The 144,179-nt window shown below is 38.8% G+C and overlaps 2 protein-coding genes across 2 annotated transcripts; one reads left to right on the top strand and one right to left on the bottom strand.

The window, feature by feature from the left end:
• The first annotated feature begins 55,702 nt into the window (after positions 1-55,702).
• LOC113915476 (60S ribosomal protein L14-like) lies at positions 55,703-56,314 on the top strand. Its single transcript, XM_035723114.1, has one exon. The coding sequence runs from the start codon at positions 55,703-55,705 to the stop codon at positions 56,312-56,314; it is 612 nt and encodes a 203-aa protein (XP_035579007.1).
• Positions 56,315-89,918: 33,604 nt separating this feature from the next.
• Positions 89,919-132,318, bottom strand: SLC17A6 (solute carrier family 17 member 6). Its single transcript, XM_027577817.2, has 12 exons — positions 131,585-132,318; positions 128,633-128,885; positions 126,993-127,111; positions 109,040-109,154; positions 106,980-107,067; positions 106,361-106,447; positions 103,263-103,405; positions 99,436-99,585; positions 94,279-94,411; positions 93,354-93,464; positions 92,779-92,906; positions 89,919-92,044 (listed from the first exon to the last, which is right to left on the bottom strand). Exons 1-12 carry the CDS (start codon positions 131,668-131,670, stop codon positions 91,709-91,711), a joined length of 1,749 nt encoding a protein of 582 aa, XP_027433618.1. The 5' UTR covers positions 131,671-132,318; the 3' UTR covers positions 89,919-91,708.
• Between the last annotated feature and the right edge of the window lie 11,861 nt (positions 132,319-144,179).

The following is a 144,179-nucleotide window of genomic DNA, read 5'->3' as shown; positions in this document are numbered from 1 at the left end:
ATCTCTATCACATAAGTGTACATGGCCACCTCCAGTTGTGAGATAATCTGGGGAATAAAATATTTTTGTTGCAAAATTTGGCTTCTGTTAGCAAGCAAGAAGGAGAGAATGGATATTGGGCAGATAACTAGCAACATCTGCTACCTGATAACCTGGGAAGTGGAGACTATGCTAGCTTTTATAAATTACAGCTGTCTCCATTTATTAGCTATTGTCACATTTTGAATTATTTTCTACTGAATCCAATGAATGGTCATTAAGTTTCATTTAAGTTTTAAAGTTGAGATGAAAATCCTGTGTTTCTTCCATGAAACTCTGATCACTTCCCTCATATCCTGAACTCCTCCATTGCTCACTAGAGAGTCCCATGCCATTATGTCCAAAGTCTTCAGTCACAACCCGCTGAAATCCATAGCAGTCAAAGGGTTAAAACTAGAGTTCCTAGAAAATTCACCTGTAGGTGATTAGTTAAAGCAATCTGAAAAAAGTAAGGTATTTCACTGCTTGCCACATAACATTTCTCCAGCCCAGCCCCTGTAAAAATAAAATATCTTTAATGGAAGCCAACTCATTACCCCATAAAATTACTACAACACATGTGCTTGAAAATGTAAGACAGATATTCTTAACTTGGCATTCCGTAGTGAACCACAGAAATGTTCTCCAAGAAATGATTTCATTTTGTTAGTTTTATATTTAAAGTCACATTTTTGGCAGGCAATCCCAAAGACAGAATTTGGGGAGCAAACTGGCCTAGGGGATAGAACTCAGACTTTTGGTTGCTCTCCCTCCTCGATTTGGATAGCTCACCCATCCTGTGTACGTGACACATTGATCTGGAAGCCTGGCTGTCAGCTTTCCTCCTACCCTCCATAGTAAGTATAGTTTATTACTTTAACACACGTATGCGGGGATATAAAACAGTCTGGATCTGAATTGTGACGGTACTTAAGAGTAGTATGACTTTGGACAAATTCCATAGCCTACTTTGCCTCAGTTTACTCATATATAAAATAAGGATCACAATAACATCTACTTCATAAAGCTATTATGAGGAATACATGAGTTAATATATGAAAGCTCTTAGAATACTGCCTTGCAGGTAGTGTTATATAAGTGGTAGTTATTATTATTATTATTATTATCATCCAGCTGGATAATAGGACATGAGCTAAATTAACCAGCAAAATGACTCCCCAAAGTAAGCCTTTCAAGGGCAGAATAAAAGTATTCTGTAGAAATATGTGCAGAAAGGGACAGATAATTGGTACGATAAGGACTCAGAGAGCTGAGTGATGGTGAAAAGCTGCCCGGGATTCAGATTCGTTATTTCCTCTGAATACTTAGGGATTATAAAATTTTAGAGAACAGAAGACTCTCGGAGCTTATCTCACACAGTTCCTTCATTTTATAGAGGAAACACCAATATGCAGTTAATATAAGGTTACATAAGTAATTAGTGGAGAACTGGTACTATAATACATTTCCTGACCCCTGGTGTGGTGATGATTTTTCTACATCAAGGCAAGAAAATTTCATCATTCCTTCTCAGGTGAGAATGAGAGGAGGAAGACGAGAGCCATCTGACATAGGCCATGAATCCCAGAGATACCTGCTTACGAAGAGGCCCGTTCCAACTCTAGAACATCTACTTAACACAACATCTTGAAATTCTAGAAGTCACTGGACTTGGATCTCTACAGCTGTTTATTCACCTGATTGTCTATCTCCATTTCTTATTGTGAAATATGCAACTTTTTAAAAATAATATATGAAAAAAATAAATAAATAAAATAAAAAATAGTGTATGTGCAGCTTGAAATCTTCGAGACAGGCCACACAATGTAAGCATTACGCCTTCTCATTCAGAGGCCAAATTGACAACTAGTTCCTCTTCCCATCTCTGTTCCTGGAGTGTAGCTACTGATCTCAGAATAATGCCCAGCACTATGATATATATACATTTGTATAGTATTTCATTTCCTAAAGTGCCTTCGCTATCTCACCTCACCCTCCCAACAATGCTTTATCATCAGCAGCATCATCCTCACTTGACAGATAAGGAAATCAAGACTTAAAAGGGATTTGGTGACTCTCTTTCAAGATCATATGAGTGAAGGGGAAGCCTGATTTAAAAAACAGATTGTCTGAGTCATTCCCTCTTTCATTCAGTTATTCTACCAATATTAATATGTGCTTTCCATGTGCACTGAGGATACAGTGGTGAAAAAGTCACTCAAGGTCCTTGCTTTTATGACGTTTCCCTTATGCCTAGGTCAGTTCAGTTCCATTTTAACACACAGTAAAACTATTCATTGCCATCAGTGAGTTTACAAACTTGGTAAAGAAGCAAAATACACCTAAGGGATCAAGAAATAGGAATATTTGTAAGATAATTTAATGTAAAACAAATTATAAATGTACTGAAGTGAATAAGGTAGCGACCAGGTGATCACAATGGTGGAAGTAACTGAGAAAAAGGCGCCTGGGTGGCTCAGTTGGTTAAGCAACTGCTTTCGGCTCAGGTCACAATCTCGGAGTCCCTGGATCAAGTCCGACATCGGGCTCCCTACTCGGCAAGGAGCCTGCTTCTCCCTCTGGCCCTCCCACCTCTCATGTGCTCTCTCTCATTCTTGCTCTCTCAAACAAATAAATAAATCTTTAAAAAAAAAAGAGAGAGAGAAAGACAATCTGGAGAAAGTCAATGTTGCTGCTTCTCTTCCTGCCACCCCCCCCCAGCCCCGCCAGTCCCTGTCACTGGACACACCCTAGTCCCAGCTACACCAGACTGCTTTCATTTCTTAGCACACCCCAAGCTATTTTATCTACTGTTTTGCTACCATTCCTGTTTCCCATACACCTTCCCCATTATTTCTTTTTACATAATTGATCTATTCATTCTTCAAAGTTTAGTTCAAAAATTCCCAAGACTGATAAAATCACCACTTTCTTAGGACTCTTTATCCAATAACTGAGGCCTTCTGAGAAATAAGTGTCTCTGGGTAATAAAAAGAAAGAGTCAATTTATGATAAGTTGGCAAACTTTTTCATCCCTCTGAAATCAAAAGACTATAGGAAAAAGTGATACAACATCTCACTGATTCAACAAATTTTTTAAATGCACCAACTATTCTATTATTCTAAGGAAAAATACACCATTGAATACAGGGTCATCCTCTTGTGAAATTTTAATTATGGTGAGGAAGACAGACAATAACAGTATATATAATAACATAAATATATAACTTAAAATTGTGAGTGTAAACATTAAAAAGATAAAGGGATTGTGCCTGAGAGGAGGGTGGACATTTCGGCTGACTGCCCAGCACTTAACCCATTTTCTCTCGACAAATAGCACCAATGTTATTTGAGAAAGGGACCTCAGTCTCTTGTTATTATGAATAGATCCTATCCACTTTATTAATGATTGGTTCAAGCATAATCATGTGACACAGCTTTAACCAATGAAAGTGAAACAATTTTGCTGCAATATTTGAGAAAGTTTTTTTTTCCCTTGCTTTTAAGAAACAGTAGTGAGCAATCAGTAGTCTTATGGTATTAACAAGGAATGTATAGCCCAGATTTTCCCTGGATCCATTTTACAATCATGAAGGAAACCAGCTTTAGAAAGAAGATGGTGCTGGGGCGCCTATGTGGCACAGTCAGTTAAGCATCCAACTCTTGGTTTTGGCTCAGGTTGTGATCTCAGGGTCGTGAGATAAGCCCTGCATGGGGCTCTGTACCCAGCACAGAGTCTGCTTGAGATTCTCTGTCTCCCTCTTCCTCTCCCCAACCCCCGCCTGCTTGCACGCTCTCTCTCTCTCTCAAATAATCTTTTTAAAAAATGAAAAAGAAAGATGATGCTGTGAAAGCTGGAGTGAAGAAAAGGAAAGAACCTGCTAAACCAAGCACATGAAACTCACCCCACCTCAGGATTTCTCTTTCTGTGAGAGCTAACCTATTATTTAAGTGGATTTGAACCACAGTTTCTTTTGCTTGTACCTAAAAGCAAATGACACAAAAGGCTGGGTGGTCAGGTAAGACCACTCTGAAAATGTGGCATTGGAACTGAAGCCTAAATGAGGAGAAGGAGTCAACTGGCCATCTAGAGGATTTGGAAACAGCCAATATAAAGACCCTAAAGAGGGGAGAAATAACCGTCAGATTTTTGAGGAACAGAGAGGGAAGCCAGTGTGGTCAGAGAAGAGCAAATGAAGGGGAGCTGGGGATAAGAACACATTGAAAGGCAGGCGAGAGTCAAATCATCTAGAGTTTGGTAGACCACAGAGGTTTAAACCAACATTTGCACAGAATCACAAGATCTCTTCTCTGAAAGGTACAGCAGGAAAAGAATTTTTTGATACTCATTCTTTCTGTAGTCATAGTTTTTTAAAAAAGATTTTATTTATTTATTTGACAGAGAGCACAAGCACGGGGAGCGGCAGGCAGAGGGGGAGGGAGAAGTAGGCTTCCCACTAAGCAGGGAGCCCGATGTGGGACTCAATTCCAGGACCCTGGGATCATGACCGGCGCCGAAGGCAGACGCTTAACTGACTGAGCCACCCAGGCACCCCTGAAGTCATAGATTTTTCCTGACATCCATGGCAAAGAGCACTTCAAATATGCTCTAGCTTTCCTCAGCCATTCTGAAGCTAAAACCCACATCTCAGGGTTGAAGGTCCTAAACTATCCAATTTTGACAGAACACTAAAAAATATGCATCTTTTTTAGGATTACAAATGCCCATAGGCAAGGATGTGGGCAGAAAAGCTATGATTGTAAAGAATTTGTTTAGACAAACAGAAAGGGAGAAAGGAAAGCCAATATCCACATATCTGAGCATAGATACAATTCTGCCTTAAAGTATTTTCAAATACCCAAAGCTGAATTGAGAATAAGTGTTAAATGTCACTGCTTATCTTCACAGTTTGTTTCATAACTGTAAAATTGTCTCTAAATCCTTAACATATAGTAAAAATAATTGTTCCCTACTTTATTTCACCAGTATAGCAATTATTTGTACTTATTCTACCTCAAACTTAATATTTTAGTCATGTCGGTACAAGTCTGTCTTCCCCGATAGATTGTAAATTCCTGAAGGAGAGAGACAACTTCAAAATCTCTTTTGTACTGCCTCTTCACCTGAGAGTTCTAGCAATATAACAGAAGCTCAGCACATTTTCTGATAAATTAATGGCTCATTAATTGTCACTTAACACTGACAGAGATGCTAGGATTTCATTTTTCAACAATTATACCATACAAAATGCACACTGCATAAGCTCATTCTAGCAGTTTGTGACAAAATTTTATATAAAGGAAGGATTCTCTTTTGATTTTGGAATAATTGCACTTTGCTATCTATCTTAGAAATCTGATAACTATCTAAGTTTCTGAACCAATAGTTCGTTTATTTCATAGACAAAACTGCAGGAAATTGTAAAAGTTATCTAAAGATGTACCTTCTTTTACGGTGGTCTTCAAATATCAGTTTCTTTAAAGAATCAGTTCCTGGCATCCCAAATTTGGTTTCAACATCTTTCCCATGTGTTCCCGGAGCAACCTGGTTTATATGGCTCAGCTTAAATAGCTTTGTCATATTCCGGTAGATACACAATACATGTTTGGCTGGTTGACTAAGAAAAATTGGTGACATGCAACTCCCTTCCCACCTCCAAGCTCTTATCAAGGAGTTAATCAAAATAATGTCTACCATATGTCTTTGATACAATAAAGAAATATACATGCACGTTGTTGACATTTATAAAGTAGCATACATTGTGATAAGAGCATTCACACGTCACTTCATTTCATTTCATCCTCAAGACTTTTCCATCTGAATCCAGTGATCCTTCTCCCATCCTTCTCCATTTCCGTCTCCATCAAGAAGCAATGGAAACAGAAACACAAAATGATGAATCTGGAAGACCCCAGGAACAAATACTTTTCAGAACTACTCATTTATGTTCAATACACTCTACTCACTAGGTCTAAGAATTCCTTGACAGCAGGAGGCATATTTGTTCAGTGGTCTTCCTAGCCTCCTATCATCATCGCCTGCGCGAGTTATGTGCCCAATAAAAGGACAGTTGAATTTAAGGCAGAAGGATCATCTCTCTCGGAAGATCTTCAATGGTAAGGCTACAAACATAAGAAAAAAATCATCTGTTTTCCAGCCAAATCAAAATTTTGCTTGCTCATCTCTTTTCCTCAATTTCCCCACTTACTCAAGATTTTAGTGAAAAACAAAATAACCCATTTGTTAAAATCAGATTCTCTTGCAGACTGTAATATTTTTAGCTTCTCTTTTGCTTCTTCATTAATATCTCTGAAGTCAGCTGTACCTTTTAATTCAAAACAGGATGTATGACCATGTTTAGTCTCCTATTTGCTGGACATTTCAACAAGCAAACTTGATTCATCTTTAAGCTTTCGACAGAACGTGTTCTTGCAGCTGCTGGGTGATCTTGGGTGAATCAAGACGAGCTCCCACAATTAATTTCTGAGTCTTTATACCTGTCAAAGAGAAACTGCAAATGACTTAATGTCTGGAAGAATGTCAGTGTCCAGGTTATCATTACCGGCAGTAAATGGCCTCCCTCCCTCTCGTCTGTTCCACATGAAGTAAAAACAGAAGAGTCTGGATCTGTTTCTGAAATTCCCCGTTTTCAGAGAGCAAAATTACTAAATTATCAAGGTCTCAGTTGGCCCATAATGGATATATTCTGAAGTGTGTGTTCACTTTTATTTAAAACATTGCTGTACCTTAACAAAGATAATACACTTTAAAAAAAAAAAAATCCTGTGAAAATGCAGGTTTTGATTTTTATCATTAGTGGGTGATTTGACATTTCACAAGGTGGAATGAAAAGATTTTTATCTGTTTTGAGCAAATGAAGATCTAAAAGCCGCTGCCATTTTTCCTGATTCATTATGTAGTTGCTGCTCTACAAAGAGAAATGACTTTGCCATCAAACGTCCATACTTCAGTGTCAGCAGGCCGTTCCCTAGCAAGCAGAAATGAGTTCATGATTCATGGGGAACTTGCATGTCTGGACCGCACGTTGGATCCATTTCCAGATTCCTTCTGAAATTGGAGCCAATCATTCTGGGAAAATCATTTGTGATCTAAATGATGAAAATAGTATGCTGTTGTTAGTTTAGTTTTCTCGTTTGAAAAGTGCCCTCAGCTTCCTGAGAACTACGAAAACAGCTAAGGTCATAATCGCCCAGGACAACATCCTCAGCTCTCAGGCCAATCCGGGGGGCAGGAACTGCATTGCTGTCTTCTCATTCCAAGCAGCAATCCAGTGGCCATTGGTAGATTTCCTTCACTTTTTTTTTTTTAAGTAAAGCTACCCAGAGATATTTTTATTGTTATCAGGTAAGCTACATCCCCTGCCTTCCCTAAAACAGCTCAGGGTCTCACAAATGTCAGCTACTTAGGTGCCTCCCAGTGCCTCTTGTCATCCAAGAAGCCGACAGGGATACACAGACAATGAAATGAAGGTTGTACCAACCCCTCCACCACAGAAGCATGGACCTTAACAGCCTTCAGGGATCATCTCGCTCAATTTTTTCATTTTACAGATGGAAAACTCTGAGCATCAAGTTGCCAAGATCACAGAGTCAGTTACTGGGTTAGAAACCGTGCATTCTGGCTCTCAGATTTGCTTCCAAATCGATCCTCTCAGATCTTCTCCTTGCCATTCTTAGACTGTCCTGCGAAGGACTGGCCTCTCCCAGCCTCCGTTGTCAGCTAGCTTCCACTGGTTCAGACCACCGAGAGGCTCTGGTGGGGGATTGCGGGAGAATCAAAGGGAGAAGCAAAGACGGTCTTACCATTATCCATGGGCAGCAATGCCACAATATTGCATCTTCCACCCATGAGTCTGATGATGAAGCAAATCAAGACTCAACCTTTACATCAGGGATGGAAAACTTCAGTGCTTTAAGGGGCTGCCTCAGTCACATCCATGAATAAAGCAGGCCCAGTGGGCACTGGAGAACACTCAGCCCATCTAAAGAGGACAGGCTGCTCCTGGCTTATGCTGCCCACTTCTCTGTGGTTTTTAATTCAAAGAAGACATCCAGGATTGTGTGTGGAATTCTTTTATTTTTAAATGATAGAGGGTATTTTTTTTAAAGATTTTATTTATTTATTTGACAGAGAGAGACACAGCGAGAGAAGGAACACAAGCAGCAGGGGTGGGAGAGGGAGAAGCAGGCTTCCTGCCAAACAGGGAGCCCGACGCGGGGCTTGATCCCAGGACCCTGGGATCATGACCTGAGCCGAAGGCAGACGCTTAACGACTGAGACACCCAGGCGCCCCGATAGAGGGTATTTTTTTTTTAATTTTTTTATATCATATGGGTCAAACACAATCGAGCTGTTGGAGGAACCTGGCAAAGAGTTTGTGATGATGGCTTCGGAACAGCGGCTCCCCTGGAGAGGAAACATGCATTTAAGTACTGACAATGAAATGTGGGGTGAAGCAACTATCTGGGTAGTTTCTCTCCTCTGCTGCCCTCAACATCAAATACTTGGTTATTTCAAATCATCATTTTATCTTGCTAAATTATCTCAGGACATTTGCTTAAATATTCCTCTTTACTTGGTGTATTTAAACATGGACCAAGCATGCTCCGACAGAGTTTGTGGGAGTTAAAAGGGCAGCTTTTGATAAAGAGCATGAAACAGGGTTGCTGAAAAGCAAACAAATCCTGCTGTATGTACATGGCATACCTTCAGTTATTATCTACAAATAAACCCTGGTAATGAGGTTTGGGGTTCCTCTCGGATGCATGTTGATGATAAATTCTCGGTGGAACTGACTCCAACCCATTAAGCAAGCTTGCTCCTGCCACCGTGGCTGTTAATTTGACAGGACACTGTCACATTAAGTAGAACAAACATGTTTTTGCCCAGTCGGCCATCCAGAACCGACATGGCTGTTACTCTAACAACTGGATATTGATTGGAATCACTCACCCCTTCCGACCCTCCACTGGGAGGTGGAAAGCGAGCTCGGGCTGATTGAGGATTTGCTTCTTTGGCACACATGGGTAGCATGTTAAGGAGAGCCACAAATTTTAAGCCGTTTAGTTCCTTGTCATGTTCATCCGTCAGACACTGTCTGGTTCTCATTTTCATTAGTGGGACAATAGGCTCTGAATAAATCACTGTGTTTATTAATTTTATGGATCTACACCTCCATCTGGGAGGACTGTTGTTTTTAGCACTTACAACTTTATAACTGCAAAATATCAGAAGGCACAAAAAAGAATCCTATAAAAAGTCCAAAATGAGATTCGGAAATTTAGAATCCCTTGAATTTTAAAATTCAAGGAAATTCTCTGGACTTTTTTTTTTTTTTTAATCTATGCAACTGGGAGACATACATTCATTTGGTTTTCGAATTACTAACCAATTTGCCAGATATAATCTTAAACTCTTCTATAAATCAAACTCACTAGAATAGAATTTATATTTAGCTTGTTTTTAATTTTTGGTTATTTCAAACCCGCTTATTACTATATGTACCTAATATTTAGCAGAGTTGGCTTTTCACCCAATAATTGACTTATTACAGATAAAATTTAACATGTGCCTCTGTGTCAGCCTGAGCCTATTTTGTGCCCTGCCATGAGCATTAAGTCCATGTTAATTAGGGAATGTCCTGGATGACAAGGACCTTAGAGCACATTTAGTAAAATTGTTCAACAGTGTCCTCTGCTTGCTCTAGAACATTCCTAGGTAATAATCTGATGCTTGCTTGACTGTCTCCAGTGATGGTAAACTCACTACCACCCTAGAGAATTCTATTAAAAATGCTGTTTTACTTGGCAAAAATATGTTGACATAAGCTTCCATGTATTGGTTATAGATCCTCTAGTCATATAGTATAGGTTGAATCTCTTTTCGGTATGGAATTCATTAGAATATTTGAAAATAGATATGGTATTCTTCTGTATTCTTCAAACTAAATGTATATGTTCTTTCAAGTGTTTCTCCTATAGCGGGGGTCTGCAAACTGTGGTCTGAGGACCACCACTAGACTGCCACTTATATATGTAAATTATTAGAACATGTCCATTCATTTACAGATTATCTGTAGCTTCTCCCATGCTTCTTTCATAGGAATCACAGAATTGAGTAGTTGTGATAGACCCACAAAGCCAAAAGGATTTAATTATCTGGTCCTTTTTATATATGTACAATAAGTTTGCTGATCCCTGTCCTACACTAGGGCATGTCAAGTCCCCTCACCATCTTTACTCTTGCCCACATGCCTTTCAGTTTTTCACTATCCAAGGCTGTGACCCCCTCCCCCAAACTTGAGAAGCTTGTGCCCCTTCTTCTGGATACTCTTCCTAGAATGCAGACAAAAATCCACTGGCTTACAAAAATTTCCAAGCACAAAGTCGTCCCCAGCTAAACTACTGAGATTAGCCTGGTTTGTGGTAGAAAAAAATACGTTTTTAGAGTTTTCTCCAAATCAAGTCTATTTTGATGTTTTACTGCTGCTTTAAAATATACTTTTGAGTACCTATTCTTGCATAGCATTGTTCCAGACACTGTACGAAATGTTAAATAAAATAGTCCTTCCCCAAAAGAGTTCATGTCTGGTTGTATAGAATATATATATAGAATATTTACAAAATCAACTTATTTATTTTACTTCTTTATCTCCTTTCATTAGATTACCAGCTCCACAAAGGCAAAGTGGTTTGTTTGCTTTGTTCTACTCTGTCTCCCTCATGCCTAGAGCAGGACCTGGCACATAGCAGATGCTCAGAAAATATTGATTGGATGAAAGAACTAATTAGAAGAGGAAGATAAAATACCAAAATTTAACTATTTTTTTTTTTGAGAGAGAGAGATAGAGAGAGAGTGCGCATGAGCAGGGAAGGTCAGAGGGAGAAGGAGAGAGAGAATCTTAAGCAGGCTCCATGCTCAACATGGAGCCTGATGCAGGGCTCAGTCTCATGACCCCAAGATCATGACCTGAGCCGAAGTCAAGAGTTGGCCACTCAGCTGACTGAGCCACCCAAGCCCCCCTTAACCAAGTATTAAATTGTGTGATACAGACTATATGAAAAATCAGAATTTTGGGTAGAGATAGATCAACATAGTGAGAACACAGAGCTGGATGGAAACTTCGTCATATAATCTAACCTCCCTCAAAGTGGAAATCCTGCTTATGGTCTTCAGATTAATATTTCTCATTTGCATCAGAATCTTCTAGTTCACTTATTAAAAACAAGAGATTCCTGATACCCATGACTGACCTATTGAAACAGAACCTCCAAATGCCAAGTCCAGAAATACACATTTTTCAGCAAGCAGTGTAAGTGAATCTCTTGAACCCTACAATTTGAAAACTACCACTCTCAACAGACCGACCTCACGTGAACTCCTCTAGTGATGAAGGTCTCACGCTGCCACAGGCCAGCTTCTATGTTTGTTAGCTTTAGTGGTTGGGAAAAAAGCATTTCTCAGGCTGCAATCTACCCCCTAGAATTTCTGGTCATTGGTCCCAGTTGCATTCATTAAAGTCATAGAGAAAAAATTTTATTTTTTCTCTTCCACATGACAGCCCTTCAGATGTGTGAAGATACCTATACAATTTCTTCTCTAAGCTAAACAATTTTTAGATGCTTTAATTTGCTGTTGTTGTTCATCAGCAGAACCACCCCATGTCTATCAGTTACTCCAGGATTCTTACTCTGTGTTGCCAGAAGAACCTGATACCAAGAGCAGAGAAAAAGTCATTCCGGAATCTACAGATAAACCACTCTTCCTTCCACTGCAAGCAGAACAGTCCACCACAGCCCACTTTTCACCCACACCTGAAGCCACACTGTGCGCCTTCTCCTCTAGCCTTTGATGTTGAATCTCATCAGACTCATTGGAAGGGGGCCAGGGGAGGCTTGCTCATAGATCATGAATTCCAGTCTCACACTATCCTTGGCACTCTCCTGACAAGTTCCGTATTCCTCGACGTCTATCTCAAAATGTGTCTCCCAGAACAGACTAGCTTAATGGTCAAGCTGTATGTCATAGAATCAGCCTTTAACACTAATTAGCTCTGCAACCCTGGGTGATTATTGTTTAACCTTTGTTAGCTTCCATTTATTTGTTTTATAAAAGAGACTGATAAAATCAGTGTTAATATTTGTAAAGTATTTTATGCAGTACCTGGTATACGGTGAGCTTTCAATAAATGTTGATTTCTGCTGCTACCCTCCTGGTGGAATGACACCACTTCTTCCCAGCCATCCTCTGAGTGTTGTCATTTTTTATTTACGTTCCTGATTCCTGTTGCCAATGGCGAACTTCTCAAGGCGGGGACCACATCTGACTTATCTCTAGCTACAGCTACTAAAGGGCTGCTCGGGAGTGCTCAAATAATCCAATACTCTCTAAATAAGTTTTCAACCTTTCCAATACCTTGCATATTGCCAGCCTTCTACTTTGTGCCCCTAAACTAGGCCAACACTCATCATACACACAACGCTGTGGGCAACCAGTTGTTAAAAGGCGCCATTGCACCAGCCCAGGTCGTGGTAATTGTCTCAGATCCAGTTTCCCTGCCCTTGCCCTTGCTCTTATGTTGAGTCTATACTCCTCTCTTACACAAGATCCTCTGGCTTGGTCATAAGGTTTTCATTCTGCACAATGCACTTTCATTCAGCTCACTCTTGCCTTGTAGACCTAAGGACCAGGTTTGAGCTTGCCCTCTGATTCTCCCTGCTTCTGACCCCTGGGAGCTCTACCCTGCCTGCCTTACTTGCAATCCCGAGAGCCTAGGGCTGCACCCTCTGTTGGACATCTGGCCAGCACTCTAGCCTTGCCTGCTCTATCACCCCAGAGAAGAACAAAGCAGAAGAATGGGAAAGATGCCATGATACAGGATTGGCTACACATCAGTCTTTTCTGGTCTCACAGTGTCATTTTGGTTTCAACCATGTGCTATGCAGAAGGTGAGAGTAACACATCATTAATATCTCAGTGGTTATTATCAGTGATGAAGTGCTGATAGGGCCGGTTCAACAGAGACACAGGGTTATGTAGGTAAGTCCCAGAAAATTTCATCAGTGTCAGCTCTAGAAGTCAGAAGGGATGATGATGGTGTCAGGTCTTAAAATAAACCGCAGGTGCTAAGTTTGACCTCCTTTGTCTTTGTGGTGGTGGCCTGACACCCAATCAATCTTAGAATGGGAGTGTGATGCTTTGCACAGAAGAGGCTGGTGCAATTCAGCTGAGTGGGCGGGTTGACGGAAAGTGACTGTGGCATTGCTGAGTTCAAATGGAATTAAGGATTCATGAGAGCACTGCACAGGCAAGCAGGCATGGAGCCCTGAGTGAATACAGAATGAGTCACAAGGGAGACCCGGCATGGCTTCGAATCCCAAATAAGCAAGGAATTGCTTTTTGATGATGCCAAACTATAAATATCATCACCTCAGAAAACCAGGTTCTCTTTCACAACATCAGGAATGAGCAAAGAAGACTGTGAGGCCAAATGTGTTTGTTATAGACAGGCATGATGCTTGGCGTAAATAACACCGCCACTCTGAATCCATTTCTTGAGAAAGAATTTTGAAGAGGCGTGTTTTTCTTAAACTATTATTTTAATAGTATTTTAATCATACTGAAAGTCATGGATAGGATTCAACAAAATCAGTTTCTCTGCTCTACTTACCAGGCGATAAAATGAAAAGCATTCTCTCTGGTCCTACTCTGAGTGTGGTTATGGGATTGCTGATGTGTAAGTATCCCATGTCATAAAAAATGATAGTGTGCTTCAGGTTCAGTGTGATGCTTATTTCTCTATTCCCTTGCACTCTTGCAAATTTCATTCTTTCAACTGAAGACAGAAAGCTGGAGCATAGCAATTATGTTTTGCCAGAATTTTCTTAAAAGCTTTGAAAGGAATGTGTCCGGAATCCTTGGGCTTTTCAATCTCTGACTCAGCTATGCTTGTCGTGAGCAGCTCTTGCAGAATATCTCCCTGCAGGGTTTAATGAATTAGTACAGATCTTGCTCACACCCCAGGAAGGTGTTAAGTACGGGATCCTCATGAACTGTCCATTCTGCAAGGGCGGATGGGCTCTATTTTCAGCAAAGCGGTGCCCAAATAATTTGTCCAAATAGAGGAAGTGGAAATGCTGCTTGTAATCTAATACCGTTCTGTACTTACTGTGTGCCCCGGGAGGAGGAGACGTGCCTTTGCGCCAGAGCTATGTCTGCAGACCCCGTTAAGTACGTACAGAGAAACATATTTACATAAACCTGATGTGATACTGCAGTGGCACGGAAGTAAAAAGACCTAATTTAGGGGAAATAAGTTATGCATGTGGGGGCCTGGATCAACATGGTTGTACTAGACTCTAATGTTTGGGAGCTGATTAAACCAAAGCAGTTCTGAGCTATGGACTACGTGACCAGAATCCCATTGAAGCGGACTCTGTGCATCATCTGGGAAAAGCTCATCTACTTTCTCTGATCTCTTCCAATTTCTGACTGTTCTGTCTGTGATTATTTGTCGACTAAATGGAAAGAGGCAGTGCTTCTGGCTATTTTGTGTTCCTATCTTTACAAACATCAACTAAAAAAAAAAAAAATTCCAGTACCTAACCAGACAAATACAAATAAAGTATTATCTATTTGATTAATCACAGCAATATCACAGAACATTCATCTTTTATTAAAAAGAATTGTAGGCTTTTCAGAACTTTCAGGGAGTTTTATTGTTTCCTCCATTTTTATGGTAATGTAAAGGAAAGCAGTGTTATATAAATCTAACACTTCTCCTTTCCTTGGATGTAATTTACACCATGTAAACTTCACAGCTTCCTTCCAATGCTCTAAAATTACACTGTAGGCTCCTCATCTGGGATTATTATTACATAAATACAACCGTCTCTGAGTTTATACTTAAGTATATATATTTTCTCTTCTCTGAGAAGAATTATGGCTTGGAAGACACAACACTGATATATTTTTATTATTTCAATCTTCACTTACAATATGCCCATACTTTAGAACCAGATTTTGGCTCTACTAAAATCCATCTGTGAATGTGACATATGTTAATAAAAAAATCATATTAATTTTTTCCTCAGAATAAAAGCACATGAGAAATGGCATGGAATCTGTGGGTGAAAATAATAAAAAAGTTACTATCTAAGAAACCATATGGAATATCAGAATAGCATTAAAAGCCCTGAGATTTAGGGAAAAAAAGTCTCTCCCTCAACAAGGTGTTTATAAGCTCACCATTCACCATCTGGCCTCAGTCCATCTTCTCAGGCTTCCCTCCCCTTCTTTCCTGCCCCCTCCCTCCCACTAACCTACCACTCTACATCTCTTTGGCTAGTCTCAATTCCCTGAATATATGTACTCTCACACCACCTTGACATTGCCCAGGCTGTTCCCTCCATCCTTCCCACTTGCACATTTGTTCTCTACCCGCTAAGAGTTACTTATTCTTCCAGACTCAACTCAGCTATCACCTCTCCAAGGAAGCACTCCTAATGCATACTTGGTTGTCCCCTCCTCGGCACAAAACAATGTCAGTGCCTACCATAGCTGATATAGTTTATCTAACTTCCTTAACCCCTGGTATAAGAACTAGCATGAGCAGGGAATGAATGAGGATGCCAACCAATCAATTCTCAGTGAACAAACCTGAAAACCCTCTTCAGCTTCTATGACCTCCTCTGAGTCACATTTCCAGTTTAAATTGTTCTTGCCTTAATTTTCCAGTGAATTCTGCTGTTCATTGCTAGTTCCAAAACTCTTGTCAAGCCCTGGACTTGTCCTATTAATATCTATATTTTTCTTATTGACAAGCCCACAATATTTTCTTTGGGAACTTCTGACATGTTTTATGACTAATAAATTGAGCACCAGGCTGAGTAAGAGTCAGGAGACTGACAGTCTGGTCCTAAGGATTCTACTAATTTACTGCAAAGCCTGATCAAATTTCTATCCCTTTCTGGGTCTTTTTATATTCTGATGTAAAAATGGGAAGATACACAGAATGTCTTAGAGCCTTTCAACTTGAGAAAAAAAAAACCATGATTGATAATGTTTAAAGAGTCATATACCCTATAGGAGTAATTATAGTTTAATAGAGACATATTTCATCTAATAAATATTTACTGGTTATTATATATGATTTTTTCCATTTGTTCTAAGATCTGGAGATACAGCAGTAAGAAAAACAACAAAAAAATGCCATCTGTACTGAACAGACCTATAACCACTAAGGAAATTGAAGCAGTCATCAAAAATCTCCCAACAAACAAAAGCCCAGGGCCAGATGGCTTCCCAGGGGAATTCTATCAGATATTTAAAGAAGAATTAATACCTATTCTCCTGAAACCGTTCCAAAAAATAGAAATGGAAGGAAAACTTCCAAACTCATTTTATGAGGCCACCATTACCTTGATCCCAAAACCAGACAAAGACCCCAACAAAAAGGAGAATTACAGACCAATACCCTTGATGAACATGGATGCAAAAATTCTCACCAAAATACTAGCCAATAGGATCCAACAGTACATTAAAAGGATTATTCACCACGACCAAGTGGGATTTATCCCTGGGCTGCAAGGCTGGTTCAACATCCGCAAATCAATCAACGTGATACAATACATTAACAAAAGAAAGAACAAGAATCATATGATCCTCTCAATAGATGCAGAAAAAGCATTTGACAAAGTACAGCATCCTTTCTTGATCAAAACTCTTCAGAGTCTAGGGATAGAGGGTACATACCTCAATATCATAAAAGCCATCTATGAAAAACCTACAGCGAATATCCTTCTCAATGGGGAAAAGCTGAGAGCTTTTCCCCTAAGGTCAGGAATGCGGCAGGGATGTCCACTCTCACCACTGCTATTCAACATAGTATTAGAAGTCCTAGCCACAGCAATCAGACAACAAAAAAAATCAAAGGCATCCAAATCGGCAAAGAGGAAGTCAAACTCTCACTCTTTGCAGATGATACGATACTGTCTGTGGAAAACCCAAAAGACTCCACCCCAATACTGCTAGAACTCATACAGGAATTCAGTAAAGTAGCAGGATATAAAATCAATACACAGAAATCAGTGGTACTCCTATACACCAACAACAAGACAGAAGAGAGACAAATCAAGGAGTCGATCCCATTTACAATTGCACCCAAAACCATAAGATACCTAGGAATAAATTTAACCAAAGAGGCAAAGGATCTGTACTCAGAAAACTATAAAATACTCATGAAAGAAATTGAAGAAGACACAAAGAAATGGAAAAACATTCCATGCTCATGGATTGGAAGAACAAACATTGTGAAGATGTCAGTGCTACCTAGAGCAATCTACACATTCGATGCAATCCCTATCAAAATACCATCCACTTTTTCCAAAGAAATGGAACAAATCATCCTAAAATTTGTATGGAACCAGAAGAGACCCTGAATAGCCAGAGGAATATTGAAAAAGAAAAGCAAAGCTGGCAGCATCCCAATTCCGGACTTCCAGCTCTATTACAAAGCTGTCATCATCAAGACAGTATGGTACTGGCACAAAAACAGACACATAGATCAATGGAACAGAATAGAGAGCCCAGAAATGGACCCTCAACTCTATGGTCAACTCATCTTTGACAAAGCAGGAAAGAATGTCCAGTGGAAAAAAGACAGTCTCTTCAACAAATGGTGTTGGGAAGATTGGACAGCCACATGCAGAAGAATGAAACTGGACCATTTCATTACACCACACACAAAAATAGACTCCAAATGGTTGAAAGACCTAAACGTGAGACAGGAGTCCATCAAAATCCTAAAGGAGAACACAGGCAGCAACCTCTTCCACCTCAGCCATAGCAACTTCTTCCTAGAAACATCGCCAAAGGCAAGGGAAGCCAGGGCAAAAATGAACTATTGGGATTTCATCAAGATAAAAAGCTTTTGCACAGCAAAAGAAACAGTCCACAAAACCAAAAGACAACCGACAGAATGGGAGAAAATATTTGCAAATGACATATCAGATAAAGGGCTAGTATGCAAAATCTATAAAGAACTTATCAAACTCAACACCCGAAGAACAAATAATCCAATCAAGAAATGGGCAGAAGACATGAACAGACATTTTTCCAAAGAAGACATCCAAATGGCCAACAGACACATGAAAAAGTGCTCAACATCGCTCAGCATCAGGGAAATCCAAATCAAAACCTCAATGAGATACCACCTCACACCCGTCAGAATGGCTAAAATTAACAAGTGAGGAAACAACAGATGTTGGCGGGGATGTGGAGAAAGGGGAACCCTCCTACACTGTTGGTGGGAATGCAAGCTGGTGCAGCCACTCTGGAAAACAGTATGGAGGTTCCTCAAACAGTTGAAATTAGAGCTACCATTCGATCCAGCAATTGCACTACTGGGTATTTACCCCAAAGATACAAATGTAGGGACCCGAAGGGGTACGTGCACCCCGATGTTTATAGCAGCAATGTCCACAATAGCCAAACTGTGGAAAGAGCCAAGATGTCCATCGACAGATGAATGGATAAAGAAGATGTGGTATATATACACAATGGAATATTATGCAGCCATCAAAAGGAATGAGATCTTGCCATTTGCAACGACGTGGATGGAACTGGAGGGTGTTATGCTGAGTGAAATAAGTCAATCAGAGAAAGACATGTATCATATGACCTCACTGATATGAGGAATTCTTAATCTCAGGAAACAAACTGAGGGTTGCTGGAGTGGTGGGGGGGTGGGACGGATGGGGTGGCTGGGTGATAGACATTGGGGAGGGTATGTGCTATGGTGAGCACTGTGAATTGTACAAGACTGATGAATCACGGATCTGTACTTCTGAAACAAATAATGCAATATACGTTAAGAAAAAAAAAGAAGAAGAAGATAGCAGGAGGGGAAGAATGAAGGGGAGTAAGTCGGAGGGGGAGACGAACCATGAGAGACGATGGACTCTGAAAAACAAACTGAGGGTTCTAGAGGGGAGGAGGGTAGGGGGATGGGTTAGCCTGGTGATGGGTATTAAAGAGGGCACATTCTGCGTGGAGCACTGGGTGTTATGCACAAACAATGAATCATGGAACACTACTTCAAAAACTAATGATGTAATGTATGGTGATTAACATAACAATAAAAATTATTTAAAAATGCCATCTGTATAGCTTACTTCCTGGTGGGGGCAGGAAAATAGATGATAAAACAACTCCTCTTTGTATATGTATGCAGATATCTATTTCTTTCTATTTATCTAAGAAATCAGGTGGTGATAGGTGCTGTAGAAGGAAAAATTTGAAAAACAGATTAATAGAAAGAGAGACTACTGTTAGGGTGAATGTGGAAGGACAGATGGTTTATGATGTATAGTATGTCCAAGTTTATGATTTTATATAGTATATCCAGTATGTCCAGAGAGACGGCCTCACATATAAAGTGACAATTGAGTCCAGGGCGAGGGGTGTTCCAATTAAAGGGGACAACAAGTGCAAAGGACCTGTGGTGAGAATGTGATTGACTTGCTCAAAAAAGAGGTTCAACAATGTTAGAGAATTAGAAAGAAGATGAGAAATGAAGTCGAAGAGGTTGGAGCAGAGGAAACAGATCATGAGAGCCTTGTTGGCCATTGTAAGTGCTTGGCTTTGAATGTGATGAGAAACTGCTGGAGGAATCGAAGGGGAAAGAGTGACAAGATTTCAGTCAACATCTTGGAATGATCCCCGAGATGGTTGGGTTGAGAACAGACAGGAGATGATCAGTGAAGCACATAGAGAGAGCTATTACAAATAATCCACATATAAAACTGCAGGTGAGGGCGCCTGGGTGGCTCAGTTGGTTAAGCGACTGCCTTCGACTCAGGTCATGATACTGGAGTCCCGGGATCAAGTCCCGCATCGGGCTCCCTGCTGAGCGGGGAGTCTGCTTCTCCCTCTGACCCTCTTCCCTCTCATGTTCTCTGGCTCTCATTCTCTCTCTCTCAAATAAATAAATAAAATCTTTAAAAAAAAAAAACCGCAGGTGACTTGGACTTGGGCAGAAGCAGTGGGGATGATGAGAAGCTGTTGGATTCCATTTTTATTGGAAAGTAGAGCTGATAGAATTTCCAATAGATTAGTCATGTGCAGAGTGGGACAAAGAGGTGTTACAGCCTACGGTGTTTGTGGCCTCAGCAGGTGGAAGGATAGAGTTGGCACTCAGGGAAGACTGCAGAAAAAAAACAGGAGAGGCAGGGGTAGGCTGGCAAGAACATTCAGGAGTTTCAATTGGGACATGGTAAGTTTGTGAGGCCTCTTAAACATCAAGTGGTTATGTCAAGTAGGTAGTTCAGCCAGATCCTGGAATTCAAGAATGAGTTCTGGGTTAGAGATACACAGTTTAGAATGATCAAGATAGAGATGGTTTTAAAGATAGGGGATAGGATGAGATCACCAAAGGAGTGAATGTAGATAGAGAAAGAGTGGTCCAAGAGAGAGTCCTGGGGAACTTCAGGAATAAGAGATTGAGGTGATGAAGGGAAACAGCCAAAGAGTTCGAGAAGGAGTGATCAATGAGGAAAGAATAGAACCAAGAGACAGCATGTCCAGGAACCAAATGAAAAGAGTGTTTTAAGAAGCAGTGGATGACAGACGATGTCAAATGTTGCTGAGCGGTAAAATGTGGTAGAACTTGAGTCAGCTCTCAATTCCCATTGCATTACTGGGAGTCTGTTTCTAATTATGGTCATTCTAGACCCTGTGCCAAGCAGGGACCCTATATTCTCATGATGGTTTGTATGAACTCACACTCCCTGAGTGTGCAAAGCCTGAAAACATACACTTGTCAACCTGAGCCAACTATAAAGGACCAGCAGAGCCTTTCTGCAAGGCCTCTTAAATCAGTATTATCAGGTGACTGGGTAATAGTCCATGGGTCTGTCTCAAGTGCACACAAGCACTTCCCCTTCTCCTCACCACACACACACACACACACACACACACACACACACAGAGTATTTGTCATTCTAAATGCAAAGATGCAAAGAATGGTGCATTCACCTTGCTCTCCTTCTGAAAGGTAACTGGGTTTTGTATTTTAAAAAAAATAGTATTAGTTGTTGATATTACTGTTGTTATTAACTGCTTAAATTTATGGAGTGAATGACAAGTACTAGATATTATTTTAATCACTTTACATATATAATTTTGTTAAATCCTCATAACATCCTGTGTGATTGATATTAATATCACCCTGGTCTCAGATGAAAACTTTAAGCCTTAAAGAGGTGGAGTGGCTTATCTCAGGTCAAATAGCAAGTAATGGCAGATTCTGTTTTCAAACCCAAAAGTCTACTTCTGGGGCTCTCAGCCAAGAAATAAGAATGGGAATGTTTAGTTCTCCTAAATGCCCTGTTCTGTGGATACTATGAGTACTTTGAACTCTCTGTTACCAAATGCTCCTTTTTGTAATTCCTAATGAGGTTAAGCTATCTGGATCTAGCCCCAGAATTTTCCTGATGCTTGAAATGCAGGTAAGATCTGAATTTTCCACTCCCTTAGATGGTTAGCTGTTGCTAAAACAAGGTATCTCATGGTCAGACTGACCAATGAGTAAAGAGCCATTTGAGTGGTAGACTTCCACTCCTTCAGGATTGTAAAACTGACCCAAATTATTACTAGCATTTCTGGAAACAAGACCACATGATAACTAGCTTCTGGGTTCACTTTTCTGTTATACTCCAAAGGTTAGATACCAGACCTCAATGACTAAGTAGTAGTTAGAACTTTACTAGCATCTTGGTTATAACAAGTATTGATTTGGTAAGAAAAAATATAATTCTTTTTGTTTAAGTGACTGGTGGCTGAGACGGCTGCTTTAAAAAACATAATAAATCCACAAATTTGAAATGTCAAGTCATTTGTTAGAGAAAGGAATCATTCAAATTCCTTAGTAGACAGAAACAACTTCAAAAGAAAATTGTCCATGCTATTGAAAAACAACCGGTTTAGAGCCCCCCTCCTCCTCCTAAAAAAAAGACATACATATGAGGTTAGGCTACAACTTTGCCTCCTTGTTCAGTGAAAAAAAATTCTTGGAAAATCTTATTTCATGGAGAACATGGCTAAATAACACTAAATCTCTATGTTTAATGGATACCAGAATATGTTTTCTTGAACTGTTTCCATTATTCTATATGCTTTCTATTCCTTCTGAAAACCTTGATCACTTATGATAGATCCATGAAGTGCTAGGGAAGACCAGGAACCACTGATTCATTCTCAGCAAGGCAGGTGTGCCTTGGAGTTGGATTCCCTAGCCATTGTGATTGGCTATGCTGAGTCATCCATAGTCTAATCTGGCATCCCCAGTTTCTCACCCAGGACCTTCCACATATCTTTGGAAGTAGTCACAGTGGGATCAGGCATGTGGTATCTACTGTGATTTACTGTGGGAGCGGGGGGGGGGGGGGCGGCAGTTTGCACCCACGTGTATGTGGGCATGCTTGCACACATGTGCAAGCAGGGCCACTAGCCCCCACAGGGAACAAGTCTAAGTTCTTCATTTCATTAGCAAAATTTAATGCAATTTAAAACTGGGCTCTGATGCATTTTCTTTTCTTTCTTTCTTTTTTTTTAAGATTTTATTTATTTATTTGACAGAGAGAGACACAGTGAGAGAGGAAACACAAGCAGGGGGAATGGGAGAGGGAGAAGCAGGCTTCCCGCAGAGCAGGGAGCCTGATGCGGGGCTCAATCCCAGGACCCTGGGATCATGACCTGAGCCGAAGGTAGACCCTTAACTGACTGAGCCACCCAGGTGCCCCAAGATGTGTTTTCAAATTCACAGCCTATTTCAAATTCACATGCTACATTCTCATTCCTAAGCCATTTTAGGAGAATAATTTACACTGAGCTTTGGTGTTCTCATGTGATCATGAGAAATAAATAGATCTATAACTAGTGAAATGTACTTATACAGAGCAAGTGCACACATGGTCACCCCTTTAATGTGGACAACAAGCAGAAGTGTCTTCAGTCACCATTTTAAAAAAAATTATCATCCTTCTATAGAAAATAAGCTCTTTATAAAGTGAGAGAATTTAACTTACAGCTGGTTCTGAATTTATTTATTATTTATTTATTTATTTATAAAAATTTTTATTTATTTATTTGACAGAGAGAGAGAGAGTGAGAGAGGGAACACAAGCAGGGGGAGTGGGAGAGGGAGAAGCAGGCTTCCCACCAAGCAGGGAGCCCGACGCGGGGCTTGATTCCAGGACCCTGGGATCATGACCTAAGCCGAAGGCAGTCGCTTAACCAACTGAGCCACCCAGGCACCCCTGGTTCTGAATTTAGAAACTACCTTAACACCAGGTTAAAGACACGAAGTGTTCCGTCCAGTTCTTGCTAACTAGGAAGACGTATGGGACTCCAGTTAAAAAATGGGTGTGCTCATGGGCCTCAAAAATACTCAGAATTGCTCAGAGCAAATAGGTAAAAACGCTGACATTTCTTGGGTGCTTATTGTATTAATCTACTGCTGCATAACAGATTAGCACAAAGTTTAATGCAGTAAATATTATCTCACACATTTTCTGAGAGTCACGAGTCCAGAAGCAGCAGCTGGGTACCTCTGGCTCAGAGTCTTTTGTGAGGTTACAGTCAAAATGATGACTAGTTCAGATATCCAAAGGCTGAGGATCTGCTTCAAAGCTCCTTCACAGGGTGATGGGAAGGAGGATCTAGCTCCTTGCTGGGTGTTTACTGAAGGCCTCAGCTCCTCACCATATACACCTGTGCCTTTGGCAGCTTGCATGCCCTAGCGACATGGCACCTGGTTTCCTCCAGAGCCAGGGATCCAAGTGAGCAACTAAGACATAAGCCAAGCATCAGGGAAATGATACATCATCATTTTCTCTGCGCTGTATTCACTGAGAGTAAGTCACTAAGTCCAGCCTGCTGTCAAGGGGATGGGAGTTGAGCTCCATCTCTTGAAGGGAGAAGTATCAAAAACTCTGTAAACATATTTTAAACCTACCACACTTAATATGCTAGAAAGTATTCTAGGTATACAATGTAAATTATTCCTATTTAGTTTGTCCCCTAACTCTATGAGTTAGGAATTACTCTAGTTCCCATTTTACAGATGAGATCATTGAGGCTTAGAAGTTATAAGATACTCACAGGAATGTTTTAGTACTGGGATTCCAAACCAGCTGAATTGATGATCACTTTGAATCATCAAAAAAACCAATGATTTTCTTCAGTAAAAAGCTTTTTTGAAGAGAGAGAGAGGGTGAGTACACGTGAGTGGGGCAGGGAGGAGGGGCAGAGGAAGACGGAGAGAGAGAATCCCAAGCAGGCTCCATGCCCAGCATGGAGCCAGACACGGGGCTCAATGTCATGACCCTGAGATCATGACCCGAGCCAAAATCAGGGGTCAGACACTTAACCAACTGAGCCACCCCCGCACCCCCAGCAAAAATCTTAATAAAACTTTCTTCTTCTTTTAATTTGATAATCTATACATAGACGATTTGATAATGCTTTAGGAAATAGAATTTTGGATTATGCAGAATATATCAATCTCTGACAGTGTCAATAATTAAGAATTTACTGCTTTGTGACAGGTAAATACAAGTCTACAATATTTTGCTAGATGGATTATACTTCATTCTCAAACACCATCAACCCAGAAGACTACTTTTTAAAATATAAGAAATATTTAGGCAATTTGGTCATTTGTTTAGTTTATTCACCCAGAATGGTTAAAAGTTCTAAGAGATTCCCATAGAGTCTGCTGTAAAATTATCCTAGTGTCTTTTTCACCCCCTCTATCTTTTATGGTCTCAGATTTATTTCCAATTATCTCATAAGCGTGAGGGCTGGTAGGGGCGCCCCACCAAGAAATAACTTACACTGTCATTTAAGAGCTGCTTTTTTGCCAACAATGGCTTGGGTTTAATTTACTAGGGGATAAAACTGCAGTTGTTGATCAAGCCAAAGCAGAAGGGGGAAAGACTCGATGATCCGGATGACAGCTTCACTAACAGGCAAAGAACAAATGTCAGCAAGATATTAATCAAATAAACAATAGATGAGAGGTGGAGGGGGCAAGGAGGGGAGGAAGGAAGGAAGGAGAATGAACAAATACATGAATGAATTAAAGAATGAATAAAGAAACATGGGTCTGAACCTAGAAGAGGAAAAAGAATGGGCTAGGCAAAATCTGCCATGCGTGGAGAACAACGGTCTCACAGTTGTGTGCAAAAGCCTTCCTTGGCTTTCCGTTGTCCAGAGCAAGGATGGGCAGACTGCTGCCTAAACGGCCTAGCTCTGGCTGCTGGTCCCCAATAGGGTGAGGAGCTGAGGTCTGACAGCCAGAGCCTCCCAGAAGCTTGGAGGGACAGTTCTTCAGTCCCAGAGAAAGATCTTGGAGGCACTGCACAGAATCCTTTCCCCTCTCTGGGCATCCTTTGCTGCTTCAGGCAAGTATAGTTTTTATGCTGCTGTGTCCATAAAGGGAGATATTCTCATTCAAAGATACTGAACCTGAATCTCAATCGTTTATCTCAAAGTTAAAGATAATTTATATGTTCATCAAAAATATTACAGTGAGGATTAAATGAGATAAAACAAGTAAAGCATTTAGCATAGTATCAGGTAGTGTCAGCTACAATCATTATTATTATTATTATTATTTATTAACTATATTTCAGGCTTTAGGAGCTCATTATTCCAGCAAATGCTCCAAAGTTCAAAATTAATATGTAGTTCAAAACATTAAAAAAAATCGGGGATCATGGCTATTGAAATCTTTAAGCATACTCAATAAATGGTACCTCTGTAATCACCCCAGGATCTGAACAAATAAAAAATAAATAAAGCCAAGGAGTGGCAGACGGATGTCCAAGCATGACTTTTGACAGATAAAAGTTGAGCTGGGCCATCTAATGTGTGTACAGAGAATTAGGCAGACTCTCCACCCAGGTGTAGCCACACTGAATAAAGGCAAGCCTCCCACCTGCCCCACACAGGGGCAAAGCTAGCCCCCGGAGGAGCAGAGCAGAAAGACTACATTAAAACATGGAACAGAGTGGCTGAGCTCAATCGGCTTATGCCTCATTCCTTCATCACAAGTGTAATAAGCAGATCAGTCACTCTTCTTCCTTCAGATCAGAGTAAGCAAGGGGCAGATGAGGTGAGGATATAGATGCACCGAGTTTCTCCCACATGAAAGGATACATCTGGATATGGGGAGAAGTGTTTCCCTGTAAGAGCGATTTCATAGAGAAATTCTGACCCTTCAACCCAAGGTCCGGCCCCATCTGTCCAGCATGTTGGGTCTGGGACCAAAGACACAAAAGGTCACTTTAAAAGTTGTTAAATCCTCTAGGTATGGTATATGTCTGTAACAAATTTTTTGTTTTCCTAATGTATTTTCATTTTTTGAAACATACTTTTAGTGGGGGTTCTTTAGCTTTTTAAAGCCTAAGGAATTACTTTATAAACAAATAACACCTAAAGCATATAACCAAGGAACTAATTGTATGAACAACTACCAGAGTCAGGGAAGGCCCTTGACTTGTAACCTGAAGATCTGATTTTCAGTCCCAATCCAACCATATTCTAGCTAAATATCCTGGACCAGTCATTTAAATTAAATCTCAGTTATCACATCTTTAAAATGCAGAAGATGGCGGGTTGCCTAAAATGTTTCATACAATACTGGTCACATCACTAAAGGATATATGTAAAAGCGCTTTGAAGGTGCTATGGATGGTTTTATGCCACCTCCAAGGACTTCACATGTATTTTAATTAAACAGATAAATAAGAGGGTCTTATACCTTGGAAGTACAGGCAAAGGAAAAGAAACCGTCCGTGTTTTAACAGTATATGACGGCAAAGCAGAGAGGAAGAAAAGGAAAAGAGAGATTCCATTTTCTCCCACTCATAAATCCATTAATTTTTCATGATGGGCTTAGCCTTAAAGAGATTTTACATATAAGAGGAGTTTTTTATTATGTCGTCCAAGAGCCAAAGATTTAGGAACGAATAAGTTGCCAAACAATTGGATATTTCATAGGGAAGCAAAGCCACTGTATTTATCCTTTTCAAAAAAGTCAGGCTGCATCCAACACAAGTGTCTTCTTGTAAATGCTTTTCATTCAAAAATGAAACAAAAGATGAGCTGCTGCTAAGAGCTTCAAGGTCTAGAATGCCTGTGTGCTCCTTATTATAATTCCTTTCTTCAAAATAGGCATTTTGTGTCCCCGAAGGGCAAGCCTTGTGTTCGCTCAGCTCTAGGAATTGATTAATGTCGCAGGATATGATGTATATTTAAGCCAGACCCGTGGCCTATTAGCAATTCACAAACCGTGACTGTGCACAGTTCTGTGCTTGGCTCCGTGTTACATTACAAAATGTTTATAAATCTTCCTCCATTCTCAGAATGGTCTATAAACACATCAACAAATCGCATGTATATCGAAGGAAGGGATGTAGGAGGTTATGAATTTATCATAGCCTCCAGCTGCTCTGTGACAAATTAAATATCACCCTGGCCACTGAGGTCCCCACCATACAGTTGGTCAGAGTGAACTGTGGATAGATTGAACCCCTCTTATTGGTGACAAGTCAGCATCTCACCCAAACATTATAAGTTGTATCCCCCACCCCCTAAAGAAAATTACACCAGGCAAGCCTCTCGTTTCTGCAAGACTGTAGTCTTATGATTTCCTTAGAAGACAAAGAGAATTTAAGGCCAAAAAAAAAAAAAAAATAGTCATGAGACATAAGTGGAGAGCAAGAAACATAGGTGGATGAGGCATGGTGGGAATATTATCAAATTTTAGCCCCAGCACCTGCTAGGGAGCATTCAGATTAATATCTTCTCTCTCTCTCTCTCTCTCTCTCTATATATATATATATATGTGTGTGTGTGTGTGTGTGTGTGTGTGTGTGTGTGTGTGTACACACACACACATATATACATATTCTTCTATATATACATATTCTATATATACCTATATAGACATGTTCTATATATACATATTCTCTATATACATATACATATATCCTCTTTTATATATATACATATTCTGTTTCTGGGAAGTGAATTCTTTCCCTTCTCATCTTTGGGACTTAAACAGGCAGCAGAAAGTGGATAGAAAACGGGTCCAACCAAAGGGCTCACAAATTTGCGCTGAACCCTCCTATAGGAGGTGACTGTCTAGATTCTGTTTGCAACAGGATTTAGTCACAGGCAGACCTCATTTTCCCTTTTAATCTAAAGGTATGCAATTGTATTCAAAATATAAATGTTCAGTGATTGGTATGAAGATATACCATGACCAGCTATCCTAAAGATCCTACAGTTAATTAAAAGTTTCATCTTTTAGGGGCGCCTGGGTGACTCAGCCGTTAAGCATCTGCCTTCGGCTCAGGTCATGATCCCAGGGTCCTGGGATCAAGCCCCACATCGGGCTCCCTGCTCTGCGGGAAGCCTGCTTCTCCCTCTCCCACTCCCCCTGCTTGTGTTCCTGCTCTTGCTAACTCTCTGTCAAATAAGTAAATAAAAAAAAAATCTTTAAAAAAAAAAAGTTCCATCTTTTAAAGCTTTAGCTTATAAAGTAAGGGTTTTTCTTTTATTTATATGTATTTTATCACAATAAACAAAGAAAAAGAAATAAGGTATTTTCTCCCAGAGAAGCACATATACTAACTAGAAAAAGGAAAGGTTTTCTGCAACTACATTATAGAATTATAGACTTTCAGAACTGGAAGGGGTCTTAGAAAATGCATCCACTACAGAATTTTCCAGAATGTAATTCTAAGTTAGTTATAGCTTTTGCAATAAGAAAGGATTCCAAAGTCAGAGTAGTCATTAGTCTGCTCACCACCATCCAGCTTTCCTTTCCTCTGTGCAGTTTCTACCTTCCCTGTAGTTGACTAGGGTTGTATGACTAGTTCTGGCCAATGAATTTTGAGAGGGAATTATGTGTCTGTATTTGGGCTGTAACATTTAATAGCTGGTTTGAGACCCTCCTAAACTTCCTCATTTCTTTCTGGCCAAATGATCTGCAATTTTCATGACGATGTCTATTCCATCAGCTGGTATCCCTGAGTTACTATGAACAAAAGAATCCCTCTCCATTAAACCACATTACAAATGTAATGAGAGGGTGAGAAGTGAGAAAGAGAGAGAGAGAGAGAGAGGGAGAGAGACTTTCTTATTTTAAACCTATGAAATTTGGATGTATTTTTTCTCTCAGCATAACCAAGTCGATACTGACTGATACAATGGTTAGTGCAGTTTGAAGAACAGATTTATACAGGTTTCTGTACTACAGAAATGTTCAAGGCTTTAAAGTGCTAATAGAAAATATGACTCTTCAAAACACGTATATATTGGAAACATTTCTCACACCTATTTGACCACAGAAGTTTTTACCTTATTTTAATTTTTGTGTATTGTGCAGGACACTTATTGCCATGTCAAAGATCATAGTGTTCCCCAGAGCAATTAGGGAAAGAACGTTTGGTCCAATCTCTGCGGTTTGCAAAATAGTGAAACAAAGCCCTACGAGATGAAGGTCTTCTCCAAGGTCATATTTAGTCATATCCGGTAGCAGGTATCGGAGCAGATGCCCAAGGTCCATCCTGAACCTGGAAAACTGGGGTCGCTTCACAAGCGAATCAAATGTTTGCTAATGTTCTAGCCTTTCACATGGTCTTTACAAAACTAATACAGTGGAAGCACACATACCACCTTACCATGCAAATTAAAATCAACACAAAGTTACCATTTGCCTATGGAGAATTAAAACAAAACAAAACAAAAACACCCCTAAGCAAAGCTCAAAAAATTCCCCAACCAAGACAAAAACCAGAGGTAACATTTTTTTAAAAATGTGAAGGAAAAGAATTTCTCAGCTTAATCTTCTGAACCAGGATTCTGTAGACCTCTGTAGGGGAAAAAAAAAAGAAAGAAAGAAAAAAAATTCAGTTATTTTGCTAAATCCAGGCAGTGAGAACCTCAAGGACATGTTGCACTCCTTTTCCTTGGGGAAAGCTTTAGCCAAAAAATGAGATTTCAGTCTGAAATGAGGGGGAAACTAACTCACTGAGATTGTTGTTAAGCCACTGAAGACACCTGTCTCCTTTGAAACAATTTGTTTTGACTGTGGGAGAGACCCTAGTAGAATTTCTTTCTCTCTAACAAAATCACAGAAGTCAGAATGATAGCTTTGACATTGTAGGAGCAAAGATCTACTGAAACATTATTTGGATTTAATCAAAGTATTAAAGGAAGGAGTAAAACCTGTTTCAAAAACAAAAAAGAACAAACAAACAAAAACAAAAACTCAAAAAGCAAACTACAAAAAAACACACAAAAAAGTAAACTGCTGCATTAATATGGCTATTGCCAGAACTTGATTAAGAAAAGCTCCAGAATTTTTTTTAAAAATTACCTTATGTAGCAACTCCAAACTGAATCTCTGAGCTTCACCGAAGCACTTTATCTCATAAATTCAGGAAGGTTCTAAATGGTATGCTGTGTCTTTCTTGAAATATGTCCCCCAAATGCAGGTTCTCTGTGGCTGCTTTGAAATGACCCGGATTGTATTGGATTCGTCATTGGAGTGAAATGAGATCTTTAGTTAAAAAGTAATGAAGTGTATGAGTTCTAGCAGCTTTGGAGTGGAGTCTTTTGGGTTTTCCACATACAGTATCATATCATCTGCAAAGAGTGAGAGTTTGACTTCCTCTTTGCCGATTTGGATGCCCTTGATTTCTTTTTGTTGTCTGATTGCTGTGGCTAGGACTTCTAATACTATGTTGAATAGCAGTGGTGATAGTGGACATCCCTACCACGTTCCTGACCTTAGGGGAAAAGCTCTCAGCTTTTCCCCATTGAGAAGGATATTCGCTGTAGGTTTTTCATAGATGGCTTTTATGATATTGAGGTATGTACCCTCTATCCCTATACTCTGAAGAGTTTTGATCAAGAAAGATGCTGTACTTTGTCAAATGCTTTCTCTGCATCTATTGAGAGGATCATATGTCCACAATAGCCAAACTGTGGAAAGAGCCAAGATGTCCATTGACAGATGAATGGATAAAGAAGATGTGGTATATATACACAATGGAATATTATGCAGCCATCAAAAGGAATGAGATCTTGCCATTTGCAACGACGTGGATGGAACTGGAGGGTGTTATGCTGAGTGAAATAAGTCAATCAGAGAAAGACATGTATCATATGACCTCACTGATATGAGGAATTCTTAATCTCAGGAAACAAACTGAGTGTTGCTGGAATGGTGGGGGGTGGGAGGGATTGGGTGGCTGGGTGATAGACATTGGGTAGGGTATGTGCTATGGTGAGCGCTGTGAATTGTGCAGGACTGTTGAATCACAGATCTGTACTTCTGAAACAAATAATGCAACATATGTTAAGAAAAAAGAAAAAGAAGAAGATAGCAGGAGCGGAAGAATGAAGGGGAGTAAGTCGGAGGGGGAGACGAACCATGAGAGACGATGGACTCTGAAAAAAAACTGAGGGTTCTAGAGGGGAGGAGGGGAGGCGGATGGGTTAGCCTGGTGATGGGTATTAAAGAGGGCACATTCTGCATGGAGCACTGGGTGTTATGCACAAACAATGAATCATGGAACACTACATCAAAAACTAATGATGTAATATATGGTGATTAACATAACAATAAAAATTTTTTTTAAAAAAGTAATGACGTGTAATTGGAACATAAATAATTTTAAAACATTTTGGTCTAGGCCAGAACACTGGCATGTGAGTAATTTTGAATCATGCCCCAGGGAGTATATTGGTAGACACAGGTGGGGAGCATGAATTCCAAATATTGACTTGAGGGTTCCAGACATAATGGCGAGGGAAGACAAACCTCAGCTTTTTTAGTCAAAGAGCCTCTACAGAAGGCCTTCTGCTGCACTGCTTACCCCTCTGGAGAACAGAGAGCCCCACAGCCCTCCCAGCCAGCTGCAGAAACAGAAGCAGCTCAGCTCAGTTCAGCTCAGCTCATGAGCCCTCTCTCTGCCTCAGCAAACATCCAAATAACTGCAGGACCCAGCCTGAGCGCTCCTTCACCACAAAACAGGAGGTGCAATTAGAATAAACAGGGCTTGGGAAAATATGAATTTAGAGCTACTGTAACAGCTTCCTTGGAGGACTAGAATACAGAGGGAGAAACCAACTAATCTGCCAAGGGAAGTAGACACCTCTGAATGCCAGAGGACCTTCTTCACCTGTCCTTCATTTGCATAACCCCACCCCTCCAGATATAGGACATCCTTACTCATGAAAGGGGCTACTTGTCACAGAGCAGTAACTGTGCAATGACTAAGCATCATTCCTTGTCTGCCTCCTGCATAAAAATGTGATTGAAAAAAAACTGATTGTAGCCTCTTTCCTGGTTACTCAGTTGTCTAAACCCCATGGAGAGGTTCATCCCCCAGGGGAAAAAAAAAACTGTATTCTCATCCCACCTTCTTATCTTCCTTGTTGCCCAGTTCTTTCATTTTCTCTTCATCTCTGATTTGATAAATATGTTCTCAGGAAAATGTTCTGGATTTAACTGCTCATTCTTTTCAGAGCTGGGGCTTCTAAAGAGACCATGAGAACCATGAAAATCACATGAATCTGGGGGGAAAAATGCATCTGATGGTGGGCTTCCTAGATTCCCTATCACTGACTGACCAAGCAAGAAGGGAGGTTTTCCTGCAAATCGTAAGCTAGAGAACTGCCTGCAAATCAGCCACTGTCTCACTCATACATTCATTTAACAAACACGTTATAAAAGTTGATAAGCTGAACATTGTGCTCATTAGTGACTCAGAAACAAAGATTAAAAAGACACACACCCTGATTTACAGAAACTTCCAGTCTGGTAAAAGGGACAGGCCTAGCAACAAATATCTATAGCACAAAACACAAAGATATAAAATAGATGATGGGGACTGAAGAGTACACTTATCATGATGAGCGCTAATGAATAGAATTGTACACCTGAAACTAATATAACACTCTGTTAATTATACTGGAATTAAAATTTAAAACTTCATAAAAAAACTGAAAACCTATATGATAGAGGTAACAGCAACATACTACAGAATATAGAAAGCACAGTTGATTCAAGCCTCAAAGTAGGAGTACTGGTTTCATGCATGGAGTGGGGAGCAGCGTGCAGACCTACTGAGCTGAGCTAACAGCATGGGTGATGGGCAGAAAGGCTGGCCATCGAAGCAGAATCCAGCCAGAGCACAAAACGTCAGATCAAAGTATGGTATGTTAAAGAGTTTACAAAAGTCTATTAATAACTATATTCGTTTCCTAGGGCTTCTGTAACAAATCAGCACCAAGTGGTTAACTATAACAATAGGAATTTATTCTCTCACAGTTCCAGAGGCCAGAAATCCAAAATTAAGGTGTTGGCAGGACCATGATCTCTCTGAGGGCTCTAGGAAAGAATCCTTCCTTGCTTCTTCCTAGCTAGCAATTCTTGGCATTCCTTGGCTTGTAGCTGGATTGCTCCCATTTCTGTTTTAACCTTCATGGCTGTCTTCCCTCTGAGTCTCTTTCTGTTTCTCTGTTTCTTCTTCTTCTTATAAGGACACAAGTCATTGGATTAAGCAACCCCCCAATCCAGTATTTCCTCATCCTGACTAATTACACCTGCAAAAAAAAAAAAAAAGCCTATTTTCTTTTTTTAAAATTTTTATTGTTATGTTAATCACCATACATTACATCATTAGTTTTGGATGTAGTGTTCCATGACTCATTGTTTGTGCATAACACCCAGTGCTCCCCGCAGAACGTGCCCTCTTTAATACCCATCACCAGGCTAACCCATCCCCCCACCCAAAAAAGCCTATTTTCAAATAAGATCACATTTTGAGGTTTCCAATGGACACGAATTTTAGGAGAACACTATTCAAACTGGTACAGTAATCAATGTCACTTACCATTTTTGAGGCAAAGGGTAAGGTAATCTGTCATAGCTCCAAGCAGGCAAGCTTTGTGTCTAATCTTTCTAATTAAAATCTTAATAAAGACAATTTTAATAACTACTTCAAAAGCACCATAGACTGAACAGCCAGGCAGATGTGGAAGGATGAAGGAAGAGCGAGGACCAATGATAACACTTTCAGGTTTGCAGTAAAGGTGATAAGATAACACTGCTGATGCCAACAATGATAGCATCAACCATTTGTTGAGTATTTTCCTATGGGCTAGGCATCTTTCGAGCTGCTGGTACTTCATTAATGCTCATAACAACCCTAGTGAGAAAGATTTTACCATATTGCAGATGGTAAAATGTTCGCCATTTTGCAAGTGATAAATTAAGGCACAGGGAAGTTAAGTACACAGCTAATCAATGTGAGAGCTGGAAAATGAAGCAGGTGGTCTAATTTCAGAGACTGTGACTTCACCCACCACAGCAGAGCTGCCTCTCTCAGATGGTACTACCTTGGACTAAACAAATCCAAGAGAAGTCTTATTACAGCAGAAGATAAAGAATGGGGGGAACAAGCTTGGTTCCAAACTTGGTTGGAAGCATAGTTAAAGAAATGCTCTTCCTAACACTTACTTCGGAGTCTGAATTGTACTTGGTGCACTAGGATGAGCATTACTTCCCTAACAAGTGTGATTTATGTAAAAGATCCAAATATGCAGAATAAACATTGTGCTACAGAACAACAATATAATACCTGAGAACATTGTAATAAATTATCAGAGGGGGAGACTAAATGTTAGAAAACACTCCTTGGACTTGATAGTCCAAACTTTTATCTCCACGTCAGTCTCTGTCAAGGCCTCCATGCTCTGCTCCTCTGTACCTTGGGCAGGGGATGGCAGAGCCTCTGGTCACTGGGATGAAGCACTAGGGTATCATGTCCCAAAATGCCTTATTTCCTTCTTTGTTATTGATACTACAGAGCCAGCTAATCATCAGAAAGGGTTTCATTAGTTGCATCTACATTTAAAAGAAAAAGTCTTCTTTAAGCACCCACTCTCCTTTTACAATACCTTTTTTTTTTAAGTCACCTCTTCTCACCCTTTTTATTCCTTGACTTTGCTCTTTTATCCACAATAATCTGGACAACAATGCACTGCAATTGTCCCTGCCCAGATTATCAGTGCTACATCTGAGGATGGCTTATAATACTAACGTTGTATTTGACAATCATCACCTCTCCTTCCTTCTTGAAACTTACTGTTTTGGTGGTTGGGAGGACATCCCCCCACTCCTGGTTTCTTTCCTATCTCTGTAGAGTCTCAAGTCCCAGTTTCTTTTTTTATTTCTCTGCCTAGAATTTAAATCAGTGGTTTTCAAATAGGGCATTATGAATACCTCATAAGGGGATGTGATGGAGATGAGGATTTCAATAGGCAGCCTTGAAGATGACTCCCAGTGATTTGTTCCTCATGGTATTTATCCTTGTATAATCTCCTCCTCTTGAGTGCAGACTGTGGACTGGATTTACTGACTCATTTCTAATGAATGGAATACTACAAATGAGACATATCATGTCCCTTTGAGATTAGGCTATAAAAAAAACTATGGCTTCCATCTTAAAAGAGTCCTCTCTTGCCTTCTCTTGGATTGCTCACCTGGAAAAGCCAGCTGCCAGGTCATGAGTGAACCATAAGAGAGGCTCATGTGATAAGAGACAGAGGTTTGTCCAAACCCATGTGGGTGAGCTTGAGAGAAAATACTCTGCCAGTCAAGTCTTCAGATGAGACCACAGGCACGATCAAAAACTAGACCGCAAACTGAGAGACCCTGAGCCAGAGGCACCCTGCTAAGCCTCCCACAGATTCCGGACCCAGAGAAACTGAGCTAACAGATGCGTGTTGGTTTATACTGTGAAATTGGGAGGTGATTTTTTAGGCAGCAATAGATAACTAATATAGGAACCCTGACTGTTAGGCTTCACTGCCTACCTACTGCTTCCTGCTCCCGCCACTGCAGTCCCCACTTGCAGCCTCCAGCACCCACGCATAACCCCTTTTTCTGTCACTCCCAGAACCATTCAACCAGAGTAGTTCTGTTTTGATCTCTCCTATAAATTGATTTTTTTTTTACACAATTTCATTGTATTTTATTACACAACTATTTCCCCAGCTAAAAATTGGTTTGAAAGCCAATGTTCTAAATTTAGGTGTTTCTCAGGGTTCCATCCTTGGCATATTTCTCTTTTCACTTTTCCCACGTTCCCTTAGAAATCATGCTTCTGTCTGTATCCATAACTACCTCTCTCTACTTTTATAGTTCCCAAAAGCACATTCCTGGACTTACCTCAAAACTTAACTGATCATTGTTCATCTCCACTTGAATGTCCCACAGGCACATGAAAGTAAAAATGTCCCAAACTGAACTTATAAACTTTCTTACAAAATATGTTTTTCTCCTATCATTTTCCACTTTAATAAATGGTGCTACCATCACTCAGATCATCCTTAATTTCTTCCTCTCACTCCCCACTGTTCTTTCAATAAACATCAAAAATCCCACAAAATCTACTTCCTTGCTGTGCCTGGGATCTATATCCTGTACCTCCATTGTCACTCTTTTATTTTCAGGCCACCGTGGTTTCTGCCTGGATTATTTCAACACTCAAAAATAATCCACCCATGTCCACACAACACAGAAGTGGAGAGCTCAGGTTGGTATTTCAGACTTATTTCTTTTTTTTTTTTTTTAAACATTTTATTTATTTCTTTGACAGAGACAAAGCGAGAGAAGGAACACAAGCAGGGGGAGTGGGAGAGGAAGAAGCAGGCTTCCCGCTGAGCAGGGAGCCCGATGCGGGGCTCGATCCCAGGACCCTGGGATCATGACCTGAGCCGAAGGCAGACGCTTAACGACTGAGCCACCCAGGTGCCCCTTCAGACTTATTTCTAATCTCAGATCATTTGAATTCCACCTCTGAATACTTACTCACTGGGTTATATGGTACAAATCTTTTAACTCTCTCCTTATAGTTATGTCACCTATGAAACAAAGATAATAAGAACACTTGCCCCATAATGCAGTTCCAAATACATTAGCAGACTCATATACATGCTTGGAACACTGCCTGGCATAGAGCTAGCTCTCAATAAATGTTAGTGATTATTGAAAGGTAGTCTAGCCGAGTAGTAAGGGCATGGACAGCTAGCCTGATGAGTTTGAATTCTTATTCTGCCATTTATTACCTGAGTGAACCTGGGATATAGGGATACTAATACTAATCAACACACAAAATTGTTGTAATGTTGGCACATACTGAACACTAATCAAATGTTTTCTATTATATCCCTATTGTGCCACTTTTAGATCCATGCATTTCCTTGCCAAAGTGCTATTTCTAAACCTCAGATCTAAACATCATGACATTTCCCTGCTCTTCAACAGTCCACCCGGTGGACTCCCAGTGCTCCTTAGCACAGCATCTTGCAACTTTCATGATCTGGCAAATATCTCCAGCTTCATCTCTTTCTATTCTTCCCCATTGAACCTGGAACTCCACTCAGACAGATATTGACCTTCAACTGTTGCATGTTCACACATGTCTCTCTATCATTGTAAATATTCTCCCTTCTACCATAAAGACCCTTTCTACACTACTGACCTGGCGAACTTCTAAATTTAGCTGAGAATATCAAGTTTTCCAGGAAACTTCCTCAACTACCACTGATACCCCATGTAATATAAATATACACACACACTAACACATTCATGCATATTGGTAGATCTTCCATGAGTGCCCATAGTTTTCTATGCACATTTCTATGTCTAATATCTAGAAGATTGTAACTAACCTTGTACATTTCTGACTCTCCACTAGACATGAGATGTGTGCCCCAGCAATGAGCAGGAACATATGGAACATTATAAGGACACAATAAATATTTAATGAGTGAATAAATGAGGTCTCTAATCTACCATGTCCTTTTTTAATTTGAGAGAGTTATGAACTTTCTATATTTTGTTCCTACAGTTGACTTTCATAGCACTACCTTGATATAGTTGTAGAAACAATTAGAGAGTCTCAGAGATCAAACAAGCTCATGAACTCTAAACAATGAGGAACCCCAAGAGGCTCCAGAGACTTTGTACTGATGTGTTCAATTGAGCCAAGTGAATGAAGTCTTAACAATTTCTCCAAGCCTGTCTATTCCATAGCTTCAGGCAGGTGCATACCTGGTGAGAGTCTGCTACCTTTAACTCCAAAATTCCACAATCCCTTTTATGAATTTCAAAGTTTTTGAATACTTCAAAAAAAAGCTTCAGACCAACAACTCCAACGAGGTAGGATTTGTGTCCCACATTTCAACAATTTTCTAAGTACAATTCTCTAAGTCAGTTGCTTAAACTGGGCCTCCATTAGCCCATGTATTGATTTCCAATTGGTGGGAGGGCCAAAGTGTGAATCACTTCACTAAAGTGCCAAGAAAGATAAGTGAAGAGACCAAAGAGTTCCCTGTCTTTTTAGGTTTAATCAAGGAACTGCTAAGTTCCCAGTTCTTAAAAATATGTAAGAATGAGGAAGCTATACTTTTTTCTTCCTTTACAATTTTCTCCTTTGATATATCCTGAAGAAGAAAAATAACTATTGAGAAATGACATGTTCTACTGATAGAAATGGAAGAAATGGGAGAGATAGTCTTCAGGTCTCAACACAAACAAAAAATGAGCAGTGTTCATATTACTAATGAGATCTCCTACTGAGCCCACTCGTTTCACAAAGGGTCTAAATATGTGAGATGAGCAAAGATAGTTTTCTCAAAAAGAACATTTTTCTGTAGCTAGGAAATAGAATTGAAGGGAAAATTATACCTATAAAACTGATTGAGAGGATAAAGAAAGAACTCTTTATATTTCTAACACAGAGAAATGGAATCATTTTTCCGGAATGTGTTTTCATTACTAGAGTAAGGCGGCAATAATCAAAGTGAGATGAAAGAGAGTACTTTTACTTTTTGTAGTGTATACATACTGGGATCTTTGGCATTTCTTTTGACACAAATAATTTTCCCAGAGGTGTTGGCTGGAAGTTTCTATGCTGCTGCAGAAATAGGAAATAAAAGAAATAAACAAGTGATTGGAGTATTTTATGTAAGAAAATACAACTTATAAAAAGTGATGACAAATAACAGATGAAAGTTTTGACCTGAGAAAAGAGATGTCAATTTCAGTTAACAACTGAGAAATTATGTGTCCGCAAATGTGGGTCCAATAAGGAAAATCCAGGGCTACACAATGTAATTCAACTCACCCTGCATCATAAAACCATTCTAGACTTCAGAGGAAAAGGAGTTAATGCTTTTTAAAGAAATGTTTTTAAGTCTATCTTCAAACCTGTGATATATCTTTGTTAACTGATCTCCTAGTAGAAGATAGTAACTTTAGGGACACCTGGGTGGCTCAGTCGGCTCAGGTCATGATCCCAGGGTCCAGGGATCTAGCCCTGTGTTGGGCTCCCTGCTCAGTGGAGAGCCTGCTTCTCCCTCTCCCCTCTGCCCTCCCCCAACCCCCACTTGTGCTCTCTCATAAATAAATAAATAAATAAAATCTTAAAAAAAAAAAAAGATAGCGACTTTATCAAGTGATGTATTAATGAAAGTCAGTCTTGTCTAGGAGAGGGTTTTCCCAAGATACATATCTGGCAAGGAAGGGACTGATATTAAGGATGATAGAAAAAGCAGTGGAGGAATAGACAGAACTTTGAACAGATACATCACAAAATAGGCCAATAGGCACAGAAAGGAGTTGTTCATTAGGGAAATGCAAATTAACCAACAATGAGAAACCATATGCATTCACAAAATATGCCAAAATCTAAAGGACTGACTGTACTAGGTGTTGGTGAGGGATGTGGAGAAACTGTGACTCTCATAGGTTGTGGGAATATAAAATGATAGTCACTTTGGAAAAAAGTTCTGATGGTTTTCTTCTAGCCTCTGTGGGAGAGTAGGTGCCTAACTTTGGTGAACACCTGCTACAAGTTGCAAAACTACATCCTGTCATAAAGTTGTGAGAAGTTTGTTTTTCCTTTGGATAAAAAGCCAATTAGCAAGCACAGCTGGCCTATGACTTGCCCCTAACGTCACACACTTGTCCACAAGCTTACCCCTACCACTGAAACCTCTGCCACCCTTCATTTCAGTGGAGTTGAGTTCAGACTGAGTTCTGGCCTTTCTCTTTTATTGTTACAGCCTTGAAGAGTCATCGTTGCCTGTTTAACTTTGTCTGGTCTGATTTTTGCATTGACATTGGGTAATTCGTATACATTCTTTCAAGAGTCAACTTAAATGTCACTGTTTTTTAGGAGGTCCTAATGACCTCCAGGCTACCTTCTCACACAAATATTTGGTTGTTTTTCTTCTAAACGTCCACAACATTCGGCAGGCACACACCTCAAATAAAACTTCTTTCTTTTTGTTTATCTGTCTCATCTTCCAGAAGAGGAGTTCCTTGATATGTAAATATGTCTTGCATCTTTGTAGCTCCAGCTTCTAGAACAACTTTTGTCCTTAATTGACATCAATTAATGAAGGTTAGATGAATTAATAATCAGATGAACAAAGATACCAAGTCCGGATCTTGCCATAACATGAGCTGAGTAAAGCATGGCTACTTACTGCTTATTTAATGTCTAAAAGTATCTGAGGCAATCATGCAAAACATATTATCTGATAAATGTAACATAAAAGTCTATACTGAGCAAGTAAGATTATCCCTCTTCCTTCTGGAATATACCTCATTTTATGTCCTCTACTAGTTTCTAGCTTTTGGGGATCTCATATATCTCCACATTCACTCAGCTAAACATTTAGCTTGAGAAACATAAAGATGCTTTATTTTTTCTTTTGGATAAGGAATAACCATATTCCTTAACTCAACTGTTGAAGCTATAAATCTGGTGAGCTGAATGTTAGAATATTGTGAGTTTCATGTCAGCCTTCACAGTGTTTTGCTAAAAAAGAAGACAACAACCTTGCTCTTTTATGCCTCAAGACCTGTACAGGTAAGGGAAAAATAAGACTTCAGGGCTTATAGAGCACATCCAATTCACCACATGCCTGAGGAACACAGCTACTATTTCTTGGGTGCTAATTAGGGAAAACATATTAAGCTAACCACTCTGCAAGCATTATTTTATTTAAATACCAATTCTGTACTTGAGATATCGTAATCATTCTCACTGGCCCAGCTCATCTTGTTGAAATATCCCTATGCCCCTTTGTCCCAGCCACATGACCTTCTTTCTATCCTTGAATTTCCTTTCTCAGAGCTTCTTGAAATTAGCTGTTTCCTCCATCTGAATTCTTTTCCCTGCAAGTCTCAGCTTGGCCGGTTTCTCCTCATCCTTCAGGTGTCAGCTTAAATCTCCTTTTCTCAGAGAGGGTTTGCTTGATGATCCAAGCTAAAGCCTCTGTCTTCTCTGCCCAGGTCACTCTCTACCTCTTCCTCTTGACTTATCTTCCTTAGAGCGGCAGCTCTTAAGATGTACTCTGTATTTTGGGCATCTCTGAGACCCTTTTAGGGACTCCTGGAGAACAATATTTTCATAATAATACAACAATGTCATATGCCTTCTCTTCTGCATTGACATTTGCACTGATGGTGCAAAAAACCAATGGTAAATAAGATCCTTGTGTCATAATATGAATCAAGGCAATAACACCAAACTGCATTAATGGTCATTGTACTTTTCCACACCATGCAGTCACAGGACAAAAAAAGAAAGAAAAAAAAGAAAAAAGAAAACAAAAAAACAAAGTCACTTAAGAACATCATTAATAAAGCAGTAAAATGTATTAATTTTATTAAACCTCTACTCTTAAATATACACTTTTTCAATAGTTTACGTGATGAAATGGGAAGTACTCATAGAGCACTTTTGATGTATACCACAGTGTGATGATTGTCTCCAAGAGATGCACTAGTGTGACCGAATTGAGAACAGAATTAGCTGTTTTATCTTTCATGAAACAGCAGTTCTATTCAAAAGAACAACTGAGAAACTTGGGTATTTGGCAGATATTTTCTAAAAAAATTTTTTTTAAAGAAGTAAGTCTGTCACTTCACAGAAAACAACAGACAATATTTGTTGCCAAAAATAAAATTTGAGTTTTCCAGGAAAATGAGAATTTCAGAAAATTTGTATGTGCCATCAGGAGCTTAAAGGCTTCCAAATACTTAAGACTTTTCTGATGAAAGCTGTGGTAATATCAACAAATGTGAATTTTTTAATATTATATCATGAAATCTACCAATATTGGGGAGAGGCACACAAATCCGTGAACCAATATTTTCCAAACAATCAATGCAATGCATGATATGACAAAATCATGAGCCTTGATAATATTTATTTCTGAATTTCAATCTATGTTATATGGAATGGAAGTATCCACTCAAAGTGCTAGACTGCTGGCTTCCATTGTAACAGAGTATGAAAAGTTCTTTGATGGGATTTTAGATTTTATGTTTATATTATCCTGGATTTTAGATTCTACATCATCACGAACATTGAAGAAGCTATAACTTCTAAGCCTTATCACCAGCTTACATTCTAGTGTATATTTTTCATTATTGTTTATTATCTATACCCATCCATCATATCGTTGCCATGAGAGGCAGACCTGCCTCTGGCTTGTTTATTGATGTCTCCTGTGCCTAAAAGAGTGGCCCATACTAGGTGTTCAATAAATATTTGGTTGCATGAATAAATCCTCATTTGAAAGATGAAGAAACTTAGTCTCAAAGACTTAAAGTTATGTACACAAGGCCACAGACCTAGCAAGTAGCTAAAAAGGATTCAAATTCATCTCTGTCCAATTTCAAAGCTGATGCTTTTAATTGAATCACTCCACCAAATTGCCTCTGCAGTGAAGATTTGTAAGCGGTCTTGTGACATCAATATCTAGTTTTACTATCAAAGGACTTCTAACCTTTGTGACCTTTATAGCATCTTATGTTTGATGTGAAATCGTTTTATTTTTAAAAATTTTTAACATTTATTTTATTTAAAAAAATTTTTAATAAGCTCAATGCCCCACATGGGGCTTGAACTCACAGCCCCAAGATCAAGAGTCACATGCTCCACTGACTGAGCCAGCCAGACACCCCAATGTGAAATCATTTTAGAACTCCAGGGCACCTTCAAGGGTATTTAGTCCAATTTCTCATAGACTTAGCCAAGTCACAGAGTTAGTTATACATGTAGCTGAGAAACAGCCCTGGAGCTTTCATCCACACCCATTAAGGCAATATATACGGAACCGAGGCTGTGGAAATCACAGGAAGCTGTTTTCATTTCTCCTGCCTCATCCCCAGCTCTTTCTTTTCTAAAACCCCAGATGGTGAGGAAAGGAACAAAAGAAGACAAAAACAAACAAAAAAACTGAGGAGGTGGGTTGGGGGGGGAAGGGGTGAGGGAGGCCTGGCATGCTAAATTGAGGTTCAGGGCTCTAATTTTCTGACCACAGCAGAAATTTTTCTATAGTTGACAACTAGTCACACATCTTTTAGAGGTGCGTCTTGATGAATGATACCCAGCTACACCAGGCTGGCCCCACACTCTCAAAGACTGCAGAATGTGAAGTGAGAGCACATTCTGGCAATTCCAGGAGTTGATAGCGGCACAGACTGCAGGTCTTTAGAGAACAAGGCCCTTTGGAAAGGCTTTTGCCAGGTCTCTTTTGTAATTTAATTACTTTTCCTTTACATATGACACTTAAGCCAACAACAAAAACACCACTTTATGAGTAAATCATATGTGGAAAGCAAATGTGATTTAAAGTGTCACTCAAGAATATGTTCATGTGTGTGTTCGCAGGTAACATAGCCGGGAAGTTGGCCAAAAAGGGGCCATGCCTCCTACACTTTGCCCTAACAGGGCTCAGGGCAATACTTCTCTCACACCAAACCCAGTGCTCAGGGAAATTCCCTTGATCAATGTAGTTCTTAAGTGCTGAGTGGCTACTTAGAGTGGTAAGCTCACCAGCTTCTAGCACAGAGCAGATGATCAATACATAATCATCAAGTGACTAATTTTCCACAATGTTGGTACATATTTCATGCCTTTACCATGAGTATGGTTCCTCTAATCTGGAGACATTATGGTTGAATGAAAGACCAACAAATCTGCTGTCTGTAGCACAGAAGGTTAAACTTGTAAATCATGGTGGTTTTATACACTTCTGTTGGTAAAGATGATATTTTATCTTTAGAGATCTTATATCCAGGTCACAGCTGTCAGATGAAAATAGTGTCTTAGCCTACAGCCTGACTACAAAATAGAAAATATAACATCTACCTCTTCCAGAGGAAATTCAAACACAGTATCATTTAGTCGGGTGAGGAAGATATTAAAGAAGCCAAGGACTTAACTCCAATTGAGTTATTAATAAAAGGTCTAAAATTATCCTAAATAATGAATTTGCTAATTATTTTCCCTAACCTTGGTAATGTTCACTTTATTTCTGAATTTCAATCTATGTTATATTCAAACACTAGCACAAAATAAGTGCTTAATGAATTTTTGTTGAATTAATTCGAAGCAGTGATTCCAAAGTCTAGTCTGAGGACGCCGGGAGGTAGGTGTGCTGGAGTAGCTTCTCTCCTCTCATAGACGCCAAGCTTTTGAGAACTTTCTGACTTGTCTTTGTGAAAATAACCATTACTAAAGATTAAATTGTAAAAAACATACAATTAAACACATTATATTAAATAAAGGTAATAAATACTCAAAACCCATCACCTCCTAAATATTTTCCTACATTTTACTCTTCTAGGCTCTGGAGGTTATTTCCGTCTATTGTATTTATACAGGAGAGATATCACATAATGGTATGCTGCTGCGCATTTCCTCCCAACTCTGTTATCAGCCACGTGAATAATATTTACCAGGAAAATTGGCAAATGATGCACATGGGCTTTTCTCTCCTCCTGGTGAGTGGTTATCAAAATATTTAGTGGCACAACACTTCTGAGAGTTGCCCAAACTCTGCCAGGTGGCCCTACCAAGTCTTCCCTTTAATGTGAGAGGGCAGATTTTCTCCATATATGCCAACTAAAACATCGTGTTAAAACAGATTGAATGCAAAAGCAGAAAGGAGTTCAACTGCAAACCAGATCATAATTTTCAAAAAATGTAAAATATGCCCTTCTCACTGATTTTTTTTCTTTTTCACCAAAATGTACTGTTCACATGCGCTCTTTTTTAATCTATTTTTAAATGGGTTGTAAATATTTTTATTCTTAGTTTTAAATTCTAATACGATAAATATCGATAGATTTGACGCACAAAAGCAAAAACTCTATGGCGTTTTGACTGTGAAGGAGTGTGAGATGAAATGTTTGAGAATCACTGAATTAATGGAGTAGTAAATCCCATATAGTGATTTTTAACTTAATGTGGTCAAACTAAGAAAAGCAGGTGTGTTTTCTATGCCTTTGTGAACCTGGGAAATGAATTCCTGACTCCTCAAATCTTTGTTTCTCCATTTGCAAAAAACAGTGCCAGAAGGGATCATCTCAAAGAACCGTTTTTTAGCTCTTAGATTCGTAAGTATGAGAATTAGAAATGAGCTCTGCTCCCAGTGTGAAGGCGGAGAATGTTTGTGCTTTGTCATCTTTTTTATACCTCCGACCCACATCATCATTGTCTTTAATAATCTTTTCCACCTAAGCTCCTGCCCCCAAAGGGTTTAACATTCGATTATACCACTCTAATTACAGAAGTCACTATGTCCAGTTGTCAAAAAATATCATACCAGTCTTGGACTAAAGTAGATGCCATGTAGCAGACACAAAAACGCAGTGTAGACCAACAAAATGCACGCTTCGTGTCACCCTATCCATAGGTGGAAAATGAAATGCCTAAAGCAGGCAGAGTCCGAATTTAATAAAGCAAACTATTGTGCGGGCCCAGCCTTGCATCTCTCCACAGCTGCAGAGTAAAATGCAAAGACATACGCTGCCTGAGTATTTTCCGTGCAAACAGCACAATCAGGATCTGCTTGGAGTCCTTAAGAACGTGTGAATGATCGGTCAATTCCAGGCAAGTCCGTGGCGGCTTTGCCTCGGAAATCACTGCGGCAAAATGCAAATGGTGTAAGAAATAAAAGGCCCTTGCCAAGTGCGCCAAGACTGAAACCTTCGCTTTCCTATCACATCTGCGTCTCCGGTCCCTTCGCGCACCCGCCAGCCAGAGCGGGATGTGAAATCGCTTCCCAGTCTAATGGGAATTCAACTTCCAGATCCCTTTCAACAGCAAACGACCAGAAAAAGCAAGCCCTCCCGGCGTGAGGCCGCGCGGGGGCCCGTATGGCCAAGGGCGCGCGTGGGTGACCGATACCGCGGGCTGTGCGGTGATCCGGCCCCGGGGAGGCCTGGCCGGGAGGCGGCCGCGGAATGTGGCTGCGCTAAAATGGCGGCCAGCATCTCGCTGCCGGGAGGGGCACTGCTCCCGGCCCAGGGCTGCCTGCCCTCTCCTAGCGGCCCAGTGTACCCCGGCCAGCGCCGCCAGGCAGCGTCCGCCTCTAGCAGCGGCCGAGGCACAGCCCAGAAGCCCCGCATTGACGACGCTAAAGGCCAAGGCCAGGCGCCCGCCACGCCTTCTTTCAAGAGGGCAGAGAGGCTCACTCCCGCACCGCCCTCCTCTATGCGGCACGCGCGGCCCGGCATCGCCATAGCAACCGCCCCTTCCCCCCTCTCGTTATTGAACAGCTGAGGCACAGAGCGTCCCTGAACTTGTTACTGCACAAGTTAATGTGGTCCTCCGAGGGCTTAGTTTCCTAACTATTGTTCTTTGCGCAACTGACTGCTTCCTGAAGCTAGAAACACCTACCCGTGTGTTTCAGATGTTCTCCCCATCGCTCCGGGGCCAAAGATGTCAGTGAATCTGATCATTCTCCTCCAGGGAAGCGCCTCAGAATACCCTACAAGGAACCAATTCCCACCCTAATGTACTGGCACTAATCTTGGAACCGTTTTAACGTTTGGAGGCTTCAGTTTTAAGAGATATACACCACTGGTAATTATATACAGTGTAATCGTTATATATTAGTAATTATATAACTACCTTCTATTTCTCGCCCACCTATAATTAATGTTTGAAGATGAAATATTCTCTCTAGCTGTGACTTATCAGTATGCCCAGTGAAATGACATTCAGGGAAATAAGTTGATAAAACAATTATTCCTTTCAATGGTGAGTAATGGCAAATAATGACCCAAAAGGACAAATTTGTGTGCTCATTAACAAAGAAATGTAAATTAAAATAGGAAAGGTATGCTATTTTGTAAGGATTTTGTTTGTTTTTTAGTAATAGCCAATGCCGACAAGAGTGTGGCAAAACACTGATATGGCTGGTGAGTGAGTGAATTGGTATAATCTTCTTGGAGACAATTTTTTTCAAGAAATGATTAGAGATTTGAACAAAATACAGCTACAAAATGGTCATAGCAGCAAAGTTTATAATAGTTTTTTTTTTTAATCCAGCTGACTATAACCTAGAGGAATGGATAAATCAATACAATGAAATAAAATGAAAGAATACTTAATTTCTTGAAAGACACTTTTAATTTGCTGCTAAGTGAAAAGTAGATACTAAATAGTGATTAATTTATCCTATTTTTATTTTATCTGAATGTATTTAACAAGGAAAATGTTAACAATGTTTATCTCTGGGTGGTAGAATTACAGGTGACTCTATCGTGTTTCTTACTTTTTCTTTGACATTGACAAGCATTATTTTCTACAATAAAAAAATCCCAAAACATGTTCTTTTTTAATTGTGTCGACAGGTCCAAACTGTTTTATACATAAGTATACATATTCATAATAATATAATTATAATCTATTTCCACACAATTAACTATATTTTTCTTAAAGAAAAATGTGAAAATTTTAATAGAGAAAAGAGCTCTGGGTCCATTACTCTGATCATTTGGTTTTTCCCTTCAGTTACCCAAGTACTTACTTGGGTAAGGAAATCTTTCTTTAATTCTTTATGTCTATCAAAGGAAACAAAAATGGGTTTCCATTTAAAACATAATGATATTAAGGAATACACTCAAAAACATTTTAGTGTCATAAACCCTCATTAAGGATTAAGACTTTCATTTTGTTCTCATTCTCTGGTTGTAGAATTGCAAACTGAAAAGCAGTTGTTGGTTTAAAGTGGAAATTCTTGAGTCATGCTGAAAGGACAGGCTTCCATGCGGGACCATGCTCATAATGGAATCCTTCCAAAGCACCTTCTCTGCAGGCCCTGCACCCAGGCTCTGGGATAAGCAGGGAATGGCCTGTCATCTCATTCACACATGACAAGCTGATCCTTCAGGGAAACTGCTCTCTTCCCAGCCTGGTGAGAGTGATCCTAGCTGCTGTCAAGGGGTTTGTGGCAAGCCTCGCCTCAGTACACTGAAGGCACCTCATTTCTTAAGGAAAGCTCAAGAAGAACCCAGGCCCAAGGGTTGCAATGAAATCAGGCCTTATGAAAGCTTGAGAACTGCTCCCTGTGAATTATCTTGAAGAAAACAAGTCATAGACCCGGGCAAAGATAGACTTACAAAAATATTTGTTTTTACATTATTTTATAACAGAAAAATTTTGGAATCTACGTAAATGTCCAAGAATTACAGAAATGATACTATAGCTGGATGATAAAACTGTCTGCAGCTATTAAAATTGAAAATAGAGAAGAATATTTAATGATGCAGGAAAGTGCTCACACTGCAGTGTTAAGTAAACAGAAAGACATGTTAAATATAGAATACACAATGTGATCCTACCTTTATAAAATCCTTTACAATACACACAATATTTAATGTATTATATACATAATTAAAACTTAAGCTCAAAAATTATGGATTGTCAGTTTTGTTTATTTTTTTTTTACCATCTAGAATAAATCCATTAAGTAATTATTAATAAGGTATTAATGGAAGAACATATGTTTTATCAGAAGCCAGAGCAAGGTACTACAGGTTCTAATCACTTTTCAGGTATGCATTTTACAGGCACCTGGAAACTCTTTCAAAGCATACATTTTATTAGCTCAGCGATTAAAGGATGATACATCACTTGGGTCACATTACCCAATTCACGCCTTCATCTGAACTAAAGTTCTTGGCCCTGTCTTTCTCTCCAACCTAATTTTAGAGCAGATAAGACACCTTTCACCTGAGGACATCTGTTTCCAACACTGAAAAGATTAGATCAAACTAAAGATTGCCCAGGCCCCAAGTAAGCACATTCTATGCATTCTCGTAGTATATACCTGCTCTGGATCCTCTTCTGATTTTCCATAAACCTATCATTTCTGAAATGGAGAAATGATTGGTCACATGACTCTCTGATGGACAATCCATAAGGGTTAATCCCTTCAGGTGTATGGCCAAGCTTTTCAGGCTTGAAAAGTCTTTACTGACTGCTTCCCGCCCCCACTAGAGCCTCAAGTCCCACCGTACCTTTCCCATGTCCTGTGCCCAGCCATAGTGAGACTACAACAGCTAAACAAATGGAATCTTATTATGTACTGGACATTGTTCTAATTCTGCCAGCAACCTATAGGGTGTTTTACAAATGAAGAAACTGAGGTACAGAGAGGTTAAAAAAAACAGCTCCCATGGTCCACAGTCAATAAGCATTAGTTTATGAACCCAGGAAGCCTGGCTCCAGCTCTTAACTGTTATATTCCCACCCAGATATAAAGTTTGCCAAGTAAGTCATTAGCTTCAATTAATCTCTGCCTTAGCCCCACTCTTTCCTGTATAGAAAGTCTTCCACTTAGCCAAATTCATGCTTCTTTCAAAACACAGATGAAACTCTTCCTCAATCATCTCAGGCAGGCTTAAGGATTTTCCTCTACGCCCCCACGAGTACCTCAGTTATGGTAACATACTGCTGTGAGGCATATTTATTTACCTGCTTCTACCACCAATCTGCCAGCTCTTCAAAACCAAGGTTCAAATCTCTGTTAATCTTTATACCTCCAGTACCCCACACAGTATCTGACACGTAAGAAGTTCTTAATAATGTATGTATGTAGGATTATGAGGAGTACTATATAGTTCTGCTTGCCCAAAACTATGGTCTTCCAACATCCTACCATGACAGCCACTATCTCTCCATTAGAGTTGGTGCTATGTAGGCAAACACTGGACTGGTAGCCAGAGGACCAGAGAAATGCCAGCCTTGCTCCGAAGTTTCCATCTTTGCCTTGCTGGGCTTTTAAATGTTAAATGGGGACCTATCCTTGGGGAGGGGAGAGAGAATATCAAAAAGACCTCTTTTACCAAAAAGGTATTACCAGATACTAATTTTGACTATTTGCCAGCTATTCTGTTAGGAAAGAGGGCCTTTTTGTGGTGGGACAGAAGGTGGCTAAGTCTGATAAAGGACTTAGGATTTGGCCACTCAGCATGTGGCCAAAAACGTACACCCCTTGATGAGGCTGTATAGTCAGCAGCCTGAAAATATACTCAGGTCTGTCTGCTTTGGGCAGTCCCCTCTTCTACCTCAGAAGTTTCACCAAGACAGGCAAGAAACTCACAGTCATCCATGTCAGTGTTCTTGAATAGTAAAACATTATTCTTGCTGGTTTCACTCAGGCCACTGTTGGGACTGTTTGAAGCAGTGGAAGGAAACATATTTATGCATTAAAGCTGATACATAATGAGTAACATAAAGACATGTTTCTGTTTGCATCCTTCTTACTATTTGCACCATCTTACTGTTGTGCCTGCATTTTATTAAGCTATCTCAAATCTCTTTTGGAATGAACCTGGGGATAAATAAACATATAGGATGAAAACAAACATACCGTTGATTCACTTTAAGGGTCTGGTTTGAACTTTGCTTTGGGCTTCTAGGTTTATGTGTGACCACATTTCTTGGGGATGGTAGGATATCCTCACAGATACCAAAACAAATGTTTTGAAAGCATCAAAATCCCAGGAGCCTCTTGTCCATTTATTTGGAGGATAATAAAGCCAATTTGGCCCCAAAATATTTCCTACATTCTAATTATACCTATTGACTTTTTGCTATGTAAAGGTTCATTTACCATCGTGGAAAAATTTTGTTTCATGTTTAGTGCTATTGCATTTTTAACTATGGGTTCTTTTTTGAAGTTTTGCAAAGTTCTCATAAGTATCTAGTGACTCCTTGTGGAGTTTTCTTTCTTCGTGTAAATATTCACTAAAAAGTTAAGAAATTATGGAACATCAAAATGCCATGGAAGCATTTAATGCTAACTCCCATTCAGGTGGGAAGCTATTTATCAACAACCATGAAAAAGGGTTGGAAATTTCTAGTGACAAGAAGGCATCTTTTGGATTCCTGACTCCTTTCCTGTCTAATGATGAAACAGACTTACTAACCAGGTTGCAATTTTCTTGGGATTTTGCCACAGAGGTAACCATTTCAATAGGGCTCAGAATGAAAGCAAAAAGAGGGAAAGAGGGGAATTACACATTGGCCAAAGTCTGTAATGTTCATTGGAATTATCTGGAGGAACTAATTCCTCAAGCCAGTTGGTCTTACTTGGTGGCCAAGTAATCAATATTCCAAGTACAATGAGGTGTCTCTCAAAAAAAGAATCTCTTATTCTGAAACTTCACCATTACTTTATATTTTTGGTTTTTTATTAATATCCAACAATCTTGATAGTAGGCATATGTCATTTGGGTCGCAATACCTAGTCTCTTGCCCTGAAAGTATTCTGTCTTTTGTGGAAAAACCTTCTCCTACATTGTGTGTAATCTATGTGGGTTGCTAAAACTAGTTGCCTCAATAAATACAACAGGCCTCAACAAATACAAAAAGATTGAAGTCATACCATGCACCTGTTCTGACCACAATGCTATGAAATAAGAAGCCGACCACAAGAAAAGAACCTGGAAAGACCACAAATGCATGGAGATTAAAAGCATGCTACTAAACAATGAATGGTTCAACCAGGAAATCAAAGAAAAAATTTAAAAAAATTCGTGGAAACAACTGAAAATGAAAACACAATGTCCACAACCTTTGGGATGCAGCAAAAGCAGTCTGAAGAGGTAGGTATATAGCAATACAGGCCTACCTCAAGAAGCAAGAAAAATCTCAAATAAACAATTTAACCTTACACCTAGAAGAGCAAGAAAAAGAACAAACAAACCTAAATCCAGCAGAAGAAAGGAAATAATGAAGATTAGAGCAGAAATAAATGATACAGAAACTAAAAAAAAAAAAAGAACAATAAAACTAGGAGTTGGTTCTTCAAAAAAATTTTAAAAATTGATGATGTAATGTATGGTGATTAACATAACATAATAAAATTAAATTAAAAAAAACCTTTCTCTAGACTTATTAAAAAGAAAAGAGAAAGGACCTAAATAAATAAAATTACAAATGAGAGAGGAGAAATAACAACTAATACCACAGAAATACAAATAATTATAAGAGAATATTATGAAAAACTATATGCAAAAAAATTGGACAACCTGGAAGAAATGGATAAATTCCTACAAACATATAAACTACCAAAATTGAAACAGGAAGAGATAGAAAACTTAAACAGATAACCAGCAAAAAAAATTGAATCAGGAATCAAAAAACTCCCAACAAACAGAAGTCAGTCCAGGACCAGATGCCTTTACAGGTGAATTCTACCACATATTTAAAGAAGAGTTAATACCTATTCTTCTCAAGCTATTCCAAAAAAAATAGAAAAGGAAGGGAAACTGAAATTCATTCTATGAAGTCAACATTCCCCATACCAAAATCAGATAAAGACACCACTAAAAAAGAGAACTATAGACCAATATCTCTGATGAACCTGGATGCAAAAATTCTCAATAGAATACTAGCAAACCAAATCCAACAATACATTAAAAAAATCATTCACCACAATCAAGTAGGATTTATTCCTGGGTTGCAAGAGTGGTTCAATATTTGAAAATCAACCAACATGATACATCACATTAATAAAAGAAAGGATAAGAACCATATGATCATTTCAATAGATGCAGAGAAAGAATTTAACAAAGTATAACATCCATTCATGATAAAAACTCTCAACAAAAGTTTAGAGTGAACATACCTCAACATAATAAAGGTCATATATGAAAAACCCACAGCTAATATCATCCTAAATGGGGAAAAAGTGAGAGCTTTTCCTCTATACTCAGGAATAAGACAGGGATGTCCACTCTCACCACTTGTATTCAGCATAGCATTGAAAGTCCTAGCCACAGCAATCAGACAACTAAAAGAAATAAAATACATCCAAACCAGCAAGGAGGAAGTAAAACTCTCACTATTTGCCGATGACATGATACTATACATAGAAAACTCAAAAGACTCCCCCCCTCAAAAAAAAACACCCTGCTAGAACTGATAAATGAATTCAGTAAAGTTGCAGGATACAAAATCAATGTACAAAAATCTATTGCAGCTGTATACATCAATAATCAAGCAGCAGAGGGAGAAATTAAAGAATCAATCCCATTTACAATTGCACTAAAAACAATAAGATACCCAGGAATAGACCTAGCCAAAGAGGTGAGAGACCTGCCCTCTGAAAACTATAAAACACTGATGAAAGAAATTGATGATGACACAAAGAAATGGAAAGACATTCCATGCTCATGGATTGAAAGAACAAATATTGTTAAAATATCTATACTAACCAAAGAAATCTACAGATTAAATGCAATTTCTATCAAAATAACAAACAGCATTTTTCACAGAACTAGAACAAACAATCCTAAAATGTATGTGGAACCACAAAAGATTCCAAATTGCCAAAGCAACTTTGAAAAAGAAAAACAAAGCTGAGGGTATCACAATTCCAGACTTCAAGTTATATTACAAAGTTGTAGTAATCAAAACAACATGGTACTGGCACAAAAACAGACACAGAGATCAATGGAACAGAACAGAAAACCCAGAAATGAACCCACAATCATATGGTCAATTAATCTTTGACAAAGCAGGAAAGAATATGCAATGGGAAAAAGTCTCTTCAACAAATGGTGTTGGGAAAACTGGACAGTAACATACAAAAGAATGAAACTAGACCACTTTCTTACACCATACACAAAAATAAATTCAAATTGGATGAAAGACTTAAATGTGAGACCCTGAAATCACAAAAATCCTAGAAGAGAACATAGGCATTAGCTTCTTTGACATCAGCCATAGCAATTTCTTTTTGATAGGTCCCTTGAAGCAAGGTAAGAAAAATAAAAAATAAACTATTGGGACTACATCAAAACAAAAAGCTTCTGCACAGCAAAGGAAACAATCAACAAAACTAAAAGGCAACCTCCTGAATGGAAGAAGATATTTGCAAATGACATACCCAATAAAGGGTTAGCATCCAAAATATATAAAGAACTTATAAAACTCAACACCCAAAAAATGAATAACCCACTTAAAAATGGGCAGAAGTGGGTGCCTGGGGGCTAAGTTGGTTGAGCGTCTGACTCTTGGTTTCGGCTTAGGTCATAATCTCATGGCTTGTGGATCAAGCTCTATGTCAGACTCTGTGCTCAGCAGGGAGGCTGCATGAAAGATTCCCTCCCTCTGCCCCTCCCTACTTTCTCTCTCAAATAAATAAAAAAATAAATCATTTTTTAAAATGGGCAGAAGACATGAATAGACGTTTTTCCAAAGAAGACATACAGATGACAAACGGACACATGAAAAGATGCTCAACATTGCTCATCATCAAGGAAATACAAATCAAACCACAATGACATATGACCTCACACCTGTCAGAATGGCTAAAATCAACAACATAAGAAACAACAGGTGTTGGTGAGGATGTGGAGAAAGGGGAACCCTCATACACTGTTGGTGGGAATGCAAACTGATACAGTCACTCTGGAAAACAGCATGAAGTTTCCTCAAAAAGTTAAAAATAGAACCACCCTACCATTTAGCAACTGCACTACTAGGTATGTACCCAAAGAACACAAAAACACTAATTCAAAGGGATACATGCACCCCAATGTCCCAATGTTTATAGCAGCACCATCTACAACAGCCAAATTACAGAAACAGCCCAACTGTCCATTGACGACTGAATGGATAAAGAAGAGGTGGGGTGTGTGTGTGTGTGTGTGTGTGTGTGTGTGTGTGTGTGTGTGTGTGTGTGTAATGGAATATTACTCAGCCATAAAAAAGGATGAAAGCTTGCCATTTGCTATGACATGGATGGAACTAGAGAGTATTATGCTAAGCAAAATAAATCTGAGAAAGACAAATACCGTATGCTTTCACTCATATGTGGAATTTAAGAAACAAAACAAATAAGCCAAGGGGGAAAAAGAGAGAGAGAGAGGCAAATGAAAAACAGACTCGGAAAACAGAGTCTTAACTATAGAGAACAAACTTATGGTTACCAGAGGGGAGGTAGGTGGGGGGATGGGTGAAATAGGTGCTGGGGATTGAGGAGTGCACTTGCTGTGATGAGCACAGGGTTTTGTATGGAAGTGTTGAATCGCTATATTGTACACCAGAAACTAATATTACACTGTATGTTAACTAACTGGAATTTAAATAAAAACTTAAAAAGAATAAAGTAAAAACTGACAAAATTATAAAAGAGACATGTGCACAGTAGGGAATGCCTTCTTCCTTCTCCCCTGCCAACATGGTTTTTAGGTGCTTCATGGAGGTTGGCTGGGTGACCTACATCTCCTTTGGGCCTCCTACAGGGAAGCTGGTCAGGATTGTAAATGCTACTGCTCAGAACAGGGCTTTGGCTGATGGACCTTGCACTCAGGTAAGAAGACAGGCTATGCCTTTCAAATCCATGCAGCTCACTGACTTCATCCTCAACTTCCCACACAGTGCCGGCCAGAAGTATGTCCGACAAGCGTGGCAGAAGGCAGGTATCCTTACAAAATGGGCAGCCACACGATGGGCCACATGGATTGAAGCCAGAGAAAGAAAAACCAAGATGACAGATTTTGATCATTATAAAGTCATGAAGGTAAAGAAAACAAGGAACAACAGAATAATCAAGCTCCATGTCAGGAAGCTGCAAAAAGCAGCTCTCCTGAACGTTCCTCCCAAAAAAGCACCTGCTGCTAAGGGTCCCGCTGAGGCAGCTGCAAAATTTCCAGCAAAAAAGATGGCTGCTGCAGACAGGAAGGCTCCAACCCAGAAGGATCCCCACCCCCAAAAGCTGCAGGCCAGAATGCAGCGCCTGCAAAGTCTCAGGAAGGTCAGAAACCTCCAGCCCAGAAATCACCTGCTCTGAAGGCATCTGGCAAGGAAGCATAAAAGCATAAGAGGCTATTATAAATAAGTAATAAAAGTTCTTTTCCTTTTGTATACATAAGAAAAAACTGACAAAATTACAAAATGAAAAAAAAAATGAAGTATTTGGAGATGAAGGACACTCGTGAAAAATGCATAATTAACAATTAAGACCCATTGCAAACCTCAGGATAAAATCCTTGTTTTATTGTACTTACAATTCCTAACAATCTTGTATTTTAACTGGAAACAATTTAGTGGTTTTCTCAAGATTACAGAGCCAAGAAGTAAAGGAAATGAAATTCAAATGTAGATCCATCTGATTCCAAAGGGCATGCTTTCTCTTCATGCCACCACATATAATGCCTGCTCTCTCAGCATTCTGAGATGAAACCTCTCACCTGAAGGCAAGTAGAAATATATATAGTCCTCCTAATAAAATATTAATTTTCCATTAAAGCGTCATGGTGAGGAGCATTTTTTATATTTTCACACACGTTTGTGAACATGCACACACACTCCCAAGAAGCCCCACATTTTCTAGGAATATAAGATTTATTTAATCTGTTTTGAACTTACTTCTTAGCCTTATCTCTCCTTCCCTGCACCCCCATACACTCCATATACTATGAATTATTTACATGCCATGTTGACTGAAGTTTACATATACTTTTCTTTCTGCTCAAAATACCATTCCTCGGGTGCCCCCATTTTTGTCTAATCATTTCAAGGGAAGTGGCTCAGTTCAAACTTCCCTTAATTAGACCTGAACAGTGAATGAACTCAACACTCTTATCTTACAGACTTCTGAAATATCCAGTGTCTACCTCTAACACAGGACATTTCAGTCTGGATTACATTAGTGGTGCACTTCTTTCTGCCACTAAAGGGCAAATGATTCGAGTCCAGGAACTGTATCTATTTGTCTTTAAACTTCAGTCCCTACCAGTTCCTGGAATATATTAAATACCCAATAAATACCTATTGATGAATAAAACAATCAATCATTCAGAAGTTTGGAAAACTAAAACATTTTCCCCAAAGTCTAATAAACCTAGGTTAGTGTATGATAGGATGTTCTGGTTAAACAAATAATTTCCTTGAAAGATTATCTATGGAATAAGTATTATCAAAGAACCACGTAATCATTTAATTTTTCCTTGATGAAATAATTTTGGGCATTATAATGGGGACATCACAGGCTCTTATTGGTTGTCATCAGTAAGCATGCTTCAACATCATTTAATAAAGAGATCTGGTTAGTGTGTCAAATGCCAAGGAACTTATTACATAGCGGTGTCACTGTTTTGATTCCAAATATTGATCCAACAGTATTTCTAAACCTAGAGGAAAAAGCTTATTTTGAAAGAAACTGTAGAAACTATATTCAGTAATTTTCTGGATATCTTAATCTTCTGCAACTGTCACACTGACGCACTGACCTTGACAAGTATGTAACCAACATTAAAGTTGTCCTAGGCAAAAACTCATGCTTGGAGGCTAAACCAATGACCTCCTGCCTATGCATTCACAATTTACCTGTTCTATTTTTAATATCCATGTCCTGTTCTTGGTTTGATATCCTGACTTGATATCCTATCTTGCCTTTTCACATTATTTATCCTTTCAGACTCTGTCCCTGGCATTTAGGACTTCAGTAATCAGGAGGGTTTGGGCTGTAGCCCCTCCTTAACTTTTACCACTCCCTATTGCCTGTGGTGGGGACTCTACTTCAGCTCCCAGTGGACTTGTCTTTGCCTGGGCTGCTCCCACCTTCCCCCAGGCAGAGTGGGAGAGTTAGAGGAATTAGACAAAATTTTGATAAGTTTGTTATTCCTCTTTGCCATCACAAATGTACAACCAGTGCTTTATGATAAGGACCCAGTTGATGCTTGGCCAAGTTTGAACAACAGGCAATTGACCGGGGACTTTGCGTGGGGAAAAACAGTTCTCAGCATTTCCTGAATTCTGATCCTTACATTGAATATTGTGTGTGTGCACTGGCAGCACAGTTCTCTTTTGGGTCTTAATGTCACTGTCTATAAAACTGATTATAAGAACAGTTATCTCCTAAAAAAGTAGATACCCAGATCAACGTTTGTTTGTGAAGAGTTTCACTAGAGTTAAAAAGGCCCCTATCAACTAAACTGATGGATTTCTCCCATTTCACTTGGTGGGATACCAGGAAATCTTGATGGGATTTTAGTCTGTCATGTGTGTATGTGTGTAATGCACCGAATGTTTATATATTAAATTATGTCATTTAAACTAGACATAATTTTTAGTACAAAAGAATGACTTTATTACATGTCTGCCATAAAGTCACAAGCATGGGTGTCCTAGGGTTGGGAGTGGGGGGCAGACAAGCAGTTAAAGCAAGCATGAATTTCCATTTCTCAGTTTTCCTACATGCTCGTTCCTCAATCATTCCTTTTTTCCAAGACAGGCTGTAGAAAGTATCAAATATCAAGAAATATATATGGAAGACATTTTCAAATTTGAGCCAATACTAGTCTCAGAAAATTGTTGCTCACTTTGGAAGCAGAATGCTCTAGCTTGGTTCGAGGAGCTCCTAATCTCCATACCAGCATAGTTTCAAAACCACTGTGCTCACATTTCAAGAGCAGCCTCTAAAGCAACTGTTCCCCCTACATTTTTCCTTAAAATGAACTGTAAGTTAAAATAAGGTGGTTTTGCCCCAGATTGGGATTGAGATGCCAATATTTCCAAAGAGAATGAATCCAGAGGTTAGCATAAATACATAAAATGCACACTTCTCATTTCTCATAATCTTTTACATTTTTTGACATAAAACATTCACACTGCACTCATTTATGAACTCGGTGCCTAATTTGAAACATATTTTCCATTGAAGAGATGATTTTATATGGAAAAGGAAATAACTCCTGTAGTCCCTCTGTGTATATTGAAAAAGAAGTCTGGAGCCATTATATAGTTCATGCTTAAGTTTTGATTAAAAGATACCATGAAAATCCCATGAGAGCTCAGCTCAAGGTAAGGGATTTGATTTGAACATATTGAAAAAAGATTGGGTGCCCAAATACCACTTTTAAGTATCTTTTCTTATTGAACTATATAATAAACAATTCACATGAATGAAAAACCAGCAACTTCCTGAATCATGGTCACATCTGTTTTCCAGTCAAACTTAAATCCCCTATCTCTAAATTTAGTGAATCATTAATTTTAGATCTGGAAGAGAATTTAGTCCAATTCCCCTCATATTACAGATGAGGAAATTGAGGCACAGAGAGATTTTTTCCTCCATAACCCCTCCTAATCCTTCCAGTCTCAGCTTAAGTCACTCCTTGGGGAAGCTTTCTCTGATTCCTGCCACCACCACAAATGAGATCTCCCTGATATATACTCACAAATTCCTCTGTATTTTTCCTTCATAGTGCTTAACATAACTTATAATTGTGCAATTGTTTTCATGACTTTTTGGTTTAGAATATGTCATCACGAGGGAAAGCTCCATGAAGCTCTTTGAGCTGGATGCTCACTGACAAGCACATGCCAGGCACAGGGAGCGTGCCCAGGAAGTACTTAGTAAATCAATGTTGAAGTGGCATGCAATGACACAAATATATGTATTACTTCATTTATAAAATAAGAGGATGGACTAGATGATCTTTAAAATTTATACTAACTAAAATAAAATGTATGAATGCTTGGTGAGGCCTGATGTTCTTTCCCCTCTGCCACAAATGTCAGAGAAGACAAGTCTTGCTGCTATTCATAGTTTCTCCATTTCCTGTTTGTGTAACTTTGGGCAAATTATTCTCTACATTGAAGCTCAGTTTCTTTAATAGAAAAAAATAATAAAAATCTTTCTTTCAACTCATTTTTTCAATTTTATTTTTTAATCGTGGTAAAAATATATATAATACAACATTTCCCATTTTAACCATTTTTAAGTGTACAGTTCAGTGTCATGGAATACATTCACAATGTTGCACAACAATCACCACCATCCATCTCTGGAAATTTTTTCATCTTCCCAAGGCATTTATTTTTATACTCTCACCTTACCAATCCTTCCCTCTTTCTCAGACCTCCAATCCATTTACCTTTCCTCACCATCCATCACTTGTACCAATTACCTATTGCTATGTAACAGATGATTTATTGGGCTCACAATTCTGCTAGGGGGTTCCTCTGGTCTAGTCTGGTCTCAGATGATCTTACTTGATTTTGTTTGTGAGTTTGCAGTTAATTGGTTAGTTGACTGGGACTTGGCTGGTCTTGGATGACCTTACTCATATGTCTAGCAGTAGGTTGGTTGTTGGCAGGTGTGACAAGAGTGACGAAGTCATGTAATTTTCATCCTCCCAATAAGATAATCAAAGCTTATTCTCATCGTGGTGATGGCAGTATTCCAAGAGCACCAATAGGTCAAGACCCAATTCTCAAATGCTTTTCAAGCTTTTGGTTAACCAAAGGAAGTCAAATGGCCATTTTCAGGGTGGAGGAGATCACAACAAATTAGGGGACATTACTACAAAAATATGTCACACCCTTGTTAACCAACTGGATCCCATGCTCTACCACTACAGTCGTTCATTTCTACACATTATCAACTCTCTTCCTAATTCTCCTTCCAAAATACTCAATTGGAAAAAACTTCAAACTCTGGTCAAGGCTAACAATCTACTTATTCTGTCCTATATTGGAGCAATTTATATTACTGAAAAAATCATCCAAGTAGGCTAGATGCAGTCACTTGTAATTCATGACTACAAATCCCATTTGGGCACTGAGTGTTACTTACTAGTCCCACTTACTTTTCTGACTAATTCACGTTGTTATGTCCTAGAAGATGACCTTATTTCATAATATCCATCACATAAACACACACGGAGGGAGAGAGAATCAGAGAAGCAGGAGGGCGTTTCCTTCTCTTGCTGATAACAACTCTCCTGCATCTGCTAGCACAGTCCTCGCCTCCTTCTAGATGTCTTTCAGACCGATTTCTTTGGGCTTAATCTGTTTCTTGTGCTCCCTGCTCATCTGTCCAGCTGCCTCCCTGGCATCTCACTTAGATGTCTGCCAGGCAGCTCAAACATAACATGCCCAAACAGAACATTCGATTCTGTTTGTTTCTTCACCATCACCCTCCAATGCACAAAGCACATCTCTCTCCCAGTTTCCTCCATTTTTAAGGGCACTTAACAACGTTGTTCAAGTCAGTAACCGGGGGTCACTCTTGTTTCCTCTTTCTTGCTACCTTCTCATGAATCCATTAGCAAGTATTGTCAGATACCAGAAACATATAACAAGTCCGCATGCTTTTTTATATCTCTGCTTCCACTACTCTTGCCAGGCTACCATCACCCCTCATCACCTGCAATACATTTTTAACCGCTCTCCTGGCTGTCTCCCTCAGACACTTCAGTCTACTCTCTACTGAAATCTTTTAAGAACACAAATGATCATATTATTCCTCTGCTTAAAATTCTATAATGGTTTTCCACTACACATAGAATTAAATTCAAATTCTTTATGGCTGTCTGCAAGGCTCTGATATGGTCGCTGCCTGCCCCCTCCCCAACCTCACCTCACATTGCTCTTCTCTGTATTCTTATGCCTCAGCCACTCTGGCCCGAGTTCTACTGCTTGAACACAGTAGGCCTATTCCTGCCTCGGGGCTCTGGTACTTGCTATATTCTCTGCCTGGGATGTTGCTCCTGTGGTGAAACTTTATTGTAAATCAGGTCTCACCTCAGATGTCACCTGGCCATCCTTTGTAATGTTGCTTCTCCTCCACTTCCTCCTCACACATAGCTATACACAACCCTGCTCACTCTCCATCACAATATTCTGCTTTTTTCTCATGGTGTTTGTATTACTTGAGATTTTTTGTTTATATCTATTCCACTAGAATATAAAATCCGCAATTGCTAAGGATGTGCCTATATTGTTCAGTACCTTATTCCTAGCTTTTAGGACAAAGTATGAAAAATAGTAGGTATTCAATAAATACTTGCCTTAAAAAGAGAATAACAAAGCCTTTCATATTGCATGGTTTCTGTGAGAAAATTTTTTTAAATGCATTTGAAACACTAGTATATCCTAGTCACTCAGTCAATGTTGCTCATCTCTTCACAGTTGAAAATGAATATTTTTTCCATCTTGTTCCCTTGGCACCTAGCAGTTTCTAGAAATATTATGCATGTAATGATTATTTTTTGTATCAAATCAATGATTCCACAATAAATGCACTAACTTTGGTCACTATGGATTCCATAGGATATTTTGATCAAGATATTTTTGGTGATAAGAAACAGAAATCTACTCATACTAACTTATATGCAAAGGAATAATCATATTACGGGCAAAGGTGTCATCTTATACATGCACAGAAAAAACCTCCCTGAGGCTTGGAACCAGGAACTAGAAAATTATCACATATTGTGGCTATTTCTTTTGAGGTGGCATGACATTTTGTCTGGATCATTCTCTCTCTGCAGTTCAGGTCTTTCTAGTGTTTCAAGCAATGGCTATCCCAACCCTGGCTTTATATTAGTTCATAGTTCAAATGACCGAAAGACAGTAAACTAGTGTCTGAGAATTAGATTTCCAAATTCCTGTGAATAAAATCTAATTTACCCGGACTGGGTCAAATACTCACTTCTACTCAAACATGTATGGTCAGGAGTTGTGGTTATATATTACCAGATGGCTTTGGAGGTCCACACCTCTGTGTGTTCATGTGTGTGGTGGTAGGGGAAGGGTAGAGGTCTCAGAAAAAATGAAGAAATAAAGGAATGGACTAATTCCTCGAAATACATTTACCTCTCAAGATCCATTAAGTTCAGCTTACCGAGGAGTGGAGACTCTTATCTCCAATGGCGGCTTTGGTCTTCAGATCTTAGCTGATTTTTCTTGACCATGTCCCATTCAAATGGTATAAAATACACTGAGAGGGGAGACTTGGCCCAGATGTATGTGGAGAGTTTGCCTTGTTTCAGTCACTAGTGAGACTTCATACTCCAGGGGCCTTCCAGTGAGCTGGTGTCTGATACGTGTAAATTACAAGTCAGATACACAAAGCACTCACAATATGGGGGCAAGAAGTCTTGTCTGATAATGCTGAAGGAACAAATGTAATTGGCATTTTGATCAGGATACAAATGTTCTCAGGAAGAACCATTTTGAAACAAGAAATCTACCAACTAGAGATTGAAACTGAGATGCACATAGATACCACTTTCATCTTTGACCTCCTGAGAAGCTTGATTTATTAAGAATGTAGGAAAACAGAATGATTTGATTCCTGGTGTTAGCATGGGCACTGCAGTAGAATCATGGAAGGAAAGGAAAATGGATTTGTTTTAATCCTTTTTGCAGTACCCTCTAACGGCAAGCCTACACATTTCCCATGCATAAGAGAGAAGTGTTTATTGAATTTTAGGACATAGTTCTTCTGCCTGCCACTTCCCATTCTGTGACTCTCTCATGAAGAATGAACACCCTTCGAATTGAGAGGTAGGCAAGAGTGAGAAAAAGTGAAAATTGAACTGATTTCTTTGAATGTGGAATAAAAGATAGATAAAGATCAGGAGAAGCGACTGAAGGCTGCTTTGTATTTTAGACAGTCCAGATTAGAAGGAAAATATTTGTAATGTTCTTGAGGTCAAGTCCAGCTACATTTTAGCAATATCAGGGAATAGTAATTAAGAAAATGTAAATGTTGGATATGCAAAGGCTACTTCTGCCTTGAGCAAGTAATACAGAGATTATAGTATTTATCAGGCATTCCTCAGATTTCAAACTTTACTTCATAACCATGTATTAAGACCTGACATCATGGACCAGTGTAAAAACACATTTGTTGTTATCTGGTGTGCCATCCAGCCAAACTTATTGGACTTGACTATGCTAGTTATTTTGAACAGTCCATATATCAGCTATTTGCTGGCAAATACATTTTTATTTATTTATTCATTCATTCTTGCATTTCTTGATACATCCATTTTCCCAAAAGATTTTTTTAAGAACCTTTCAAATTCCAGGTACTGTTCTAGAAATATAGACTATAATAAGGCAAAGAAGAAGGATGAGGAGGAGGAGAAGAAAAATTAATTAGGACCTTGCCGCATACTTTGTTTTGTTGAGCACGTACTCAGTGTGGTAGTTAATTTTATGTGTCAACTTGGCTAGTGCCCAGTTGTTTGTTCAGACACTAGTCTGTATGTAGCTGTGAGGGTGTTCTGTAGCTATCATTTAATATTTAAAAGATCACCCATGATAATGTGAGTGGGCCTCATCCAATCAGTTGAAGGCCTGAAGAGCAAAACCTGAGGTTAACTGGGAAAGAAGGGATTCTGCCTCAAAACTGTAACATGGAAGTCCTCCCTAAATTTCCAACCTACCATCCTGACCTACAGACTTAAGCCTGAAGATTGCAACATCAACTCTTCTGTTTCACCTCCTGTCCTGCCTTAGATTTTGATTTGCCAGCTTCCACAATCATGAGAGCCAATTCCCTTAAAATTTCTATTTCTCTTCCCCCACCCCTCCTCTCTCTTTCTTCTCTATATTAGGCACTTTCCTAAAGTTTTATGTTTACTTGATATCTCATGTCATCTCCGTAACCATAGGCAGATCCAGATATTATCAGGCTTGAAAATAGTCAATTTGGAAGGCTCTTTTTAAGAAAAACAATACAAAATTACAAACACAAAATTAGATACTGAATTTGGAGAAAACTTGTATAAATGAAGCCTTGAAACTTATCCTTTATTAATGTCATGGTAAAGACACCTCTCTTTGTAACAACCTGTGAGATAGGCCCTATTATTTTTATTTTTCCCAATTGACATATGAGGAAATTGAGACTTAAAGGACTGACTTGCCCCATGCCTTAAAGCTCAGGATCAAACAATGTAAAATTTTAGAATAAATTATACCTCATGCTTAAGGCTTAAGGCACTTTATGTAAGCATATTAGGTAATATTCCAAACAGGAAGTTTCTATTTTGGGTTGAAGAGAGACAATTCTGAGAGGTCTGTGCCTTCCAATTTGATATCCTTTTTTAATTTCTAGACCCAAAATATACCACTACCACCACTGACCAAGCACAGAACACAGAGAAACAATGCACCATGTAATCAAAGTCTTGAAACCCACATGGTACTAGCATCTTAGGATTTATGGTCACAAAGTGGGAATAGTGCATTAAAAAAAAAAACTGGAATAATACATTATATGTTAAAAAAAAGAGATAGTAGGAAGGGAAAAATGAAAGGGGGTAATCGGAGGGGGAGATGAACCATGAGACACTACGGACTCTGCGAAACAAACTGAGGGTTCTAGAGGGGAGGGAGGTGGGGGGATGGGTTAGCCTGGTGATGGGTAGTAAAGAGGGCACGTACTGAATGGAGCACTGGGTGTTATATGCAAACAATGAGTCATGGAACACTACATCAAAAAGAAAGAAAGAAAAGAAAGAAAGAAAGAAAGAAAGAAAGAAAGAAAGAAAGAAAGAAAGAAAGAAAGAAAGAAAGAAAGAAAGAAAGAAAGAAAGAAAAAGAAAGAAAAGAAAGAAAGAAAGAAAGAAAAGAAAAAAGAAAGAAAGAAAAGAAAAGAAGAAAGAAAGAAAGAAAGAAAGAAAGAAAGAAAGAAAGAAAGAAAGAAGAAGAAGAAAGAAAAAAGAAAGAAAGAAAGAAAGAAAGAAAAAAGAAGAAAGAAAGAAGAAAGAAAGAAAAAGAAAGAAAAGAAAAGAAAGAAAGAAAGAAAGAAGAAAGAAAGAAAGAAAGAAAGAAAGAAGAAAGAAAGAAAGAAAGAGAAAGAAAAAGAAAGAAAGAAAGAAAGAAAGAAAGAAAGAAAGAAAGAAAAGAAAGAAAGAATATTCAAAATAATAATAATAATAATAAGCTGGAGGCGCCTGGGTGGGGCAGTTGTTTGGGTGACTGGCTCTTGGTTTTGACTGAGGTCCTGATCTCAGGGTTGTGGGATCAAGTCTGCATTAGGCTCTGCGCTCAGGACAGAATCTGTCTGAGACTCTCTCTGAGTCTCAGAAAAGGTCTGAGACCTTTTCCTCTGCCCCTTGCCCCTGCACACACAGTCTCTCTCTCAAATATATAATAAATAAATCTTAAAAAAAAACTGGAGCAAAATGAAGTGCTTTTAGTACTTACGGATTTTAAAACATATTTCTTTTTCTCTCATTCTTTATTCTCAACCAAATGTCACATATTATATTCAAGATACTTGGCTTTAAAACAAATATCACTGGACCTACAATAAGCTTTTTTTTTTTTTAATTAATGAAGAAGAGAGAGAAAGAGAGAGAGAGGAGGGGCAAAGGAAGAGGTGGAGAGAGAATTTTAAGTAGGCTCCAATCCTCAGCATGGAGCCTGACTCAGGGCTGGATCTCACAATCCTGAGATCATGACCTGAGCTGAAATCAAGGGTCAGACACTTAACTGACTGAGTCACCCAGGTGCCCCTGGACCTATAATAAATTTTAAACAAATCTTAATATTTTGCCATATTTGCTTCAGATTTTTAAAAACAAAATTTGTAATATTGTAGATAAAATATTTTTTTATTTTGTAGATAAAATATTGTAGATAGTGTAGATAAATATTGTAGATAAAAGTTAAGCCACAATTGTATTCCCTCCTTGATCACATTTCTCTCTACCTCAATATTTACTGGTAGAATAAATAAATAACTGAACTATTGAGTGAATCCAGTTGCAATAATACTTTCTCTCCTTTCCTTCTCCACAAAGCCATAAGTGCTTCCATCCTCTACTCCAATAAACACCAACAAATACCGTGCAGATTTGAGTGAAGAAACTAAAGATGAATATTCTGATCCTCCCAAAATGTCAATAATGTCATTGGGCAATGCATTCAATTGGAATGGAAAACCCTGAATCAACTAAGAATGAATCCATTCCTTAATCTTTAATCAACTTACAGACACTTAATGGATCTGTCCTTTAAAAATTCCTAGCAGAATCTCCGCACATCCATTTTTAGAATCATAGAATCATTTTTCTTTAATTTCTGGTGAGATCTATAGCTTGAGGCGAGGACTAACACCACCAAAGTTTATGAAAAATCAGTATCCATATGTGAAAGTCACTTTTAGCATGAAAGGTGTGATATTTTATACTCTGTTGGAAAGAGAAAAATGATATAGACATAGGTAAGAGAATCACTTCAAAGTTGTGTGATCTATAACATCTAAAGAATTCCTGTCTTTGAGTTCTGCTCTGGCTTTCTTTTTCATGGCTTGTAGTCTCTGGCTGGCCCTCAACACTGGGGAGAGAGAGGAATGAGCTGTTTCCCACCACGCCAGGGTTCAGAATTCTTCTGCTCATTGAAGGAAAGTAGAAATCTGGTCTGTAGCTGAAAAGAGACATTTATTAAATTAAATGTCCATAACCGTCAGTAGCTCAAACTCTGAACCAGGCAAGCTTGATTTGGTATGCTGGCTTTTCACCTTACTCATTTTATAAAGCCTAAACAAGTGACCCCTCACTATAACTTAGTTTCTTCATCTGTGATATGGAGATAATAATAGTAACTACTTCATTAGATTAACATTTAATTAGATATTTCATCTAAAGTTTGTTGCATTGTGCACAACACAGAGTAGATATGCACCCAAGGTATGTAACTTCAGTTAGTATTTTTTTTTTAGAGAGAGAGAGAGCGGGGGAGGGGCAGAGGAAGAGGGAGAGAGAGAATCTTAGGCAGGCTCCATGCCCAGCGTGGAGCCTGAAACAGGGCTCTATCTCACAGCCCTGAGATCATGACCTGAGCCAAAATCAAGAGTCAGATGCTTAACCGACTGAGCCATCAAAGCACCCCGATTAATATTTTTAAAAACCAGGGATTGAACTGCCTCTCCAACTCCCAAAGTCACTTCAGGAGCCACCAGGTGCATACATTATGACCTTGAGCGCAGTTGCTTTGGGGTGGGCATCTGACAAGTCCTTTCCTGGTAATTTTGGACCTAGAACTGAGGGAAGCAGACTCTCTTTGAGTAACTTCTGCCAAAGATAAAAAACTCAGAAGTTGACTTCTTAGACAGCCATGATCATCTACTATGAATAAAAAGCTGGTGTTTGGTGAAAGGGAAGAATAACATCCACATGCAAAGGAAGTAGATATGAAAAGCAATAGTGTCTTCATGGCATCTGAATCTCTAATTGCAGTTGGCCATGAGATGCAACCAAGTCCCTGCATTCGGTAAGGTTTTTATGTTCTACAGCATATCCCAATAACCTTCCAATACATTGCCCTTTATACTTAAATTAGTTGAAGTTGAATTTCTATATCTTGCTAACAATGGCAGCAACAAAATACATGATCTCGTTTACTTTTCAGTAACTCAGAGAGGTAAATATTATCCATATTTTACAAATAAGGAAATCGTGGTTCAGTATGTGGTTGTTCAAGGTCAAACCACTGATGAAAAGTTGAACCCAGATGCAATATCCTTCTGCCTCCAAATCTTTAATCCTGCTTCTCCTTTCCCTCTACCATGTTCTTGCCTTTTCTTTCTGTTGTCCTCTCTCCCTTCACCTAACTTCTCTTGTCTTTTAGGTACCTAAGGCTACCATTCCTTTAGGAAGTTCCTCTTGTCTATAAGGACCAGGTAAAGGTTTTCATTCTATGCTCCATAGCTTCTACGTTTCACCTTATCATAGTATTTATCAACTTGTATCCTGAATCTCTCTCTTCCAAGTTCAGCCCAACAGTCAGAACCTTCTCTTCCTGGGCTAGATGCTCCTATCTTATAAAATCATACAAGTCATCCTTTTGCTTAACAACCCACTCTTCTGCACCACCCCCCCCCCATTTCTCTGCAGCTTTGCAGCTCTGCTCTAATTGGGAGGTGAGAGTGAAAATAGCAAATAAAGGCAATTTAAACACTCTGAGCTATCACATGGCAGTTCTACAGCATGGAAAAATGTGTCTTGGGCTAATAATGTTCATAACATTTCTGGTTTTAAATGCTGTCCTGGCAATCTCCAGAAATAGAAGCTATGGTTTTTCATTAAGTTTTACTTCAGAATGTCAAAAATTATCTGGTTTTCATGTTTTTTCTTGACACCCAAGGAAATATATGCATAAACGTAGCATGCATGCACACATACACATGCACACACAGAGAAAGAGAATGTAAGTTTTAAATAAAATAATTAATTCTAATGATTAATCCAATATTTAAACTAGTAATAATTCTAAAATAATTACAATATTATCAAAGATTCTTCAAAGTTGAATCAATCATAATGAAGAAAGTTGAAAGAATAATATTTACGAAGATAAATTTTTAATGAGCACCACCTGCACCTAATTAAACTTTTCTCCCCAGAAATGATCTCAAGTGAAGGAAGACCAATTGGAATTGATGCCAAAATGAACTATCAGATATGAGACTTCTTTTTTTTTTATTTCTCTTGGTGAGCCTCATGTCTCAGTTTGATAGAGAAGACAGCATGCCTTTTTGTAGAGACCATACTGAAATGGTTTTGAATTATTAGGACTTCTGGGAAATTGTGCCTATTCTGGACAGGTGAACTGTTCTGAAGCTGTAAGTCTGTCACCATCCTCATTAAACAAAATCCTGAAAGATCAAATCCTCACACAGGTTGGGACCAGAAGATTTCAAACAGCTGCTGAGCAGTGAGGGGTCAACTTTGTGGCCAATAGCCCTCCAAGTTGTTCTTTGAAAGCTTTGTCTTCTAAGCAAATGGAAGGAAGGGGACAAGAGCTCTTCAGCACTACAGAGGACACAGCAAACAAAAAGATACGTAGTGTGAACGCTTTCAGAGTGGGGCAGCTTGGCTCCGGAACATGGAAACTTTGACTTTCTTCCTTTAGGATGGGGGATGGGGGAACAGAAGAAGTCTCAGAAGTACAGAGAGTTAACACAATTAAACCAAACCTCTCATAATGTGGCGAATCAAGTTTGAGTAAAGGACTGTATTCCTCAATCACTGTCAAAACTATTTTCCACAGGAAGCTTTTTGGTTCTCAAGCCTGTAAGTCTTATTGTATTTAAAACCCTCTGCGAACTACGTTCACCTTCCATGAATCTCTTTTTTTTTTTTTTTTACTGAAAGTTGCTATTTCTGAATTTTGGTGTGATGGAACAATCTGTTCAGCTGTAGCTCTTCATTTGCTGATTACAATAAGGAAAGGGTTAGTTGTTTTATAAATACAATTTATCATGAAAGGTGCTAACTCAAAGAGATAAATTAAATTGATGTTTGTATTTATTGCCATGAAGATGAAAAGAGTTACTTGGAAATAAGCTGCAAACTTGCTCCAACCAGAATGCCAGTGAAAATCAATAATTCATTCTCATACATCTTCCTGCACTTTGCTGGCAATTGCAGACAAAATTAACAGCAAATCTGACAACCAAAAGGAATGACTCTACCATGTTTCCCCAGGAGGCCTGCATCATTTCAGTCCCAGTGACATGATGAGCAACTGGCTTTGGGATTTATTGTAGTTAGGGGGAGGGGCGGAGTGAGGATTCTCAAACAGGGTCTTGCATGGTTTGGACTTGCCGCCAGTGCCAAGGGAGGGCTTTCTTAGCAGCTTGCTGAGACATGGAGCAAAAGAGAAAGGAGGGTGCTTGAAAGCTGCCAACAACCAAACATTAAAAATGTGGTCGGATCATTTACTACTCTCTATCTCCTATTGAGCCCCCATACTCTGTGGTCTCAGATTCTCTTTGCACATCTGCTACTTTATCTTCTTTAAGGAACTGCTCCCTCTGTCAGGCTCTTGTTTTTTTGTGTGTCTTTTGGGGCTTGGTTAGCAATGGCAAAAACTGTAGCCATAAGTCTCAGTGACCTGTTAATGTTAGTGCTTATCACCATATAAATGACAAAACCTCTTTATCTAAATTCAGGAGTGAGAGAAAGAAAGGGAGACAGGGAAATAAAGAGACAAAGGTGGAGAGAATGAATTTTCTGTTTGGATTTCCCCTAGGCAAGGTATCCACTCCGGTCCATTTAATTCTGTCCAGTGAGGTAAAGTCATATGGTCCAAATATGGCTACTCAAATGCCCTCTTTCTAAAGGTCCTGTGGTTGAGGAAAATTTTAATAAAAGAAGTGCTGACAGGGAGACTACTATGGCATCTTTTTTTTTTTTAAGATTTTATTTATTTATTTGACAGAGACACAGCGAGAGAGGGAACACAAGCAGGAGGAGTGGGAGAAGGAGAAACAGGCCTCCCGTGGAGCAGGGAGCCCGATGCGGGGCTCGATTCCAGGACCCTGGGATCATGACCTGAGCCGAAGGCAGACGCTTAACGACTGAGCCACCCAGGCGCCCCCTATGGCATCTTTAATACACTAAGTCAACACCAAAAACTACATTGTGAGATCAAATTGGATGAGCTTTATATGAATATTGATCACAGAAGACAGAAAAATAGAAAGAGACATGGTCAACTAAGGGCATGATAATTCAAAACACAGCATGGTATGCTGTACAAATTAAGCTCATAGATAACTGATTGATTGTTGATTGAATGACATCACAAATAAGCAAAAATTGGTCATGTTAGTAAAGAGAGACAGATCCATCATTCGTTAAATGCTAATTGAGCACCAACTGTGTTTTAGGTATTGTTCTAAGCACATCCGTAAACTAAACAGAAAATAGCTTGCCCACATGGAGCTGTGATCAGTAAAGGGAGATAGAAAATAAATAATTTGTAGTGTAATATGTTGTAGTGATAAGAATATTTTTATAAAACATAAACAACAGAATTCTATGTAGGCTAACACTTTGTTTACTGAGTACTTACTATATACTAAGCCCTGCTCTAAATCCTTAATGCATTCTAGCACATTCAGTTTTCACAACCACTATCATTTGGCTATTCTGATTATTAGTGTTTGATGAATGAGGTTTCTGAGACACCAAAGAGGGTTTCTGCTCAAGATACATAGCTTTGAAGTGGCTGAGTTGGGAAATGAGCACAGGTTACTTAACATGAGATATGATGCACTTAAGTTCTGCATTGTGTTGTGGTTCTTAGAAGGTGTCCAGTGCATGTATGTTTAATACATATATTCTAATATCAATTACCAACTCATCCTAATGAAAAATGTGTGGAAATTCTTAGCCAGGAAATAGTTTCTTTTCCAATGGGGCCTGGATTTCTCTTCTTTATTCCAGTTGCTTTTGAATAAAAGAACCAAAGACTAATTGTGAAATTTCTCTTGATCATGATTTTACAGGTGATACCATTCACATCAAGTGGGTTTGAATAATGGCTGAACTTTAAACTGTCTGTCTTAATCAAACCTTTCTTTTAAATATATACTCCTCTCTAGCATTTGAAGAGCACATATTGCTGTGGTTTTTAAGCTTATCAAAAGGTCACACTAAGATAAATTATAAGTGGAAAAGGGGAGAACTGGTAAGGGAGAGGAGTGGGGATTTGTAGCGAAGGGAAATAGCAGACCCTGCGGGAAGACATTTGGATCAGTGGGGGATAGTCAGGGTTGATGAATGTAAGGAGGAAAGTAATCTAATTCCTATAAATGCCCTATAAAAAGGGCAGGTCCAAAGCGCAGTTCCTCCAAAGAAGGCTCTCTTAGAATCTAAGAAAAGATTCTGCCTGAAAAGAGTCTGAATCCCCCGCATTAAGTCCTATCTGCCCCTTACCAGACAAGAGCTTGCCTGGGAGGGACTGCGTCTTACCAGGATGTGAGGCTTTGTATAAGAAGGCTGGCAAGCAACAATCTTGGGTTTAGGGTTTTTCCCTTTCCCGGCTACTTTTTGTACTGTGTCTTTGTTTCTCTGAATCTGATAGCTAAGGACTTTTCTCAGACACTTTGAACTTCCTGCAAAGCTCTTTTTGCCTAGTAAGTAACATGTCTAAAATTCATAACAAGAGTCAATTTGGTCCAACCAACTCCGTTTATCAATGTAGAGCAATATTCTGAAGAGTTCCTTCATTCACTCAAGACTTTCAAAGTCATCAAATCCACCTCATGAATTTTTTTAATCCAGAAAGGCAATTTTAACATAATTATATCCAATAAACTATAAATAATATGCAGTCTGGATTTAATTTTAAAATTTCTTCCTTTTCCAGTAGTGTTAGTTCTGGTCCTATCTGATTCTTTCTCTTCTCTAATTGCCCAGTATCTTTTCTGTATTTTGTCTAATGCTATTTAACTACTAATACTCCTTCTTCCCCCCTTTTTTATAAGAGAAATTTTAGCTGCATACGTGGTCATCCAGATAAAGACATTTTCCAGCCTCCCTTGCAGATATGCATGGCCATGTGATTAGGTTTGGGCCAATGGAAGTAAATCAGAGCCATGTGTTTAACTTCTGGATCATGCTTCTCCCTGTCAACTGGCAGAGGAGGGCTATCCATGAACATGCAGATAAAGGCAACACTCTTGAGACTGAAGAGCAACAAAATGAACAGACCTCGCTCCTCTGTACTGTCAATTCATCCTACCAGCCTTGGACTCCTTTCTCAGAGATGATGAACCTGATTAAACCATTCAAACCATTATGTTTTAGAGTCTTTTTCTTACAACAAGCAACCTACTTTCTAACTACCATATTCTGCTCATGTCCCACCTCATTTTTCATTGCTTTGGTCACTCCATGCACCAACATTTCTACTATTGATCAGGCTCTTGATTTTTAATTGCTTAAAATGTGGGTTTTGGAGTTGCCATTAACCAAATTAAACAAGATTTTCTTCATTCCAATGCACCCACCATAATCGGCCTCATATGCAGGAAATCAACTTTCTTTGTTTTCATAGACCTACTGGAAGAGTATCTGACATGTATCAAAGTTTCCTGAGTGTGCAGTTGAAGATTCTTTGGAAGTATTCGTCTGGACCATTCCTAGCCTTTTAAACTCAATCACCCTATTCATGCTTCATATTCCAGATAGCACACAAAATAAACCAATAAAGAAGAGCAGAAAGTTTTAACAATTTCCCAACACCCTTCCTGTTTAGCTTTTCTTAAAACTTTATCTACAGTAATAACATTAGTTCATTTTTATTTTTAAAAGTTGTCTTGAATCTCAGAAAAGATCATTTAAAATTGACAATAAGCCCAGCACCCAGAGTTTACCATTCCATTCCATTAACCGTTTAGTATTTTGGTTTATATTTTCTTATTTTATTTCTGTTATTTTTCAAAATAAATTTCACATTTAAAAACTAACTGAGGGGCACCTGGGTGGCTCAGCTGGTTAAGCATATGCCTTCTGCTTAGGTCTTGACCTCAGGGCCCGGGATTGAGCCCCACAGCATCGGGCTCCCTGCTCAGGGGGAGCCTGCTTCTCCCTCTGCCTGCGGCTTCCCCTTCTTGTGCTCGCTCTCTCTCTGACAAATAAATAAATAAAATCTTGTAAAAAATAAAAAATAACTGAATTTAAATTCCTCATTTAAATTTTCACACTTAAAAACTAACTGAACTCTGTATTATGTGTATTCATCAGGGTGTGCCAATTGCTATAACAACTCCAGTTGCAGTGCTTAACATAACAAAGGTATATGTGTCTCTCACTTAAATAATAGCGGAATTGGTTCACTCAGGACATTTGCCAGGCTTTTCCATCTAGTGGCTATGCCATCATTAGGTGCTTCAAAGCCCTGTACTGTGTTTGCTGGATCTGGCAGAGAGAGAAGAGTTAACATGGAGGCATGAAGGCTCTCACAGGCAAAGTCAGGTCCCAGCTTCTGCCTACGTTCTATTGACTAAAAACATGTAAGACATCTAAATGCAAGAGACTGGGAAGTGCAATTTAGCTGGAAGGAAAGGTCACTTTTGATGAGCACCTGCTCTATCTCTACGAGGTAGTATATTCCCATGTGAGTAAATATTCTCAGACAATGTGACTTTAAACGATTGCATAGATAGTTCCTGCCTACTCTGATACTCATATCCCTGGTTCTCGAATTGCTAACTATGTGCTCCAGCTTTCATTTCTGCTTGTGGAACTATCTCTTTAATTTTCCATTTCCTCTTTCTATCCATTTCTTGGTCCTGTTCTCTCTTCTTCCTTCAACATCTCACCATAGTGTTAGTGAGAAGTTTTCTACTCTAAATCTGTGGCCACAGAAACCGGTTAGCTCCAAAAGCTGATATGCATGTGAAAGAATGGGAAATAGAAAGAATTTTTGAAACCTGCCAACCACTCACCTTTTTTTGGTCAGTTAATAGCTTCCTTAATTGGGAAATCATCCTGTTCTCAAATCATCAACTTTAAATGAAACGGACTCCACCTAGAAGTCAGAGATAAAACCTATGTCTGGTTAATTAAGACATCATATTTTCCTCTCCAGTTATTTCAAGCGAAAGAGAGTCTGTGAGAGAGCGGCTGGCCCTTAGAAGAAACAAAGCAGGAGAAATCCAAAACAGTTTGGATTAGGCTTCTGTCTCTTTCAACAAAGAGTTCCAACTAATAATAAATATGGAAACAAGCAGGGAGCAATTCAGGTTTCATGAATTCAAAGAGATACCACTCCAGAAAAGGAAAACAAAGCAGCATCTAGGAAACGGCAGAACATGTCAAAAAGCATTCTTAACTGAGCAACTCAGTAAACTGAAAGAGTAAAGCAAAAGAGGAAGAGGTTTGGGTCAAGTCTGTTGTAGAGCAGATAAAGTCTCAAAGTTGGTTCAGTAGTTAATTCCAAGATTATTGAATATCTGCCATGGTATCCTTGTAGGTACATCCAGGTAAGTCTCACCAGTTAAAACACAGGCATGTTCCTAAAGGGTCAACAGAGCCACTTTGTATATTTTGTGGACAGATTAGGCTTTCTGTCTTAGGTTAAGAAAAACTTTTAATAGGGTGATCCATCTCATCCTGAGCAAAGGTTGAGTGTGGACTTGGCAAGAAGATCAGCTACCAACTGTCCAGGTGAAAGAGTGATTCCCCAAAGAAAGTTGTGGAAAGGCAGAATGGATTCTTCCTTGCCACCACCTCAGTGCTTAGATACATTCCTGGGTCATGGGCTCGGGAAGGGCTTTCTTCTTACATAGATTACCAGATGAAGGGGAACAGGTGATAGCTTACACTTAAAATCTGGCTGATATTACCTTTTAGATGGTTTAAACCTTGAAGATGAAATTGTCATGTTACTTTTTGATTACACAAGGGGTGGGAATTTATACTTTTGCAGTAGAACACTTCCCTGTTCTTAGAAAACCATACCAATGGGTCACTAATACAAGTGCTTTGTAGAAATTATAATAAAAAATGGAGGCATCTCAGAAGCTGTGTAATTAAGGTGCTAAACTTCTTGATGTGCTAACATGAATGTTTGTTGATGATGGGCTAGCTACATCTCTGAATGTGATGTTTCCTTCAGAGAAGGTTTAATTTCCAAGTATGGTTTTAGAGCAACGTGCCTCCAAAATATCTTCCTTTGGACTATTCTGTCACAAGAGAACAACATTTGTCAACATCATCAACAATTTCCATGTTGTAAAATCTAAGCATCAATTTCTGTCCTCTTTTAAATAATAAATAATAGCATTTGACACTGGGGTCACCCTTTCCTTCCTGAAATACTCCTCTCTTCTGAATTCTGCATCAATTAGAAGGCCTTGTATTACGTTACTAGCATCTGGCTTACAAAATAAAAGATACTTGTGGTGGCACCTGAGTGGCTCAGTTGGTTAAGCGTCCAAATCTTGATTTCAGCTCAGGTCATGATCTTGGGGTTGTGAAATTGAGTCCTGCATCCAGCTCTGAGCTAGCAGGGAGTCTGGGATTGTCTCTCTCCCTGCCCCTCTGCCCCTCCTCCCCCACTCTCTAAACAAACAAACAAACAAACAAATAAATAAGGGCTTTATGGCTTATACAAATGTGAAAAGTTCAGAGGTAGCACAGGATGGGTTCAAGCAGAGTTTAGTCCAGGTTTTGGCTCCATGTATATACAGTTATTTCAGCTCTGCCTTTCTCCAAGAGTCAGCTTCCGCCATAGCTCTGCTCTTTATGGTTACAAGATAGCTTCCAGCCACATCTAGGGTTAATAGCTTATTCATTTATAACCAGTAAGAAAAGACAGCTTTTCTTTAACTGTGGAAAAATAAAAACTTATGTTTCATATTGATTGGAACAGACTAGAATGGAATTTTGTATAATGTTTTGCACTACTTGACTTAAGGTATCTACTTCTCCAACTACATTTCACCCCATGCTCCACATTCCCACTGAGCCCCAGAAACATTGTCCAAGCTTGTTCCCATGAGCCCTTCCTTCAGCTTTAAGTACTCTTCCTCCAGATAGTTGTGTAAATGGCTGCTTCTTACTTCTAGTGCCAAGCTCAAATATCACCTCTGGTAGTGAATATGGTGGGTGCCTACCCATATTCCCTTTGCTATGCTCGTGCACCCATCCTTAGCTGTCGAGTGTATTGGCTATTAATAGCTCACCCCTGCCACCTTTTCCAAAGAATTGCCCTCAGCCCCATAGCGTAAGAGGTTATGCTCCTCTCACCAGGGGAAGGAGTGAAGCCAGTGACTGAATGACAGGGAAATACAACTTGCTTCAAGTTGGTACCAGTTGTCTGGGGTAATTCATATTCTAGAGCTCTTGGTGGGACCAGGCTTAAGGGCCCCACATCTGACACCACATCCCTGCTTTGCTGTTTCCCTGGCCTCTTTCCCCCCTATTTCCCCTTGTCCTAAGAACATACATTCGATAAATCACTCAGGAATCCCCATTTCAGCTCTGCTTTTAAGAAAATCTGTATCAGCTTCCTCCTCAGAGAGGCTTTCTTGACAACCAAGTCTAAGGTCGCACTCTACCCTCTCACCATTCTCTATCCCATTACTCTCTTTTATTTTTCCCTAACACATACCATTCTGAAATTATCTGTTTGTTTATTTATTTATTTACTCTTAAAAATTTGTCTCCTAGTCATGTAATCAGCGCATGACAAACATACATATGCTTGGAACAGTACTTGCCTGTGCATGTCACACAGTCAGTATTGGTCGAATGAATGGCACGTTGGCTTTCGTGGATGAGGAAAATGTTTTTTCTCTCTGGACTTCAATCTCTTAAGGCTGGCCTCTGAGGTGAGCAGATGCTTTTGAGCATAGCTGCAAGTGAAGGGGAAAAAGTGATGTATGCCAATGGGACATAGGCTAAGAGCATGGCAGGGAGTTATTCCTAGATCTTGCTAGGAAGTCAGGCTTGTAATGAGTGTGGCACATCCTGTAAGCGAGGCCTGAGGAATTCCCAAGTCACATAGCCTCTAAACTGCCAGCCCAGAGACTCCAAGTGAGAGCCTAAGGGCCAAATTGGCTTGGAGACATTCTGTTTAGCTCACATTGTTTGTGAATTTGCCATTATGTTTGCCAGTATTTAAAAAAAAAAAAAAAATAGCTCTGTGATGCCACATAAATATCTCAATTTTCTGCCTCTCAGAGAAAGATGGCATCAGTCCCATGGGGCCACAGTCAGCTGGAACTAAGGAACTTCTGTCCCCTTTCGACTGGGTGTGAATTTTCTGTGTCAGCCCATCCCCACCAGGCTTTCTCCTTTTATATATGATGCTTGAACCCTGTAGGCCTTTGAATAGTAATCCTAAGTAGTGATCAGTTGAAAAATCTTCTTTTATAATTCTGGTTCCCTTCCTTAACCAAACTTTGTAGACTTTTCAGCTTGTCTCGAGCTGTGTTGTAACTAAGAGAAAGACTAGAGTGGTAAAGGGACAACAGGTCTGGGCGGAGGAAACACTGGGGCTGAAACCCAGCCGGAACTCTGTCCCAACAATGTACCCTGAGGCCAGGCAACTGAAAAGAATGGTGTCCCTTTCAAATTTCCCTCTTTGTAATTCAAGGACAAAGGGCAGGCCACAGGTAGAAGTTAGGGCCATGAGAGAGCAATAGGCCCTAAGGCCGGCATGGTGGTAGCAAGAAGAGTCCCTGCTGGAAGCTCTTGGTGTAACATTGCAGCAACTCATGGGTGGATCAGTCCTTTGGCACCAAATTCAACAGAAGCCCAGTCAGTGACTCCGATGGATAAGGGCAGCCTAAAGGAATCTCCCCCAAAAGGAAAGTTGGACATCAAGCCAGGAGCAGATCTCAGGTTTAACTGTTACGTGATCTCAGTAGGACCCAGAAGCAGAGTGACCTAGAGGGATTCTGGTTTTATTTGATTTTTAGGCAACTTTTCAATTTCACTTACTCTGCAGATCTCACCTTGAGATATACACAGCTGACTTAAGAATACTTGCTCCGAATAATAGCTTTACCTTCTGCAGTGACTGATATTGCCATTGCATTCAATAGATCCACTTAATTTTCTGAATAATGCTAAGCATAGACCAAGATGAACTGCCAAGTGGAAAAAATCCGACTCTTGAGGGATTTGGGACACTGGTCACACAGTCAAGTACACTGGCTTTATGCCCTTGTCTCCAGAGCTCATTTTATTTCTTGCCCTTTGATCTAGGGTTTCTCTCATCTGATTCTTGAAGGGATCTACGATGTGTCTTATCAGACTGACTCCTTGTCAGCAGAACGGCCGTGTAGTGTCTCTGTGAGGTCTTCCTTCCGGTCCCGAATGCATCTTTACTCTCCCACTTGTGGCCATGTCAGACAATCACATTCCTACACATCTTGGGGAGAATGCTAGGCAACCAATGCCCACAATAAGCCAAGTGTGAGAACATTTTGCAAGATTTTTATTACCCATACTAAATGAAGGAAATGGAGAGATTATTAAGAATAGCTGCTTTGGGGACCCCAATAGCTCCATGGGGATCCCCAATTGAACAAGCTCTGATAAACTGAGAGAATTTTAGGGTCTCTTGAGAAGAGAGGGAGGTTGTTATGGCTTGAATTATGCCCCCCCCAATTTTTATGTTGAAGTCCTAACACCACCCCCCACCCCTGCCGCCCAGACTTCAGAATGTGACCTTATTTGGAAATAAGGTCTTTGTAGATATAATTAGTTGAGTGAGGATGTCATACTGAACTAGGGTGGGTCCCTAATCCAATATGACTGTTATTGATGAGGCAACAGAGGGCAAGCTGAGGACAAAGCAGAAGCTGACACCCCACCACCCCCACCCCCAAATGAGGGATCTATGTGACATTCCTCAGGCACCCCTGGCTGCCCTAAAGGAAAAACAGTTAACTTATGGAGATCACAATCCTACAAGACATGAGTCTCCCTCAGTTTACAAATGTCTTAGCAATCTACAAGAACAAAGCATTCCTATCATCAATAACCTAGCTTCCAGAAGGGAATGTAGATAAAATTAAATGCCCTTATAACTTGCAGCCTATTGACAGATACTTGAAGCAGGCAGAGTATAATGTTCCTCCAGAAATTTCCCAACTATCTTCATGTTAACGCCTTACTAGATGATGGCAAGGCCTCCGGTATCTTGTAGGTCCTCTTTAGCATATGAAAGTTCTTTTGAAACCTCCCTTTTTCCTTCCTCCCCCAACCCCATAGTATATAATCAGCCACCCCTCACAACCCCGGAGCAGCAGCTCTTTCTGTTCCCAGGTCCTGTCCCCATGCTTTAATAAACCACCATTTTGCACCAAACATGTCTCAAGAATTCTTTCTTAGTCATCGGCTCCGGACTTCACTTATATTCTAAAACTTCATCAGTATCTTTATAAAAAGAATGCCATGTGAAGAGACAGTCGGGCACACAGGGAGAAGAATGCCATGCAAAGATTGGAGTTATACTGTCATAAGCCAAGGAACTAACCAAAACTAGAAGAGAGGCCTGGAGCAGATCATTCACTAGTACTTCTACCAAGAGCTTGGCCCTGCCAGCACCTTGATTTCAGATTTCTGGCCTCCAGAACTGTGAGACAACTAATTTCTGTTGTTCTAAGCTACCCAGCTTGTGATACTTTCTTACAAGAGCCCTAAGAAACTAATGTAGAGGTGTTTTGAGTTTCCCTCCACTCAATTCTCTATTAGGTGAGAGGCATAGTTTGGGTACTGTGGGAAAACATGAAGAGAAATAAAACACGATTGCTTCCTTCAGTACCTTTGCTGGGGAGCACAAATAATAAGACAATAATAAATAAGTGTTATGTGAAAATAAAAGTAACTTGTTGTCAATGAGCAAAACAGAGCATGACATATCAGCCTCCCAGAACCATTTCCTTCTTTTCAGTGTCCCTTTCTCCTCACTCCACACAGGGTCTTCATGCAGTCATGCTCCTACCCACCGCCACTGAGGAAATGTCCTACTCGCCCTAGGTTCTAGCCCCAAATTGGACAAATCAAAGACTACCTCCGAGTCTTGATTTTTTTTTTATTTGAAAAAAAAAATGAGAATAATGACACTTCTCCATTCTATCTCACAGCACTGGAGTGAGGATCAAATTAGAGAGAATAACTGAAGGCATTTTGAAAACCTTTAATATAGCTTAAAATATTCATTGTTACCAATGGTCTAATATGTTTATATGCAGTGAAATACTTCCCTTTTACTGAGAGCCTTTTGCAGAGCTGCTACCCTCACCCAAATGGAGAAGTTTGAAATCCCTGCATTTGTTTAGCCCCCTATAGAGATTTATACAGTTCACAAATCAAGTCATCTGACTTAATTTTTACCACGATTTAGTGAGCTATGCATTTTATGCCCATTTTGAAGATGAGAACACTAAGCTCAGAGAAATGAAGTGGTTTGCTCATAAATAGTTGGAGGTATGATGTGAGGCTAACTCCAACATTGCATTTGTCAACTCCTAGTAAGGGGGATATTTTGGATCACCCATCCTTTTCTATGTTTTTAAAAATAAACCCTTAATGCCGGCAACTATAATGTCCTCCGTTACTGATGAAAAAGTACGATTTTGACCTTACAAGCCCTCTGGTGATACTTAAAGATTATATCTATGTTTCCAGACATACCATAAAGAACCACGTTCTATCAAGAAAAAAAAATTTTTTTAAAGAAATACAGCTTAAAAAAAGCACAAAAAAATGATGGTGTATGGTCAAAGCTTAACAAAATCTACCATTTGGATGAGCCTATTGTTCTCTGAGTGCATCAATTTCCTTGAGGAAAGAAACCAATTTAGGGTTACTTCTGGAACAAATATGCTCTGAGATATGAGAGAGAAAACAACAAAAATTGAGACACTTTGTTCTGTTCTTGTGGATAACCTTGAGTTTCAGACAGAATTTTGAAAAAGAAAAGGTATTATTTCATAAATATTGTGCCTGGTTCTTTCTGTCTAGAGTTGTGAAAGCCAGGCACAAGTGGTCACTCTGCCTTGGACTCCTTCTGCAAGGTGCAGAAAGCATGAATCATGTATTTGTCAATATATTTTGATTATCCACATCCTGCTCTTGGGTTTGAGTTGTGAGTAAGTGGGTATGAAACAAATGAAAAGCCAAGCTTTTATCTTAGCATCTGGAGAGAAACTCCGATTCCCAGAGCACATCATCTTCCCCCCCATCGTGTCTGCTTGGCACTCTTGTACAGAACGTGCTTCCAGTCCCTCCCCACTCCTATGCAACATCCTGTGAGACAGAAATGCTCATCTTAGGCTCCACTAAAAATTCCTTTAAATATAACAACATCTAAACAGTGCAGTCTGCCAGCGAAAGGCCCTGCACGGCCAGCTTAATCATCCCATCCAGCCTCCTCTCTGTTCCTAAGCACACATGAGAGTCCATCTGCAACACCCGCTCACTCCTCCAAACACATCATGGTAGCTACACCTCCATGATCTTCTAGTGATGCGCCCTCTGCCTCTGTGCAATTCAATGTCTTCTCTCTGTCTCTGACTTTCCTTCTGACAAGAAGAATTAATTTAATGTGGAGGATATCATTCTGCTTGCATATCAACTATGACCATGCATTCTCCCATTAATTATTTATTGAGTTCCTAATCTATGTTAGGCCTTGGAGATAGCATGGAGAGCAAAAGATATGCCTCACAACATTTACAGTTCGGTGGGAAAAAATAAGTTAATATCAAAGTTATAAACAAACAAATTAATGCCTAATTGCAAATTATGATAAATCATATGTAAAAGTGAAACTGTACAGTGGTATACTTACGTCAGGAATGATTGTGAATATCTGTTGATATGCAGAATTTGCTGCCCAAATGAGAGATTCTATATACATGAAGTTCTTTCTTTCTTTCTTTCTTTCTTTTTTTTTTTTTGCTCTGATGACATTCTTTCTATAGCTATTTTTATTTCTATTTGTCTTCTCTTCTAAACCGTGAGTTTCTCAAGAGCAGAGACTATGCCTAATTCATTTTTGTATCTCTGTAGTATAGTAAAAGGCCTGCATATAGCTTAACAGATGTTGAATGAAGTAATGAATGGGCAAATATTGTAACTTCTAAAAAAGTCCACCATTTGAACTTCTCAAAGTACCTATACAACTCTTTGATAGCATCTATCACAACCTCAAGTGATTTCTCTGTTCACTTCTTTATCTGTCACCTGCATGTATGAAGAGCTCCAAGAAGGCAGAATCCATTTAGCTCTTTTCCCCACCATATTCCTAGTACCTGCCACATAATACATTCTCAATAAATATTTACTTGACAAACTGCCTAACTTACCAAATGAAAGAGTGTTTCTGAATTACCTCAAAAGCTCTGCTGTGAATCCCAAGATGTAGGTTAACATTACCCTTCTGCTACTAACTGTCTGGGGAGAATTTGACCAGTCACTTCACGTTTCTAGCTGCAGCTTCCCCATCTATACAATGAAGGGGTTTCAAGCATGTATTTTCTTTCTTCCCAGTGCCAGGACTCTCTAATATATCCCATTAAACCAATAAAAGTTGAGTGCGACCTGTTATTAGAACTTAGACTTGTGTTTTTCACACAAGTATGTCAATTCACTGCAGGACGTTTACTTAATGAAATCCTCAAACCCTTACAAAATCTTACAAACAAACCCTTACAAATCTTACAAAACAAAAAAAGTTTTGTAAGAATGTGTAAGGTGTTCCCTAAAAGGGTCAAAAAGAAAGTAGCATCACAGAAAGAAACCCACCAGGATGAAGTGAACCTCCAATAACTATTAAGATTTTAAAAATGTCAATAGGAGTGCAGGCAGAAAGTAAAAATTTAGGCGCACCTGGGTGGCTGGTTGGTTGGGTGTCTGCCTTCAGCTTGGGTTATGATCCCAGGTCATGGGAAGCAGCCCCCAGTCATGATCCTGGGTCATGGGAAGGAGCCCCCAGGCATGATCCTGGAGTCCTGGGAAGGAGCCCCTCCTCTTCAGGCTCCCTGCTCAGCAGGAAGTCTGCTTCTCCCTCTCCCTCTGCCCCTCCCCACCTCTTGTACTCACCCTCTCCACTCACTCTCTCTCTTTCAAATAAATAAATAAAATCTTTTAAAAAAAGACAAGAAAGTAAAAATTTAGTTTTATATTTATTGGAATTCTGAGAACAATTACAATCTCTGGTTGACTTGAGGAACGCAGCTAACTATTTGTCAACGGGAATAACGTCAGAAAACTTCAGAGCCTCAGAGTCAGGAGGATCTTTAGAAACCATCAAGACTAATGAATTCCTTTATTTTCCAGATGGGGAAGCTGAAGCCCAAAGAGCTGAGATGACTTGCATTGGGTTATGTAAAGAGGCTGTGGCAGATTTAGGGATGCAATCCACATAATTCTGGTTTTTCTACTATCCCACTGCAACTGGAATTGAGAATTAATATGCCTTTAGATTAATGGTGATATACTAATTTCCACCCTGCATTCAAGGAGATAGGTATGCTCCTCAAATCCCTTCTTTAATCTTTGAGAAGCAGTCCAATAGACTGATGATATCTGTCAGAAAGAAGGCTTTCATCTGTGACATTTATTCTCATGCACACTTTTGTTGGCTTTGTGCCCAAGAACTTCATTTGGATTCATAAACCTGTTCATAAATGTGTATAATTCTACCTTTATCTTGACTTTATAAAATAAAAACATTCTCCCAAAGCTGTTGCATTAAATGTTATGGCTTTTGAAAACTGTCAAACGCTCTGGAAGATCATGACAATATCTTCATTGGCAGCCCAGAGATTAAAAAAAAAAAAAAAAGCCTGGAGAGAAATAAGACTTGTGTTCTCCAGGGAAAATATCTTATCTGGTTTGCCTGTTTTATATTTTACAATACAGAAAATTGTCTGAAAAATATAATAAAAGCCATATATAAATTCCCAGAATAAATAAATACTGGTATTTTATCATATTTGCTTTAGCTCATTTTTCAACATTAAAAAGTGACAAATTTGAAGTTTCTTTTATGCTTTTCCTAAATCTATTCTCTTTCTCCCTTTCCACCTACAACCCTTATGAATACTTCTGTGTGTTTCCATCCCGTCCATGTCTTTATCCTTTTACTGCACAGTATATCATCTGATAAATATGTATTTCATATGAATGGCATCCTACAGTGCCAATTATTCTGCACTTGTTTTCTGTTGCATAAAATCTATAAGCTATAAATAGAAAAATAATTTAGGTAATCACCATGAGTAACTTAATTTTGATAAAGATAAAAATATCTGAAAATAGTTTTCAAAATGATCCATTGTGATGACTCTGACATTGAGGTCATAGTTGAAGAGTCAATACCTTGTATTTCCTTAGCACAGTGGGGAAAGGTGCAAGCAAAATGACCCTTGTTAAATACTGATGTGCAAGTTGCTGTGCTAAGCACTTTATCTGTTATTTTACCTAATCACAATCCCAGCTACAAATTAGGTATTAGAGTGCCATATTATTGGTGAAAAAAAAAAACTGAGCTTCAGAGAAATTAAGGTACTTCGCGAAGTCATACAGCTATTTAGATGCGGTCAACTGTAGTGATGATGAGTACAGGATCTAGAGCCAGATGATTTACACTCACATTCTAACTTTACCCCATTAGTTGTAGGACCTCGGATAAGTTACTTCACTTCTCTGTGCCTGCTTCCTCTCATTTACGAATGGAGTTTACAATAGTATCTACCACAAAGGGTTATTTTGAAGAATTTTTTTTAAAAAAGATTTTATTTACTTATTTATTTGAGATAGAGTGAAAGCACATGCACGAGCAGGAGGAGAGGCAGAGAGCGAATCTTTATGCGGAGCCCCTCTGGGGGGCTTGACCTCCGGAATTGGAGATCAAGCCCTGAGCCGAAATCAAGAGTCAGTCGCTCAACCGACTGAGCCACCTAGGCGCCCCACAAAGGGTTATTTTGAAGATTAAATGAGTTATAGATTTGTACATGAAACCCTGAGAACCATGGAATTTATAAGCCCTATATAAAGGAATCCTATTAGCATTATTATTATTATCAGATCCCTCACTCCCGTCTTCCTTTAAAATAACACCTAAACAAACAAATAATGAAAAACAGACACTAAATGAAAATGAGGAACGAAGATAAAAATAGCAATTGAGCCAAACAGCGCTCTCTAAGCTTCTTGAGAAGGAGACAAAGAAGGAGACATGGCAGGCCCCATGTCTCTTCATTTCTAAATGCCCACAGTGCACTAATGCATCAGGAAAAGCATTCTCAAACGCTTAGAAATGCAAGGATCTGTATTGAGCAAAGTAACAAAACATGTCCTCGAATGTGATTTAACAAAACTAAAGAGGTTTCTTCATGTGGTTTGCTCTTGGTGAAATCTGAGGGATTTCATTCAATAAAAGTTGCTGAATTTGGATGAGGCACAGGGTCATCGGTATCTGAGGGGTTTCATTCAATAAAAGCTGCTGAATTTGGACAAGGCATAGGGTCATAGGTCCGTATTCTGCAGCTTTTAGGTGCCTGGCCACATTCATGGGAAAGCTTGGAGAAGCTCGAGCATTTTAAGGGACTGTATAGCATAGAGCAACCTTTACAGATGAAGTGTTTCTGACAGCAGCGGAATAAAAATTCAGGTTTGAAGTCTTGTATGAGGATGGAGAAAAGCGAAAAAAAAAAAAAAAAAACTAAGAATTAAATCTCAATAGCCACGATCTGTGGATAAGACTGACAAAGCAGGCATGGAGGTAGCTGATGCTGATCTTGCTGCACAGCCTGGACTCCCCACAGCGTGGGGATCTCTACGGCTGAGACAAGCCTCCTCACCTGAAACTTAAAAAAAAAAAAAAAAATGGACATGGGGAGCCCCACCTGGAAGGCAACCCACGTTTGGGAATTTTGTGGATTAAGGAAAACCTTTTCTCAGGGAAAAGCCTCTTCTCTTCAGTCATATCTGTTTGGCCTGTCTGGGCAGCTGGGGGTGCTGCAAACACCTCAGGAAGGAGATTTGGACTTTAGGAGCCATGAGAGCAGGGATTGTTTTCTCATCGCTGTATTGACAGTGACTTGCACAGTGTCGGGGCTTAATAAACAGTTACTGGGTGAATCTGTAAATTAGCAAATGAAACCCAGGAAAGCCGATCGCCAGTAGCACTTGGTAGACAAACACAGGAATAAGCGAGGGATAGTAACTCAAATATCCATCATGGCTATAGAAGTTAGAAGTGTGTATATGTAACTTTGCATTTCCCAAAATCATCCAGGCAAGCAGGAAGTTAAAGGGGAAAACGTGCAAAGATAGAATTTTCATAAATAAGGTACTGGATACATAGGTTAAATACAGCCCATGTAATAGGATATTAGACTATGGAACTCTATTGTTCAAATAAGAAAATGCACATGCTATATTGCTAAACAAAAAAGTAGTTTGCAACAGTAGACTAAGTATGACTTCAAATTTGAAAATTGCAAAACATTTTCTGCGTATTTTACTTATAAAAGATTCCAGAAATGTTAAACGGTGCTTATTTCTGGATAGTGAGATTGCCAATTACCCTCTTTTTAACACTGTTCTTTGCCTAACGAAGCTCCCCTCCCTTGTACTCCATTTCTAATCAAAAGAGTAATAAAGCGATTTAAAGATAAAAATAAATCACTCTCTTGCTGTGGCCAAATGGTCTGTCTCTTGTTCTACTCCTGCCTAGGGAATCTTTAGGAAGTTTATTACACCCTATTACACCCAGTTCCCTTACTTGGAAAATAGAAATACTAATACTGATATGTGACCTTTCAAGTTTACAAGGCAGATGTGTGGATGAAATGGGATAATGCATAAGAAAGCATTTTGCAAATTACAAAATACCTCATATATATAACATTGCAGATGGGGATAGGCATTGAGATGAGGAGGAAAAGTGGGAGTGTGAGGAGAAAGGGAAGAGGTCCCTGGGTGGCTTAGTCAGTAGGCTTCCGACTCTTCACTTTGGCTCAGATCATGATCTCAGGGTCCTGAGACTGAGCCCTGCATCAGGCTCTGCCCTGAGCACGGAGGCTGCTTGAGATCTCTCTCACCTTCTGCCCCTCCCCCTGCTTGTGCACACTCTCAAAAAAAAGGAAGATGAGAGGTAGGAGCAAATGAGGGTGGCCAGTGGTAATATCTGGAGACATCATTAGAATGATTCTCTTACTCTCTTATAGGAACTGTAAACTTTTGCATTATAGAATTGTGGAAATTATAAAGTATTAGATCCAAGACACTTTCATTCCTGCCAAAGTTATGCAAGAATGGCATGTGAGGCACCGTAAGAATTAGGCTGGGTCTTTGGCTGTTGTTTCTTTGTGCAGAGGATTGCAGGAAAAGAAAATACATTCCCTCGCCTTCCACCACCCTCCACACACACTCTGAGCTTATGTGAGTTCTGGATACGGGGTTGTGGTTGAACCGATAAATATTCTTCAATTAACTTCTTAAATTAAGTCCTGGCTAAAAAGAAAATAAAAATAAAAACAAAGCACAGCTTACCATAACAACTTCATTCCAAATCCTTAACATCTTCTGTGTCCTCTGTTTCCCATCAGCTTCTCTTATTGAGCCTCAGTGTCTTAGTTGAATAAGGAGCGTCCCCTAAATCACCCCATAAGTCCTTTTGAGCAGTCAAGTTCTATGACTGTGACTCCAGTGTTGTATAATTATGGTCTTCCCTTTCTACACATCTGTAAAATCGGGAATTGGATCGAAATGATCACTTTTCCAGTGACACAGACGTTCCACCGGCTGCTACCTTGATAAATCCTGCTCACTGTTTGCTGCTTTGGCTGACACGTTATAATATAATGCAGTTACTCTATTTTACCTTGGGGAAGTTTTTTAACCTTCATGAGTTTCAGTTTCTTCCCTTGTAATCTGGGATTAAAAGGAGTACCTGCTTTGGGTCATTGTGGAGTTCTATGAGATTCTCTACATAGAATGGGTAGGGCAGGGTCCAGCACAACCTACACGTACAATCTAAATTAGATGGGATCCTTGACCTGACAACTTTTGAATTTTTTACCTGAATTTTTCTGTAAGCTTAGCACACAAGCTATGAGAAGACTATCATCGAGAGATAGAGTTTGACTCCGAGACCCATTTCTTGATGCAAAACTCTGTCTATGGAACCACATCCCACACAATCTAAAGAGTGCCATGTTCTTCCATTAAATCTCAAGTAGCTAAAAAGGTTATTATTCTCGAACCTAGCTTTGGCTGCACTGGAACACATGAAAGCTAAATTCCCATTAAAGCTGCAAACTAAATAAAATAAACCCAAATTAATGTATTGTATTTTTACAAAAGGATAAATAGAGCATTTTATTAACACTTTTTTTTTTGCAGCAACAAAATGATAGTCCACATCTTTTCATTCAACAAAACAAAAGCTATGATCACATTACATCACTTTGAGACACAAAGCAAAGGATGTTTTTATTTTCTTAAGGTCAAGGATGGTTTACATCTTTAAAACAAATGTTATGTTTTCTATTTGCAGTAGCAGGGCTTCCAGTCACTAGCACAATACAATGAACAGATCAAATATCCAGAATAGACAATTAAATACACCAATGATATTTTGCATTGAATTGGGAAATGCATTATTATCGTTTAGAACATTCTAAAGAGATCTGATGTTAACTTTTTAAAAGAAAAAAAAAAAATCATTCCAACCACCCAGACAGCTACCACAGCAAAATGAAGATAATATACAGACAGGAAATTGTATGCATTGCACTTATTGCTTGGAACACAAATGTTGCAATTCCTGTTGAGTTATATTAAGAAATGACAAGCAAAATGCCTCTGCCCCATCTAAAATTCTATGACTCTATGAAAGTAGAAATTGCAGTCCCCTAACCCAACATTAGGTGTATGCTATTTTTGGCTTTTTTGTGAAGATTGTTTATTATGTTTTTGTGTATGGATATGTATAAGATATACAGATATATATATATAGATATAATTTTAATATAATTTATTGTCCTATATATTTAAGACAAATATCTTTTAAATGGGACTTTAAATAATAAAATCGTCTACTTACAATATCTCTATTAAGTTTATCTTTTCATATTATATATAGCTCTGTGGCACAAGTTTCATATAGTATTTCATTATTAAGGAAGAATATCTAAACCATTTTCTATTTCTTTTGTTGTTAATATTGCATTTTCAGGGCTAAATCTCCATAGTAAATTTCTTATTAGATTCTTTATGGTGTATGCATTTTTTTTCTAATGCAAGTTACAACCAGTACAAAGTTGTAATAAAAAATACATTAAAGTCTATTTATTTTTTATATTTTTTGCAAAAAAGTTAAGTGATATGCTACATGAAAAGTCAGATTTCTGTTGAAACGTGAAGTGTTTTATACTGTTAGGTAAATGAATGGAAGAACATGAAGCATACCCCTCACTTTACAAGTTCTCTTTCACAGATATAAGTATATGTGTGCAAGCATTTCATATAAAACACTGCAAGATATTTCTTTTCAGAACCTACAAAATATTCCACATTATGTAATAACAATAATTATTTAGTACACCTTGCTAGTTGCTAGCCCACAATATTCTTCTCTAATTGAGAGATATAACAACTCCATAATTTATATTCAATAAACGTTGCCACCACCTGATGCAGCCAACATGACATCTTCGGGTTTCTTAACAGGACTTCTGCATGATATCTTGCAATACAGTGTAACAAATATATAAGTGCATTTTGCATGATCAAGTAGCTTTGGCTTCCTAACCTTTGTAGGATGGGATGTGCCAACTGTTGTAGTTGTGCTTTATTAAATGGTGATGAGTTTTAGCTCACGTGAATCCAATGAGTAACTACTCGCTTCTACAATTTTGACCAGTCAACGTTTAAATCACAAACGCAAAAATGGATGACCTGAATGGAAATGATGGCATTTCACAACTTCTACAGATTGCACTTGATGGTAACTTCATGAGTTTGTTTGTGATTCATTTTTTACAGCAAGACTTGCCTGGTTGATATGTTTATGTGTGTACACCACTTTTTTTTTTTAATTTTTGGGCAATCACAATTAATTTAATCACAAACACTAAAAATAAATCCAGCAATTAGCTTTGTTATGAATAATCATCTCGGTCCTTATAGGTGTATGAGTCTTGTACTTCTTCTTGTACAAATTCCTCTTTCTTTTCCCAACCATTGGGCCAACCTCCATTAGCCTGTGTTGTGGCACCATAAGACTTGGTGGTACCATAATTTATATAATTTTGAGTAATGTCCCCTGTTTCTTCATCGAGCTCATCTTCATGGATAAATCCACATTTTTCTTCACTTGTTTCCTCAGGGTCTGCCCAGGGTTGCTTCTCTCCTGAGGCAAATATTGCATAAAATATAACTCCGCCATAGTGGACCAGCGCAGCGATCAGGAAAACATACTGCCACTCTTCGCGTGACTGCAGTGACAAAAAAGCAGTGCTGTGAGAACAGACTCCCCATGTTTGAAAAGCATAACCTCTTCTTTGAATGAGCCACCATCACGCTTTTCATACAACACTATCTTTAGGGGAAAGCCCTGTTCTGATTACATAAAGCAAATACTGTGATGGAAACTTTCCATAATCCTATGACTTTCATTAATTAAATTTTTTTATAAATCTCAGGTTCTGAAATAAAACTCCAAATATATCTGTGGTCTGTTAATTTTTAAAATACCCATAATCTCTCTTTGAATTTCCATTGATTTACGTATATTTTTTCCTCCTACTTCTTTTGTTTATTTCCTTTTGGTGAAAAATAATTGTGAAGTTCTACATTTAAGGACAAATAGCTGATAATAATATTCTTCCATTGATAACTGCAGAGTCTGAATTGATGTTTCCAAATAAAGTTCAGAAGACTTCTACTTGAGTACTCTAAGAAGCTAAGAGAAAAAAAGGTTTGCTGTTGTTGTTTTGCCACGCCAGAAATATGAGAAATATTAAAAGGTGTTGAAAAGCACAGTGCTTATTGGTTGGGAAAGAAGAATTCCTCAGAGCTCTTAGAGATTTTCTAGTGAGCCTCAATTATCTCCCTTACTCAGAGGTCTGGTGGCTAGACCACAGAGAGAATGCCAAACAGGATACAGTAACTCTTCTCTACCATGAGAAAGAATCTTCAAAAACTGAGCATTTCTTTAGCTACGTCTTACCTTATTCTTTGTCATTGCACCAACAATGATAGGGCAAACCATTCCTGACAATGTGCCAACACCATTTGAAATGCCCATTAAGATACTGGCATATCTCGGAGCAATATCCAAGTGATTAACATTGAAACCTGAAATATACACATCAGCTTAGAGTCAGAGAATCCTAAACCCCTTGGAAGTGGGTGGCTGTAGAATATTCTCTACCACACTCACCACCCTCCTGAGAAGATACCAGGTATAGTGCATGTGCTCAATAAGTATTTTTTGATAACTTAGCTCAAGGATATGATCAGAGTGGAATGAAGTATGGGTTCTTATCCACTACTTAATATGTGATACTCAAATCACAGAAAAATGTTCTCTTAAAAAAAAAAAGAAGAAGAGTAAGCAGGAGGAGAATGAGAAGTAACAAATCCAAATAATGACTTCTAAATGTGTTATTCTTTTTACTTTCTAGTGGAAATATGTTAAGTAACTTTTCAACAATAGAATATTAAAGAGGAAAGGAGAATATATTTATTATTACCGGCAAAAATCAGGACGTTACGTTTATAAATTTAAAAACATGATCTTACCAGAAATAGCAAATCCACTGAATCCCACTGCAAGTACCAAGAATGAGATAGCCACCCCTCTAGTATGAGAATAGCCAACGACCAGAAGCAGTGTTGCTTCCATGCCAAAACCTTTGGAAACAGACACATGGAAACGCTTCAGAAATTTGTGTAAATTTTCCCAATGAGCCAAAACTGCTAGAACTGCTCATGCTTATCTGACCTAAGAAACCTCTTCAGGGAGTCTATCTTAAAAGGGGCAGCTGGGTGGCTCAGCCAGTTGAGCCTCAGAACCTTGATATCAGCTCAGGTCATGATCTCAGAGTGGTGAAATCAAGCCCCAGGTAGCCTGGCGCTCCATCCTCAGCAGGAAGTCTGCTTGAGATTCTCTCTCTCACCCTGACCCTACCCCACCGTCTCTCTCAAATAAATAAAAATATTTAAAAAATAATAATAACAGTTATCATTTATGCACAGAGATTACTGAAGGCTTCCATTTTAATAAAAATATTGAATACGCCCTTAAGTGTCAGTGGTGGGCAGGGACGAGTTAGTTATGTAGTTATTTAAAACTAGGAGTTATGAGGGGCACCTGGGTGGCTCAGTCATTAAGCGTCTGTCTTCAGCTCAGGTCATGATCTCAGGGTCCTGGGATCAAGCCCTGCATTGGCCTCCCTGCTCAACAGGGATCCTGCTTCTCCCTCTTCTGCTCTCCTTGCTTGTGTCCCCTCTCCTACTGTCTCTGTCTCTCAGTCAAATAAATAAATAAAATCTTAAAAAAAAAACTAGGAGTTATGAAAATTTGAAGATAGGGAAATGATTATAAATGAACAATGAAGACACAAATTTAGCTGCATATTTAACATACACAGTAAAAGTTACTCACTCATGTATATCAGCATTTCATGAGCCAAAATCACGTCCTTCACATCACTTATGTACTTACCACCACAATTCATGATCTTTCTTACTGTAGTAGTTGAAAGAATTTGCTTGCTTCTTAGAAAATCTGCAATCTGCCCTCCAATGGGCACAATAATTGTCATTACTAAGTGTGGTACAGCAGATAGCATGCCAACCTGAAGAAAAAGAAAAAGAGGAAACATATACATGACCATAAGTAATATGCGCAATGGTCTTGGTTTTTTGAATCCATCATAAATTTTTTATGGGAAAAGAAAGAAAAAAATACTGTCTCCAAATGACCACTTACTCCTTCCTGGAATAAGCAATAACTTCCACAGAATAAATGAGAAAAGCTAAGTAAATTTACTTTTTATCTGTTAGAAGTGAATACTTTTCTTTCCTGTGTAATGAGTCAGTAAATTTTGAGTTTATGAGTAAACTATCCTGAATCTTATCACAGTGATTCACATTTATGTGCCCATTTTATATTCTTAAATATGTTTGCAAAAATTCATCATTAGTGAGTGAGAGAGAAACGGAGACAGAGTCAGAGGGATAAGAAATACATTTGACCAAGCCTGGAAGAGGCTCTATTTTTAAATTTATATTTTTTTAATTCTTAGGAAGGCTAAAAACCTTAATTGCATTTTAAATATGTATCTCTTATGAGTTTTATATTTAGTTTCTAAGCTAAATTTAGCCCAGAAAATGCAGATCGGTTCTTCAATGTTAGGTATTTTCTATTTCAAATGTCAGTATTTGGTCACATTGTCACACAGTGGTATATAGTTTCTGTATTAATTTCATATGAAATAGCTCGACCTAAAATCTAACCTACCAGCATCAATTCAACACACATTTTTAGGCCAGTAATTATGTGCAAGACACTCTTCTCTAGACATCATGAAGTATGAATAAAATGCAATTTTAAGTACTGGGGAAAAGTTTATTATTTGTGTATAAAAATGTCTTCCCAGTTAGATTATTGAAGGTTTGAGACAAAGATTGCTCAATGTCACAATGGCAGACTTGAGTACCACGCCCACGGAGTCGGGTTTTTATCATGATTGAGTCAGTGAATGACTCCTACAGAGATCAAACGTCTGAGTTATTTAATTCTCTCTCTTTTATCCAGGTGAAAGTTTATTATATTATTACTCTCTTGTATTGATGAAGAAAGTATAACTTAAAAAGGCTAAATCATTTCCAGAACCAAATATTGAGCCATTTTTACCTGAGTCTAAAAACTGGGCTTTTAACCACTATGCTTAGCACTGCCACCATCTGAGAAAGAAAAATAAATAAAACCAGATAATGTGCTGAATGTTCTTAATTTAGTTAAAAACCTGGCATTTAGTATAGGCTCACAAATGTGAACTAAGTAAAACTATAAGGTAAACTGACATTAAGGCAAACATTACTGCTTTTGAGAATAGCATCTTGAAAAGCAGAATGGTTCTTTATTCTTAACTACAATAGATATATTTAAAGCAACGAATGTGTGGAACGAAACCATCAGACAACAAAACATTCTGAAATACACCATGTTAGGATTTGTGTAGAATTGCATGTCGTGTGTTTGCTTTTAGAGGCAGAGAAAGCCGGAGAGTGATCTGCATTTCCTAAGTCCACATAACTGGCCTGCATCTTGACTCAGTGTTTGAGACATCTGAAAAGTTCTTAAATTGAACACCCTTTGCTATTTATTATCTACTCAAACAGACATTTTAATTCCTTTGGGTAAACGAAGAATAAAGTTATGATTATTAGCTATTCTCTTTCAGCAAAGCCCTATGGGAAGTGCAAGGAGGTAACAATCTAGAGGTTAATGAGACAGAAGTTGGGAATATCCTAGCCCAATGTCTTAATACTTGGAGGTATTCAATCTCCCAGTTCCTAGGACAATATGTGGACATATTCCATACATAACCTCATCAGGGCCAAGTTGCAGAACTTTATGAAAGTTATCCAACAATCTTCTCAGCTTTTGGTGACTTACCATAATCACTTGCAATCACGTGTGATCAGAATGCTCACAACTTTTGGGGCGTATCATTATTTATGATAATCACAAAGTACTTTGCTCATTATTTTAAGGTTTTACAAGAGTAGGCTAAGTGTTTTGAGTCTCTGACTGATTGATTCTTCATAGAAACTCTAGGTCATTAGACTTTGCGCACCCTCCTCTTTGCTCCTCTGGGTCACGGTCTGGATTTCCTCTCTCCCCACCTGTTTCATATTCTATTTAGAAATTGTCAGGCTATCACACAACAAAGAGTAGCCACTCAACACTTCTCTAAGTGCCCCTAAATGTAAAGCGCAAAAGGAATGAATGTCTCCTCTCATTTGGTTGTCTCTTGTAACGGGACCTCTCAAAGTGCTGGTTAATCCAAGCACTAGCCTTCCCTTGATAGTCATTTTCAAGAGGCTAAAAACGTTTCTATATAAGCATTATATATGATATATATGATATAATATATTAATATATTTATTATAATTTATATTATTTTTAATTTATATAAAATACTAAAATACAATTTATAGTATATATATATATATATATATATATATATATATGCACACATCTATATATATTTCTGCTTTAACTGGGTCAGTCTACCTGAAATGAAGATTGAGCTATTGCACTTGTGTTTTAGTCTGCAGCATACTCAATTTAACTAAGGTTGGAGAGAACTATCCTCCATTTAAATATTGTAGTTTGCTTACATTTTGCCACAGTTCTGAAGGACAGTATTAATACCATTATTTATGGAAAATAAAATCAAAGTTGGCAATCATTCAAAAACCAGCCCCAGGTTATGTATCAATAGTTTACTGCGGAACTTGTGTTCCGAGCCCTGCCAGCCTGGATCTAAAGCCCATGCTCTCTTTCCTTTACTACCTCCTTTATACATTTTTCAAATAAGTCAGTGGCTTTTTTTTTTTAACCAGTATAATCAAAGTCTTCAAGCCAATCTGTGTATGTAGAACTTACCTACAATTTTAGTTAAAAATATAACAAGTGAATCAAATCAACTCATCTGGTTATTATTAGTTTTGGCAAAATATCATTGCTTTTACTCAAGCATTTTCAATTAAGTGGAGCTACAAGGCCAGAATGACCACGCAGTTTCATGAACATCAGTTGGCTCCTTCACTTCTCCCCCATGAGACCTGACTGTATTAATAGCCTCTCGGTGTCATATTTGTCCTAGATTATGAAAATGGACTCACACCTCCAGCGGCCTTTGTTGAGAATGTATAACACCTCTCGGAGCTTCCAAAGGCTACCCTGCAATGTTTGATCAGCTCTAGAGAGAAGAGCCCTATCTAAAGCAGCCATTCTTCTCAGGAATGGAGGAAACAGTTTCCTTAGAAACAGGGATTACAAAAGAGCTCTTAGAATAGCTTCTCCTAAACTCAGGTTTTCTTCAATTCCAGGCCTCAGATAGTCTTTCAAGTAGAGACTTAATATGAATAGCGAGCCCAGCTGGATGGATGTAATGACATGAAGAGAAATGGCAAGTCCATGGCCAGCACAGACGAGTGTATTCCGTACTCAGCAAAGGGCTTGGCAGAGATTGTATTTAACAAATACTTGCTAAGTGCTTAAATGAAGATAGTGTCTACCTGAATTTGAATAGCGTAGTAAAGGGAATTGAAACATAAATTAAAGAATCGGGGCTTAACCTTGATTCTGGCATATATTATCAGCTTGGCCTTAGGCAATTTATATACCTTCCCTAGTTTGTTTCCCCATCAACAGAAATGATGAGAGTTATCCAGCTGGTCAACCAAACAAGTTTGTTCTTCATGAATATGAAAGGACCTTGTGAATTTCAGACTCTTCTATAAATATAGTTATTTTTATGTTCATTTTATCCTTATAGAAAAATCCCAAAATGATTACATTTTCACAGCTATGAACAAATGTCTGTAGGGTTTAGCATACTGTTGTGTAACTGGTAACTAATTGTTTTGTTTATACCACCAAAAGCTGTGAACTCCTGAGGATGGGAACCATGTTTTTATTTCTGAATCTGACACAAAGCTTCACACATCATATTCAACAAATGCCTGTTAAGTGAATAAATTGAATAAAGGACACACAAGAATGTTTTCAGATTTTTTTTTGCTTTCTCAAATATTTTAGCAAGACAGATTTTTTTTAAGTTTATAAGAAATTAATTTTTTTTTTTACTTAAGTATAGTTAACACATAATGTTACATTAGTTTCAGGTGCACAACAAAGTGATTTGACAAGTTTATATGTTACACTATGCTCACCATAAGTGTAGTTACCGTCTGTCACCATACAACATTATTACAGTATCATTAACTATATTCCCTATGCTGTGCCATTTAGTCCCATGACTTATTCATTCCATTACTGGAACCCTGCGTCTCCCATTCCCCTTCACCCATTTTGCCCATCCCTCATTTCCTGACCCACTGGTAACTACCAGTTTGTTCTATTTACAGTCTGATTCTGCTTTTCATTTGTTTATTCATTTGGGGTTTTTTTGGTTTTTTTTTTAGATTCCACCTATGAGTGAAATCATATGGTATTCGTCTTTCTCAAAGTCTGATTTATTTAATCTAATATAATGCCTTCTAGGTCCAGCTATGTTGTTGCATATGGCACAATCTCACACTTTCTATAGCTGTGTGATATTCCAGCATGTGTGTGTGTGTCCGTGTGTATTACATCTTCCTCATCCATTTGTCTATCAATCAGGACTACATCAAAATAAAAAGCTTTCACACAGACAAGATTACCAGATTTTTGAAAGCACTGAAGAAGAGATTGATAATTACATAAACACAATTCTATTTCAATAATTTTTTTTTCTTTGTTCACTGTTACATTGTCTCTGATCTGAGACTTAAAGGAAGTTATGTTTCTTTACAGGGGAAAGGCTATGGTGCCGTCCACCGTAATTGAGACATAAGCTCCACGAGGGCAGAGACTAGGTTGATTTTGCCTTCAAAAAGAGGACTTTCTAGCAGACAGCTGAATGCAGTAGACACTCAACACCTTACTTAGTCTTTGTTTCCCAGAAGTTATTTGTTAAGTGGATAAACAAATAAATGAGTAACTCCTAAAATTTAGAAGATAAAATACTGGCAAAGGAACTTAATATTCAATTGAACACAAAAATAATGCACTAGTTAAACAAAGATAATTTTTACATACCTTGCTGATTTCAAATCCAAAGACTTCCTCAAAATATGCTGGCTGACTAATAAGCAGTAAGTAAAAAGTCCAGCTTCTGCAGAAGTTTGCGACAATTATTGCATAGACAGGCATAGATGTAAAAAATTTCCTCCATGGAGTCTTGAATTTCTGAAATCCCAAAAAGAGAGCAATTCTGACCATTTAAAATATTTTCTAACTTAGAAAATGGGAATAATAGGTGCTTTGCATTTTCAGGTTGTATATGTTGAGGCATGAGTAGGAGGTAATGAAATCAATTGCAAAAGTCTAATTAACCTTAGCTGCATGAATAATTGTTGGAAGAAAAAAAAGATATTAGCCTCTTCTTCTGATTAAATTGTTCCCATTTTCAGAATATATAAGATCTTATGTTTATAGAAAACAATTCCAAAAGCACAGATCCTAGTTTCCAAGATTTTTTTTTTTTCTGGCAGTGATAGACCATGCCTCAGCGAAAGATTGTTGCCATATCAGTGACCTTGTTGGTATCCAAAATATTTTATCTAAAACACTGAAAATTCAATATAGTTAGGAGGAGAAAATAAGAAAAATTAAGAGTGCAATATTCTAGACCCGATTTAAAGTTAATAATACCACTACCTATCCATAAATCCTCTTGATAGACAATGGATATCAATATAAATTCTGTAATGCTAAAACGCAAGGTTCTAGAAAACTCACATGGTATACAGCTGGGTTGAAGTATTTGGCTATCCAGCACACCATGGGCACATCATAACTAGTTACTTATGACATTCAAGACATTCAAAATTAACCACCTAAATAGGATTGGCTTTGCTTAGGATACCCATTTAAAAACTATATCTAGTGTACTTAAAGATCCTGTATATGCCCAAACATAAAGCAAGTATCCTCCCCCAAGACTAATATTTTTAGGCCTGAAAATGTCTCTCATATTCTCACTTTCTCAATGGTTTTATTTTGAACGTCAAAATACTATTTGGTGAAGAAACAATAGCCTGAAATAACTCCATTTAATGCTGGCTTGGGATCCTTAACCTGACCAAATTAATAAAAGGGGAAGCAGACATTTTTTACACAGATTTAGTTAATTACTCCTGGATGTAGAGCCTCATAATTGCTAGTATTGACTGTGACTCTAATTAAGCCTCTCGAGATCACTTTAAAAGTAATAGAGTAAGAAGTTATACTGTCGTGATCACAAATACATATGACAAAAAAGAAAAACAAAACAAAAACAAAAGCATGTCCTAATAACATATAATGAGCACTGTGGCTTTGAATACAAATACCCAGTGACAACATCCTAGCTGGGTTCAAAAATTGTGTTTTTTAAGTCCTATATACTCGGGGAAAATACTGTCATATATAAATATATTTTTATCACAGAAAATGAAAATTGTTGGATACAGGTATGTCAGCATTGTAGTATTATGTTTGTATAAGAAATAACTTCAGAATATTATTAAAAGTAAATACCTTTTTCCTGCTGAGAAAGTGTTTCTATTATTCATACCTATTATTCATCTCTACTAAGAACTTTATTCTTCAGGTTGTAAAACACTTCATCAAATGTAAGATAGAAGTATCTAATTTTATACCTTAAAAAATTATTCGGGGTGGTAGGAGGGCTTATAGTATTCTGATAACAGTCTACTTACTGTCCTGGCTGTTTTGCTTCACAGGTGTGTATGGTTTACAAAACTCAAGCAAGTTGTTCACTTATGATTTGTGTGTTTTTCTGTATACATGTTATATTTAATTTTTTAAGAAAAAAATATTTAAAAGGCATTACAGTCAGCTGAAATGTGTGCTCCTTAATTGGATGCAGACTCCAAAGAAATAGCTACAAAGGACATATGAATATAGACTAGATATTTGAATTTGGACTGGGTATTAGAAATCTGAATATGATCTAGGTCTTAGATAATGTTAGGGAATTATTCTTAATTCTTTTAGGTATAATAATAGTACTTAGATTGTGAAAGAGTATTTTTATTTTTCTAGAGATGCGTGTGAAGTATTTGTGGGTAAAGTGTTAGGACATCTCATTTACTTTGAAATCATTCAGCAAAAAGAAAAGTGAAGTAAGTAAGGCAAGGTGTTGATAACTGTTGCATTTATGCAGTGGATACATGGATATTACTATTCTTTCTGCTTTGCTGTATATTAAATTTGTTCACAGTAGAAAGTTCAAATAACTACAAGTACAATAATATATGTATTTCATAAAAATGAAATATAATCTCATTTTTAATTTTGTTTTGAAGCTACAGGAAAGTATCAAACATCAGTAAGAAGTAAAATATTATGTTTGGGAAAGCAGTAAGGTAAGGAAATGGGGGAGTTTGAGATTATCTGTGCTGTCTTATCAAGTTACCAGCTGTTCTTTTTAAGGTCATTTCCAGAAACTGGTTTTCACTTAGACTAAATTTTTTATTGTTTTAAAAAAATTTATGCTTGATTTAGACACACAAACTTTCAAGAACTGGTAAATAAAAGAAGCATAGTTAAGTAATGAAAAGATAGGTTGATCAGATTACCTGGGGCTAGAAATTGAGGTTAAATGCTGAACTCATCATAGATCAGCCTATATTTCGTTTCTGCTCCCAGCAACTGCTGCTGGTGGGCACCACACACACGGCCAACACCCCATCCCTGCAGAACCACTTGTTTCTTGAGTAGCCACCATTAGAAAGAAACTTTCAGTCCATTTACAGAAGGAAACAGGCAGGGGAGTTTCAAATGCCAGTACATAGTGTTAGAATTTTTTTTAAGTACTGCAGTTTCACTTCTGAATGATATCCAATGTGGGATTTTTCTTATTCATTAAAGGCCTCAACCACGGTGGGTGATAGACCTTTGTACCTAGGATGAGATGTCAAAGACAGACCTTCTCTAACAAAGGAAGTAGAGAATCAGAGCTAGAATAAAAGATAATTAGAAAGAGGGGAGGAGCCTGCAAAAGAAAGAGAAGCCTAATGTATAGGAGATGCTGACTCTTCAGTGTGATACCTTCCAGCTCTCAGCATAAGGAAATTGAGTTACTGCTTAGGTGCTGAATTACTGAGCCTGTCTAAATACGTTAGTTTGCCTTCCATTTTTTAATAGTATCAAATGCCTATTAATGAATATCTATGATATATTGTCACACGGACTAAAATATTTGCTTTATTGACACAGAATTGCATTTTCTCTCTCCATAGAGCCCATGCAAGAAATCAAATTAGAATCAGAAAAGGGGTCCATGTTATACTTTTATGATACTTTATCTTCATAATAATAATCCTGAAAATGATAAGATTTTATCAATAACAAGATTCTATATTAAGAATATTTTTATGTCAGCTATCTATTATTGACATTCTAATGATTTAATATTTCTTTAACCACATATAGCAAAAATACACATGTATAACACCTAACATTTAGACAACTCAATACACAAAAAATCGCCCTTTTCATGATTGTGTTAGGTGATCTGGCATTTCCTATGATCTGAAATTAACAAATATTTATTGAGTTTGTTTAAATTATGGACCATATTGAACTGTTTATAAAAGTTTATTTAGTTTTCTAGTCCTGGCCATAGTCCAGGGCAAATTTGAAGATCATTAAGAAAAGATAAAGAAAAAAAAAGAAATTATAGATGGGGGAAGTAGAAATCATTCCTAAGTCAGAAAGTATGGATGGACGAAAGAAAACAATCATGACTGACACCAAATGGGTTTTGTTGAATAGGGACTCAGAAAGTAGTTTGGTTGGTCAAAGGGAGGTGAGACGAAGAATCAGAACAGGAATATACACCATAATAAAGTTCTTACTTCCATTGCACCTAAAAGATTTGCACTCTCTCCAATGCTTTCTTCAATGTACCTACGTTCTTCATCTGTAATAGTAGGATGTTTTGCAGGACTCTCATAAGACACCAAAAGCCAAAACATGTACCAGATCATTCCAAAACTTCCTGCAAGGAAGAGTTCAAAAGAAGAAAATAAAAAATCGATCATAAATACCCTCATGTAACTGTCATTTGCTGGAATAAAACTGCAGGAATCTCATGACAAACACATTCTCTAGAATGTGAATTGGATTTTCTGCTTCTCCAATTGACCAGCCAGCTCTTCTTGTGTTATGTCACTGAACTTCAAGCTTCCTGAAGTCTGGTCCTATAGTTTTATCTCTTTGTCTCCAATAATGCTGAGACACAGCATTGGATAATTATTGAATGGTGTGCTTTGGAACATGTTCATACATCCAACGAACACTTACAGAGCATTTACTATTCCAGGCACTCTGCTAAGTGAGAGAAATATGGTGAACCGGACAAAATTCCTGTCTTCAAAGAATTTTATGAGGGGGGATCATTTTCTTATTTGCCTTCCCTGAATAATTGAGAGTGGTCTATATTTCTACAAAAAAGAAATACTCATTTCCCTTTCCTGTAAGCACTTCCAGATCTAGTAAACAGATTATTAAATAAAATCTAGATTATTTTAGCCTAGGTGGCTAACATTCATAAAAAAAGGCAGGAGGTGGGAGTTTTTGTAATTAATGTAGTAACATTTAACACTTTATGTGACTGTATACCATTATTATTTTCAGTACATAATATTACCTATTGATCACTCTGGGCAAATGAAAGCTATAAATTCTAATACAATAAACTGTTTGCAACTTCTTTAGCATCCCTTTCTTTATTTAGCGTTCTCAGCATTAAGGCATGCCCTTATTGTGTAATGTAAATCTAAAGTATTAATAAAAGAAAGAATTTCAAGTGATTTATTCTGGTGTCCCAGAAGCTAGTTATTTCATTTTTGGCTTCTACTGTTCTTTATCCCTTGGGTAACAGTCTAAATGCTCCTGATCTCTATAATACTTTTTTCTTGATCGTTCAATCTCTGAGAATTATTTCTTAATACCACAGATTTTGATGGGCCATGCTCCTTTTCGTTACCAAACATGACAGCAAACACAAATGGGAGTTAGTTAGTATGTGAAAATTTGGCATAGTGTAGTGATTATGGAATATGGCTCTCCCAGATGCAAATCCTGACTGTGTCACTTATTAGCTACATGCTCCAATCAATGACTGAATCTCTGTGAACTTCCACTATAAAATGAGACGATTTCTTTTTTATGAGATTGTGGCAAAGTATAGTTAAAGGAGATAATGCATGAAGCAACTAGCATGGCAAATGGCACAAAATAAGCACTCAATAAATGAAAGCTCTTGTAATTCAATAATAATTATCATTACCGCTAACTGAATGTGAAGTGCCGGGCATTCAGCTAATTGCTATATATGCATTATCTTCTTTTAACATAAGCCACTATACAGTTCTTATCTTATTAATCTTTAAAATATAAATATTGAATGTGTGGCTCCAAGACCTAATTTTTTTATACACAGTAAGTAAGCAAGTACTATGGGGATGTGATATTTTCAGATTATCTAATATTTAAACTTTGTATCATTCAATGATAAATACTAAATGAGATACAACTTGACATAATGACACTGATTTTCATGAATGCTTTGTGGAAATTAATATTCTTTTTTAAAAAAGATTTATTTATTTGTTTTGAGAGAGAGAGAGCATGTGCACGTGCCACATGCATGAGCAGGGGAAGGGGCAGAGGAAGGGGTGGGGGAAGAAGATTCCCGACCTGAGCAGGGAGACTGAGGCTGCTCAAGCTCATGAACCTGAGATCATGACCTGAGCTGAAACCAAGAGTCAGATGCTTAACTGACTGAGCCACCCAGGCACCCCGGGAAGTTAATATTCTTACTTTAAAGTCACATCATATTTTCAATTAAGTAATAGATTCAATTAAGGGACAAATTGGAGGATTTACTGGCCCGGTATCCCAACTTGTACTATATACCCTATACACATTTGCTTTAAACTTCTTTGAATTATGGACTCTTGAAAATCTAATGGAAGATATGGATTAAAATCTAATAAAAATATCTCCCCAGGAAACAAATGTACAGATGCATGTATAGCTTATCGTTTAGGACATTCATGAATCTAAAACCTAGCCATGGCTTTTGAACCAGAATAAGAGCTCCTGCCATAAAGCATATTTAATAATATTCTGCAAGCCTAAGAATTTGCTCTGATAAGAACATTTTGAAATGGGAATGGATCATGCCAAATTCGGAAGCAACCAGATACCGCTCAGTTCTACCTCATGACTTCATTAATATTTCACATTCTCCTGCCCACGTCTAAAGACGGTATTCATCAGTGACATCAGTTGGAATCCAGCTCTCTTATATTTCTTTTTCTCATGGCTAAAAAAAAAAAAGTCTCCTAGAGAGAGACTTTAGGGGTACTCTCAAGTGGTAAGCTTTCTGGTTCTGGTTAGAAAGTAAACAGAGAGAGACTTTGGACTCAGGGTTTCTTGTGCTTTTTATTTCCGTTTGAGGGCTTCATCTCATTTAATCCTGGAGTAACGAGGACTAAAATGTGAGGCTGCTGCAGCTGACTATTAATATTTTGTCACAAAAGCGAACTGTTGCATTAGCATTGCTATCGTCTTCCAGCTTCCCATCCCTATTCAGTCTTGACGAGGCAGGGTCAGCCGAGAAAGCAGTAGTGGGAGCTGCTTAGCTCTTTCTTCTTAATTGGCTACGAATCAAGAGCTAATTTAATTTTTTTCTTCATAATCAAGGACAATGTATGAAATATATCCCAAAGTTTCCACCAGCAATGTACTTCCTTTTTAAAACAATAAATAACAAGGTAGGGAGAATCATAGAGATAGAACATTTTCCTTGATCTTCTCAAAATATAAGGAAAGGATTCTTAATGGAAAAAAATGTGAGTGAATGCAGAAGTATATTCAGTGATCTACCTCACTGTTTGAGTTTACACCCATTTCTTTTAACTTTATTGTACCATATGCAACATACCATAGACATAGAATACCGAAGACCAACCAGTATACTGCACAAGAATGCCAGCTAAAGGCATTGCAATTACAGCTCCAGCATATGAACCTAAAGTAAAAGGGAGAATGGGAGGTAGGTAAGTGAAATAAAGAGAAATTCTTAACTTCATCTCATTTTTCTTGGTAAGATCTCGCAAACACACTTGCATACTTAGGTGCATGTACATTCATACCTCTAAATCTCCAAATACATATATATATCTCCATACATAGCCAGTGATACAGGACTACATAAGAGGATATGACCTACTTACCCAAGACACAAAAGAGATCTAACAATAATAGACTATAATAGACTATAATAAAAAGTAAATTAAAAAGACTGTTATAAAAATTATTCATGAATATATTTGAAAACTTAGATAAAATGGATGAACTCCTAGAAAAATGCAAAACACAAAAGAAATAGAGGATTTAAGGAGACCAATAAGAATTAAAGAAATAGAAGTGGCAGTCAAAAACCTTTCCTCATGTACACACACACAAATGATTTTACAGATGATCTTTATCAACTTGCAGTTCTTATGCAACCTGTTCCTAAACTTTTCCCCGCCATAACCGTATCTGCATGAGGTACTCACCACAGAAGGAGGTGGTTGCCAATCTACTCCTCTCTAGAGGAGGAGCCCATTTGCTCCAGATCCCATGACATGCTGGATAGGTGACGCCCTGTGACGGGGAAGATATATATCACCATTTAGGGTACAGGGTCACCGAAAAATAAGCACAGTCCCCTCTCTGATGCTGTCTCCTTAAAATTGGCCCAAGATATTAGGGAAAGCGGCTACTCATAGATCTTTACTAATTCCCTGAAATTCCACTTTAAAAACTTTCAGCCCAGATCAGATAAGACATGGCTTCCTTTTAGTGACCTGTCCAAATCCTCCCCACCCTTCAAGTCTTCCTCCTACCTCAGTTTTCTTCTGATGAAGGCAAAAGAAAAGATCCTCCATTATTCCATTCCTCTGGAACTTTGAACAGTTTGAGAAACGTGGGAGGCCTTTGCATGAGGCATTAAACACAGTGATTCCCAAATATGAGGAATCCATATAGAGGAAGATAAAGCTTAGATCCTTGAAGCTCACACTTCCTGAAAGTAGTGTCTAGAACTTAAGGCTTTTAAAACAATTATCCATTTTAGGGACGCCTGGGTGGCTCATTCGTTAAGTGTCTGCCTTCGGCTCAGGTCATGATCCCAGGGTCCTGGGATCAAGCCCCGCATTGGGCTCCCCGCTCAGCAGGAAGCCTGCCTCTCCCTCTGCCTGCTGTTCCCCCTGCTTGCGTTCCCCTCCTCGCTGTGTCTCTCTCTGTCAAATAAATAAATGAAATCTTAAAAAAAAAATAAAATAATTATCCATTTTATATGTTTTTATCCTACCAATTTTTTCTTTCTTTTTGGAGAGAAAGGAGAATGTTTTCAGTGCTTAATACTTTATCTGATTTATCTACTCCCACTATATTTCAGGAGAAGAGAAGGGCAATAGGTAGGCCAATCTGAGGTTTTTAAATGTCCACAATAGCCAAACTATGGAAAGAGCCAAGAGGTCCAACAACAGATGAATGGATAAAGAAGATGCGGTGTATATATATATACAATGGAATATTATGCAACCATCAAAAAACACGAAATCTTGCCATTTGCAATGACATGGATGGAACTAGAGGGTATTATGCTAAGTGAAATAAGTCAATCAGAGAAAGACATGTATCATATGACCTCACTGATATGAGGAATTCTTAATCTCAGGAAACTAACTGAGGGTTGCTGGAGTGGTGGGGGGTGGGAGGGATGGGGTGGCTGGCTGATAGACACTGGGGAGGGTATGTGCTATGGTGAGCACTGTGAATGGTGTAAGACTGTTGAATCACAGATCTGTACCTCTGAAACAAATAATACATTATATGTTTAAAAAAAAAAAGAAGAAGAAGATAGCAGGAAGGGAAAAATGAATGGGGGGAAATCAGAGAGGGAGACGAACCATGAAAGACTATGGGCTCTGAGAAACAAACTGAGGGTTCTAGAGGGGAGGGGGGTGGGGGGATGGGTTAGCCTGGTGATGGGTATTAAAGAGGGAATGTATTGAATGGAGGCTGGATGTCATACGCAAACAATGAATCATGGAACACTACATCAAAAACTAATGATGAAATGTATGGTGATTAACATCACATAATAAAATTAAATTTAAAAAAAAAGTCAATCATTACAGTTACATTCCCAAAGAATTAGTCAATGAAATATTTCAGTGAATAAAACAAATCATGATTCAAGTCTAACAAGGATTTGGTATAAATCTCCCAAAGGTATTAATTCAGGGTTATCACCAGCAAAGGACAGACTCAGAAATACTCCTCACAGCACATTAACCAAAGTGCTTGTCCCCCCCTTTTTTTTCAGTCAAATAGTCACTGAACATTTCTTTAATACCACTCAATTCTAGAGAGGGGAGGCAAGCAGTCACAGTTGTATTTTAGCATTATTTAAACACAAAGTATCTGAATGCCTAAATTTTCCAACTTTTTAAGCATACTCTGTAGTCACAACTTTATAAAATGTTTATTTATAGATCAAGTCAAAGATAATCTGCTGGTTCTGATTAACATGCCAACCTTAAGATGGCGCCATCCTGCAGTTCCATACCTCAACAAGGCCCTGCAATATCCGGACAAAGATAACACACCCATAATGCACTCTGGCTGCTGATGGGATTAGCATATTCAGAGTAGAGGTAAGAAGTATGGCAGCTCCAAAAACCCTGAAAAAGAAAAGGAGTTAATAGATCTAAATTTCTCAGGTCAAGTTAATTGAAGGCAATTACAAGGTAGATTTTTTTCTAAAAGAATAAAATGTGTTCTGGACTTGGTTAGCCACTACAAATAGATATTTTGACTATCTTGAAATGTTACATTATTGAAGCACAAGAAATAAGAGAAAGATTCAATAAATCCAGCTATATATACTAATATTTAGTCTCTTCATAGATCTAATTACAAATTGCAAATATTGGGATGCCTGGGTGGCTCAGTCGGTTAATTATCTGCCTTCGGCTCAGGTCATGATCCCAAGGTCCTGGATCGAGTCCCGCATTAGACTTCTTGCTCAGTGGGGAGACTGCTTCTCCCTCTGCCTGCCACTCCCCCTGGTTTATGTGCTCTGTCTCTCTCTCTGACAAATAAATAAATAAAATCTTAAAACAACAACAAAAAAAAGACAATTGCAAATATTTACCTAATCATTGTCTATGGTTTGGGTTTATATCTCAGTCTACAGTGTAAGCTGCTTTGGGGCAAGAGTGTATTTTTGTGGTCCACTGTTATATCCCTAATATAGCACAGTGCCTGACACATAGCAGATACTCACTGAAAAGTTGCCAAAAGAAAAACAAATTCCTGAATGGAATTATGTCTCACATTATATGACTATTTGCAACTTCCCTAGAAGCTGCACATACATAAAAATTTTATGAATGGAATTATATTTTAAATGCCCCAAGAAATCTCATGACTAGATCCACAGCACAAGTATTTATAATGAAAATAATTATTACTTTATATATATTTTTTCTTTCTTTTTTGTGTATGTGAGTGGGGGGACTGCCTGAGGCACACCTCTAGCTGCACACATACAATGATTCAGAAAAGAATTGCTGAAAATATGGTGCTAACCCCCTCCGCCATCTGCAAGTAAAAATTCCACTTTGTTCTTAAAAAATCTTCCATAATGTTCATACTAAGTAAGAAAAATATTCCCTTAACTGGGGAACTTTAAAAATATCGTCTTGCAGAGAAGTTTGGGGACACACTATCTCTAATGAGCTAAGCTGTGTGTCTTGTGCAAGTTTTCTCCCGTCGGACTTTGAGCCTTGAATTCAGGGAAGATTGTTGTTTCATAGAGGCTCTGATTCTTCCATGGGGCCCATTTAACGGTAAGAGTTAAAGACTGGTGTTTCTGAAAGGGGCCTTGATCATTATTAATCAGCTACTGAAATTTGAGAAATGACTTTACGAAGGGCCGAAGTGGATCAGCTGTTTTTCTATGAATAATAGACCAGGTCAAATACTTTCGTTTACTTGATGTAATCTAAAACCTGCCTGTCCTCAGTGGCTTCTCACCACTGGGGTCGTCACTCAGGAGGCAAATATCCTGTTCTATTCCTCCTCTGTGCTGTTTGCTGAATAGGTATCTTTAGGTTTGAGTCAAAGAATAACTTATTTCCTAAATGTCTATCACAAAATAGAAACTTTCTATTTCTAAAAATGATTACTCCCATTAAAATGCCACACACCCCGTGACATTAAACTTTTGCCAAATATGGATTTATTTTTTCAGAAAAGAAAGGCAAAATCCCATAACCTGTCTTTATAAAATAAGAACCCAAAATGGTTATAAAAATTGATTTAAGATGTATTTTTGTTGATCATTACTTTTACGTTGAAAGAATTTTCACCTCTCTTAAAAATGCAATCCAAATGTTCTTGTATGCAAACCCCAGGACATTTTGGAGGTTTCCTTTAAGGCTGAGAGGAAATAGGAGAAATTGTATGGGGCATGTTTCCTGGACCTAGTGGTGAATGGTGCAAGTTCCCAAAGGCCGGTGAGATAAACATGTTTCTACTGTTCTGGGAGTGTGAGGGTTTTACCTGTGTAACAGAGAGGATGAAAGCAGGAAGGGCAAATGACACTGGAGTTTTGGTCATATGGGTAGCCTGTCTGGGTACTTCCAAACTCATGCTGACTGTATTTTCTGTAGATGTATCCCATGTTGCTTATGATCCTCGATAATAAAAGAGACTGACCCTGCTTCAGGCTTTAAGGATAATGAGAACCAGAGCTACATAATGCTATAGGATTTTTCAAAGTGTTTAGATGACTTATGCATCTGCCCGAATCCCTTCAAACTGTTGTCCATGAACCAGCTGCATCAGAATTCCCTGGAGTGCTTATTAAAAATGTAGATTTTCCACACCAGAGTTTCCAAATCAGACTGTGCTGGTAGTGAAGCCCGAAGAACTGTGTTTTAATAAGAAACCAGGTGATAAATTTGCATGCTAAGATTTGCAAAAAAACAAAAACAAAAACAAAACAAAACACCATAAGGTTTATATCTAGGTTTATCTAACATGCGTGCCTTCCTTTCCAATAATTTCTTGCAAGTATGATGCATAAAGTTTATTTTCTATGAATATAACTTTCAACCATCACTTTCTCTGAAGGGTTTTAAGATACTGCGTCTCTATATATGCCAAAGAGAGATGAATTTTACCCATTCTGTAGCTCAACGTTTCTCAACCTCCACTCCATTGATGTTTCAGGATGGATAATTCTTTGTTGAGGGATGCTGTCCAGGGCATTGTGTGTCTAGCGACCTTTCCACATTAGAAGCCAGTAGTGTTTGCCCCCAAGTTGTAACAGCCAAAAATGTCTACAAAAATTGCAAAATGTCCTTTGGGGGACAAAATCACCCACCAGTAGAACTGAATCAATTATGAACTGTTTGTTGAGCGCCCATTAGAGTTAGTCCTAAATCTACTAAGTTCTTCTTCAACTTGCTAGACACCATGCTAACACCTCACATGCCATAAAACCCACAACTACTTCACAACCCAGTGAGATGGATATTATTTATACACCCATTTCATAGATGAAGAAACTGAGACTGTGATAAGTGAAATCACTTGCACAAGTTGTTCATCAGTTCCAAGTAGAAGAACCCTGGTTCAAATCTAGTCTGTCTGATTCCAAAGCCAGTGGGTTTTACTACTAGGGTTTTCATCTGATTATGCACACATGTAGTTAGTAATGTGTTTCAGGATTCTAACTGTAAATTTAAATAATAATCTTCACAAAGCTACTTGAACTCACCCTACTATTCCTGAAAGAAAACATCAATAGACCACTTTCAAAGTTTATTTTCTACTCTTGCCCTGGATAGTGTTTCTAATTATATAATCTTGTGACATATCTAAATGATTCCTACTTTTAAGTTCCTAAATTCTTTTAACTATCCCTTTTTCATTATTAGTTGCTATTGGATCATAAAAATGCATTGATTTTTTTTTTCTATTTAAGAATGAAATCTATCAGGGGCGCCTGGGTGGCTCAGTCGTTAAGCGTCTGCCTTCGGCTCAGGGTCCTGGGATCGAGTCCCACATTGGGCTCCCTGCTCTGCGGGAAGCCTGCTTCTCCCTCTCTTACTCCCCCTGCTTGTGTTCCTGCTCTCACTATCTCTTCCTCTGTCAAATAAATAAAACCTTAAAAAAAGAATGAATGAAATCTATCAGACTTTTCAGAACCTCATCTTCTTTTTAAAATTTCCTATCATTGTTATCCAACTCAATACCCAGGTAATTAAAATTCTGATTATCAAAATTCTTGCCCAGTATGGGAAGCCTTCACACTTTCTCTTGCTGTGCTACACACAGCCAGAATTAAAGCAGCCACTTCATTCAACATTCATTTATGCATTCACACTCCAATTCTTTGTGAGCCTATATTTAGAATAGGGTACAGTGCTGAGAAGGAAAAGGTTGCTAAAACCTACCGAGTGCTTACTATACACGCTCCACCTACATTAATTCATTTAATCCTCACAACTACTCTCTGAGCCACACATTCATCTCATTTTACAAATAGGAAACTAGAGACAATGATTGTGTAAGACAAAAGCAAGCAGTAAAGTGGAGACTGGAATCCAGGCTCTCTGACATGAAAATCTGTGCTCTTTCACCGATATGATGCTATTAGGCACTCAGGGGAAAAGTTAAAGATGGCCCAGGATATAGTAGGAGAAAGGAAGGGAGAGACAAGTAGCAAGAGACAACTTAAACCAAAGGTCATAATAAGAGTACAAATGAAAAGCAAAAGAGGGAAAAATCCATTCCAGCTGGGGTGACCAAGAAGTGAGCCCTTCATAGGGAAACTTCCACGTTGGGTCTTGGAAGATGAATGTTAAAAAACAAACAAACAAAAAGAAGGAAGAAATTCCAAAAAGAGGAAATGGATTGGCAAAGGTTCAAAAAATGGAAGAGATTTCATTCTGTATCAGAAACTAGGTCAGTATTTAAAATGGCTGGACATGGTGGTACCCAGGACCCTGAGTAACAGAAGTAAGACCATCAAGAGTGAAATTATGAACAAGAATGGCGTAAGGAGGGTGTGAGGAAATACAGACTGAACAAAGAGGGGAAGAGCAAAGTCTTGTAAGTCCATGGCATCCTGGAGACGATGCAACTTAGAGTGATTGTAGCCGGTAAACAATGATTAAGCCCTTAAGGTGAAGTAAACACGAAGCTTACTAGAATTAAGGACAGAGGGATCTATGAGGCCAGGGAGACAGAAAGTGATCAGGATCCATGTAAATTTAGGCAAGATGCTGACTTGCAGAGGAGCAAGGCGCCAAAGTCACCAATGGTGGTAGAGGGGGAGAAAGTGACCTAAATATGGTACAGAAATTTTTATTAAGACCCTAGCTTCATCCCTTAATAACTGCATGACTGGAAAATTACTTAACATATCTAGGCTTCTGATTCCTTGTCTATAAAAACGGCAGAGCCATGTAATGGTCAAGAGCATGGATTCTAAGGTTGGCTGCCTGACTTCAAAGTTCATTTCTATCATCTATTTCTTGAGTGATCTTGAGCAGTTTATTTAACTATGCTTCATTCCTTGTCTACAAAATGAGGATATTAACAGAACCTATGTGTTTTTATAAGTAAGGCATCTAGAAGAATGCCTGGCATATCCTAAGCATTTAAAAGGTGTTAGGATCTGTACAACAATGATAGTCATCTATTACATGTCATAGGATTGCTGTGAGGCTAAAAATGATGCACTTAAAAGGTGTCTGGCACATAGAAATAAATCCATAAATGTGAGTCAGTCAAGTAGAAATAATAATAAATCGCCAATGGTTATTGAATTGTTAGTGTATGTCAGTCACTGTTCTAGATTCTCATTTTAAGTTAACAATAATATCAGCATGTTGCTAATGCTGTTCTTATTTCATAGATAGAATAATTAAGTGCAAGTGAGTTTAAATAGCTTGCTACAGTCACATAGATACTAAGTGGAGAATTATGGTTTGTATTGACTCAGTCTGGTTATTGATCCTAGATACTCACCTGCTAAGTCCTACTCTACTGTAATAACAACAGAACTAGTACTCACATAGTGACATCAGCAGCAGATAAAATGGCAACAATTTTGGAAGACAAAAACTTGTTGAATAATGGATGATAGCAGCAGTGAGGAGTAAAAAAAAAGGCTTCTACTCCTGTTCTAGGTTTCAAAGTAGTTAAACTGAGAAGCTTATTTAGGGAGGGTTTTATCTTTTTATGAGCAAAGTCTAGCTTTCAAAAGAGAAATGGAAGAAATAGAACTAAGTATGGAATACAAGTTCCAGAATATAAAATAGTTCAGCACAGTGATTCTCAGATTTCATCATTCACGATCATCATCTTCGGGGGCTTGTTCAAACACAGAATCCTGGGTACCGGAGCTTCTGGATCGGGAGGTTTGTGTGGAGCCTGAGAATTTGCATTTCTAACGAGTTTCCAGATGATGCTGATGTTACTTTTCCTGACTTGAGAATCGTTGGTTTAGGAGTACTATGCTAGATATTCCCCCAAGACATCACAAAAAGGACAGATCGGGGCAGGACTGGGGACAAGCCTAAAATGGACAGAGGTAGACCTAGCTGGAAAAGGGGGTTTACCTTTATTTATAGAGGGCAGGGGCAAGAATGGAATGGAAACACTTGGTAAAAGGGGCAATATCATTTACAAGCACAAATTGTAATTAGATGGTTGGATCAAGACCCAAAATGAAGTTCTCTGGCCTAATTTCGACTGCCTTAACCGGCCAAATTGACTGAACAACTGCCATATTTCTCCTGGGGACATATAAACCGCATAACATAATATTAAGAATAAAAACTGTGGTTATGGTATGTGAATTCAAATTCCAACTCCAATTTCTTTCTAAGTATAATGTTGGGCAAGTTGTTATTATTTAAATTCTCTAAGCCTTACTTTTTTCCATTTGTAAAATGGAAATAATCAGTTTTCATACTTCAAAGAACTATCATGAAGATTAAAGGAATCAGTTATGAAAGGGGACAGTGCCTGGTTCATAGTAAATGGTTTATAAATATCAGCTATCATTATACAGGAATTTCCCAACATTCATTAGAGTTTTCAGAGAATTCTTATTCTTTGCCCTTTTTTTTCCCCAGCATGCTTTTGCCCTGGTGAAATAGTATTGTTTCTGTAACAACGGATTCAGAGTTGTTCCATGTCATCTTGAAATTCTATCAGCTTAGGGATGCCTGGGTGGCTCAGTCAGTTAAGCATCTGCCTTTGGCTCAGGTCACGATCCCAGGATCCTGGGATCCAGCCCTGCATCCCTGCTCAGTGAGGAGTCTGCTTGTCCCTCTCTCTCTGCCCTTCCCCCCAATTTGTGTTCTCTCTTGCTCGCTCTCTCAAATAAATAAATAAAAATCTTTAAAAAAAAAAAAAAGAAATTCTATCAGCTTAAAGTGCACAAGGACATAGAATAAAAATTCTATCTCCCATTCTGAAGGCATACAGAATGGATTGAACTGCATCAGGCTCTCAATCTGTACCTCAATAGGCCATCTAAAATATCTGGCAGGAAACAAAACATTTTTTAAAAATGTATGGCATTGTCCAAATGAATTATATGTGTCTTGGTACTTAGCATACTTCCACCTTTACCCCTAATACCTACCCACCACACACAGATACACACACACACACACACACACACACACACACACACACACACACACACACCTCTTTTTTCAGATAATCTTTTCTCTCAGGTATCCCTCAAACAACTGTAGATTGCTTTTGTAAGACTTAACTCAAGAGATCACATGTTCCCCTACCCCCCTGCATTATTTGTGGGGAACACAGTCCAGGTCTTTATTTCACTTCTTCAAACCCCACGATGCTAGCAGAATGCTTTGTACATGATATGCTCTTAAGAAATGACCACCCAGGGACACCTGGGTGGCTCAGTTGGTTAAGCGTCTGCCTTCAGCTTAGGTCATGATCCCAGAGTCCTGGGATCGAGCCCCATGTCCGGGGGGGGGGGGGGGGGGAGGGGTCCCTGCTCAGCGGGGAGTCCCTGCTCAGCGGGGAGTCCCTGCTCAGCAGGGAGTCTGCTTCTCCCTCTCCTGCTCTCCCTGCTTGTGCTCTCTCTCTGTCAGATAAATAAATAAAACATTTTTTAAAAATGACCACCCAGTTACTTTTGTATAAAGACTTTAAATAGAGGTCAATGATAACTTCCCTTTCTGAGGTATATGTGGGTGATAACAGATCTTTCTTCTTTGAACCTTTATTATTCCGATATCCTTTTCAATCAATTGACCATTTCTTTGTTCTTGCACTTTTAGTGGGGATGAACTGCTGTTCTGGGTATCCTAATAATCCTAGGAAGCTGAGTTACTCTCATAAAATAACTGTAGGATGGCAGCTACGGACTAGAATTTAGAGTATTCCTGTGGATAAATCCTCACTTGAGATAGTTGCTGAGTTCAAGTACGTGGCCCAGTCTGGCCTCACCCTTGTCTTCCCAACAACACTGTAGAATCTCCTGAAACCAACTGCCATTACATTCTCTGTTTATCACAGCATCCTCATCAGCCTTTGAAACCACTGTCTCTAAAGCTCTGCTTTCAAAATTAAATTAGGTGGTAATGCTTCAGAGATGACATATTGTCTTCTTAAAGAATCCCACCATTTATCAATTTTTAATGTCCCCATTGTGTATATTGTATTATGCTTGAGAGTCATTAGTTTTGTTTGGCCCGATGTCAACAAAAACAAACAAACAAACAAGCAAACATAAGCATTGAATATATTTTTGATATCTCGGTAGAAGAAAATAGATTATACACCAAGAAACATTTACTATTCTTTTTTCATAATCTCTAGCACTGGTTCCAACATTGACACATAATTGCATTTCAGAGCACTGCTGCTAGGAAAGCAATCCCCACCATAATAGGTTTCCAAGTTTATCCTGATTAGAAGGCTTGTCTAAAAACCAAAATCAGGCAAAAAATGTCTTAAATTATTCCACAGCCATGTTCTTTCCTATGAGCTTAGCCTAGCACTAAGTAATACAGCGAACTTTTCTAAGAGACTGTAAAATCAATGTTTTAAAGAGCACACAGTAAAGTTACTTAATAGGAGAAATGTTTTTAGTAAAGAAGCATGTCCTTTGAAATCAGACATCCTGGGGTTGATACCCCAGCTCCTCCCCTTATCAGCCAGTGATTGTGGGGGAAATAAGTACTATTTTGTGTTCAGTTCTGTCATCAGTAAAACAAGTGTTAAGAATGTCTGCCTTATAGTCTCTACGAGGAAGAAAGATGATCGCTATACATAAAAAGTTTAGTGATACATATATTTAGTATTGTATTCAATTCTAATTTCATCTGCCTCCTGAAATGGGGAACTAAGGCAATTATAAAAACAATTTATAACTCATATCCTCTCTCTCTTTCCAACCCAATACAAATGTACTATTTAGGGAGAGGTAGAAACGCTATCCCTGAATGATCTACTTCTCTTTGATTGAAAAGCTTTCCTGATACTCACTCATCCCTCTCCATGGTGCCTGGTTAGAGTAGCACTTCTCTTTCCATTCAGTAAAGCTGGCTTTGTTTTTCCCTGTTTTAATCTAAAAGCTCGATTTCTAAACTCTTTTTAACTACAGGGAAGGGGGATGCTGTAGTTTACTCCATCACATAAATTAAGCAATCTTGTTACTGCTTGACTTCAGTAGGGCTTAAGAAGAACATCTATGCTGCTGTTAAGTTTCATTTTTACAATTTCTTTTTTTATTTTTTTGTCTTTTGAAATTTCATTGTGGATTTTCTGCGGTACATTTTCTATGTTTCTCAATAGGCTAAAGGCTAAGTTTAGAGACCTATCAAATAATAATGTAGTTTATTTGAGAATGTGTTAATGAATGCTGATTATAGAATAGAAATTTAAGACCCTATTCAATATAAGTAACCAACTACATGTTTGTAAAATTAAGCTGACTTCTGATTTATAGTCTGGGTTTTGTTTTGGGTTTTTTGTTTGCTTTATAATCTATGTCAGTTAAGAAGCTCACTTATGGTCTGATCCACCACTTATTCTAAGTAAAGGTGAATAATGTATAGGTAAATAAAGAAATATTATACTTTACATTTAAAAAAACACATTTTCTCTAAACAATTTCCCCAAATAAATATTTGTCTATTTTTAACATATTTGTTTACTTTGTAAATCTAAGTTCTCTATAATACCAGGCAGCATATGTAATATCAGGCAATAAATTCAGTACTACGTATAAAAATAAACCACCAGTGAAAATACTAACAAATTACACAAAATTTTTCAGCAATGAACTAAACTAAACCATTTGTTTCACTGAACAATTAAGCCATGTAGTTATTAATTAAATAAATTTTGCCAAACTTGAAGTTCCACACTGGAAGTTGCATCTCAACTAGCATGATATTTCATTTCGCCTACAGTCCTTCTCGTTATATAATTGGCAGCTAAAGTTCTACCTGAAAAACCCATGTTTGTGACTATAAGTAAGAGACGGGTGTCAGTAATTGGGCCAAGAAAAAAAAAGGCAAAGAAACATGCAAACTAAATGTGAAAAATCTTAACATCTCAAATGCCTTAAGAACAGGATTAGAAACTGATGGGTGCTCTCCATTTCTCAAAGAACATCATAATCTCTGTGAAATAAAATAAGGGCCATTTACTAATAAGAAAGATTGCTTTCAAAATGACAAACCACTTGAAAGCTACTTAGAATTGTTTTTTTCCTCATGATTTCCCCTGCAGCAAATGACATATTAAAATGAATTCAATTTGTTTATTTTCAAGTTAAAACCTAATTTCTACTTGTTTTACCTCTGCTTGTTACACACACACACACACACACACACACACACACACACTCTCTCTCTCTCTCTCTCTCTCTCTCTTCTTTGTCTTCCAGTGTGAAATGATTATATCCTCTTACACAGAATAACTTTAAGGACACGGGTGTGTGTGCATTTGTATGTGTGTGTGGTAGGAGGCTCTACATTACTAAACAGATCCCAAAATTGAGAAGCATATAGTGTCCCTGATACAGAAATGTTTGGAAAAGCAAATGCAATTGCTGAAAACCTGCATCACACCCTGCCTGATGATTAAGATTCGGTGTGCTCCAGGGTGAGTTAGCTGTGAAATTCTCAGTCATGTTATTTCCCTCTGACCCACAGCCACAATACCCTCAGCTACCAAGCCCAACCCAAACGGATTTGCCTGGTAGAGGTGACAGGAACACTGGTGCCTTGCCACTTCTATAGATGATATCCATTTTCCCCAAATCGATCAATCCATTTCCATTTGGACAGTGGCTTGTCTCTTAACAGGGAACTAGCGTTCCTCACCCCAGGTGTGGCACTAATCCTGTCCCAGCGGGTGCGTAGGATAGACTGATTCAGGCTGTTTAATCTATTTAATCTAATCAAATCAGGGCTCTGGCGCCTCCCTTCGTCACATCTGATGCCCCATTCCCATATTTAAAAAGGAACACACAAGCACAAGCCAGCCCTCTGGGTCCCTTGGTACATCATTAAGTTGTAAAAATGACTTCATCACTCATGACAGAGAAATTAGACAGCCCCAGCAGTGGCATATGGCAGCGGGACAATCATTCCACCAGCTGCCCACCTGACTCTCTCTTCCCTCAAAATGACGGCCCTCTCCTCCTGAGGCTGCCTCGGCACTACTATCGTTGGATGTGGCAGCCACAGGGGAAGTCAGAGCTAGTAAAGGATGAGAGGAGAGGAGAATCAAAGGAAAGAGAAGCTCTTGTCAGCAAACCACGTGCAAGCCCTTAGGGACCCCTCCCTCTCTCACTCCATTTATTCGTCTTGTGGAAAGGTATTTTCTTTTGTCAGAAAAAAGGAAGGTCTCTTCCACTTTGTCCCTCTAGAGCCCACAATGGAAAGGCAGCGAGATGTTTGATAGGCTGCTAGATGAGTGAAATAGAGAGTCACCTCTGGTCCTAAAGGACCAGATCATGATAAACCATTTCTACCACAGCAGGATGGTGGTCTCTTGCTGCAGCTTTATGTTCATAGTCTGAATTATTTTCTCACACAAAAGGAATTTGCAAATGTTTCTCACAGGAAGGATTACAGAACCCCTGCTTTCAATAGATGTTGCAATGGATAGGTAAGTAGAGAGGAAAAAAATGAGTGATAGATGATAGATGATAGATAGATAATATTTGTATATGTGCAAACAAACTGAGGGTTCTAGAGGGGAGGGGGTGGGGGGATGGGTTAGCCCGGTGATGGGTATTAAGGAGGGCACGTATTGAATGGAGCCCTGGGTGTTATACGCAAACAATGAATCATGGAACACTACATCAAAAAGTAATGATGTAATGAACGGCAATTGACATAACATAATAAAATAAAATTTAAAAAAAGAATTAATTTCCAATGCTTATTCCAGTAAATAAAGCACATCTTCATTGTTTTATTTCTGTGAAGGAAAGAGAATAAAACCGGTAAAATTGTCCCTTCCTGGGCTTAAAATATGAAGATGTTATGTTCAAAGTATCTTCATTCCTCTCTTTCTGAAAATCCCTCTCACAAGAGAATTTTTCAGAATCAGGCAAGCCAGAATATTTACCTAAAGTATACCAAATTTCATTTTTATAAATGCAAATTCACATGAGTTAACAGTTTTAAAATCCATGCATTTGAATTTGTTGATTTTTTTTAAGTATAAACTATTCTCTCTTTCATAACAGTGGTATGAATTGAGTTGTATCCATCAAAATCCTGAGGAAGAATATCTTCCTTTTTGCAGACAAAAGGTCTAAATTACCCCCCTACCCCCGCCACCTTGCCCAGTGACGCTCAAACCTCTGAAATATTGCAGGAGCGCATACTACCAAAGGGCTGATTAGGGAGAAAAAGTTCTAAATGCCATATTTTCTCTTATAGAAAATCACACTATTTGTTTAAGTCATTATCAAGTTTGGGTTTTTGTCTCTTGCAGAGAAAACAACAGAATCATTCATGCTGTAGACAAATCATTTGGGAGTCCACACACACACACATACATACACACACACACACACACACACACAAATACAGTATGTTTCTCCTGCCACCAAAATGTAAGAATCCCTTGGGCCAGCTAAAGGCTTCTTTTTCTAATTCTTGGATTTCTATCCTGTATTTGGGGCTTGATAGATTGTAGGCACTCCTTGACAGAGCAGATGGCTCAGCTTGAGGCAGAGATGCTAAATTTCAGTGTAGAGATAGCCTGAGGTCATGCGTTGCTGGACACCTGAGTTTTAGTCCCAATCTGGTGGGCAAATCACCACCTCCCTGATTCTCTATTTCCTTTCCTGCTCTCTTAAGTGAGAAGATTGGATTAGATGAGCCTTATCCCTCTCTAATATGGATTCTTTCTGTTGGCTGATGTTCACTGCATGTTACAGACACATAGGATCCTCAATCTCTTATTCAAATAAAGAACTTTTTTTTTCTTTAGCAAAAGTCAAGTTAGAAACCCAAGAAATACCTGAAAAGACAAAATGTTGCACCAAGAATTAAAACCTTTTTAAATAAAGGAGTAGAGGGAAATAAACTGTAACTTTTAACAGAGAAGTCTAACCTCAAACTTAAATGGATTTCTCTAAGTGTTTTTATAATGCCTGACTAGAATTCAAAGACTGAATGCACTGAACTACTAGCACTCTCTATACCCTTGGCTAAAAAGCTTTCCTAAAACAGTCTTTCAAATGAGACTTAAGGCATTACCAGTGAACAATAATTTTAGCTGGAATAATGTGTATAGGGAAATAATTTTAAAGCTAGAAATCTGACAGGTGGAAAGATGCGTTTTTATCACGATAGAAATAATCCTTTTGCATTACTAATACTTAAGACCAATTTAAACATAAGTAATACTGGATGGCCTTAAGATATTATTTATTCTTTCATTTTTTTTCTGAAGTTAGGACCTAATTCATAATAAATGATAACAGCCAACACCTAGTGAGGGACAGGCACTTCTTTTTTTTTTTTAAGATTTTATTTATTTATCTGAGAGAGAGAGAGAGAGAATGAGAGAGAGAGGGGAGAGCATTAGAGGGAGAAGCAGACTCCCTGCCGAGCAGGGAGCCTGATGTAGGACTCGATCCTGGGACTCTAGGATCATGACCTGAGCCGAAGGCAGTCGCTTAACCAACTGAGCCATGCAGGCGCCTGAGGACCAGGCACCTCTAGAAACCTTACACATATTCTCTTATTTAGCTGTCACGATAATCATATCAAGTAGGTTCTTTGATTAGTCCCCTTTTACAGAAATATAAACTGAAGTTCAGAGGAGTTAAGTAATGTTTTATGTCATTCAGTTATTAAGTAGTACCTTCAGGAGTCTGAACCCACAGAGTTTGTCTTTGGAACCTGTATCTTAACCACTTTGTCATATTGCCTTTTAAAAAAGGCCCAAACACTTTGTTGGATGTTCATTTTATTTATTCAACAAATATCTGGGGCGCCTGGGTGGCTCAGATGGTTGGGTGTCTGCCTTGGGCTCGGGGCATGATTTCCAGGTCCTGGGATGGGATCAAGCCTGAAGGGAGCCTGCTTCCCCCTCTCCGATTGCCTCTCTCCCCTGCTTGCACTCTCTCTGTCTCTCTCTCTCTCTCAAATGAATAAATAAAATCTTTTAAAAAGTATCTGTCTTGGGCCAGGCACTCTTTGAGATGCTAGGGATATAGCAGTGAAAACAACATGGATACAAAATAAATAAATAAATAAAACATGGATACAATTGCCTGCTCTCATGGAGCTTACACTTTATAGGACAAAACAAAAAGATAAATAAGTAAAATACTGGCATGACAGCTGGCCATAAGTGCTAAATAAAAAACGAAGTCACCATTGGCAGATCAAGAAGATATGAGCAGGATAGGAAAAATTTTTAAATAAGGTTTATATAATATTGCCACCTAGACAGAAGAAAGAATAGTCTTTGAGAAGATAAAATTGTCCCTTGAAAATGTAATGTTGACCAAATATTCTTTGGTAAATCTGACCATCTGTGATTATGCCCTTTGCAAAAATTCTGTTGTTTCTCCTGTTAAGTACTTGCCTAGGTTCTTCATCAGTCGAAATGCAAGGTAAAAATAATCCTTAGCAATTTCACATTTGTAATTATCGGGATTACTGTTAAGCCCCATGTCCTGTACTGTTTAAAGACAACATTAATTTGCCCCCAACACATTGTTATCACTATAGTGAACATGTTCTCTTCTAGAGACACTACAGATTTTGTAAGAAATCTCCCTTTGGTTCCTCATCCCAAAGCCCTCCAGGGAGGTGACTAAATTCTCCTGTCCACAATGTGCAATAGCCCTTAAAGAAAAGACAAAGGAAAAAATGATGTAAGAGTCCTCCTCGGGGACTGAGATTTCTCTCCCCTAGCTTTTTTTTCTCAATGAGGAAGAAAGCAAGAATACTTAGAATCGACCAGAAAAGGGACCAAGATGCTGTATTCTGACTAAGGGTGCAGCTGCTTTTGCTTAAAGCATAAAATGGAGAAGCCACATCATTGCTGTTGGTTTTTCATTGAGAAATTTGCCAGGAGGTGTATCCAGGAGCCTTTCTCTCCAAGACACACACCTCAGTTCCTCTACTCCAGTTCCGCCCATAACTGTCATGGCAAACACTTTCCAAAGTGAGCTCCTTTTACACCTAGAGGGAAAGGAATCTGTCCCCAGTACCCCACCCAAGGGAAATCTTGTTCTACTATTAGATGATCTATAGGGAGAAGTTTATTTGAATAGGCATACAATATTTGTAGGTGGAAAACTGGTCTTGCTGTGTTGTTTTTACTGTTTTTGAAAAAGGATCATACTAGGAAATGTACATCTTTCAGACCAATTCTAAAAATCTCTGAGATTTTGTGTTAACAAAAAAGTTCTAAGATAAAATTCTATGTAGCATATATAGGACTATTTGGACATTTACCAACATGTTAACAAAAGGGTCTCTGTGTGATTAATTTATGATTTTTATTATATTTTCTTTTTAATATATTTTTCTTAGGATACAATACTTTCATCATCAGAAAAGGGAATGTTACATATTTTTTAAATCTGTTTTCACCGGAAGCTTCAACTGTATTTGTAACATTTTTTATATTTTTAAAATGAGACAAATGTCAAAACCCTAAGGTCTGATAAGGAAGTTAGTCTATATCCTCTATATGTTTGTCATATTTTACAATAAATTTTAGTTTTCTCAGTCTTGGAGAACAGAAGACATTGAAAACATTATGAAAATATTAAGTTTCTCTCCCTTGACTATCCATATAAAGGTAAGGTGAATTCAGATCCAAATATGACTTCTAAAGTTCACAATTTTTTCCTTTAAGAAAAATCTACCAAATAAACCTGAGGTATCATACTAAACATAACACAAATGATAGTATAGAAATGATCTTGCTTTTTTTTCCCCCTAGGAAAACCTGTTTACTGACCTCCCAGTGTTACAAAGAGGGAAAGCTGGGGCATCCCTGGTGTTTTTTCCTGGCAGGAAAATGTTAGCATTTTAACAATTGGCAAGATGAAGGTTTTGACTCTGAAAAAAAACCTTAAAGGCCCAGCCATTGTAGTTTCATTTCACATTACACTGAGTTTCTTGTATCATTTTTGTTTTTTTGTGAATTATTGGTTGTTTTCCCCCTGAAGTGAAAATATTCCATATACGTATGTTTGGATTATCTTTCTGTGAGGTTTATTTTGTTTTAGGAAAAAAAAAAATGAGAAAAAAAAAGATTCAAGACATTATGCCTTAGGGATATGGAAGCCAAAAATGTAACATGTTAATTACCAGTACTATTTAAGGAAATATTTTCTTTAATTTGATTTATCCCATCCATAGAATTGGGTTCTCTAAATAGTTAATGATTTTCATTTTAAAATGATTCCTTTTTTAAAAGAATAGTTTGTCTCTGGTTGGGTCTGAGTACCAACCATCATGATGTCAGGGTAAACATGATATTCAAAAGGCACTATTCCTAATCTTTTACTCTCTTCTTTTGACATTTTGAAGGACTGTCCAAAAATCTTGGCCCAAGCAATTGTGAAGCCTAAAAGAAATTTCCAAGAATTCTTCCCAAGGCTTTGGAGAGGACAGAAAAATCTTGGGCAAGAAGTCATCGCTGGTGAATGGGGTCTTAGGTGACAAAGCCCCTGGAAGAGGCCTCCTCGGAGATTTTATTGAGAAATGAGGAGGGACCAGTTTACAAAAGCAAAGAGGAGATCAAGACTAGAGAGGTGCCCAGTTCAAGATATCTTCCCCAGAAAATCTGACTTTGGAGGGGAGGGAGAAAGGCGAAGTCATAGATACAAAGTCGGAGGAAAGACCGGAAGTCTTTTTTGGGGGTCTTTATGAAAAAGTGAGTGTGTGTGTTCTTTCTGTTTTATAGTTCAGATTTAAGGAGAATTTATTTAGTTTTATTTATCTTAATATACACAATGAAGCAAATAAAGCTGCCTCTCATCCTGCAGTGGCCGGACTGTGCTCTTAGACATCCCCACCCCTTATGCCCCATACTTTGGGGGTGTCTCTGCAGGCGACCCCAACAACATTCCTGGAGCTGGCGTTAGGACCTTGGCTGCAAAGCTGGAAGCCTGGGGACTCAGCTGAGCTCCTTCCCTACCCCGCCCCTACTCACTGGCACTCATTAACAGGTGGAATCGCACCCCGGGCGCCTGAAATCCCGCCTGCCTCCATAGAAACAAATCCTTCAGACCCAGAGCACCATCTGGGCGGGCTCCGTGGCCTGGTGTTCGATGCGCCCTGCCGGGAGGTCAGCACCACAAGGAGCCGGGGCACCCGAGGGACTCACTGGCGAGAGCGCAGCACGTGTCTCTACCCCACTAAACACACACACACACACACACACACACACACACACACACACACACACACACACACACACACACACACACACACACCCTCCCCTTTGTGCACCCAGCCGCTCAGTCCCCTCTCGAGCCCGGGCCCCCGAGGGGCGCAGTGGCGAGAGTGCAGCACGTGTCTCTACCCCCTCACACACACACACACACACACACACACACACTCTCTCTCTCTCTCTCTCTCTCTCTCTCTCTCTCTCTCTCCCCTTTGTGCACCCAGCCGCTCAGTCCCGGCTCGGTCCACTCCCCGCCCGGCCTCAGCTCCTACCAGGCCTTAAGGCATGTCGACCATTTGGAGTAAAGCTGGCTCAGCCAGGAAAGAGAGGAAGCGGCAACCAGCGCCCATCCTGGCTAACCCAAAACTTCTTGGGTGCCTAATTCTGGAAGGAGGAACCAACAGTTCCAGTCCCGAGAGAGGAGGTGCCTGGCAACCAGGAGACCTCACCCAGGAGTTCCAATCCCCGCGGGGCTGTCATCCCTGCCCCCAGCCTCTGATGCCCCTTCGGAGGCACAAGCCCCAAGATCCCCAGCCCTGGGGGCGCGTTACCTGTTGGCTGCGAGCCGAGACGCGATGTAGCCGCCCGGAATCTGGGTGATGATGTAGCCCCAAAAGAAGGAACCGTGGATCATCCCCACGGTTTCCGGGTCCCAGTTGAATTTGGCTTTCTACGGGGGTAGGGGGACAGAACGGGGTGGAGGGAAAGAGTAGAGTCAGTGCTTGGGCTGCAGACTCATGTTCAGGAGCCCCCAACCCCCGGGGTACTCCCTGCATTCTGGAGGTGGAGGTGGCTGAATTTTCGTTTGCTAACAAAATTCAATGTATACCTTCTTCTAGAGAAGAAATGCTTCTTTTAACGGAAAAAAACTGTGCTCATTTGAAATGTATTGCAATTAATGGCGAAGCTGGACACCCTGGCTTTGCTCCCCGACTACTGTCAGGCAGGTCTGATCCCCTCCATGAATGAGGAGTCCTCTGAGCTCCAGTATTGGAAATTAGAACTCTCCACGGAGAGATTCCATTTCCTGGCTGGGGATAGGGACCCCTGACCGGGACTAATGCAGTAGTGGGGTCGCTTCCAGAATGAAATCCAACCAGGGAAATTCTGACGAAAGAAAGTGGGGCACCTGGATGGAAGGTGAGGAGGTCGGAGGAGCCAGAGGAAAGGATCTTCCCGGCAAAATGGGGATGGGCGTAGGCCGGAAAGATTTGGAGTAGCCTGGGGAATTAGTGGGGGGTGAGGGAGGCCAGTGGAGAGGAGAATTTGTTCCGGGGTAGTCCTAAGAGCTGGCGAGGGGTGTGTCTGAAGGTCAAGGCCTAGCTCCGCCCTAGCCAGCCTGGGCGGACCCACAGGGTGAACCTTAAAGTAAAAATCTGCATCTGAAAGGCAAAGGAGCGCTAATCCCGCCTGGGCAACTGAGGATCCTTTTTCTCCTTTTGAATAGTATTTTGAAACCAAACGCACTTTGCAGGGTGTCCCGGAATCCCCAGGGCCCAGCGGCGTTCACCGCTTCTCATCCACAGCCGATTCCCGAATTTTCTCCTCCCAACCCTTGCTTATGATTGCTCAGATCCCTGAACAGGAAGTCGAGACCCAGGGGTTTCGGTGACTTTGACGTTGACCCTCCTTTCCCTAGGCGTCACCCCAACACATTCAGGAGATTACGGGACTGGATTCCCTGTGACCTCGAGGCACTCGGCGCGGCGGCTCTTCTCTCGGCCAGTTAGGTGGACAGCTCCTAAAGGCCCTTCGGTGGAAACTGTCGATATGCTCACAGTTCATTTGATTTCGGTTTTGTTTCATTTTTATTTTTAAGAATGTTTGGCAGGAATTGGAGGAAACCAGGGGGACATTATCACTGATATGCAGCCCTACTCCTCCGAGGGAAAGAAAAATATTTCGATTTAAATTTAGGGGACATTATTATACAACTTCTCGTTTGAAGTCACTCCACAAAAATCTAGCGAGCTAAATGCTATTTTTCCACCTTGCAGGTGAGAAAAGGAAGGCCCAGAGAGCAGAATCGAAAAGGGAGGTCATACTGCTACCGCGGTCGATTCCTATTCTAGAACGGCAGTGCTAGCAGGGGGCTGAGCGAGCCGCCCGGCCTTCCTCACTCAGTGGGGAGGAAATGGAGCTCAAACAGGTGATGTGGCTTTGCGAACCCACATGGCCAGCGGCTGCCCACCTCCTTGATGACCTTGCCCCCGCGGTGGATGGTGCTGTTGTTGACCATGTCCACGATGGCCACGCCCAGGTTGCAACGGATGCCGAAGGAGATGCAGAAGCCCAGGCCGCTCATGATGGCGATGATGTAGCGACGCGGCAGGCCGAAGCAGGTGCAGTCGCACAGTGGAGCCTTCTTCTCTGGCACCTCCAGGGGTTTCCCATCCTCCGTCAGCTCGATGGTCTCCCCGGTGTCTTGCTTCTTCTCCAGCACCCTGCGCGGCAGAGTCGGGGGAAGGCAAGGACGCGGCGGGTTAGGCACCCCCGACGCCGGCCCATCCCAATCCCCAGGACCCGTCAGGGCTGGGGGGAGGGGCGCTGACACGCTCGACTCCTTCAGGAGTTAGGGTGCTAGGGCGCCACCAGGCTTCGGGACCTCCCCGGCTCTCCAGCCTCCTGCCAGTCCCCCTCCCTGCGGTAGCATCTCTTCAACTTTCATACCGTCTGGCCGGGGGCATCCAGCCCCCATTCCCTCGGGATCCAACCCGCAGCGCCTAGATTCACCGACAAAAGCCGTTTGGGCTTAACTTTCTCGCGGGGTCTGTAGCTTGGGAGGGAATGGGATACCGGAGCGGCGCCTGGTCGGCACCTGTGTAGATGTCTCCTGCCCGCAGTGCTTTACCCCCGGCGAAAGGCGTCTTATCCAGCCACCCAGTCTCCTGGGGGCCGCCTCTGCTGGCCAGCCCAGCTCAGTCCTGCACCCGAGCTATCCTTTCCTTCCCAGCCAAGATGAAGCTTTCTGGGTTAAGGACGAGCGATCCCGCCCCCCAGCTGAGCCCGGGGACCCGAGGGAGTAAGGCCTCTCCTGACCGGTGCCCACGCGGAGGCCCGTGAGAGTCACGCGCGCATTCTATTGCCCATTCCTCCAGTCCCGGGGTGCTAGTTCAACGTTTACTCTCCTGTGACATATCTTACTTTCTTTTCCTTGTTATTCGAGTTTGAAACAAAGGCCTCCGCAGCATATGGCCGACACCTAAGCTTCCCACTGCCAGAACATGAATAATTAATTATTCACAATCTTGCGTCATTACTATCTCGGTTACAAACACCGAAAAATGTCATGGGCATATTTCCAAAGACGTAAAATGCGACTCCCAGATACACAAACGTGCCCCAAATCAACTCTGGTAAGATGTTCCACACCAAAGTAGATCTCACATTTATGTTTTGTTTTGTGTTTTTTAATTTGCATTGTATTTCACAAGGTTTCATCCGTATAATTCAGTTCCTTTTAGGTTTTCGTCCTTGAGGGAAGAGGGGAGGGAGAAGGGGAAAGTAGGGTGATGGCATGGTTTTACTAAAAGCTGAGGGTGTTGTTCTAGTCCACAATATATCCGTGCAATGTCTATTTAAAAAAGAAAAGAATGAATGTGAACAGTAGAATCACCGTGGACTCTTGAGATGGATACTTTCGATATTTAAACAAAGAACCTCTCCATTTACAATTTGCAGATTTTTTAATCCACCATGTAGTTTATTTTTCTGTGTTCCCATTTAAATGATATATTCACACACAATGATTTTCATACACAGGAGTAAAGCAAATGAAATTTTAAGATCAATTCCAAGAATGCACAGGTTGGGAGCCAACTGCCAAGCAATTTGAGGCTACCAGAAAACAATGTTAGACTTCCAAATTCTACAAAATGTCACCTGGAGAATAAGTCATGAAGGTTTTTGCAACTATGTTAATTCTTATTTTTAAAGTCCAATCCCAATGTCAGAACACATGTCAAATTATTTATTCTGGGAGAAAAAAATGTAACTAATGTGAATTTTTTTTACATTGGCTTATAGCTGATATATGCAAAGTTGGACTATGCACCTGAACTCCCCACCTGATGGCAACTGAGCTGGGAAAGAACAGCTCTTTCCAGGGCAGCTGCGGGACTGCAGGGCCCTTGCGGTATCTACTGCCGCATAGGAGCATGATGGTGCCTACATGAAGCCCACCAGATCCAAAGAGATTTGGAAAATCAGAAAGTGCATTGGTCATTTTCTTTATATTTTCTATACATTTCTAAAGGCTTCAATTTCCCAAATGTGAAAATTAGCGCTCTCTTGGAATCATTTATCCTTCTGTTTCTGCCCTCTTTTCTTGATTTTGCTCATATTGTTAAGAAAAGTGTATTCATGTAATATTCTTGAAATGATTTAAAGTTGTAAAATTTTCAGCATAATTAGTACATTGACCACAGGTAGGATAACAAAATTAATCATTTCTAGTACTTTCAAAGTCATTTTGCTGGTTATTATTATGGTTTTTCTTATGAACACTGTGACATTTGCCATGCAAGAAATAGACTTCTGGGAGAAGTCAAATAATTAAAACACATATACATTGTTTTGGGTTCTGAGAGAGGAGCTGCTTTAGTTATTAATTATTGATATATTTTGATTCTTCTTCCTTCAGCACAGAAGGAAGATTCCACTGGGAGATTCTCTACTTGAGTGGTTTTGAGGCTGAGATCTAAATTTCCTTCTGCCATTACTCTTTGGAATTTCTTGGTTAATTTTTTGAGGGTTGTATTTTTTTAATTCATTTGTCTGAATCAAAGGAATTTAATTTGTGACTATAAGCACCAAAACAAAGATTCTCTGAACAGGTGCTGATCATTTCTCAATCATAAAGAGGATAAATCCTGGGTAGGAAAGGATGAGAATCTGCAGGTACTAAGACAAAAACCACACACACACATACACACAAAGCAGACAGGTTCATTTAGTGCAACATTCCTGAATTAATAAGCAGGTTTCCAGAGCAGCCCCGCTTGAGCAATGAGCAACAACAACAACAAAAAAAGACTTTCCGATCATATTACAATCTCCCAAAGCAACCAGGGTTTACAGAAATAGCCTTGTAGATTTTTTTTCGTGCTCAGCCCCAGGCAAACATGGGTTTGCTTTCTCTTACCTGTAGATCTGGCCAAGGGATTTTCCAGCAAAATTCTTTAGCCCCTCTTTTCCTGGGGTCAAAATCCTTTGTTTTACCGACTCCATTCCTGCAAAGATTGGTGTTGGCTCTTGCCAGATTTAAATAGTGATCGCTATGAAAGGCGAGAGTTGCGCATATTGTCTTAATCGCTTAAGGTAGTTGTGGGCTTTTTCTTCTCAGCAGAACGGTATTGGTGTGCCTCCAGCAAGAGTGTGAGTGAGAGAAGGGAGGGAGTGAGAAAGAGAATACAACAGAATAGCTGCATGCAACCCACGGGTTTCCTAATAGGAGAGTTGGTAGACACAATCAGAAAGTCTCATTGGAAGGGGAGGATCCGGTGGCAAAGGGCGCATGCAGTGCCATGGTATTTGGGCGGGTGCAGATGAGTTCTTGTCCTGGAAGTCAGTCCACTGAAAAACAATGCAAATTCCCGGTTTTGAAAACCTTATTGCTGTCAAATCTTCTGGCTTTTAAACGGAGGAGCAGAAATATCACAGAATCTTTGTGTAAAAGCAAAGTCAGAAGAATAGTATGTTTTAAATGGTGTCTTTGCTGTAGGGAGCAGAGCACTTCCAAAACTCATGGGAGCATCTGAGGTCTCAGGTGAGCAATGCTGCTGTTAGTTTTTCCTCCTTGCCTATGATCTGCTTCCCTCATGCCGGCGCAACTCTGCTCTGCGGTAGTGTCGAATTAAGATGGAGAAAGCTTGCTGCTGTTTGAGGACGTGAGTAAATAACAGATGCACAGTCCTGATTTGGGCAGCGTCAGGAAAGATTTCTTCAGCGCGGCTGACAGCGCTCATTAGGGCGCGTCCTGGAAGAATTGTTCAGCACCACGGACAGAGTAAGTTTCCGGAAAACAGCTTCTTTTGGCTGGCCAGGTCGCCAACTTTCTAGGGGAGCTGGATGGATCACCCTGACCGAGAACCATTCTGGGCATCTTCAGGAATGGATGCTATGGAAACCAAGTGAAAATCTGTCATCATCGCCAGAGTTTGCAGAGAGAATGGTGCATTTGACTCTTCAAGGGAGGAAGAATTTATTAAAAATTGACAAGTTACTTCTAGTTTCCTACATTTTGCCCAGCACGCTACCTCCAGCTCTGATAGAGTTGCAGGGAAGGAAGCTTACAACATATTTCATTTATGTTTGTGGAATTCTGGGGGACTTGGTCTCCCTTGTATATAAAACATTTGTATACAGAATGCATAATTATATTGTTCATGAGTTTTGTTTTAATTTCTGATAAAAAGGAAGGAAGGAAGGTCGGAGGAAGAAAAGAAGGAAGGAAGGAGAGAGAGAGAGAGAGAGAGAGACAAAGAAAGAAAAAGAAAGAAAGAAAAAGGAGGAAGGCAAGAAGGGAAGGAGGGAGGGGAGAGAAAGAGAAAGAAAAGATGAGCTGCAACCTCAGTGCCCTTGGTTAAATAAAACACAGCCAGTTTAATATAAATTCCTTAGAATTTTATGATTCTTTGCTTAACTGATTTACAGCACACTATGGAAATATCAATATACTGACAAAATTTGTGGCTATATCTTGTGCTTGTTAACAGATTATGAGTAATGATATTTTCAAGATTTATTTGAAATCGCTTATATTCCTTTAAAATGTGATTTTTTTTCTTTGTACCATCTTCCCCTAAAGCAGAATTCTAGAGAGACATTCATGTAAGACTTTTGTTGTCACATACATAGGTATAGCATCAATGAATCTATTTCATTAAGCAAAGCAAGAAAGCTATGCTAGCTTAATGTTAATTATTAATGCATTTAACATGAATCACAAACCTCTTAGATGCCATTCAACCAAGTGATTACAAAATTGACTGCCCTTGAGCCAAGGTCAAAATCTTTGGATTTTATTTAAGCCAACAGGGGGAGTAGATTTTTCTTAGGGATTTTGGGACCAAATCTCTAAAGTATGGATCTAAATACAGAATCGTGTAAGAATGTTTCCTAAATAGGCCAAATAAAACAATGTATATGTATACAGTGAATGGATAGCCAAAAAAAGATAATCAAAAGTAGCTAAAACCATCTGCTATTATTAAATTATATTATATATCATTATGAATTATAATAAAACTAGAGGCATCTTTCTCTCATTTTGATAAATGTGTATTAAAATATATATCCCTATAAAACAATGAACCAGATTTTTCTAAAACTCTGGAATGTTTCAAAATAATATCGCCAAAGATGATCAAGTGTAAGAAGGAAACACACACACACACACACACACACACACATCTACCTCCTTCCAAATAAAACATTCAAGTTAATCAGGACTTTACTCATCTAGGGTGCTTTTCAAAATATTTGTTTTTCAATTCTTCAGTGACCAAATTCATTAGATCAGATTCACTTAGGGATACCTATGACTTTGAAATTCTGGGAAGTTATACAAAAAATAGAAGTTAGATAAATATCTGTGAAGCTAGGAGGATGATATAAAACTGATTCTCCTTAGCACTCCTGCTTACATTTCACCTTAAATAACTAGAGATCTACACCACCATTAAACAGAATTGCTGGGGCGCCTGGGTGGCTCAGATGGTTGGGCGTCTGCCTTCGGCTCGGGTCATGATCTCAGGGTCCTGGGATCAAGCCCCGCATCGGGCTCCCTGCTTGGCGGGGAGCCTGCTTCTCCCTCTCCCTCTACTGTTCCCACTGCTTGTGCTCTCTCACTCTCTCTGTCAAATAAATAAATAAAATCTTTAAAAAAAATATTTAAACAGAATTGCTAACTCTGCACTACAGATTATCTCAGAGGGCACCAAGAAATACAAATCCAACATGAAAACATTGTTTCTATAGTAAAATAATTATATTCACCTTTATTGAAATTAATGTCATCTGACTCCTCCATTCTCTAGATAACAGAGCAAGTCCTTGAATCAGAATTATTGCTAATATTGATTTATTCATTCTAAAAATATTCATTTAGTGCCAAGAATTGCACTAGGTTCTGGGAATATTCCTGAAAGATCTCACAAGCTATGGGAAATAGACACATAAATACAATTACAAACAATTATGAATGCAACTGGACAAGCAAATAAGTAAATAACCCAGCCTGGAAGTAAAAATATACAGAAAAGATCCCAGGAAATGATGTTTCCTTGTCTGTCTTAATACTTGAAGAGAAACTTAGCTCTATGAAGGTGATGGCAGCCCAGTGGAATTGGGTAAGGAGGGGTGGTGATACTTGGAGAGCATCCCAGCCAGAGGGGACATCTTGAGTGAAGTCATAAACAAAGGAAAAATATTGTATATGGAAAATTACAAGAATTGTTACTAGGCCACCTGAGACCAAAGAGTGCAATTTAGACTTTTCTTAAATTGATAGCTCCCAATTTAAGAATTGTTACTAGGCCACCTGAGACCAAAGAGTGCAATTTAGACTTTTCTTAAATTGATAGCTCCCAATTTATGGGCACTATGTACATACCCAACAGATTTTCTTCATGTGTGATCCTCAAATTCAAACACTGAACATGTACTTTTGTGACCTTAAGATCACCAGACTTATTTTTATGCAAAGAAATATTAGTGTGACACATATGGTATTAATCTGTTGAGATTACTCCCTTACTCTCTTACCTCCCTTAGCCCTTACACACTTTTCCATCCAACTTTAATAGTGCCTTCAATTGAATTATTAGACAAGTCTTCCTATTGAAGAATTGTCCCCTCTATCCAAGCACTCTTACAAATAAAAGGAAGTTTCATTGAATTTATTTAATGTGTGTAGCTTATTACAAATTATGAATGACTTTCATTTACATGATCACATTTATTCTTTATAATTATTCTTCATACCAAACTAATTTCATTCCCATTTTTTTGAGGAGAAAAATTAGATTTAATGAATTGCCTGAAGACATGCAAACAGTGATGAAGAAGGAGCATGAGGTAGAGTAGTTTGTCACAATTTAAGATCTTGTTAAAACACAGATTCTGATTCAAAAGGTCTGGAGTGGAGCCTAAAGTTCAGCAGTTTTAACAAATCTTCAGGACCACTTGTTCATAGATCACCCTTTGAATCTTGACAGCATTACAGTAAGAAAGGTGAAATTGGCTGACCTGGCTTTGGGTCCTGATTCTGTTGGTTATCAACCTTGTAACTTTTAATCAATCATTTCACTTTAATGAACTTCAGTTCCTTCCTCGTGTAGATGACGGGTTATAGTCAGTGGTTTCTGTTACCCCTTCTACTTGTAAAATTTTGTGACTTTTTCATTAACTTATTCATTGATGTAAAACCACATTTGCTTTGCTTATTCCACCATGAGATTTTTCTATTATATTTGAGCTAAATGGTTAACAATGAACAGAGGAAAATGCCAATGATATGGGAGAAATATGCTTCTTCCCGAGTTGAATCTTCTTACATATTCAAAGAAGAATACATTTATTGCTGTTTTACTATGAGTAGATATTGAGTTTTATATGCAATCATTTCAATAATTGTCTCTATAGTATTCTTTGAAATTTATAGAAGATATTACACAATAACAATGTGATGGGTTTGCATTTGTTTATACCCGCCTGTGAGGAATTACTTCTGAGCGATCTTTTAAATGACTTGCAAATGTTGCCCTCTGGTGGAAAGATATACAATTATTTTAGAAGTAATTGTAGTCCTTAATTATGTAATTAAAGCTACTGTTTCCTTCTTTTCTTTCAGTCTCTCTCTCTCTCTCTCCCCCTCATTCACTCCCTCTTTTTCCCTTTTTAGTACTTAATATCTACAACTTCCCTTTTTAGTACTTAATATCTACAACTGAAAATATGAAGTCCCTTTTGTGGACAATACACTTGAAAGTGCCTGACCAAGTACTAAATGTCTTTAGAAGTAAGTTGATTGTCTAAGAACCAGTTAACCAAAGAGTTATTATAAGGAAATTTAACTCTATTAAGATTTATAAATGATATGGTAATCAGACAGTAGGAAAATGGGTTAAAGTTTCTAATCTCAATGGAATAAATTATGATAATTTTATAAATATTTTGAAATAGTAATGTAAGTTTGATAAGTTTTCTTCTCCATTACCAAAAAATATATTTAAAGGCATCATATTTAATGCTATTCACAAATCTTTGCTGGAGCATTTTTTTAAGGCAAATTTATTTCAAAAAATTCTTCAAGTTGTCTAATTCCAAGGCTATTTTAAATGCAACATTTTCTGTTGTTTTTTCAACAAATACTCAACAGATAATTTGCACATGTAGTGGGCTAGGCCCTTTTCTGGAATATAGTAAACCAATGAACTTAGGACAGTATCATAGCTTGTTATAATAGATGTAGGGAGTGTATATTCTTGAAGAAAAAGTGCTTTGAAAAGCTATTTTTTTACAATATCACTTTTTATTATTTGACTTGAATTCCTGAATCAACATTCACTCTAATAATTACACACTCCTTTCAGGTTGAAGCTATACAAATAAGCTCTAGGATTCATCTGTGACTTGTTTCTTATCGAGGCTTTTTAAGTGGACCGCTTTTAGTTCAGCTTTATTTGACTTTACTTGGCAGTGTTAGCCTCAGAGACATTTCCAAGAAATTATGATTATACAATTTCTTGTGTGTTGGAGATAGAAGAAATAGTTTGTCTTATCCACATCTGTGTACATGACCCAATAGGCTGCACTGCTATATTTAGTGGCCTAGTGTAAAATATCTTTTGATTTCCCTGGGATCTGTCTGATTAAAAAACTGGAAGCTGGAAGTTTTCAAAAAAGCACATTATAATATTCAGTATATATTTTAACTACCTGATATGTATACATAGAATCATGTATGCTGTGTGTTCTTCTCTCAGTGTGTATCTTACTCTGTATAAATTACCATTAGAAAGATTTATACATTTTATTCCTGTCCTTTCTTTCTGTACTCAAGGAAAAACAAATCTTATTCACTACACACCATTATGCCTTGTTTAAACTGAATGGAGACCAAATACTGTTGTTCGAAAGCAGAAAAGTACTTCTAATTTTGAATCCCATACTATACATAGAGAGTAATGTGATACATTACAGAAGGACTTTGACCTCTCTTTAAACTCTCAAAAATATTTTCTTAAAGTGGAAGATGTGATTGTATAAGGAAATACTGGGAGAAATTAGGACAGAAAAGAGATGCAACTTGTAAAATGAATAAAAGAAATATATACTTCAATATAAAGGAAACCAAGGCAGAGATCACCATGACTTAAGATATTTTACAGGTAAATAAAGAGATCAAGTGACAAGTAACATGTAATACCCTTCAAGTCCGATGAAATCTTATCTAATTGAAATGTCTCTCTCTGCATCCTATAAGGATCCTACTTAGTTTTCATTAGCCTAGGTTACTGATTCCCTTCCTTTGAATAGCATATGCTTGTCATTCCAGATTGTGGAATATTATCTTCCTTGGGGGAAAGCATCTAACATTATTAAAATTTCCCACTTGGCTGCCAACCCCTAGATATTTTCTGTTTAAATTGTTTACATTTTCTATGTTACTTAAGCTATCAGAGGCAGAAGGTGGGGCAATTTCACTTCTAGAATATTTACAGTGACATTTTCCAAACTAAAGATATGGATAGATACATATTTTTTTTAATAAGACAGAATATTTAAAATGCAGACAATACAGACTATTTCACTGCTGTAAGCATACGCTATTACAATTTTGGAGAAGTAAAAACAGCAATATCAACAGCGCTCTTTTCTAACCGCTGCCCTCTGGTGGTGAAAAAGAAAAAGATTTCTTTAAGTTAAAAAGGCTAACCTAAAGCATGATGATTTAAATTATTTTAAAATCAGCAGGTAAACATGTTTCAAATAATATTCATATTACTTGTGTGGTTTTTTTCCTAGCACAAAGGATAAAGAGGCACTGATTAATTAACACTTAAAAGTTGTGCCACAATTTAAACAATTTTGTTTATGTCTGCCTGTAGAATTATGGTAATGGTAAAGACACCATTATACTGTGGTGAGATCCACGGTGAGTAGGTCTTATTGTGTAAAAAGAAGAGGCTATGATCCTTCACTGACACTTTGGATATTGAGTGCCATTCCCTTTGCTAATTCATTGTGGAGGAACAGAATTAGAGATCTGATCAAACCATACCTGAAACCTGCTCTCTAACTAGACCGACTTTCCAAAAATTTTGAGCCACTGAGTCCCTTTTAATTAATACTTAAGCCAGTTTGAGTCAGGGTTTTCACTCCTGGTAACTGAGAGGATCCTGATTTAACACCTTAAAAGTATTTTATGGATGGATAAATGAATAGAAAAAAAGGTGAATAGATAGATTTGAAGTCTAGAATATAAATTAAAAACACTGGAAAGAGAGAAGGATCATATAAAAGTAATTACAGAACAAAATAGCAGAAAGGCAGAATAGGATGAGACAAAAGAATTTCAAGTTAATTCAATTACATTTTTATTTAACATTTCTAAGTTATGATTATGTGCCAGGTCTTTAGCTGGATACCAGGAAAACAGGAAAATAACACAGAGATCTTGTTCTCAGAGAACTCAGATTTTAATTAAGAAATTTAGATTTTTTTCTTATAAATAACATTCTTAGAAGTTTAATCAGGCAATAATGTGGTAAACTGTGGAGAGAAAATTGAGGCAGTGTTCTCACTTCAGAAGATAACTATTGCAATAGTGTATCAGTTGATGAAATGTTTCAAAAATTAGCCTTCTTTCCCATATCATGATCCTGTTGTTCCTAAAAATAAGAGCATCTAAAATTAATATTTTCAGAAGGCTGTTACTATTTTTAGCTTTCTTTTTGTCCCTATTTTTCTGTTAATTTCCTGTTTTTCACTTTGTTTTAGATTCTTTTAGAGTTTTTCCTCAAACATCTAGGAGTCCTCAGTGGTCCGTTTGTATTCAAGGGCAAGGCACTGTGGGGGCACCTGGGTGGCTCAGTCGGTTAACTGTCTGGCTCAGGTCATGATCTCAGGGTTGTGAGATGGAGCCCCCTGTTCAGGTTCCATGCTCAGCAGGGAGTCTGCTTGAGATTCTTTCCCTCTGCCACCCCCCCCACACCACCTGCTCTCACTCTCTCTTTCATAAATAAATAAATCTTAAAAAAAAATAGATAAGGCACTATGGGTATCGGGCTTACCAACCAAGATTGATCACACAAAAACTCAACCTTTCAGTTGTGGGCCCTGGATAGCAACCACATCTCTTTCCTTGAGTTGACGAGCTTCTCTATATAGGAGTCCTCCAATCTCTTTCCTAAAGATTACACATCTGGCAACCAGTATTCTAGAAGCTGAGTAGAGAAAGGAACTAGAGATAGAATCTCACTATTCAGTATGCAAATTTTCATTTTTCCTCCTGATTTTAGTAAGGCATCTCCCCTCAGACCTCAGCTGTGCCTGCCTTCCTTGAGACACAGGTCTGTATGATTCACCCTGCAAGGATACATTTCCATATTCTGCAAGAGTGGGGTCTATTTGCCGGTCTCTATGGGCTAAGGTAGGTCTAAATCCTCTTTATATGGAATTGCAGCAAACCATCTGTTTTTAACCCTAGCCCACAATCCTGCTTTCACAGTGACCTGGTCACTTCACCTCACAAGTATTTCCCAGGGTTTGCACATGAATCAGATTGCCTCTTGTTGGGTTCCCCTGGCAAGGCATTTAAAGTTCATCTTTCCCCACCATCTAGGCCACTTTCCATTTGTCCATCAGACTTCCATCTTTTAAAATCTTGTTAACATCCTCTAAATATTGGAACCTCCTATTCCAATCTCTTTATCCTTGGGCATTTTTAACTTAAAAAAAATGCTTTACTAACATTTTAATGAGGTCCTAGGAGAAAATGGACATAAGCTACATATGTCCAATCATTCAAATTTAATTGGAAATCAGTGTCTATTTTATAGTTTAAAAAAACTCTGTTGAAAACTATGTCCACACAAAAACCTACACATGGATGTTTATGGAGGTTATAAATTGCCAAAACTTAGAAGCAGCCAAGATGTCCTTCAGTAGGTGAAGGGATTGCTAAACTGCAGTACATTCAGACAATGGAAAATTATTCAGCACTAGAAAAGAAATGAACTATCAAGCCATGAAAAGACATGGAAGCACTTTAAATGCATATTATTAAGTGAAAGAAGCCAATTTGAAAAAAGCACATGCTGTATGATTCCAACTATATGACATTCTGGAAAAGGCAAAATTATGGAGAAAGTGAAAAGATCAGTAGTTACCAGGGGTTCTGGGGGTGGGGTACTGGGAGGGGAGGGATGATAAGTGGATCTCAGAGGATTTTTAGGGCAGTGAAAATATGATACCATACTGATGGATACGTGTCATTATACACTGGCCCAAACCCATACAATGTACAACAGCAAGAGTGAACCCTAATATAAACTATAGTCTTTGGGTGAATATGATGCGTCCATGTAGTTCAGTTGTAACAAATGTACCCCTCTAGTTGGAGATGTTGATATCGGGTGTGAGGTAGGGAGTATATGCAAATCTCTGTACCTTCCCCTCAGTTTTGCTATGAAAATTAAACTCCTCTAAAAAAAATTAGGTCTTAATATTTTTAAAAGACTATAGTGTAAACCTTGAAGCAGATCTTGTGTTTCTCTTTTTTAGGGATAGAAAAAAATAACATACTTATCACAGAAACAATTCTAATATTTCAGTTTATACTGTTCTGATCAAGGTTAGCTGAATTCTCCCTAGGGAGGCCTACCTCTCCACCTTCATCTTAACGAATCTCATTCTTGCTCTTTACACACCATGAACACAGGGCAAGTGTGTTTTTGGGTTAGGACCTGTTCCAGCTTATTATCGTATTAACTTTTTTAAAATTCTCTTAATTATAGGGAACCTGGGTGGCTCAGTCAGTTAAGCATCTGACTCTTGATTTCAGTTCAGGTCATGATCTCAGGGTTGTGAGATCCAGCTCTGCGTCAGGCTCCATGCTGGGTGTGGAGCCTGCTTGAGATTCTCTCTCTCCTTCTCCTTCTCCCTCTACTACTCCCCCAACCTTTCCCTCTTTACCTCTCTCAAAAAGAAAAAAAGTGAAATCCTCTTATTTCTAGATCATATCACTACAGAAACTATCTTGTCTAATTTTCTGCTTACGCTATGTTTTAGTTTCCTATTGCTACGGTAACAAGTGAACATAAGCTTAGTGGCTTAAAACGGCATACGTTTATTATCTTAGAGCTCCGTAGCTAGAAGTCTGACACAGGTTTCACCTAAGCTAAGCTCAAGGTGTCAGAAGAGCAGCATTCTCCTGGACACTCCAGGGGAGAATGCATTCCTTGTCTTTTCTAGCTTCCGGAAGCTTCCTTCATTCCTTGGTTTGTGGCCCCCAGTCACCAATCAAATCCCCCTGACCTGTGCTTCTATCATCACATCTCCTCTGATTCTACTGCTTTCCTTTTTCATCCATAAGGACCCTAATGATTATATCAGGTTCACCTGAATAATCCAGCATAATTGCCACATCTCAAGATCCTTAACTATCACATCTGCAAAGTTCCCTTTTCCACATAAGAAAACATATTCACAGGTTTTGTGGATTTTGGTGAGAACATCTTTCAGTCAATTTGCCTGCCATTGTATCCATTGGTTCTCTGTTTTGTGCTTTTTTGTACCTTTCTAAGTCAACTAGAGAAAATTCCTAAGTGACAGAACTGTGCCTATTTTATTTTCAATTTTATCCCTGGCACCCAGAATATTCCTGCTACAAAGAAGGTTCTTAGTAGGTTTTTTGTTGTTCTTGTTATCTGCTGTTTCTAAAAAACATGTTTATTTTCAGTCAACCATATTTTCATGTTTCTGCATTAGAGTCTATGGAAGAACAGCTTAAGACCACTCAATGGCCATCCCTATCCATTCAGTGACCTGTGGACCAGTCCCCAGTGGCAAGCTAAGCACTCCCGTCCTCACTAGGGAACTACTGGGTAGGCACAGAGGATACCTGCATGCCTTCAGGCCTCAGACCTCAGGTTGAGTAGCAGTACATTTGCCTTGAAATCCCTCCTTGGTCACAGTCTTTTTGGCAGCAACCTGATCTTCCTTTTCAATCTCTTCAGGATCCCTGTAGAAGTAGAAATCAGGCATGGATGGGTTCTTACAGGGCACCACACATACTCGGAAGTTCTAGGTCAGCATCCACCACATCAGACCCACTGCTGTTGTGCAGAATGGCATGTCCATACAGGGCAGTCTATGTTACATAGAGTGATGTACACAGGTTAGCATAAGACATGTCTTTGAGAGGCTGGTGGCCATCCCTGGGATCAGTAACCATCAGAACATGTGACTCCTGGGAAGCTGCCTGCATCTGGCTAGTGAAGGTTCCAGAAGCCAAGCACCCAACAGTAGGAGTGGTTCTGCTAGCAGCAGCAAACTTCAGCCCATCCCCCTGGCCAGTATTCCTGGAGGATGTGACACTGACATCGGCCACATCTCCCATGGCAACAATGGCGTGAGCCATCAGCAGAAGCTGCTTCCAGGTGCTCTTCAGATTTATGGTGTAGATGCCATCACATCACATCACATCACATCACATCACATCACGAATTTCCTTCTGTAGATGTATTTGCAAGTCAATGTTGGTGTCACTTAAGTGAGTTCCTGCTGCAAGAAATTTGAGGCCATCCTTCTTCACTTGCTAGATATCTGGGCTCTGGACATTGTAAACATTTCCCTTTAAGTTAGGACGGAAACCCTGGTCATCGTGCTATAGACAGAGAACTGTTTGGATAACATAGAATGGTTCAGCAGATATTTTTGAATAAATGAGTAATTGGTATTTGAACTTAGAGTTGTTTTCTGAAGAAACTGAATGGATTTAGTCCTCTCTTATGACATTTGGCTCCTAAGTGGATTCTTGGTCACTAGTCTTTCCCAGGCTCCAGTCCATTTTCCACATCCCTGTGGGACTGCCAGAAGCAACACTCAGATCTCTCCACCAGTTTTCGCAAAATCTTTCAGAACTTCAATCTCAAAAATCATTTCACAGTTCCTCCTGACATCTGCTCGTTGGGCAATAGCTGGTCTGAATCTGCCATTCCAAATTGATTTCCCACTCTTCCTTTTTAGTGTTTTACACACTCCAACAGATTGGAGCCTCCTATTACCCACAAAAGCCCCACTCCTTGCTCTTCTGGCTGTATACTCACTACCACTCACCCATAATGCCATTTGCTTGCCTCCATTTACCAGGGCCCAGCATGGCTCATCATTCCTGACCAGATCAAATGCATGCTCTTTCATGAAGTTCTTTCCTTTATCCCCTCACTGGAAAGTGAAATCCAGCTCTGTCATTGGAAGAAATGAACAACCTTGGAGAAGGTAATTAAAACTCATCAAACCTCAGTTTCATTATCCGTTAAATGGAATGAGTTATACCTATCTTCTGTAAATTAAATAATGCATGTAAACTACCTCTCACAGAGCCTGGCACATGGGAGTAATTATTAATATGATGATGATTTATTTAAAACTCTTACACGAAATGTCATTTTCAACCCTGCAGTCTTCAAAAAGGGGGTTCATATTTGCATTATGTGCATTTCCCATAA

Source organism: Zalophus californianus, chromosome 11 (genome assembly GCF_009762305.2).
Source record: "Zalophus californianus isolate mZalCal1 chromosome 11, mZalCal1.pri.v2, whole genome shotgun sequence".
Lineage (NCBI taxonomy): Eukaryota > Metazoa > Chordata > Mammalia > Carnivora > Otariidae > Zalophus > Zalophus californianus.
Note: the sequence above shows the minus strand (reverse complement) of the source record. Positions and strands in the feature narration are given on the sequence as shown.

What these genes read in the sequence shown, in the direction of transcription:
- LOC113915476 (XM_035723114.1), top strand. Translation starts at nt 55,703, where the DNA reads ATGGTTTTTAGGTGCTTCATGGAGGTTGGCTGGGTGACCTACATCTCC.
- SLC17A6 (XM_027577817.2), bottom strand. Translation starts at nt 131,670, where the DNA reads ATGGAGTCGGTAAAACAAAGGATTTTGACCCCAGGAAAAGAGGGGCTA. An exon ending in CAGTGGATTTGCTATTTCTG is followed by an intron (nt 92,907 to 93,353) that starts GTAAGATCATGT and finishes TGTATATTTCAG; the next exon opens with GTTTCAATGTTAATCACTTG. An exon ending in GTGCAATGACAAAGAATAAG is followed by an intron (nt 92,045 to 92,778) that starts GTAAGACGTAGC and finishes TTGTCACTGCAG; the next exon opens with TCACGCGAAGAGTGGCAGTA.